The sequence below is a fragment of the Candoia aspera genome, chromosome 8 (assembly GCF_035149785.1).
Source record: "Candoia aspera isolate rCanAsp1 chromosome 8, rCanAsp1.hap2, whole genome shotgun sequence".
NCBI classification, from domain to species: Eukaryota; Metazoa; Chordata; class Lepidosauria; order Squamata; family Boidae; genus Candoia; species Candoia aspera.
This window is the reverse complement of record NC_086160.1, coordinates 23,042,637-23,186,815: the sequence shown is the minus strand read 5'-3', so window position 1 is coordinate 23,186,815 and position 144,179 is coordinate 23,042,637. Positions and strand designations below refer to the sequence as shown.

The 144,179-nt window shown below is 39.0% G+C and overlaps 4 protein-coding genes and 2 long non-coding RNA genes across 10 annotated transcripts in view; 3 read left to right on the top strand and 3 right to left on the bottom strand.

Moving 5' to 3' along the window:
- Nucleotides 1-36,814, bottom strand: part of ENPP6 (ectonucleotide pyrophosphatase/phosphodiesterase 6) — a 38,376-nt gene extending 1,562 nt beyond the window's left edge. The window contains exons 1-7 of the mRNA XM_063309782.1: nucleotides 36,459-36,814; nucleotides 27,942-28,121; nucleotides 15,432-15,543; nucleotides 11,367-11,508; nucleotides 9,489-9,668; nucleotides 7,806-7,943; nucleotides 1,278-1,401 (exon numbers count right to left, since the gene is read on the bottom strand). Of these exons, the coding sequence (XP_063165852.1) occupies nucleotides 1,278-1,401; nucleotides 7,806-7,943; nucleotides 9,489-9,668; nucleotides 11,367-11,508; nucleotides 15,432-15,543; nucleotides 27,942-28,121; nucleotides 36,459-36,693 (1,111 nt within the window). The 5' untranslated portion in view covers nucleotides 36,694-36,814. The remainder of the gene's footprint in view (nucleotides 1-1,277; nucleotides 1,402-7,805; nucleotides 7,944-9,488; nucleotides 9,669-11,366; nucleotides 11,509-15,431; nucleotides 15,544-27,941; nucleotides 28,122-36,458) is intronic.
- Nucleotides 34,761-36,463, top strand: LOC134501815 (uncharacterized). The gene is made up of 3 exons (XR_010068390.1): nucleotides 34,761-34,809; nucleotides 34,972-35,063; nucleotides 36,400-36,463. It is a non-coding gene; the product is annotated as an uncharacterized LOC134501815 (long non-coding RNA).
- A 6,005-nt stretch (nucleotides 36,815-42,819) lies between the features above and the next one.
- Nucleotides 42,820-47,771, top strand: LOC134502144 (uncharacterized). Its single transcript, XR_010068417.1, has 2 exons — nucleotides 42,820-43,192; nucleotides 47,468-47,771. It is a non-coding gene; the product is annotated as an uncharacterized LOC134502144 (long non-coding RNA).
- A 12,648-nt stretch (nucleotides 47,772-60,419) lies between these two features.
- On the bottom strand, nucleotides 60,420-100,209 carry IRF2 (interferon regulatory factor 2). 5 transcript variants are annotated; one of them, XM_063310629.1, is made up of 10 exons: nucleotides 100,012-100,209; nucleotides 99,442-99,797; nucleotides 74,645-74,739; nucleotides 73,057-73,156; nucleotides 71,772-71,948; nucleotides 70,680-70,726; nucleotides 68,450-68,564; nucleotides 66,904-67,068; nucleotides 65,803-65,849; nucleotides 60,420-61,302 (listed from the first exon to the last, which is right to left on the bottom strand). In XM_063310629.1, the coding sequence occupies exons 3-10, from the start codon at nucleotides 74,729-74,731 to the stop codon at nucleotides 60,988-60,990; spliced, it is 1,053 nt and encodes a 350-aa protein (XP_063166699.1). In that variant the 5' UTR covers nucleotides 74,732-74,739; nucleotides 99,442-99,797; nucleotides 100,012-100,209; the 3' UTR covers nucleotides 60,420-60,987. The 5 variants fall into 5 exon arrangements, with proteins under 5 accessions (XP_063166699.1, XP_063166700.1, XP_063166702.1 ...); XM_063310630.1 differs by lacking the exon at nucleotides 99,442-99,797 and adding an exon at nucleotides 75,836-75,896; XM_063310632.1 differs by lacking the exon at nucleotides 99,442-99,797 and having other exon boundaries at nucleotides 100,007-100,209.
- Nucleotides 100,210-110,798: 10,589 nt separating this feature from the next.
- Nucleotides 110,799-127,310, bottom strand: CASP3 (caspase 3). Its single transcript, XM_063310141.1, has 7 exons — nucleotides 127,260-127,310; nucleotides 119,820-119,901; nucleotides 118,527-118,651; nucleotides 116,851-116,979; nucleotides 115,727-115,902; nucleotides 114,204-114,321; nucleotides 110,799-111,928 (listed from the first exon to the last, which is right to left on the bottom strand). The coding sequence occupies exons 2-7, from the start codon at nucleotides 119,891-119,893 to the stop codon at nucleotides 111,702-111,704; spliced, it is 849 nt and encodes a 282-aa protein (XP_063166211.1). The 5' UTR covers nucleotides 119,894-119,901; nucleotides 127,260-127,310; the 3' UTR covers nucleotides 110,799-111,701.
- A 5,450-nt stretch (nucleotides 127,311-132,760) lies between these two features.
- PRIMPOL (primase and DNA directed polymerase) lies at nucleotides 132,761-143,910 on the top strand. The gene is made up of 11 exons (XM_063309682.1): nucleotides 132,761-133,514; nucleotides 134,744-134,882; nucleotides 136,459-136,606; nucleotides 137,052-137,336; nucleotides 138,817-138,979; nucleotides 139,484-139,581; nucleotides 140,279-140,365; nucleotides 140,450-140,558; nucleotides 141,264-141,346; nucleotides 141,458-141,504; nucleotides 143,215-143,910. The coding sequence occupies exons 1-11, from the start codon at nucleotides 133,408-133,410 to the stop codon at nucleotides 143,482-143,484; spliced, it is 1,536 nt and encodes a 511-aa protein (XP_063165752.1). The 5' UTR covers nucleotides 132,761-133,407; the 3' UTR covers nucleotides 143,485-143,910.
- Nucleotides 143,911-144,179: the final 269 nt, after the last annotated feature.

The following is a 144,179-nucleotide window of genomic DNA, read 5'->3' as shown; positions in this document are numbered from 1 at the left end:
ATTCTTTCTCTACCAGGTAATCCCAGACAAAAGCAAATGAATATAAATTGGAATTGTGCAGTAGCACAATTTTAGATGTTTCTTGGGGAACGAGAATAGCCGAAGGATAGCACAAGAGTAAGGAATGTTATCTGTAGCGTCGTTCCATGTAAACGAGATGGAATTCCCAGCCCTGATTATTGGATCTTGCTAACGTTGAGCAGATGGGTGAATGTCCAGAATTAATTGTTTAAACAACAACCTATTATTGGATTATGGTCTTGTGTTCTATTATTGTTGTTATCTGCAATCCCCATTCTTGTTTCTTTCAGTAACATCTCTGGCTCTTAGTGTTGGCCTTTCAAAGCTGTTTTTCCTTTTCTCACCAGCATCCTAATCTCATTGGAAGATTCCATGTGAAAACTTGGCTTCCTCCCAGCTATTTTTTGCTCCTTGCTGTGCTGGATCATCCTTGGATAAAATCCAGCTAAGACTTATTTCTATTACTTAACCTGGCTACATGTCTCATATCTCCTTATACGGCAGCATCTGAAATATGACTCACTTTATAGACTTGGTAATAGTAACAACAGATACTCAAGTCAATCAATATTTTGTAAACTTGGTTGTAAATGAAAAGCCACCACAATTGTTCAAGTTATGACAGAATGTCTTTCTCCAGACTTGGTTAAGTTAAAGACAATTGTGCTAATGGATTATGGTGAAAATGGATTTAGGTAGATGGTCAGCCTTGAACACTTTTGTATAACTCTGATTCTAGAAATCAATCTTGTCTGGATTGATGGTAGGGTTAAATAATTTAAAAAGTCAAATTTTGAAAGATACACTTCCCTGTTCTGCCATCTCTAGCAAGTATTACCTGCATTAAAAAAAGACACTTTTTAACAAGAAATTTTAACAAGATGGCTGGCCATCATGCTGGCAAGCAAGGAGAATGTTACTTGGCCAAGCACTTTGAAATGAGACATGGAAGCTGAAAGTGGATCAGTTCTGAAATGACATTCTTTACCTTCCTGGGAAATCTGAATCTGTCGATCAGCTTTTTTTTTTTTTAATCCATTCAATCGAGTCCAATTCTTGGAGACTGCCTGGACAAATCCCTGCAGTTTTCTTGGCAAGGTTTTTTCAGAAGTGGTTTTTTTCAGAAGTGGTGTAGTGGTTTAACCACTACACCAGACTGGCTCTCCATCAGCTATAAAAACCCATATTTGATAGAGATATGGAAGAAAGGAAGGGAGGAAAAGCTTTATGGTCATCATCTTCTTCAGTTGTCCTACCTGGTCCATATGCAAGGAAGATCCCTCTCATATCCATGAGTTCATTATCATAGCCATGCCATCCGTTCTGCCAAGCTTCTCTTTTTCCAGTGCCATTATCCCAAAACGGAAGTGATTCTCTGCTCTTTAGAGTGAGAAAAACAGTTTAATATATATTGTAGGTATAAGATGATGAAATCATTGCAGTACAACCCTCTGTTAACGCAGCAGAAGATCCTCCAGAGCTTATGATACAATCTTGATGTAATAGGAAGGCTTAGTTCATTCAGAATCGTTAGTGCCTCAAAGATGGAAGGTTCTACAAATTCCCTCAGTGGATGACTAGTTGATTAAGTTAATGGAACTGGAACAAATGGCTAAACTGACAGCATTGATAAGAGAAAATACCATAACTAGATTTGTTTCTAATTGGAAGCTGCTTTTGGATTATTTGCTTGTAACTGAAAAAAATGAAGTTTTGATTCTGGGTTTTGATGATTAAATGGTTTGATTTTAGAGAAATAATGTTATTAAATGTTTAATCAATAGTAAGAGATTAACTTTTTATAACATGCTTTTATATCTGTAGTGAAGAAGGTCGGAAGTCATCTATGCTTTATGTCTTCTATCTATTCTTGCTCTGTTTTAGTTCTTCTTTTCTCTTTTTAGTTTTGTATTCTATCTGTTCTGTATTCTGTATTTTGTATTTTAATTATACTCTGCAAAAATTAATAAAGTTTAATGATGATGATGATGATGATGATAATAATAAAGAATCCTTGGTGCCAAATTCTACACTGCTTGAAACCTGGAGATGATTGAAACTTCATAGGCAATTTGATATACCAAACGTTATGATAATCCAGCCTACAATATGGATCATTGCAGACAGCTAACCTGATCAGGAAAGACACAGATGGGAAAAAATATTACTTAATGGTTCTTATTCTGGGTAATGGATTGTAGCCTTAGTTTTAGCTGTACCCAGTGATTTATGTTAACACATTGAGGCAGTAACAAATAAACCACATTATGGCTTAGCACAGTGTATGAATGTGGCTATGTTGATGAGATCTAGCTTAGACAGTTTTAAAAGGAAAATGCATATTCATCATCAAACCTTTATTATAGCCATGAGGCAGCAGTCAGATAAGAAAAAAACAGGTAGAAATGAGAATATATAAGGCAAAATAGAGAAGAAATTAAAAGAATACATATTTATGGATTATACAATGCCCCAAGCCATATTACGGTTTCTCTGGTTTTTGTCTAACCCAGCCAATTCCTATTGATGGAATTAAACACCAAACAAAAGAGAAGTACATTCTGCACAAAAAAAGCAGAATATAATTGCGAAGTAGAGTTTTTAGAATATCTGGTCCAGCTGGTCATTTATAAAGATCATGCTATATAGATTATTTAATAGCAATCTTAAAAATGTCTATCATTTAAAAGAGCAGTGAAAAAAACTATACTCTGGGACAATTAGAGAACAGAGGCTTGGTGGGCAGAGGAGCTCAGATAAATTCTCCAGTGTACAGTTGGCTTAACTTACGAATATTCATATTATGTCCCATCCTTCATTTCTATGTGTGCTTTACTCTATTTTCACATTGCCTATGCTTATTTTTTTTTACTGTGTTTAGGAAATTAGAATGGCCCAAGCTTCTTTGGATTTATATGTCATCAGTAATTTTTTAAGAGATTACAGCATCTCTTTTAGGTGCCTTTGGATTCCATAAGTTAGGTATCCACTCTATTTGGTGGTTCAAGGCTTCAACTTCCCATTTTCTCACACTCTATGAACTGCACCAGGGCCCTTGCTTCACCAACTGTTTCTAAGGTGGTGGTTGTCAGGCAAGTACAACTTTTTCTAGCACAATCAGACCAACCCCACCTAGAAATGGGTCCTATTGAGCCATCCCCCATGATCCAAACATAGAAAGGAGGCCCCTCTGCACTCAACCACCTCAGCTGAATAGCTGAATGCCTCTGGTAACACATCACGGGATCACTATTTATTTATACTTTCCCAAAACATATAGTTTATTCGAACTGCAGCTCCGACAAGGAAAGCCACTGTGCTCTGGGGCGGCATTCTCATTATATACTGACAGATTCAGGCTGAACAGAGAACATTTCATTTCTTGGCTTTGACATACTGTACAACTAACTGAACCAACAGCAGTATCTATTGTTGAAAGGTTTAACTTGAATTATGGCATGCTGGCTCCAGAGAGTTTGCAAATTAGGTAAACCTTGGCAGGCCATAAGATAATGCTAGCAAGGATGACAGACACTGTCTCATCATGTACAAAGCACTGGTGGTTAGCTTCCTGGAACTGAATTCAGCAAAGCAGCCTTGTGAAGAGGGGGCCCTGCACTCAGATGAGGCAGTCCATTCTCTACTTATTCAAAGGACTGCCATGGTTAACAGAGAAAAGGAAACATTTTATTTATCAGCTAGAATTGTTCAGTTATATGATACATATGATGACTATTACTTACAAGGCAATGTCTGGATATTCAGGGGATCCTGCCTATGTTTTACAATGTTTTTGTTTTGTTTTTACTTGTGCTGCTTTTAGTGACTATTACAGTGATAATTTCTTAGTATTTATTTATTTATTTATTTACTACACTGCCCAAGTCCTGATGACACTGGGTGGTTCACAAAGTAAAACACAGAAAAAAAACAATAAAATGATATAACAATATACTGTAACAACAAAGAAACAAACAAACAGAAAATGACAGAACCAGGCAACAATGAAAAACATACACACCCTACTCAGAAGAGGCTTCAACCACCCTCACCAAAAGCCTGGGTGAAGAGCCAGGACTTCAAGGCCTTCTGAAATGCCACTAGGGTGAAAGTCACCCGGATCTCAGACAGAACCTCATTCCAAAGGGCAGGTGCTGCAACAGAGAAGTTGCTTTTCTGGGATCCTGATAGATCCCTTTAATTGAAGGAACCCTGAATCCCAAATCGGCCTGGCAGATACTATGGTCCTTCAAGTAACCAGGCCTTTTTAGGTATCTTGAATTGCACTCAGAAGCAACCTGGCAACCAGTGCAGCTCATGAAGCAGGGGTGTTACATGGGCATAGAAAGGCACACCCATCACTGCCCACACCACTGCATTCTGGACCAGTTAAAATTTCCAGGTGGTCTTCAAGGGCACCCCCTTGTGGAACACATTGCAGTAGTCAGGCTGCAAAGTGACAGGGTGTGACTGATTGTCTGAAGGGCCTCCCAATCTAGGAAAAGGCAGAACTAGTGCACCAGATGAAGCTGTGCAAAGACCTTCCAGCCCACAGCAGCCACCTGCTCATTGAGCAGGAGCTGTAAATTCAGGAAGTCCACCAGACTGCCTCCAACATTTCTGTGTGTCATTGACTTGTGCCTTCCCAATGCCAACTGTATGGAAAAATGCCCACCACCTCGACCTATCTCCAAAAACAATCTGCCAGCTATAAGCCGGTTCCTGAATATGGATTGAATCTCTAGAAAATTGAGTTTTATTCCTGAGTCTGAAGTGAAGCCTGAAGATCACGTGTCCAAAGCATGTATATTTACACTTGTGGATGATCACTTCAAAGAAACAGACAGCCTTTCTTTGTTGATCCAAAAACGATTAATTAATTCTTCCTGCAGTTCATGATATTCTTAGAAACTTAGAAACTGTTTCCAAACCCTTAATTCAAAGTCTTTCTCTTATTTTTTCTCAGTGTCCAGCATTCACAAGCACACATTCCCACTGAAAAAAAACATTGAGGTTTCTGCCCCTACGTAGGGTGGCTTCCCTCGTGCTTGGAGGGCTTTCTTCGCTTCCCCCCCCCTTGTGGATTACCTTTAATTTCAATCTTAGAGAGTGACCCTTCCAGGACCCCTTCTCCCATTGCTTTCAAGGTCATGGAAGCTATCAAGTCCTCCCATTATTTTAAGATTGTAGCACAAAAAGAAGCTGGGAAAAATAAGAAAGATCATCCAAGATCAATTTATTACATTATTAGCTCAAGTTCACCAATACTATAAATTGGACGTCATCATTGACAAGTTGAGCTATTTGTCAGTCACATATCTGTTGGCATCATTCATGGAATTTTCAGCATTGCTCAAAAAGTGAAGGGAATTTCTGCTGTCAGTCAAGGCGGTGTTTGTATGAACTTGGCTGTAGCTGAAATTATGTGAAATTATGGCAGTTACATTCCCCAGAAGAGAGAATTGTGATAGGAAGTAACACTGAAATGATGCACATTATCATTAGCACAACCAAGACAAATGATCCCTTCACTGAGCACTTTTTGGAAACAAGAGACAAATTCACCTCTGACCCTCATACACCCATTTGTCTGAGAATGATCAGAACACTCTGACCAACAAATTCCAGAACATGTTAACACTCTTTACTAAGAACTATTCTATTTCTTTTGTCTCTGTAATAGCTATCCTTTTCCATGGAACAGCCAACTTTGAATGGGACATGTGCCACTAAGAGGGTGGGGAAAACTGCTAAACCAGCCCAGTCAACTGACCCAGAGGGGTCCTAAGAAACTTAACAGTGACTTGTATTTGTGGGGTAGTAACAGCAGTGATCGATCTGGAACTTGAACTTTGTATGTTCAGGATGACATCTAGGCTTGTTTGTTCTCCAGGTGTTTCTTAGCCTCTAATGAATGTTGGCTTTTGACTGTTTTTAGCCATTTTTAGCCATTGGTAATTGAAGAAAAAGAGGCAATGATAGATGGTATATTAAAAAAAATAAAGCAAAAATTTTAGCTCAGATGCTGTGTCTATGCTCAGCTTCTGATTCTAATTTAGAGAGTTCCTCTGGGTCCTACTGCTATCTGAGAATATTTTATTTATAGAACAACCTGAACATATAGAAATTAAATATCTAAGGTTAGAGAACTGGTGAAGGAAATAATACCTTGTTTCATCTGACATCTGTGATTTTATTTGCTTTCTGCTCTGGCATCATTTTGGCCTCAGAACAAACATTTTATAAAAGATTTGCCCAGGTTTTTTTTTAATGTCTGATAAACAGTTTGATGATTCAGCCTGCCTTTAGTAATTTCAGTTATTCTTCTCTTTTTCTACATAGCTATTGATAGTTTTCATGGTATAGTTTTTTATTTGGATGTTGTATGGTGACCTGGAGCAAACATTGAAGACAGCAATTTATAACTTTCCTAAGTAAATATTCCTAAGTAAATAGAAGCGGTGGCGCTGCGGGTTAAACCGCTGAGCTGCTGAGCTTGCCGAATGGAAGGTCAGCGGTTCGAATCCGCGTGACGGGATGAGTTCCTGTTGCTAGTTCCAGCTCCTGCCAACCTAGCAGTTCGAAAACATGCAAATGTGAGTAGGTTAATAGATACCGCTTCAGCGGGCAGGTAATGGCGTTCCATTCAGTCATGCTGGCCACATGACCACGGAAGTGTCTTCAGACAACGCTGGCTCTTCAGCTTTGAAATGGAGGTGAGCACCGCCCCCTAGAGTCGGACACGACTGGACTTAATGTCAAGGGAAACCTTTACCTTTACTAAGTAAATATTCTCTTTCCAACAGTTTCACAATAATGTTATTTCTACTGAGCAATATGCCTAGTAAAAGAGTGGTTTATCATTTGTTAGAATAAATCACTTCTATTTATATTTCATGTAAAGAAACAAAAGAGGATAGAATATACCATTTCTTGGGATGTAAACATCAGGATGAGCAACCATGAGACAAAGAAGCTTCCTAGTTCTTTGCTACTGCCAACTTGGGGTCTTCTGAATGTTTTGCAGCCCAGGTATGGTGTGCCTGAAAGAGACTTTCAGGCAATGGAGTGGAGGGTCTTCTGAAGGAAGGGAGTGTGAGGGGGCCGCCACCAGGGGAATTGGCAGTTGATTACTCCAACAATTGGGAGACCCCATCCAAAATTTGCCTGGGTGCCTAGGGAGCTCAACCTACTCTCCAGACTATGTGGCAGCCATTTTATAAGAGTGCCAATCACCTGCTCTCAGAAGCCCAAATGTGTCCACGGGGGACCTCTACTGTACAGGAACAAATCACCTAGATCCTGTGGTGCAGTTCTAGAAACAATTAAATAGAAAAATAGATGCAATGTGAAAGTTGGTTCACGACTGGTGTCAGTGTGTATTGACATTTCATATTTCAAATAAACAGTTACATAGACAAACAATATTTTATTGATAATAGACACAGGTTCACTATATGATAGGATAGGTCCATCAGTATCTGTGGGGTGTATGTGTATCAGACTGACAAAAGCATTTTTATGTGTGCATTGTGACACTGGATGCACATATGAAAAGGGCAGAACTTATTATGCTTCATAGGCCTGCACACCTTATACCCTCCCCAGTAAAACACAGCCTATCAGTCATGATTGGTGACATTCCAGCTTTTCAGTAAACTTCCCAGATTTAGTAGTAACTTAGTAGTCCAAAACAAATTAGTTTCTGCAGCAGCAGGCAGGTCTGCTAAACTGTTCATGGAGAATCACAGCTTGTAAAGATCAGGTTGTAAGAAGGGACTTACCTCTACAATGAACCATCCTTCCTCAGCTACCAATGTCAAAGGAGAGACAAATTTTCCTTTTTTATAATAAAATCTAGCAGGGATATCCTCTTTCATGTAGACTTTCATATATGGCACCTTTTTCAATTTATTATATATCTGCAAAGGATAAAACAGTGAAATGTCGGTGTACAGAATTATTCCAAGCCAAAGGAGATGATCATACTGAATATCAAACTACTTGTGAAGCATATTTCCCTTTAAACGTTCCTACTTTGGCTTCTTGCCTTCTATTAGGAAAAATTCCTAATTTTTCCTAATAGGAGGCAAGATAGTAAAGAGATTAAATAAGTCAAAAAATCAGAGCGCAGGGAATTTGTCTTTCTTCTGCTCTTCCTTTTGTGGTTTTATACCATCTGAGAACAAAGCCTTCAGTAAGAGTCTGATTTCTCGATGTATTGACACACATTAAAAACAATGACAGATGTTTCAAGTTTGAAATGGATTGTTTAACTTCACTGGAAGTGTTCTGATGCTATTTTGACCCTCCTGGAAATAGTTCAATATCAAAGCTGCCTTGGTTGTATTGAGCTGGGGAACATCTAAAATGGTCCAAACAGCCATTTTAAACTCAGATCAGGATGTCCTAAACTACAAACAAGGGGTCTGCATTGAGCATGTTTTGCATACCACTAGCATTGAGTAAGACTGAGTTATTTTTTATATAGTCAGAACAAAGGTAATTCTTGTTTAACAGAAACCTTGCCTTTTGAAAATTACTGGCCATACTGAGAAGCCTTGAAAGATGGAACCCTTGGTGCCATCTTAGATGTTTGGCAGTCCCAGGAAACTTAGATGAGTTCTTGGAAATTGTTACATTTCCACAAGCTCTTTATATAAGGATGAAGGGAAAAGGGAGATGGGTATACTTTTGTGGCTGACACTTTAGCTTCAAAGCAAGTTAAGGAAGATTTTCTTCTTTTCTTCCAGCCACAGGGTTTTGGAAGAGGGGAGTAGAGTTTCAATAGGAAAGAAAATGAACAGCCTCACTATTTTTCAAGTTTCATAACATACATAGCCATCCTTTGAATTTTTGCAAGAAACCTAGCTTGGAGTAACTTTACAGTCTTTGCTACTTTCATATGACAAACAAACCACAGAACAGTAAACCAATCAGTTAAAAATATACAGCATGTAAAGTGTATTTACCTCTACTCTATGCAACAGTAAACCAATGTAAACCTATAGTAAACATGCCTTCATAATAATTCCAATAGGTTGATGGAAATTCCAAATTCCAGGGGAAATCCATGGAAATGTGTAGTTCTTTGTTTATGCAAGATGATGATATATGCCTTCTTACACTTGCTGAAAAGAACAGAAGACAAGCAAATGGCTGCAGACATCACTGCTGAAAAGCATGGATGTCTTTGAAGATTAGCTAGTCCCAGGGAGATGTGCATGAATCATGTCTTCCTGTGTCTGGCTGTAGTTTGTATACGTGAAACAGAAAAGTTGGAAAATGCAGTGATGAATCTTTCTTTTAAATAAAGGGGGTATTTTTTATTACAGGCAATTTTAATTAGTCATTACTCAATTAATATAGTTTTTGTTTGTTTGGCCCTGCCTTTTTCTGGAGTGTATTAAGCACAACAACCAATAGCCTAAACTGCATTAAGAAAAAGAAAAGGTGGCTGTTCTTGCCTCACTCTTCTTGCCTTTCTCTGGCCACAGGCTTACAACTGGCCCTCGGTCCTTTACTTTTATAACATCACTCATGTTGATGCAGTTTTTCAGTTCAATCAGTTTTTCCATCCAGTAAATATCAGTCATCCCATGATCAGAAAAGAAAATGACATTCAAATCATTCTGCAAATCCTTGTCCTGTCAAGAGAGTTAAGACAATAATTATAGCATGAAAAGGACACCATTTGCTTTCTCTTTTTCAGCTAACAATTTCACTAATAGCTGCACTGCTGCTGTTAGGCGAAAATGCATAGAAGGCCAGCTACATTGACAGCATTCAAAGAGATGATTTCAAAAGCCTGAACAGACTTGACTTGATCTGAAGATTTAAGCTGAAATCAGAGGGATGCCTTGGAAGCACAAGTTATGCTTCCAAAACATGAAGCAAAGTTTTTTCCCAGCCCTACTCAGTTGTCAAAATGCAAAGAGGCAAAGAGAAACTGCCATTTTGTTTGGCAGCTCCTTAAAGTTGTTAGAAGAATTAGTAGAGGACTATGTTTGGATGAAACGGTATTATTTCCTCCAATTAAGCGTTCCCAGGTAACTAGAGATATCGGGCATTAAACTTGTGATTCTGGAAATTGGGGATCTTCATGCAGGGTTTTTTAACATGAAAGAAGTAGCACATGTAAGCAGATAACCTTCAGTCTACTACTTAATTTTGGGGATGTTCCATGTTCCCCTTTTCCAACTTCGTTATTTGGGGTATGGACCCGGTGTACACCTTAAATTTCTAACAAAACATGGATCTCACCACCCTCTGACATCAAGCCTGCCTTTGCATGCACATCACTGAGTTGTATACGTAGTTTGTGGTACTGAAGGAGTATATACACTTTGTGATATCATAATCACTTCACATACGTGAAGGCCCTTCCCAGAGCCAGAATCTCGTGCTTCAATGAAGGAGTGCAACAACCTCATGTGAAGGATCACTCACAAAATTTCAGCAAAAATATTCTGAGAGTGGAATCTAATGGAGATTCACTGGCTTGGGAAACATCCCCAGTCCGGGTATGGCAACCTGGGATGTGCATGTTCATTACCATTCAGAACAGGAGCGTTATCATGGGGGCTTGGATTCAGAGTCCGAAGATGAAGAAGAGCAGCCAGCTCCTGAAGTGGCCTTGGAGGACAAGCAGTCAGCTCTGGGGGCACCAGACGAACAGCCGCCTGAGCAGATGGAGGAGGCGGGGCCGGCCAGCGATCATCAGGGACAGCTGCCACTGCTCAGGGAAGATGAGGGCTCGGAATTGCCCCCCCTCCCAATGGGAGAGCATGGGGAACAGAACAGAGAGCAGAACAGAGGAAGTCAGCGAGGTTCCTCGCAAGGAAGCAGCCTCGCCTCCTAAATGAGCCACACAGGGGCTGCTTCTGCTGAAGGAGAGCTACGAGCCCAAGACGGCTGTTGGAAATGACTGTTCGTTAATTCCAACTTTCTGCACCTTGCCTCGGACTCTGAGCCCGGACCGGCTGACAGCCTCCCCAACGCCTTGGACTCTGGGACTGCCTGAGCGTTCTTGCGCCTGCCCCCTGGACTTTGAACTCTTTCCGTAGGCAAGTTGCTGGCCTTGCGAGAACTTGGTTGCCTTTACATGCATGTGTTTGCACACTGCTTTTGTTGCTGCTTGTTATAAGTAAAAGTTTGCAGCTGCCTCTTGTGTATTTGCGTGTGCCTGGCCAGAGACAGGACACGAATCGATACATACATACATGTATAGTTGAGTAACCTATGAAGCAATCTTTACTGAATAGTTGCAAATATGTAACAAAAATATGGAACAGAGTAAAATAAACATCTTTAAAAGGATATAGTAGCTTCCAAGTGACAGGAACCTTGATAAGCTTAGACATCCTGAGCAATACATTATCCACTGCTTTTACAGCATTCTTCCTCTGACGAGATGAAGGGCCGAAATGATGACCTTCTACATCAATGCGTTCATAGTAAATGGCTGCCATATCTGCTGCACCGTTGCTGTAATAGGAACATCACCACCAAAGCATTAAGTGTAACATAAACTTACTTCTAGAGGGCCTTTCCAATCTGATGCGCAGACAGATTTTTTCCTGCTACCTTGGCCATGTTTTCTAACAGACCTCTTGTTCTGTTAATTCTTCTTATTTTATTTGCTGTCTAAAATAAGCCTAGATGGACGACCCAGCCCTAATCACACCGCTCCTTCCCCACTTCCTCATTGGTTAATTGGCATTGTTATTTCTGTGTGTCATTCTTTTAAATCAGGTGTGAGGAATCTGTTGTCCTACAGAAGTGATTGAACTGCCAGCATTCCTCTCTTTGGGCCTGCTGGAGGAGGTGGCCAAGAGGTATAATTTAAGCATTTTTGGAAGGTCAGAGTTTTCTCACCACTACTCTAACCTTCTTATAGATTTTTCAAAGAAACTTGATAGTGTAGGTACATTTACGTGAGGCCTTGCTTAGACTCTTTTCTGATGTTCAGATAAATCTAGCTCTGGGGAAGGAAGACCCTGCTTCATGAGGCTACCCCCACTCCCCATCTTGCAGACCTAAACACACTGTTGTGGCATTTCTTGAATATTTAAAATAAGTTCTTGTCAAGCCAGATATGGAAAGTTACAGGATATTCATGATTGGGTCTCTAATCATGGATATCATTTACTTTATAAAAGTAGTCCAGGGAATGGAGAAGGTGACCCATATGACTGAAACTTTTTCCTTTGCATCAATTTCTTCATCTGTATTTCTTCACCATTCCTCCTTTCCTATTTGGTTCATGGACGAAAGCATGCAAGACAAATATACATATGCAAACTTCAGAAAATGGTACAGGGCAGATTTTGTTTTAACTTCAGTGTATTGCCTCGGTACATGATATAAAAGGTTAAAAGGACACCTGGAAATGGAGGATGGTTTCTCCATGTCTCCTCCAATCAACCCTTTCTTTCAAGTAACTGTATGAAGATAAGTCCTGTCTGATTATGTCTCTAACTAAACTCCAAAAATAAAACAATAGTACCAGAAAATGCTATTATTCTATAGAAGTGTTTCTCAACCTCAGTCCATGTGTGGACTTCAATTCCCAGCATGGTGGCTAGGGAATTCTGGGAATTGAAGTCCACATGTCTTAAAGTGGCTGAGGTTGAGAAACACTATTCTATGGGTACCAAAGTTATATATAAGGAAGTGTTTCAAGAAATAAATGTTAACAGTACAGTACTGTGCTTACAGAAAACATAACTATTGCAGACTGAGCTGCCTTTTCTTAAAAGTACTAAATAAAGCAACATAGGTTAATTGTCCTTTGGCACTTTTTACAATGGCATTGAGGAACATTTCTCTGCAAGTACAAGGCAACAAGTTAGCAATATTGTGCAGCATTTGTGATTCATAATCTGACTCTTGAAGTAACGTCTTCTGAGGTCAAATGCTAGGCGAAAAAATAAATATTTTGACCAAAAGTTTTGAGTTCACACAAAAGCTTGAACAAATCTTGCATGCAGAGCAGGCCCTAGCATGTCCTCATTTAGCCAATCCATAGCACAACGCAGCCGCCATGATTTTCCTCTATTGGAGCCAAACTCCATATAACTGCAGCTGCTTTATTTTCAAGTCACTGTTCAGATATCAAGAACTGAGGCTCTCTATCCTCTGTCAGTTTTTGAGTGAAAGTTATCCCCCTCTCTGGATGCTATTCATTTCAAAAGTGCAGCTTGCAACTGGAAATAGCATGTTTCAAAGCAAATCCTGCAGGAGAGATTTTCAGCATGGTGTCCTAATCCAGACCAGAAGCATGTTTTCAATTAAAGTCCCACTACTGTTATTTCTCCAAAATAAAACCAGCCAGTTTCAACATGAGTTATTTGATGTCTAATTTGGTCTGACAGTGATGCTGTTATCCAATTTTCAATCCCCTAGTAGTCCTTCATAATTGTTCATATGCACCTCATGCTGGATCGACTTACATCTCTGTTTCCCAATGTCCATATGTTGGCTGGGTATATTAGCATACTAAATACATCTTGCAGAGCTTCACAAGAACAGTGACTTTGTCATGTGAACATTGCAGGAAAAGTTGACGTTGTGAACAGGTTGTATTTCTGGGAGCTTGAGATAATTATTAGGTAAAGGTAAAGGTTTCCCTTGACATTAAGTCCAGTCATGTCCGACTCTAGGGGGCGGTGCTCATCTCCGTTTCAAAGCCAAAGAGCCAGCGTTTGTCCGTAGACACTTCTGTGGTCATGTGGCCAGCATGACTAAACGGAACGCCGTTACCTGACCGCCGAAGCGGTACCTATTAATCTACTCACATTTGCATGTTTTCGAACTGCTAGGTTGGCAGGAGCTGGGACTAGCAACGGGAGCTCACCCCGTCATGCAGATTTGAACCGCCAACCTTCTGATCGGCAAGCTCAGCAGCTCAGCGGTTTAACCCGCAGCGCCACCGCGTCCCTGAGGTAATTATTAGTAGATACTAAATCATATAACCTTGCTGAGAGATAAGTACAGGCTAAAAGCAGGAATTTCTTAACCTACATTGTGAATTAGAGTAGTCTGACAACAAGGTAAGAACTTTATAGCTCTACGTTAGAAATATCTGTCATCCATCTCCATCCATCCATCCATCCATCCATCTATATCTACCTATCTATCATCTACCTACCTACCTACCTACCTACCTACCTATCACCTATCTATCTCTATCTCTCCACCCATCCACCCACCCATCCACCTATCCACTCATCCATCTCCTTCCACCTGTTCTGACTAAGAACCTTCTCATATGCTAACATGCAGATTGATCCTTATTAAGTTGCCTGTTCATGTCTGTTCATGCAGTAGTGGTGAAATTAAGGCCTGAAAGTGCTACTTTCAGTAGCATGTGCAATGCATGTGTGTGTCAAAATTGGCAAGAAGGTAGAAACAGCATCACTGTTCAAGTCCACCCCTTTTGAAGGTGCGAGATATGTTCAACAGAGAGGGGGCTTGCATTGCAACCCTCTGTCTACTGTTTTGCCAGTTTTGACACATACCCCTACAAATCCTACTGACTACTATATTCATACAAAAGCTTCCAAAACATGTAGCTATGTGACAGATACTCATTCTAGCATATGTCCCCACATTTGCTCTTATTTGTCTTCTGCCTCCATTTTCTTCTCCATTGTATCATCTGTTTTATCATGTGCCCTTATTTTAAACTGTGCCTTGTCTTGAATATTTCAGCACAAAAGCAATATATAAATGCAGTGATTAAATAAGACTCCCCATGTGGAGCTCTTGATAAACACCTAATGAAATGAACTCTACTGACCGTTTCAATGACTTTTTTGTATACTAAACTAGCTTTTAGAATATTAATACTGGAAAGGCTATGGTTTAAATATCAATTGGATTTCCCTAAAAGCAAGAATTCAATCCCTCCTTAGCTGTAACAGTTAAAATACACCGTGCAGTCCTTTGGATACCTCGTAAAAATTGGAATAAAACAGAGTGATGCACAATTAATATCTTGTCCAAATGCATTCCTAATTGTTCTATCTAGTAGTAAAATTTCTAAATGAATAAAAACCTATTTGGGGTATATTTTGAAATCAGATACATAGCTGTCATAGATAGGGTGAAGTTCAGTTACGTTATTCCAGGCTATTGTGGCCTTCACTGTTTTCCAGAATGGTAAATCCTTGTTATGTTTTGTTCTTCCCGTGTGGGCAAGGAACTGAAATTGGTTTATTCAATGTTATAACATTTTCCCTATTCCCCCTTTTTACCTTTTTTGCACTATTTAATTTTTTCTTCTACCCCCAAACAGTACTATATGGAAAACTGAGATGATTTTGTGTTACTATCAATTGGTGCAACGATAAAAGCTTTTAATTTTTTTTGTTAAGGAAGTAATTAAAATGGTTTGGTGACTTTACCTTAAAGACTCAATGGCATTATTTACAGCATTGGAGAAATTGGCATCTGTTGGAACATTTTCATATGGTATACAATAGTTAGGTTTGACTCCAAGGATTTCAACTTCACAGCCTAAGAAGAAACATTTCATTAGTGAAACCTTGCTTAAATTTTGAATCCAGATCTAAACGTATCATACAAATTCAAGGTGCTTTTCGGAGGGATTCTGGCTCTCAGACTGAAAGTTTGTATGTTGGGTTTCTTTTTTTAAAGGATAGAAATTAATCAGAATACAAGAATTTCATATGAAAATCATGAGTGCAAATATTCACACTGAAAGCTAGCAATTGACAATAAATTGACAATAAAATCCATGTATCTGCCTGTGCACATATGTGCGTGTATGTCTGTAAATAAAAAATCTATAATGAAACTCAATTTTTCATGAGTTGGTCCTTATTTTGTTTGAATTATTATCACTGCAGTAAATAAAAGCTTAGATTAATGAATTAATTAATTATTTGCAGGTATCTCAAACTTCCAAGAAGAAAATACTAATTTCAGTATTCTCATTCAAAGATGGCAGCATCTACAGGGGGTCCCTACAGCCCAAGGCAACAGAAGTAATGTTGGGCGGCCAGCTCCACCCCTCTGAGACATGTATGGAACATCACAAGGCATGTAGAAAACAGGCAGCACTTGCCCTGCAGCACTGCTTTTGTCAGTCTGACCCCTCCACCCCTTTGCCCCACATTGGACCCTGCTGGATGAGTAGCTGAACCTGAGCATCTGGCCAGGGAGAAACAGACCTCCAGCTGTCACCTGCTTGTGGTGGCAGGAATCAAATGAACTGCTGTAGGGTCCCTGGAAAGAAAGAGAAGCTCACCGCTTTCTCCTTTCTAGGATCTCCCTCATCAGGATGTCTGCCTTCCTCCTGCTCTCTTGAACAGGTTTGCTGCAAAGTAAATATACGTGTAACACACACACACCATTTTTGTCCTTAACTGAGTTCTACATGATCTCTAACGTTTTCTGCTTTCCTTTAGAAGTAAACTTTATGAGAGCCAGTTTGGTGTAGTGGTTAAAGCATCGGGCTAGAAACCAGGAGACTGTGAGTTCTAGTCCCACCTTAGGCACGAAGCTGGCTGGGTGACCTTGGACCAGTCACTCTCTCTCTCAGCCCTAGGAAGGAGGCAATGACAAACACTTCTGAAAAACCTTGCCAAGAAAACTGCAGAGACTTGACCAGGCAGTTTTCAAGAATCGGACATGGTTGAATGGATTAAAAAAAAGTTACTTAGCAAAATTGGTTGGAATTCAAAAATTAACTGTAAGTTAAAGAATGGCTTTACCCAGTTCTCTACTTTTTTATAAAACTAATATATTAAACTGTTACCTCTATTTCCCTACACAGTCTTCTTAAAGCTGTTTGAACCAATCTGCTTTCTGACACCACAATTCTTTTTCAACTAATATGTTATACTGAGACTTAGAAACTAGCAGCAACAATTTTCAAAGTGAAACATCAACTATGGATAAGGACAACCACACATATTAATATTTATTTTATGCTCTGCTCAGCATAAAAAAAAATTGGTTTTTAATAATTCAGAGCTTCTGAAATCATAGCGTTGTGATAATTACTTCCATGGTACACATACGGGTTAGATAGAATGAGGGGAAATACAGAAAGTTTTGTAAACTGGATGGATTTCATAAATTGGGGCAATTTGTTTCCTCCTTTGAGGGTAGCAAATATCCTTCAATCAAAGGTTGGAGAGATGGTGGTTATTTATTTATTTTTATCTATTTATTAAATTTCTCTGCTGCCCATTTTGTGTACAACAACTCTGGACAGCTTAGAAATAATAAAAATGGCAAATCACTAAATCAATTCAATATAAACACATAAAAATACAAATACAAGATATAAAATATAAAATATAAAAAAATATAAAATATAAAATATAAAAAATATAAAAATATATAACATATAAAATATAAAATATAAAATATAAAATTCAAGATGGGAAGCTCTTCACCTTGGCGCCCTCATGGGGCCAACCACACCCATGGATAGCTGTCCCCTTCCCATTCCAGGCCAGGTGGCATAACAAGTTTTTTCTCCCTTCTGAAAGGCTGGGAGAATGGGGGCCTGTCTTACCCCCAGGGGTAGCTTGTTCCAAAGGGTGGGTGCTACAGCAGAGAAGGCCCTCTTCCTGGACCCTGCCAATCAGCAATCCCTCATGGACATGGTCCCTAACATGCCCTCTCTGCCTGACCGGGTGGGACAGGTCGATGTAATGGGGGTGAGGCTGTCCCGCAGGAAACCTGGCCCCATGCCATGTAGGGCTTTAAAGGTGATAACCAACACCTTGAATTGGACCTGGAAACAAACTGGCACTCAATGTAGCTTGCGCAGGAAAGGTGTTACATGTGCCCTTCTGGGGGTCCTAAAACTGCTCACACAGCTGCATTTTGCACCAGCTGTAGCTTCCGGATACTCTTCAAGGGGAGCATTGCAGTAGTCTATATGGGAGATGACCAGGGCATGAGTGACTGTTCGGAGGGACTCCCGATCCAGGAAAGGGCATAATTGGTGCACAACACGGAGTTATGCAAAGGTTCCCTTGGCCACGACTGCCACCTGCTCTTTGAGCAGAAGTTGTGAGTCCAGGAGAACCCCCAGGTTCCACACCAGGTCTGTCTGGGGCAGTGCAACCCCATCCAGAACCAAAGATGGTAAGTTCCCAGATACCTGGGAGCCCCCAACCTGCAGCCTGTAATGGTTGCCTATTCTAAAACACCATCAGACTCATAAGTAGGAATGCAAAGATATCTGATTTATTAAAGAACAGCATGCAGGACCACAAAGAAAGCTGAGAATGATGGTAAAGGTAAAGGTTTCCCTTGACGTAAAGTCCAGTCGAATCCGACTCTAGGGGGCGGTGCTCATCTCCGTTTCTAAGCCTTGGAGCCGGCGTTGTCATAGACACTTCCGGGTCATGTGGCCGGCATGACTCACGGAACGCCGTTACCTTCCCGCCGAAGCGGTACCAATTAATCTACTCACATTTGCATGTTTTCGAACTGCTTGGTGTGCAGGAGCTGGGACGAGCAACGGGAGCTCACCCCGCCGCGCGGTTTCGAACCGCCGACCTTCCGATCGACAGCTCAGCGGTTTAACCCGCAGCGCCAAATTCAAACTAAAAACCCTCGGTGCAAATGAAATCCCTCCCCCCATAGAATCTTCTCAAGTCCACAATCCCAGGTGCTCCTAACGGTTTCTGATGGTCTGCGGGAAAAGTCCTTGAGCAGATAAAATAACCCAAACATATTCCATTGTACTGATTTCACATACAGAGCTTGGTACAAGGTTTCACAGCAGCTCCCTCTCAAACAGAAACGCGCATCAGCGCCATGGCATGTGAAACATTATGATGTATAAACTACATTGAAACAGTGAACATGACACTGCGACTTGCCCACTCCGTCTTGCCAGGGTTCAGCTGAAGCCTGTTGTTCCCCATCCAAACCCTTACAGCCTCCAGGCACCGCGTAAGGGTGGCAACAGCATCACTTATCACCTGGGATGGAGATGTATAGTTGAGTATCATCAGGATATTGATGATACCTCACCCCATGGCGACAGATGATCTCACCCAGCAGTTTCACGTAGATGTTAAAAAGGAGCAGAGAGAGCACCAAACCCTGCAGCACCCCACAAAGGAGGGGCTGCGGGCTGGATCTCTCACTCCCTATCAACACTGATTGGGACCGGCCCTGGAGGAAGGAGGTGAACAGTGCAACGCTATGCCACCCTCCCCCAACTCCTCGAGCTGACCCAAAAGGATACCATGGTCAGTGGTATCAAAAGCCATTGAGAGGTCAAGAAGAGCCAGGATGGATGCACTGCCCCCATCCCGCTCCCACCAGAGATCATCCATAAGCGCGGCCAAAGCTGTTTCCATCCCATATCCGGGCCTGAAACCTGACTGAAAAGAGTCCAGATAATCCATTTCATCCAGGATCCTCTGGAGCTGCAACTCCACCACTTTCTCAACCACCTTCCCTAAAAAGGGGAGTGGGAGACTGGATAAAAATTGTCCAGAATAGTGGGGTCCAGTGATGGTTTCTTGAGAAGGGAGTGTACCAGCGCCTCTTTAAAGGCTGCTGGAAATACCCCCTCTCCTAAAGATGAATTCACCATTGCCTGGACCCACCCACACGTTACCACCCAATCTGCCTTCACCAGCCAGGAGGGACAGGGATCTAGTTGGCAAGTGGTGGCGTTTATAGACCCAAGAACCCTGTCCACTTTCTCGGGCCCAACAGGATCAAACTGTTCCCAGATAACCGGGCAAGTACGCTCCCCGGGCATCTCCTCAGGCCCTGCCCCATGCCTGGCATCCAGATAAAGAAACACCCAGAGTCCCTCTTTTGGGGGAGATGGACGGTAGCAAAATTTGAATAATAAATAAACAAACAAACAAATGACGGGTGCTGGAAATCTCATGCCAAATAATAATGTAGATGTTCTCTCTATAAGTAAGGATCTGGCAAACATTTTGTAAACATTTTTGTTCTAGTGGTTGAAGGCTGCAGGGGATGTAGTGAATTCGGAACATGTTATGAAAAGTATGGGCTAAGGCCATACTTCTCAACTTTGGCAAGTTTAAGATATGTGGACTTCAACTTCCAGAATTCCCCAACTAACACTGGGCTAAGGTAATGTTTTCATTTTAACAACAGCAGCTCTTGACAGATTTTCATCGACAAATCACATACACCACAGCTTTCTTACTTAGTGAATTGATTTAACTTAAATTCATCAGTATAAATCAATAAAGTCTAAATTATGTAAGGTGCTACTTTGCAGGGAATCTTAATAAACAAACTCTAGTATACAAAGTTCATGGCAAATATTTAAGGCATGTAGGACAAAGGCAGTACAAACCAAATGGTACCATGTGGGTAAATCTGACAGAGTTTTAAGGTGCTAGATTAGATGGAAGAATAAATAACTATCCAGAAAGGAATAGGGCTTTTTTCCTACCTGATGAAAAAGTAGAGAGCCAGAAGCTACTCCTTATACCAATTTAGAACTGCCACCATTTTCCAGGCTGATTATTTTCCATTTTACCGACTTCATCTCTACCAACTACAATTGATGAGCTCAATTTTGTTGTTTATTCGTTTAGTTGCTTCCGACTCTTCGTGACTTCATGGACCAGCCCACGCCAGAGCTTCCTGTCGGTCGTCAACACCCCCAGCTCCCCCAGGACAGGTCCGTCACCTCTAGAATATCATCCATCTACCTTGTCCTTGGTCGGCCCCTCTTCCTTTTGCCTTCCACTCTCCCTAGCATCAGCATCTTCTCCAGGGTGTCCTGTCTTCTCATTATGTGGCCAAAGTATTTCAGTTTTGCCTTTAATATCATTCCCTCAAGTGAGCAGTCTGGCTTTATTTCCTGGAGGATGGACTGGTTTGATCTTCTGGCAGTCCAAGGCACTCTCAGAATTTTCCTCCAACACCACAGTTCAAAAGCATCGATCTTCCTTCTCTCAGCCTTCCTTATGGTCCAGCTCTCACAGCCATATGTTACTACAGGGAACACCATTGCTTTAACTATGCGGGCCTTTGTTGTCAGTGTGATGTCTCTGCTCTTAACTATTTTATCGAGATTTGTCATTGCTCTTCTCCCAAGGATTAAGCGTCTTCTGATTTCCTGACTGCAGTCAGCATCTGCAGTAATCTTTGCACCTAGGAATACAAAGTCTTTCACTGCTTCTACATTTTCTCCCTCTATTTGCCAGTTATCAATCAAGCTGGTTGCCATAATCTTGGTTTTTTTGAGGTTTAGCTGCAAGCCAGCTTTTGCACTTTCTTCTTTCACCCTCATCATAAGGCTCCTCAGTTCCTCTTTGCTTTCAGCCATCAAAGTGGTATCATCTGCATATCTGAGATTGTTAATGTTTCTTCCAGCGATTTTCACCCCAGCCTTGGATTCCTCAAGCCCAGCTTGTCGCATGATGTGTTCTGCATACAAGCTGAATAGGTAGGGTGAGAGTAGACAGCCCTGCCGTACTCCTTTCCCAATCTTAAACCAGTCCGTTGTTCTGTGGTCTGTTCTTACCGTTGCTACTTGGTCATTATACAGATTCTTCAGGAGGCAGACAAGATGACTTGGTATCCCCATACCGCTAAGAACTTGCCACAATTTGTTATGGTCCACACAGTCAAAGGCTTTAGAATAGTCAATAAAACAGAAATAGATGTTTTTCTGAAACTCCCTGGCTTTTTCCATTATCCAGCGGATATTGGCAATTTGGTCTCTAGTTCCTCTGCCTTTTCTAAACCCAGCTTGTACATCTGGCAATTCTCGCTCCATGAACTGCTGAAGTCTACCTTGCAGGATCTTGAGCATTACCTTACTGGCATGTGAAATGAGTGCCACTGTTCGATAGTTTGAACATCCTTTAGTGTTTCCCTTTTTTGGTGCGGGGATATAAGTTGATTTTTTCCAGTCTGATGGACATTCTTGTGTTTTCCAAATTTGCTGGCATATAGCATGCGTTACGTTGACAGCATCATCTTGCAAGATTTTGAACAGTTCAGCTGGGATGCCGTCGTCTCCTGCTGCCTTGTTATTAGCAATGCTTCTTAAGGCCCACTCAACCTCACTCTTCAGGGTGTCTGGCTCTAGCTCACTGACCACACCGTCAAAGCTATCCCCGATATTGTTATCCTTCCTATACAGGTCTTCTGTATATTCTTGCCACCTTTTCTTGATCTCTTCTTCTTCTGTTAGGTCCTTGCCATCTTTGTTTTTGATCATACCCATTTTTGCCTGGAATTTACCTCCAATGTTTCTAATTTTCTGGAAGAGGTCTCTTGTCCTTCCTATTCTATTGTCTTCTTCCACTTCCGCGCATTGCTTGTTTAAAAATAATTCCTTATGTCTTCTGGCTAACCTCTGGAATTTTGCATTTAATTGGGCATATCTCCCCCTATCACTGTTGCCTTTTGCTTTCCTTCTTTCTTGGGCTACTTCTAGTGTCTCAGCAGACAGCCATTTTGCCTTCTTGGTTTTCTCTTTCTTTCGGATGTATTTTGTTGCCGCCTCCTGAACAATGTTCCCACCTCTGTCCAGAGTTCTTCCGGGACCCTATCTACTAAGTCCAGTCCCTTAAATCGATTCTTCACCTCCACTGCATATTCCTTAGGAATATTAGTGAGCTCATATCTAGCTGATCTGTGGGTCTTCCCTAATCTCTTTAGTCTGATCCTAAATTGTGCAAGAAGAAGTTCGTGATCTGAACTACAGTCAGCTCCAGGCCTTGTTTTTACCGACTGTACAGATGTCCGCCACCTTTGGCTGCAAAGGATGTAATCAATCTGATTTCGGTGTTGTCCATCTGGTGAAGTCCATGTATAAAGCCATCTCTTGTTGGAAGAGAGTGTTTGTTATGCAGAGTGAATTGTCTTGGCAAAATTCTATCAGCCTATGTCCTGCTTCGTTTTGTTCTCCCATGCCATACTTACCTGTAATTCCAGGTGTCATTTGACTGCCCACCTTAGCATTCCAGTCTCCCGTGATGAAAATAACATCTCTTTTAGGCATGTTGTCCAGTAGGTGCTGCAGATCCTCATAGAACTGCTCTACTTCAGCTTCTTCAGCATTTGTTGTTGGGGCGTATATTTGGATCACTGTGATGTTAGATGGCTTGCCCTGCATTCGAATTGAGATCATTCTGTCGTTTTTTGGGTTGTATCCAAGCACTGCTTTAGCCACTTTACTATTAATGATGAAGGCTACTCCATTTCTTCTGTGGTCCTCTTGTCCACAGTAGTAGATCTGGTGGTCATTTGATGTGAAGTGGCCCATTCCAGTCCATTTCAGTTCACTGATGCCCAGAATGTCTATCTTTAATCTTGACATCTCACCAATAACCACATCCAATTTGCCCTGGCTCATAGATCTTACATTCCAGGTTCCAATGGTGTGTTGATCCTTAGAACATCGGATTCGCCGTTCACCACCAGCACCGTCGGCCACTAGCCGTCCTTTCAGCTTTGAGCTAGCTGCGTCATCACGTCTGGGGCTAGTTGAGCTCATCCTCTGTTCATCCCCAGTAGCATTTTGACCATCTTCCGACCTGGGGGTCTCATCTTCCGATGGTATACCGACATATCTCTGGTTGTACTGATCCATTTAGTTTTCACGGCAAGAATACTGGGGTGGGTTGCCATTACCTTCCCCAGGGATTGCATTTAGTCTCACCTCTCTGTCATGACCTTCCCGTCTTGGGTGGCCCTTCACGGTTTAGCTCATGGCATCATTGAGGTGCTCAAGCTCCAGCACCACAACAAGGTAACGATCCTTTGCTGAAGATGAGCTCAATACAGAGCCCAAAAGGGCTCTGATTCATCCTGGATTCGGCTATGCAGCACAATGTGGCCAATTGGTGGGGAAAAGAATGCCAGCTTAGTTGATTTGAGGTCTAGTTGAGCAAGCTGACCGAAGAAGGGTTGAGGGATAAAAGAATTCTTTCTTTGCTAAATCAGCAAAGAAGCTGTTTCTAAAAAATGAAGTCATCTTTATCTCACAATATTGGGCCTGCCAGTCTATTTTCCATGAAAAAAACGTGTTGAAAGGTGATAATCATGTAACAGAGCTGATTTGATCATTACATTTATACTCAGATTTCAGCTGCAGCATCAAAACAATAGGCTTTAGATATTCATACTGACTCTTGTGTCACTTTTTCAAAGCCAAGGCCTAACCCAGCAATGAAAAAAACAGTTATTTCAAATGCAGATCTTGAAGTGCATTTTGCAGGACAGCTTCTCAGACACCACGCCCAACCCACAATTTGAAAAAGCTCTCATCTACATCCAGATCATCAGCTGTTCAAAATACTTCAAGACCAAAGCTGCATTATCTTGAATTGTACTATATAATTTCATCTGAATAATCTGACCTAAAAAAAATAGCTCTTCCATTTCTTTCTAAAGGTGCAGGAAAGCGTGCATTTCTTCTTAAAATGAAATACACACTTTCCTGCACTTTTATAGATTTGACATTGAGACCTGAATGGACATCTCATCGTTTTCAAATTATATGTATAAACAATAGTTTAATATCTGGGTGCTGAATGATGTAACTGAAACCTTTTAAAGCTTCCCAAACCTGTACAGAAAGTCTGCGGAACTTTTTTTTGTGTAGAGAGAAGGAATGAAATAGTAAGTGGTACTTCATTTCTTTCTTTCTTTTAATTCATGGACATCCACACTGAAGGGGGGATTAAAAAAGTCAATATGGAGGCTGCACCATGTGATCAAAGCTCCACCCCTGTTTTACATACATCATGTCACATGTAGGACACACAGAACTTCCATCAGGTGGGTATGGCCACCATCTGAACCTTTTTTGATGCTATCTGCACATGCCACTGGTTTAGCTTTAACTGAACTAAGTACATCCATACTTTTAAAAACCTAAGTGACTGCATAGTCATTTGTATATTTTAGATTAAATAATCAACCCTAGGAGAAAAAACATATATTTTAATCCCATTTTAATAACGACAGTATTTGCACTGTTCCAAATAGGGGTCCATATGGCAAATGCTGGATTTGTCATATGACTTGAAGTCCCATATATTTTTAAGCCAAGATGTAGCAAATTCTCTAGATCGCAAGTAGGGGACATTTATGAATCATTTCATTTGTAAATACCCCCTACTTGCAATTTGGAGAACTTTGCATGTCTTGCTAATATGACCTTCTTTACTCCGCCTGAACACACCTCTTGTGTTCAGCCACAGTCCTGTCCTTAGCTAAGTGTGAGCATTGTGCTATTTATACATTGTTGTAGCTGCTCCACAAAAGTGTAAATTTAAGTTAAAAGTTAAGGTATGTTCTCTTGCGAACCCACATAGCCTGCACAGTAAAATATAAAAATGTTGTACATCTATGGACTTCTGTTCTCAGAGATTCAGTAGGTTTTGAGCCTCAAGAATGTGCTAGATGGACATTGTTTTAGATACTGCTGTGAAATACTTTAATTAAACTTGGTACAAATTATTTCAAAAGGTAATAATAATTATTTTTTATCACTATTACATACATAGAGCTGTTGGACACAATGGTTTAAGTACAATATTTAGAAGAAAACTATTTCAAAAAAGGAATAATTTATTAAACTAGTACATGTTAAACTTTACTTATTTAAAATTATCCATTTTTTAATATTACCCTCATTTAAATGCAAAGAACTTTTTCTTCATTATTGTATGCTAGTTTTAATAAAGATAATATAAGCCAGTGTTTCTCAACCTCAGCAACTTTGCGATGTGTAGACTCCAACTCCCAGAATTCCCCAACCAGCATGGCTGGCTGGGGAATACTGGGAGTTGACATCCACATACCTTAAAGTTGCTGAGGTTGAGAAACACTGATATAACCTAATAATCAAACTGTCATTTAAGAATTATCATCAAAAGAGACTATAATTGCATGGAGCTGAGGATCATGGGGGAGCAAGAGCTAATGGAATACAAGCCTGTCCTATTTAAGAAAGGAAGACTAAGTTGACTTGTTTCTCTGCTTGTCAAAACTGAGCAAATGTCAACTTGTCTGGTCTTTTTATTTTGGCCTATTTCCTGCTGAGTCACTATCCTTTGCATTGACAATCTTTATATAATATTGTATAAATGGAGACATGACTGAGCACGTACACAGGAGATGACCTGAACTATTGTAGAACCTGAATGAGTCAACAACTATCTTATTGATTCACTCTACTGTATCTGGATATGCCAGCACAGAGTTTGGCACTTATATCAAATTACATACATAGGTACAATGCAATCATTGACTAAGACAACAAAAAAAGCAAAATTTTCATCCAAGGGGAAAGGAAAGAAGAGTGTGTTTGAATTTGCCATCCCCTATAACTTCCTGCAGCCTTCTCCTCAAACTGCTGTAGAAGGTCCCCAAAATGTTCAAGTGGAATTGAAAGCGGTGTGTGTGTGTGGGGGGGATCTTTTAGGTTGCAGGAAGTGAAGGAACAGCAGCAAATCTCCTTTCTTCCCTCTGATGAAAGGTTTCTGCTGGCACAGGAAATCTAGTTGGATTCCACTCAAAGCCTATAATCTGACACATACATTAGAGTTTTGCTGACAGTTTCATATGTGGTGTTCCCCTATAGAAACCACCATTGAAACACAAAGTAATTCAGAAAGGTTTTCAGTCAGCTGGGAAGAACTCTAAAATGCCTCTAGGCTATAGGGAACACAAAGAATTCATTCAGAAAATGAGCCACTTACCTTCCCTCCCCCACCTTTTTTTTGCCTAGTGCTTACTGTCACGCATAACAGTCATAATATAATGCCAGCACAATGCTGCTCCACCTATTTCTCTTATTGGAAATCATACTGCAAAATGCCTATTGAAATCAGTATGTTTTTAACACGGTAAGTACAGTTAACCCTGAACATAGTCATGGAAGGATGGTTATACCACGCCATGCATCTACAACCTGCCACCAGGACCCAGAAGGACAGAACAGTTATTCCTGTCCTTGAACCAGTCCTCAGAATAACATGATGAAGCATAAATTGTCGAGAAAAATTCTTATGCTTGGATAGCTCAGAATTTGTAAAGTAGACCTTCTTCCTTTATATTAAACTTCAAGCAATCTGATCTACATTTAAACATGTTTATTAATCATTTTAAACAATGTACTTTACAAATACAACAAACAAAGAGACAGAATAGCAACAGAAGAAGTACTGTATACGTAATGAACAAAATGTATTTGGTTTGTAAATACATCTGTAGGATTAGCCTCCATGTTTGAGGGCTAAAGGATCAAAACAACTTTCCCCAACCTGTTATCCTCCAGAATAGTTGGAAGACAATTCCCTAAGTTCTGTAATTCTCCATTGGCAAAGCCATGCTGACCAGGGAATTATGAGAGTTGAAGTCCAAAATTCTGTAGGCCATTAAGAAATGAATTGCTAGATTGAAGTAAAACACTTCACAGCAAAATATGGATTTTCTGCATATGAATGACTGAATAATAACTTTCTGTATACCTTAAATGCAAATATTTAAGGAAAAGAGAATATTGAGAAAAGAGAAACATGCATGCAAAAGCTTTCTTATGCCCACTAAGCAGATGCTGGGACCTTGTGCACAAAAGACGTTGTACTTCTGGTTTCCCTCCTGAGTACACCTTCTGTTCTGTCAACTGACTTTTTTCTTTTGAAACAAAAGGCAGTATTTTCACTCATGATTCTGGAACGAGGCTGGGCTGAATTTTGTTCCCGTGACCTTCCTCCCTTTTCTTGCAAGCAGCTGGAGAGAGGCCTCAGCTATAACCTTATATTATAGAGAACATGCAACTTTGTTTTATTGTAAGCCGCCCAGAGTCCCCCCTGTAGGGGGGATATGGGCGGTGAATAAATTTATAAAATAAATAAATATTAGTCAGCAGCTAAAGAAAATTTGGCAGTACTAACCAGGCCAATAGTACATAGAGACTCTCTTCTTGGCTTTTGTCATTGTGACCCACAAGGGCTCTGATCCATTCCACCAAAGAGGCAGGAGGCTCTCTTGGTTCATGCCAATGTCAAAAGATGCATTTGTCACTGGGTCCCACATGTAGTTTCCAGTCATTTGATGGACCTCACAGTGACGACCTGGAAGAGAAAAGAGTTGCTTTACACTAGTCCCTTACTGTTTGGCATGCCATAAAGAAACACATAATGTACAAAGAGAAATTACAGTAGGGTTTTCATTTGCAGTGCAAGCCCAGCTTATCATTTATTCATTATCAGCTACGTGGAATTCCAGTGAGGTCAATCAGGTAACAACCTTGCCTTTCTCTTAATTATAAATTATTTGCCTTAAAAAAAAAACTGTTATGCCATGTCATCTGTATGCTTATATTTTATTCCCATTTTTCAAACCACAAACATAAAATCTTTTTTTCCAGAATTGCTCAGGAAATTTGTACCATGTAGATTTTTTTTTTTTAAGGGTTACATCCTGGCATCTTTGGAGCTGTTTGTTCTGAACTTAAAATGCAATACCTGTTCTTGTTTATAACTGGTAGTAGCAGACTAGAGTAGCACTTGGATTAAGTGGTGGTGATGGAATAGGGTCCTCCACAGAACCTAAAGGCAGAAGATTATTGAAACAGAACAGCCTGTATGGTGAGGAAAGAGTCCTCAGGAAGATGCTACTACTGTTGCTCAATAAATGACTCCAGATCTTTATTTATATATTTATGAGATTTAAACCCTCCCCACAGGAAATCAAGGTAGATAGCATTTTCTCTTTCCATTTTTCTCCATAGTCCAAACCGTGTAGGAGGTAGGTTACATTGGGAGAGAATCACTGGCCTGGTTGCCCAACAAACTTGTCCACCTGGGAGAAGACTTGAAATTGCTCTTAGCTGCCCAGAGTCACCATGGTGAGATGGGTGCCATATCAACTGAATAAATAAATAAGTAAATCAACCCTGATCCCCTCAAGTCTAACGCTGTTACTACTATACCATGCTAGCTACATCTTTAGCTGCTACTGTTTCGCTAGGTGAATCGGTTCTTCTTAACTGAATGACCACACAGGTTTTACTACACTTAAATCATTTGTAAAATAGAGAACAGAGATCAGTTAGGGATATTCAGGCGGCTATGAGTTTTCTCTTGCAAATTCAACAAAGCAGGAAATTACCCATCTTGGGGCTATTTTCCTTTTATCCTCAGTAATTTAAAATATGATTAATAGTGCTATTTGTTCTGCAGTATATTTTTACTACTCTTATTGAACTGAATTAATCTACTACCCAGTTAGTTTCTCCATGCAGAACATTTTTTATACTGTATGTATCATGGGCAGAACCAGTTTGGTGTAACGGTTAAAGGTATCAGGCTGGAAACTGGGTAACTGTGAGTTCTAGTCCTGCCTTAGGCATGAAGCCAGATGGTTGACCTTGGGCCAGTCACTCTCTCTCAGCCCTAGGAAGAAGGAGGCAAGGGCAACCACTTCCAAAATCTTGCCAAGCTTACTTCAGGGACTTGTCCAGGCAGTCAACAGTCAACACTGACTCAAAGGCACACACACACATGCTTGTGTCGTGGGACATTCAGACTCAAGGTCCTGCACTACAGAACACAACATCCCAGGAAGACAGGCATTTGTACAGAAACCAATCCCTCCCTCATTCAATTTACTGAAACATTTACAGAAAAATGTCACACAACATGGTCATCATCCCATTATTATTTCAGACTTTACATAAATATTTAGGACTGTTGCCTTAATTATTTTAAAAGAATTCCATTTAGAGACTCCCTTGCTCCCTCCTTCATGTGCTTGTCGACTCTAAAACAAGCCACGTGAGCTAATACAGGCAGCAGAGACGTTTCTCCGTTTCCCAAGAGGACAATCCTCTAGCACAGCTGCTGGATCTGAGCTGTACAAGTCTGGAGGACCACTAGCTGGCCTCAAAAGTGGCTTCTGTTTCTTCACTGCTCCTTGGATTTTTGAAGCCCTACATATTCCTAAAAAGTATCGCTAAAAAAGAACATGGCCCTTTTCCTGAATATCCTGAACATGGCCCTTTATGAAATAAAATGCTCTGAAGAAAGACATATGCCAACATGCCAAAGCAAGCCCACAACCCCAAACACAGACCAAGCACCATTTAAGAAACAGTAATTTAATATTAAAATCTTTGGCAGTAATGCTCAATTAGCTACTGTATTTGTTTTGGTTAAAAAATGATTGAAGAAACGGGGGAAATCCCTCAGAAATGCAATTTCCCATATTTTGATCTCTATTGACCGAAAAGAAAAACGTATTTCAGTAGAGATCATATTATTGAAAATAGCAGTATAATGGCTGAAAAATTGATAAAACCATAAAGAACCTGGAGGAATCCTCCAATTAAGGCAGTTTGATTCAAATAGGAACACCGTTTTTAAATATTGCATTTATACTATTTCACCATGATAATGAAGTTTTTCCTAATAAATTACTTCCATCCATGCAAACTTATGCCTGGATAGAATTTTTGAAATTTAAAATCATGAAATTTCTCCTTGATTAGTATGTATTTTGTTTTTGTTTGTGTTTGCTTTCAACTTTCCTAGTCTGTATTTTCTTCTATTTATGTTTGAGGACTTTTCAATTAAAAAAACCAATATAAAATAAAAGGAAACCTTTCCCCACCAGAGAAACAGGCTGATTTTCATAAAGAACAGCAGGAGATTTCTTCTTCACTAATAGATATTATAGAAATATTAGAGATTTTAGAGATATTAGAGAAGAATAGAGATATTCTTCTTCATTAATAATAAACTCATATCATTCAATTTGATAATGTGTTAGCAAATCTTCTTTGCCTTCATCAAGTCCTTTGCTATCACTTTTGTTCTGCAGGAATAAAATTATCTATTGGAGGAATTGGAAAGGGCTGCCCTGCAACTTGGGTATTTCTAGATAAGAACCAGCTCTTTCAGCCAAACTCAGCAGTAAACAGGGTACCTTGATAAGGAAAGATGGTCAGTTATATCTTTCTCAATCATGTGGGCAGGGGTGCAATTTCTGAACAATTTTCAAGGGCAGCACATGAAGTATACTTGTTTCCTACACCCATAATTACATATTAACAGAATTCTTTTTTAAAAAGAACAATGCAAAGATCTCAGGCAGATGCCAGGGAGTAAGAAACATTCCATCTGCTCTGAAAGCATTCTCTTTGCAACTGCAAATACCCAGATCTCAGAAACATGGCAGCTTAAATGACTTCCTGACAGGGTACCACTAAATCCATCTCCCCTCAAACTAAGTACAACTATTATGTTTTATTGTGGTTTGCTTATTTTCATGCAGCAGTCTCTTCCATGCTAGCAGGTTGTGGGGGTTTTTTGGCAAATAAAAATCTATGTGGTAGATGAACTTTAAAAACAGCACTTGGGCTTTTCTATGCAAAATAAATAATATAGCAATGATTATGGGCTTCTTCAGGGGCTTTTTTGCTGAATTAAACTGCCTCTACTTTAGCTTAGTGTTTATGGGGAAGAAAAGGTTATATGGGAATAAACCAATACAATAACAGTGCTTAATTGTTCTGCAGTTGTTATATTCATAACTTGATCACTCTTTCCTAGCGCATTGAATGGATTGCAGGTCTTCCAAAATAATTCTGCTGCAGATCATGGTTAGAGTCTGAGAGTTAGCTGTGTGTTAGGTCATTGAACTGGGGTCAGTATTTCTGCACGTTCAGATGATACTTTACCACTATGCCTGCAGCTTAAACATTTAGACCTACAGTAACCAGGATTAGCCAATCTGAGCTCCAAAAATCTGGAGGGCAGCAAAAAGATAGACTTAGCTGCATCTCTTTGGGTGCCATCAAGTAATTGTCAGGATTTTTGCAGGTCAGACCTGGTGGATCATCCTTTTGCTTTCTTTTTGGCCAGGAACGAGGCTGAAATCTTCTTGTACTGATTATGTTTTCAGGGGCAAAGATTTTGGATTTCTGATATTTAGATCTTTAACTCCCATCAGCACAAGCTAGGGTGGCCAACAGCAAAGGGCTGTGCAAAACATATGGAGGACACAATTTGTTTGTCTCTTCTATAGTATTATGCCCAGCTTCCACATGTTATACTAACTGCCCTGCTAAGTGCAGTTTTTCTCTTAAGTCTCCTAACCCAGATCTGAATCACCACTGTTTGTGTGGATGGAAAGTGTGTTCAAGTTGCGCTTCTCCCAAATCTTTCAAGCATTCACAGCTCTAGTGCAGCTTCTTGTATAAGACTTAACAGTCCTAGAGAATAGTGAACTCTTCTGTGTAAAGCAGACTACAAAGATACAATAATCAAGTTGGTACAATTTGACCATGTCTTATTACAATTCACCTAATGTATGCTTTCACAGCAGCTTTCTCTAGAATGTGTTAAAACAAAATTCACAAACATTCCAGCTAGACCTTCAAATCACCAAACAATCTTACCCAAGTTTATCAACAACAGATCTTTCATTCTCTTAGAAAAGTACTTTTGCACTTTTCCCTGCTGTTAAAACCTTCCTGATTACACTTCATTGTTTTTGACAAGCCTTAACATGCCAAAGAGTTCCTGTCTTGAAGCATCAGTCAACCTAGATGTAATGCAGGTTAGGTAAAGACCTGTTGACCCTTTATGGAAAACAGGGGGAAAATTAAATGCATTATTTCCTGTTTAATGCTTCAAGTCTCTGGATACTGCTAGTGTTACTTAAAAAAAGCTTTTTTTAAAAGGCGAATTTGCTCTTTCTTTACTTGGTATGATAATCTACTGCAGTAATGAGGAAAAATATTGCAAACTGCTGGAAACCTGTGAAATAGATGGAATGAATGAATGAATGAATGAAATACTGGAAGTTTTGATTCAGGATAATGGTACCCTATCTTGTAGTGTTTACCTTTTGGGACAGTCTTAAGCTGCAGTCACACACTGTAATTAATTGTGTTTTGTTTTAACCATTGCATGTTGAATAAACCACAATTGGCTAGGTTTGCAGTGAGCAAGGCAGCATGACGCATAAGACAGGCTGGGATTTTCATTTTTTTTTTGCCAGATTTTTTAAAATGCTTTCTAAAAGCCTAATTTAAGAATTAAACTACATTTTTTTGTTGCTTCACACCTTAACATTGCAGGAAAATGCACTTCTGATTTTCAGATCTGCAGTGAACCCTGCAGATTCTCCACTCTGACATTTCATGGTTTTCTTATCACATTGCCTGGATTCACACAACAAAATAGGACAGAACCAAACAAATGACACCACAATGTGTTAAGTCAGCATTAGATCACTATAAACCAACCTCAGCTTTCAGAACTTTTAAGAAAGAAATCTGTTGAGGATGCCTTTGTTTTCAGGATCCAATTGAGGGTTATGTTCACTGTGCTAGGATCCTGGGATCCTAGATCTAGAACAAGGGTTCTTAACTTGGTTTCAGGGGGTTTATAAACTTGAATGGGGAAAATACAATTTTATTTTTACTAACCTCTAACTGAAATTTAGCTTTTCATTCAACAATGCATATAAGCAATAAATTATGGCTTCTAGACTCCAAAAATGTTTGTAAATTTCAATAAATCTCACTATCTAAAACAGGGTGTCTTGTTATTGATCTGATGTATTAATAAAGAAGCACGTGTACTGCTAGAATACATATGTTATTTATTAAATATTTTTATAACTGTATGTGAGCAGAATTGGTTTCTTATTAATACAAACTATATTTAACTTCTGGTTTATTTATTGATACTTATTTTTTCTATTTGTCTACCGCTGAATCACAAAGATTCGTGGTGGTTTACAGCAATCCAGCAAAACCCACAGCCAGTTAAAATGCACACAGTAAATGTAATTAAAATCAAAATGGTACACAATATAAAATAATATGAAAAAAATAATTACAGTAATATAACCAAAATACTAGACAAAACTGGAATACAACAGATAAACTGAAAATTTAAAACTGCAACAATTAACTGGTCACCAAACAATGTGGAATACTTCCATCCTAAGCAGTTTCGGAAATGTGTTTTGATAATCTGAAGATATCTTTTCTATCAACTCTTTGTGAACTTGTTTTATCTTTTCTATGAAATTCCAAACTTTAGGATTTTCAGAGTAGGATCAATCTGAGGATTAACGTCATTATAATCCAGAAATACACTAAAGGGTTGTTTTTTTTTGAAAAACTCTTGACAAAATAGAAACCAGCCTTTTATTACGTAGGTTACTTCCTCACTTGGGTGCCAATAAAGCTGTTGGCAAGGCAATTGGTAATTCTGGGAGATGAAGTTCGTACACATCTGGAGAAGACAGGCAGAAGAGAATTGAAATAGGGGCTAGTTTACTTGCAATAATATTCTTCTAACAGAATATTATTTTGTCTGTAGAACTTTCACCACTGCCATTACCAGTCACTGCCATCATTATCTAGCATTCAGAAATGAACAAGCTGCTGTATGTTGGACAGTTGCGTAGAAGCAGCCCACGTTCAGGAAAAGTGGGACTAGATTCTCTTAAGTAGCCATAAACTTGGGCAGTACATGTGGTCATGTTCTGCTCAGCAACACCACAATTCACCTTGGAAGAAACCATTGTTCTTGCAAGCAAGCCAGGATCAGAAAATGGTAAGTTATGGCTTAAATATAAACCAATAAATCCTGGTTGTGACCTCTGTTGGTTTTGAGCAAAACTAGTTCTTCTCTAAGTCACATGTATTTACTAGCTTGTTCATCAACCAAATTCCATTCTCCTCCTCCTCCCTTGTCTTGAAGATAGGCTCCATTGCTGTACACAGGAAACAGCAAGAAAGTAAGTATGTTGCTGATGACTTCAGCTTTCTGCAGCTCAGCCAGCAGAAGTTGGTATTTGTCCAGCTTCGTGAGGCCAATTTTTATAGTTCCCAGTGCCGTTCTAAGATACTGACGTTGTTTAACAATACAAGGGCAGCAAGATTTTTTTTTCTCATCCCAGGAAATACAGCTACTTCTTTGGAGGGAGGTTACAATTAGATAATAACAAGTAGGCTACATTTCAGCATTCAAGATCTTTTGCATCTAAAAAAGGTATGCGTATGTGCTGCTTCTTAATTTTAGGTCCTGTGGTCTATTCCTTGGATACATTTCCTATTGCTTGTTTGACATTCCTACTGTTCAACCAGCACAAGAAGGAAAAATGAACTTTGAGAACAGGCCATAAATGCTGTTTCTGAAGGAGTCCTGTTGAAACACATAGGACTTTTCTATGGGAAGAAATACAGGCCAGCAGCCTAAGTGATAACTGCAAGTCTTGAAGCTCTCCCATCATAGGATGCAATGTATCTATTACTTCACCAGCGCAAACTCAACTAACTGTGATATTATAATGGCTTTACAAAGATTTTTATTATGCAAGTGTCACATGGGTGAGCACTGGCACACATGCTTTGTATCAGGATGTTAAAACTGTTCTAGAAAAGCAGACAAATGGCAATTTATGAAGGATGAACAAACCTTAGTTTTTTGGTAGATAAGAATGGGAATGATCATACTTGCCCACTGAAAAAACAAAGAAGTTGAAGATGCATCTCATAATGTACATTAAGTGCTCTTTAGGCTTACAGCAGATACATTATTTACTGTAAATCAAGCTTAGGGCAAACAACGAACAAAAGAAAAAGAGAAAAAAAGAAAATAACAGTAATTAGTAAACAGATTTATTACTCATTTAAAAATAGGACAACTTATTTCTTGTCCTAGCATGATTTTCCAACTTTAGTTAAAAAACATTCAGATTTTGCTTATTTTTAAAGGGTTAGTGATCTCATTAAAGTATTTTTACCATATGCTGAAACCTGAATGCTCATTTTCATCAATGAGCCAAATATGTCTCATTCACCTATTTTGAAAAGCATGGGAAGAACCATTTATACTCCTATGATAAATAGGAAAAATATCCTGCATTCTAGAACCATTTAATTACTTTGAATAATGCCAGGAATTATCTTCATGACAGGACAAGTCTAATCAGGACTTAGTAGTGCAACGGAAAGTCATCTTAACTCAAGTTTTTGATCCTTCTGAGCATCTCAGAGTCGTTGATGAATGGGCAGTCCTAGAAATTTAAATTATAAATAAATACAAATAATTAACTGGAATCAGCAGTCAACATTTATTAATAACACTCTAGTGGTATTTTTATCCTGGGGGCTTTCAAATTGAGATGATTAAGTTCTAAACAACTGATGGGATAACATTTGTGCAAAAGGTTTCTTTCTTGAGTATCCAGCAGATTTGCTTCGTACAGCTTGTTCCAGCCAAGTCTGTTAACCTTTGCTGAAGACAAATGTTCATCGGAGAGCTTGCTCTGCATTCATCCCCACAGGGAGAGTTACGGAAATTTGTGATCTAATTGGAGCTTCAGCACTTCAGGCTGGTGGCCCTTCTGAGCATGGCAGCAAGAAAGTCTAAGAAGGTACTCACCAGTCATCAGCGTGTAATAGTTTGGATAAGAAAGACTGGGAAAGTCTGGGGTTAGGTAATCCACTTTCACTCCCCTGTTGACAACTTCTCTGAAGCCAGGCAAAGACTCTAGTGCTTCTTCGGAGATATAATCATGTCGAAACCCATCAAGCAAAAACAGTAGGAGCTTTGGCCGTGCAAGGGATGAGCGTGCCAGGGTAAGGACTAGCAGGAGACACGCAACATGCTTTGCCATGTTGCTGGATGGAGCCTTGCCAGAGTCTGCTCTGTGCTCCTGGTCCTTGTGCAGTTGCTCTGAAAAAAGCACATGAAGTTTTTTTTCAAGGGCTGGACCTCACAGTTGTCTGGATTTATCCCAGAGCTTAAAGGCACAGCAGCACAAATTGAACTTGCAAGACTTTCAAGGTTACAGCCTAGTTACCAGATCATTTTGGACTGTGCTACTATGGTTGCTTGCACTCCAATAGTGAATACTAATTACAGAACAAAAGAAGCGTGAGAGACAGTGAGCCATGGGCACCAAGCTGTGTGGCTTCCGCCTCTTGCTGCTTCCCTGCCTTGCAGAGAGTTAAAACAAGCATTCATGCAGCATCTGGTTTTCCTAGATGTCAGGTTTTCAGAGCAGGGAATAAATTTGAAAATATAATCGAGGGTAAGGCTTACCCATGCAGTTAGCAAGTAAGTATAATTTTAACCTGAAGGATAATGTTTATTTTTAAAGTTTGAACGTGTTTTTTAAGATCATATATTCATAGCTTTATGAAAATATTTCTTTACTAATGGATCAATGCGTGGGAGATTTTTTTTCTCCTAGTGACTTCCTGTATTTACAAACCATTTTCTCTGTCAAGTAGCTGCTAAGTACCTGATATGCCTCTCGGGCATTTTCAATTCTTTTCCAACTGCCATTCATAAATACACCCACATTATCAGCAGCAGCAACAACTGTATGAGTTAAGAAAATTCCAAAATGTGTGGAAAAATGTAAGCCATGATCAAAGTAAACGAGGAAACACTGTGTTTTGGCAGTGTTTTAATGATCCTGCTGCTAGAATTATGTAAAGATAATATAATATTTTGTAAAATCAAAACATTTCTGAAATGCTGGTAAAATGCAATAATTTTCTCTCCAGCGGTATGGCTTTTGCTGAGAAAAAAAAGGTAATAAAATCCAAATTGTATAGTATGTCAGTAGTCAAAGCCATTGACCCCCACTTCACTAATGCTATCATAGCCCTATGCATATAAATGTTATACTGAAGGAAAGGACCATGCGGGCTTCTAGATGTTGCTGAACTGTAATTTCAGCAGCCCTAGACAGTTTGTCTGGTAATGGGGGCTTCTGGACATTGTGGTTTAGCAACATCTGGAGCAGTGTTTCTCAACCTTGGCAACTTCAAGCTGTGTGGACTTCAACTCCCAGAATTCCCTAGCCAGCCATGGGGAATTCTGGGAGTTGAAGTCCACACAGCTTGAAGTTGCCAAGGTTGAGAAACACTATCTGGAGAATCAAATATTTGCAATGTAGAGTGCTTTTAAATGCCACTGGTGTTGAGTCATATGTCTCCCTTTCCCTGAGTGGCAAGACCTCAATTCTTCTCAATTTTACTGACATATTTTAAAAGATTCTGCCAGATTGTTGTCTATTCTACCAGCTATTTTCAAAAGAACAAGAAAACGATTCCCATCAAGAAAGGAAAGTGAGCCATCCTTTGACTTTCACCATATAATTGCAGGCAGGTAATATAAGCTAAATAGTCATAATTAAGTTATAATTAAGAAAAGAAATAGCAGGCTTTTCCTCCTCCTTATTCCCCGCTCCCTTTGTTATCACTTTATTTGGTCTGTCAAATAATAGTAAAAATCCTACCTAAGTCTGTGAACTGAGTTTCTTACTTTAGTAATAGGTACTGTAGACAAAGGCACCAGGAAGAAGTCCTTCATCTTTTCACATTTGCAATATGGTCTCTCTCTTTCTCTCTCATGGGGATAAGGTAGATCTAGACCTACTTTTTGATGTCTAATTAATTAATTCATTATTAATAAAGCTATAACTTCTTTATCACCAGTTGATTCAAAATTGATCTACCAGGGATCCAGCCCAACTTGTCTGCTTTCATATTAGATTTTATTTTTTACTTCCCAATCAAGCCTACAGCCCTCATGGTCTCCCATCCAAATACTAAGAAAGACCAGCCCTCCACAGCTTTCTAAGATCAGCCCAAGTTGGCAAGTTTTCCTCACTTAACTGGGGCCATGTAAACGTGTAATGTATTAAATCTATACTCTCTGGGAATCTCACATACTGTATTTCAGTAGTAAAATCTTGTTTCCTTAGATCTTAAAAGCATAACTCATTGGGGGTAAGGAATAGACAAAACTTTATTACAAATTGTGCTATATAGATTGGTCTGATCAGTTGCACTATAAAGTAAGTTTAGTGGGAAAGAATAGATGGCCCCATCCATTCAATTAAGTTAAGGGAGAACCAGAGTGGTGTAGCAGCTAAGTGCTGCGATAGGAGTGAGTAGAGTAGGTTCTGGCTCATCCTTAGCCGCAGAAGCTCCCTGGGTGATTTTGGGCCAGTCAGACTTTCTTATCCCAACCTTCTTTGAAGGGTGGTTATTGTGGGAAAAAATACAGATCTTACAGGGCTTAGATATAAGTGCGTATCAAATGAAAATTTTTCTTCCTGTTATTAAAAGGCAGGGAGTCGTATCTATCCAAGAGCCACACTTGGTCTTTCAAAGATGCACTGAAGGTTGCACGCATGAGAATCGAAAATAAAGAAGTAGGCAGGGCTAGATCAAAACTAAATTTATTTTAATTTAATCAGTTTATTTTAATAAAATCTAGGGTGTCCACAGGATATAATCAGAGAAGTCAAGATGGTTGACCATGACAATGTGATTGAAGCTCTACATGAAAAACAGCTGGAGCTTCAATCACACCATCATTGCCGCCATCTTGAATTTTTTAACTGTCTAGAGAACAACAGAGTAACAGAATAACAGAAATTTTAAAAGTAACAATTCACTGAGGCCAATGGACACATATCTCATTCAAGTTCTTTCATTTTAGATGGGCTCATTGCCCATTCTGGCCAAATGCCCATGGGAAGAACCAGGTTTTCAGGGTCTTATGGAAAGACAGAAAAGTTATTATGGTCATATATATGAATTAATTATTTAAAAGTGACTTTATTTTGAGGAAGACCTATTCCCTAATTCTACTACACCAAAACAAGCTGCTGTAGAAGCATAGCAAGTTTGGTAGCAGATTTTCCCAGCCTCCAGGTAGGCCCTCTTACTCCTTAGCTTCTTTGGTGGCCAGAAATTGGGCTGGATGGGACCATGGGCTGGGTTCTTCCTCCCAAGTTTCTTCTCAGCCTAGCTTTCTTCTAGTCCTGGGCAAGAAGAAAAAAATAGCCTGGACAGTTTGACTTAATTCAAAAAGTAATTAGCTATATAATAGGAAATACTCATTTTCCTGTATGTTTGCAAATGTCCACAAGCATCATTGACAACCAGGGATCTTTTTATGAAACAAATGACTCGGAGAAAAACAGCATGCAAGACTTGTCCTCAACCAAACCAGCCTGTGTGTCCTAATAACAGACGGAGAGCTGAGAAATGAATAACATGACTTCTTCAAGGGCTAAGCTCTTACGGTTGTAGACAGAGTTGCTTCTTATCACAATAGGTATTAAGCATCATTAATTAGGCAATTTCCTTATTACTGAATTAACAATATGAATTAGCCAACCTATTTAATGTACAGCAAATTGTTCACTCACTAATACATGTGTTTGCTTCTCATTATTTGCTGCTCCACATTAGTTGCTTGAAGAAATAGGTGCTTAAATTGGATTAGCTCAGGCAAAAGATTTATTGGTTGGTGGTTAAATGTTTACTTCTTCCTTGCTTATGAGGGTCAAGGTACACTTTCCAGGTACTTTATGTTTCAATGAATCACTTGTTTTTCATGCTTCAAAGTCAGGTACACAGTGGATATTTCGTGGCTGGGGGCCAGATTTTTGATGCTAAGTACTCTTCTGAATGCTTATTTCTTTGCTCCTGCTGCTTTCTTATAGAAATATTAATTCCATTGGAGGGGACCGTGGACATCATCTAGAGCAGGGGTTTTCAAATTCTTCAGGCCAAAGAACTGGTTAATTAAAAAGAAATCCCTGAATCCCATTAAGAGGCAAGGCTCTAGTGACAGAAAATGGGCTACTTTTGAGATTTGAGTCAACTTTTTTGGTCCTGAGGCTGTCATAGGACACCAAGTTCTCATGAAACTCTAGAATTCTAGGGAAGAGAGTTTGAAAATCTGATTTAAGGATAGGCAAATTCCTTGTTCATATCATCATGAGATGTTTTACCAAGGGTTGTCAGACTGTGGGTCATGACCCCTTGGAAGATTGTGAGCAACTGAGGTGCTGTTGTTTTTTGTTTGTTTGTTTGAATTATTGCCTTGGGCATGGAAGCCAAGGTCATACTTTTAGTATTATTGAACTTAGGAATTAGTTTTCCACTTGCTTCCTTTTCGTAGCAAAAGAACAAGGGTTCCATGATCTGCCACCAGTACTGTTTTTAAATTATTATTCATGTTATAGAATGTCATTTTGAAATACCCTTTTTTATACTTGCATATCTATTTTACAGAATGTTGCAAGGTATGTATTACAAACTGTTCTGTCAACAATGGTGATAAATATTTGTAATTTGCTATGATTAAAGCACAATGTATTTTATGGATTTGGGGTTTTTAAAACAATTGAAATGGACAGAACTTTTAGATACTGGTGATATCACTGACAGATTCAGCTTCTCTGGAAAATATTTGTTTGTGTCTGGTATGTCTGCTAGCACGGTTCATGTATTCATAGACTTTGGAGTGTCTGTAGAAGTGTATGTGTTAATAAATTTAGTGTATTTTTATCTGTTATTTTAACAGATGCCAAATTGATACCAAGCATGCTCACCCAACAGGAACCATTCTTCTCTGACTTTAGTTTGAAAATAAAATTACCAACAATATATCTCCTTAAATTTTGGATCAGTTTGCAAAATTACTACATAAAATTAAGTGAAGAGGCTCTGAGCATATTTATTTATTAATAGTATTTTTAAACCTGTTGTATCACCAGATTCACACACATCAAGATTACAATAGCCTATTTTATTCAGTTGTTGCCATAAGGAGCAAATATTGGCAAAAAATAAACATGGAACAACCACCCAGAGTTGCTCTGTGAGTGAGATGGGCGGTGACAAAATTTGAAATACAAATAAATAAATAAATAAAAATAGAGTGGATGCATCAAAAATGAAATCCCGATATGAGGTATCATACAGAAGTAAGCAAGCTCATCTACCTCATTAAGAAGCATCATTTGAAACTCGATTGCTTTTTGGTGTATCTCAATGAAATGCTTTTATTTTATATAGTTCTTAGGTTCTATTACTGTTTTACTTAATATACAGACTAAAAATAAATTATAAAAAAGGTTAGATTAATTTTTTGCCTAAACCTAGCTCCAGTTAAATCATTAGTTTTAGTCAGGAAGAAGGGTTGCGCAAATTCATTTAACATTTTAAGGGGTCACAAAGTTTGAAAGTTTCAGGTGATCTATAGCATCCCCACAGATAGCCTGGGCTTACATTCAGTATTTCAAGCACAGTCAAGCTCATCAACTTTTCAGTTTGTTCCTCTATCAAGTAATTCTTCCCAATAGAACATTTCTCCAAATGTTTAGCTGCAACATGCTATTTTACATCCACTGGTTCTGATTCTATTCTGAAGAGAACCAACTGTGTTCCATTTTCTGCAAAGCAGCCTTGCTGGCACCTATAACCATTCCTGACTGGGCTTCTTTTCCATCCTGGTCACTTTTATCAAGAAACAATCCAGTTGTATAATTTTGATCATAAGAACTAGCAACATTATGAGTGCCCTACTTCCAAACAAAAAATTAGTCTTCCTCTCCTTTTTACCCAAATTATGGTGTTTTGTTCTTGTAACTCACTAGCTAAACCAGGACTGGACACTAGTTTGAAGAAATCTGTTATTGGCTAGCTTTTGTCAAAGGCCAGAATGTCTGAGCAGTGTGCAGCCACTAGGTGTCAGCATTGTTTAAACATACTTTCGGGTTTCTCTCAAAGCATACTCAGATGTGTGTGTAGCTTAAGGCTACTAGACCTGGACTGCAAAGATCCAAATGGCTACTAGCTTCAGAAAAGAGATACAGAAAAATTTATTTGCCACCACCTACTGATTATTCAGATATAGTAGCTCTAGTTCAAATCCTCTCACAAAGGATACAGCTTTTTCTCCCCAAAGGATTTTGCCATCTTGATTCTAAAAAGGGAATTAAGTTTCTGTGCAAATCTCTAAGGCTAAGAAACTAAGCCACAAGACTTTTGCCTCTCCTTTTTACCCTAATGCTACACAGGAATTGTAGTTACATAAACCTAACACCAGCCTACAAGGTTATTCCAATACAGGTAGTCCTTACTTAGCTACTGCCTCATTTAGTGACCATTCAAAGATATGATGGTGCTAAAAAACTTAGCAACCAGTCGTCACATTTATGACCTTTGCAGTGTGTTTCTGCTTTTATTTTCACTTGCTTATTTACCCCATACCAATATGTCCTCAACAAGAAAGAGAAAGAATCCCAGCTCAGCTGAAGGAAGTAGCAAGAAGCAAAGGAAAACTGAAGTAAAATTGTAAGTACAGTCATGATCACATGATTTTCACTTAGCGACCGCTTCTCTTAACAACTGAGTTGTTGGCCTCAATTGCAATTGCTAAACAAGGACTACCTGTAAGGAACATGATCCATTCTAGCTTGTCCTACAAATATAATTTTGCTTTGGGAATGTGGCTCTTCAGTGTGATTAGGACACCTTGGAGCATGTCCTCCCTTGAACTGGTACTGGTATTGGCATCCAACTACATTACCTAGTTTACAGCTTTCCCAAAGAGGAAGTCCATAAGCCCGGCAAAGGGTGAGAAAGCAGCTGCTTGAGAGTCCTCCCATCAAACAGCAACTCCAAGAGCCATCATTCAAATGAATTCCATCAAGGAGACCTTTGGAATCAGGGAGAATGCCCTCTACTTTCTCCAAAGGGGAAAGATGCAGGTCAGACAATGTACCCAAAGCCAGTACTTGAAAGCCCTTGCAGTTTGATATTCCAGTTCATTGGGAAAAAAAGGATAAGGGAGGAGAAAGTCTAGAAGGGCACTATCTCAAGGTGTTGCCAGGATCTTCAGCAATGGCTGTTCAGTGAGAGGAAGAAGGACGGGCCTTACTTCAGGATTGTAGGCCAGATGAAGCTACAGGCCAGAAGTGTTCCTTCCCTGCTTTAAGAATTACAGACTCTTTGAATTGCCTTTCTAAGTTGGTTGAATTGGTGTTTGCCTTGGAAATAAAAAAGTACTATTCTCAGAGTATATTAACTAGATCCTAGGCACAGCCGCGGTGGCGCTGCGGGTTAAACCGCTGAGCTGTCGATTGGAAGGTCGGCGGTTCGAAACCGCGCGGCGGGGTGAGCTCCCGTTGTTAATCCCAGCTCCTGCTCACCTAGCAGTTCGAAAACATGCAAATGTGAGTAGATCAATAGGTACCGCTTCGGCGGGAAGGTAACGGCGTTCCGAGTCGTCATGCTGGCCACATGACCCGGAAGTGTCTATGACAACGCCGGCTCTAAGGCTTAGAAACGGAGATGAGCACCGCCCCCTAGAGTCGGATTCGACTGGACTTTACGTCAAGGGAAACCTTTACCTTTACTTAGGCACAGCCGGATAGTTATGTTAAAGTGCTACCAGTCCTACCAGAGCTGACAGAAAAGGATGCTTCATAAATTTGCTGTCCTGACAAGCTAAACCCTATTTTGCTTCAATAATGAGGCTGGTGAATGGTGCAGATGAAGGCAGTGGAAGCCAAGTGTCTGTTCTCTCTCCTGCGGCCCAAGCCAAAATGGACACAGAGGGTAATGCCCAGCAATGATGCTCCATCAGTGCCCAGCAACCATGCTTCAGCAAGGAGGGAACCTGCCTGCAGCAGCTTAGAGTGGGCAGTAGGATCCCCATCACTGTATCATGAAATCAATCATATCTATGTTAAACCAATCATATTCATCATCATATCCAGGGCAAAACTGTCTTAGCAGAAAAGGGAGAACATCCATTTAAAACCGGAATAGCTAAATATGACTTTAATCTGCTCAGGTGAGACAAAAGGAGCATCATGGGAATGTACTGGTTACTATTCTGTGGTTAGGGGGACCTGAGGATGATTGCTTAGAAAAAATTATTTTCCTCAGTTCTCCTTTTCCGTAGATATATTTATACAGTCTTCCTCTAAAGAGCTTGGCTGGCAATCCTAGTTCTTGCTTCCTCTTTCTCCCTTTATCATCCTGACAACCCTGAGGATACAGTTTGCTCAGGTAGCGGTGATCAAGTTCACGCCATGAGTCTCATGTTGACTTCTTTTCAGGAAATATAAATGAAAGCAAGGTTGCCTTTTAGGGTATGCTCAAGAACTTACACGCCATTTTAAATATGAGTCTTCCTTGGATTTTTAAAAAAATGCCAGCATCGTTGCTGCTTCCTCTCCTCTAGCTGGATGCTTGGCTGACATCCCAGCAACTGTTTAATAAATGAATAACTGTTGTCATGGCTGCTGTGGCAAAGCAAGAAACAACCCTCAGATTGAATAAGCATGATTCATTCTTAAGTATTTTCCGTCAATGGCTTTTCTGTACTCAGGGACAAAATGGCATGCAGCCAGATTTTCCAAGGTCCTCAATGATATGGAGAACCATAATAGATGATGAAGGCCAGTGAAGGAGGCAAAGAAAGCTAGCGGCCTTTTCCTGGGTGTGCACAGAGTATTTCTACTTTACTAATACTAGAAAAGGGCTAGTATGTTCATGTGACACAGTCACAGTTACTAATGAGAGATATCTACCTAGGCACACATAGGAATATGTGAAGTAATCGAAGGTAAGAATAATTCAACTCTGATTTCTAGGCTCTGCTAATACTGACACTGACTTTTTAAATTGTCTGTCCATTCTGATTAAATACAAATATTTATTAAAAATAGAGAAGGAAAAGTTTGTTTTAAACAAGCCAGAAGTGACTGTGAATTCCACAGATAATTTGTAGGGACACTTTCAATGTCTTGGACTGGTTCCCAGACTCATCTTTCTATTTTTGGCTCTGTTTGGTTCCAGCTGTGTAAGTGAAAGTGAGAATAACATTGTATTTCTAGATGTAACTGTAATGATTCTTGGAAGATATACCTGGAAATGTCTCTGTATTGTGATTTGGTGCCAAGAGATTAGATTAGGTGAAGTGAGAAGAGTCTTCTGTTTTGTATTCCGCCCTGCAGGCATCTGTGCTCTTCCTCCAAACTTCTTTTGGATAGATGGGGGGCTTCCTGAATAATATGGGGTGGGTTGTGGAGGCTGCTCATGAGGAAGAAATTACACTGAATTGGTCAAAACTCAATGGGGTATAATTGAATAAGCGAGGCAGGTAGAACAAACTTATTCTTGGCATGGAGGAGACTAATTCAGTGAAGAGAAAGTACCAACTGCATCAATAGCCCTCAAAGATCTATTTGTACCTTGATAAATTCCTGGAATGCACCATCTTTCAACAGCACACCTCCACATTGTCAGAAATTTTACTGGTGTATGAGGGACTACCCTGTTCCTGAGTGACAGGAATCTAATCAAAAGAAAAACACAACAAATCTATACTTGCCACCTTTTATCAGCAGGTTTTATGAATTCTTAAAGCCTTGCTGTGTGCAATAAAGTCACAGGAGCCTGTTGCTCTGCACAAAGATGCATTGAGTGACAAGGAATTCTCCAGCTATTTCAACTAAGGATGAAGAGATATGCCCTTTTATCATTTAAGGTTGTTTTATTATTAAACTTCTACCTTGCCTCTCATTTTATATAAACATGCAAACCACCAGGAAGACCAGACCAAGAAATCAGCTCCACAGGATTGCTAAAAGTACTTTTATTGAGATTGGCTTTAATAACAGAATCTTTCAAGTCTGATTGTGATATACCTCCTTCTCATTCTTCTGTGAATTAGGGAGGTGTCTTTCTGAGCCACTCGCATACATTGTCTCTTTGTGGACTTAAAGTATTTTTCACCCTTCATTGCCCTAGTAATGGATCTTGCATCTCTCCATCAAGATCATCTTCCTTACTCTCTACATCAGCTTACAATAACTGTATTTCAGTGTTCCTCAAGTTCTCTCCATTCCTTCAACTTATTGAGGATTCAGAATGCTAGCTGGAAGCCACAGACTTCCAACCATTTCATGCCAGGTCTGATACTGGTGTTCCTGTGGACGTATGCAGTCAGGGGCATCTGCAAAGGGGGAGAGTGACAGCATGCATACCATGATGTCATTGCACAAATTAGGTAAGTGTTATAATGGGCATCATTTGCGTCATGACATCATGACACAACTGAGGCAAATTACGTCATTTCCCAAATGACATCTTGACACATGTGATGCCATCATGTTTTCTGATGGATGCTTGTGATACAACACAAACTTCTGATGTTACAAGATTTTGGATTGCCTGAAGACCTTTGTATAGCTGCAACATGTGAAGGCCTCTTCCCTGCTGAAGGAAGTCTATACCTGGCCTGAGAACGGCATAGCTCCAACCTGACAGTCCACATCTGGTGTAAGTGTTCCTGCAACCATTTGGACTGTCAGGTTGGAGCTATGCAGCTCCAAGGTCAGGTACAGACTTCCTGTTCAGGTTACACTTCTGAAGTGAACTTCAGTTTTTCATTTTTCCAATAGGTAACTCAATTTGTCCCTTTTCATTCCAATCTAAGTGAAAAATTGTAGTGATTTTAATATTTGTATTCATGAACTGTATATCTTTATTGAATTTTCATTGTTTTTTGACCAATCCTAATGCTGTGATTTTCATGAGCTTTTCTTTCTGATAAAGATGTAGGATTTGAAATAAAGAAACCCAGCCAGGAAAAAAAAGTACAACATGAAAGCATATTGACATCCTTTGTAGAATATCTGATAAGTTGCATTTCACTGCTGCTATCTTCAGAGACCTTTTGATGTTTCGGGATCTTCAAAAATATATTATCTGTTCAACCCTCTTCCAAAGGGCTTATCTCTAATAGACTTCTGCAGGAGGGTGAAAATGTTTCGATTGTAAAGATCTGTTTTACTGAACAGATTTAAGCTTTTTAATCATTTTGATTGATCCTATAGTGTTAATTCCTGCACTTCTTGGGGGGGGAAAAGGTCAGTGCTAGATACAAAATGAAGTTTTAAAGTGTTACATTATAGTTTATTCTATTAGTTGCCTGAGGAAAAACGGGAATGAATAGAGATGCTTTAAATAAGTGACTTGTTTAAAATAATACATCTGTATTAGTAAATACTTTAATTGGTTTGGCAATTGATCACTCCAAGTTTTTCTAAGTCGCTAAGCTCTTTAATTATAGCTGGGAGTGTTTCAAGCTCTCTGTTGTAACCTTTGAACTGATTTAGTGCAAGTGGCTTACTTTTAAATAGGATTATTTCCATCATGCAATATTTGTTGAGGTTGCATCATAGGTGCTCTTTGTTTTCACAGAGAGCCAGAGTTATAGGAGAAGAGGAAGGCAAATACTGAAAGCCTTACTCTGTTTCTTCATTTGCCTTGATACAGAAAGCTGCAATCTGTCTACCATAGCTATATCTTTTCTAGTATTCCTGAGCCCTAAAGTACTTGCAGATTGGCAGAATTAGGCTGGCTGGATAATTGATTACTCTTAATAACACATTGTCATGGGTTCTCCCTAAATTATCAGGCAACTTATCCATATCTATAAAGATACTTAATGTAGTAGAAACAATGAGCTGCTGGTGGAACCAAGATTCTACAGGGCCTTAGCTTGCAGAAGGGTGCTTTAAATCTTGCTCAATTGCAGGAAAGGGTGCATTTCTGCCTGTGTGTTTATCTATAGGTATTGAATTTCCTTGTGAGCTTCCAAAAATGCTGGATTGAACAAAGGGAGTGTATCTTTACCCCACCTATCTTATTTCTTCAAGAATTTATCTATTGCACAAAGGTCATTCAAGTACTAAGAAATCATATGCCATTGTTACCATGGTAAGGCAGTGAACTGTTACTATGGCAACATGGAATGGCTGAGCAGATTGTTGTGTAAACTGAAACTGCAAACATATATCGTCAAAATCCTTGGAAGTATTAGTGATTCCATTCTCTTGAAAAACATTAATGCTTCAAGGAGTTTTGCCATTTTATTTTTGGGGCTATTTAATTAGACGTATGAGCTGCTGATTTGAACAGCTAAGTATTCTATTTTTAAAAAATAAAGCTGTAAAAATTCAGCTACCGTCCATCTGTCCTGTCAAAAACAACACATAACATGGGGCACTTTAAACCCTAACAAATGTATTGTAGCCTCATCTTCTGTGGATGACATTCAACTTATCATACACATAAAATAATATTCTGTTGAGCCACAAGTACAAACACACAGCCAGGATAGGGAGTGCAGCCCCAGGAACATCAGTGTGCCTACAGACGCTTCCAGTTCCTGACTTACTGGACTTTAATTGTAAAGATCTAATTAAAAATAGTTAAAAGGGAATCTGACATGCTGCAAATGGTGTCATCTTTATTTATATCATACGGGCAATGGTCCCCACACCAACTCCACATCCATTCTTAGAAAATAAAATGGTAAGTGGGGGGATCAAAAAGGGTCAAAGAGGAAGGGGAAAGAATAAGATGTTAGTTAAGAAAAATTCTCTCTCTCTCTCTCTCTCTCTCACACACACACACACTCACACACACTGACACAGATGGAGATAGAGGTATAGAGATAAAATGGTCAGTGGATGTAGCCTAATGCTTTCTTTGAGGTGTTCTCATCTGCACAGAAAAAGATAAAGAGGAGACAGGAGAATACAGCAATGCAAACGTAGCCAATGATAGCCATTTTGTGTCTGGATATACCTTGGGAGCCATTTTCAAGGGCATCCATAACATGCTGTCAATATTCAAAATGGCCCAGTTGGTGCCACATATACTGTAGTCACCTGACTTGCAGGGGAAGCTGTAAACAATTAAGTGGCCTGTGCTATGCATTAGATTTATATCTGACTTTACTGTTTGCCATCAGCTTCCCCACAAATCATGTGAAGATTTATTTCTAGCTTAATAATATACTTCACACATCTCCTGAAGCAGAATTGATTACAATAACTCATGCCATAATTACCAGTGCTTAAAGTTATTATAGAAAATGCTATTGTTTTGTTTCAGCCTCTTTGTATATTTTCAGAGATGCCACATTCATCCTTGAAATACACCAAATAGGCGCAATGGCTACCATCATATGTTTTTTCCTCTTTCATTTCTTTTAAAAGAAAACCATTCAATCTGCTCCTGAAGCCTGTTATGCAGATAGTTAGCAGATGTCCATCACTTCTCTCCATGCCAAGAAAAGTTCCTTCCAATTTATTTCGTTCTGTCAGGCTGCAACAAGAGAAGGACCAATATATGAGAAACCTGCTTTGCAAGCCAAACTATTCGAACTTCTAAGAAAATATTTAAGTTTAAATTAATGTAACATCTGAATGACAATAATTCTGAATATTGCATGCACACACAGAATATTCAAAGGACTAAAAAAATGAGTATTTAAAAATTGGGTTGGCACCTGACTTGCTGCAGGAATTATTAAAACGAAGATTTTATCGTGCCATTGCTCTGCCTTAGTCATGGAATGATATGGGGATTCAGAAGTCATTTAAGTCTTCTACTACTTAATCTTTTTTTCTTCAAATTACCTTGAGAAAGACAGAAAAGATGTCCAAAGTTTTTGGATTGTTAATGCCAGGAGGGAAGTGACTCCTAGATTAAAAAAAAAAAAAATCAGCATGACTGCTTAAGAACATTATTGTAAGTTGGTAACGTTTTGTATTGACATAGTCCTTTTTGCATAATACCATGAAAAGAAAGAGAGAGCAAGGGAAGGTATGTATATGTGCACAGGTGGGTGACAGCATGTGTTCAAAGAAGCATTTCCTGGTTTAACGTTCATAATCTCTATTAAAACAATTTCTGGAGAAAGGAAAAACTCTCTTTTTTGCATGCTCTCATATAGTTCTATAGTTTGCATGTAGAAGTCAGAGGTTTAGTGTAGAAATGGGAAATTTTCTGTCTGTTCTGGCTCTATATACGGCAACTTCACATGGTCTTACTACTTAGCACTGATCTAGACACTGATCTGTGTCAAGACAACTGATTTTTATCTATGTGCCTTGGTCTTCTACAAAACCAAAATCTATATTTTCCAAAACAAATCCTAAAGGATCTGAATGGTTTAAATTGACCTTCTGAATTGTTTCTGTGTGTTTTTTTGAAATAGGCTTTTATTGTTTTCTATTTTTTTATTATTACAATGTTCCAAGAAAAGAGGAAAAGAATAATGCTGATACAAATGCACATTTAAAAGTATGTAGAACATTTAGTGAGGGTGAAAAAAACCAACATAAGCAATAAAATATGAGCGGATAACCAGCAAATCTCAAATAACCAGCAGATTTAAAACAGCATATGGCTAATATATTGTAATACACATTTATTTATTTATTCATTCATTCATTCATTCATTCATTCATTCATTCCTTTATTGCGATTGATATGGCTGTTCATCTCATCAATGCAACTTTGGGCAGCTAACAAGAATTGAAATAAAATATAATATATATTTTTTAAAAACACCTTATACTACTATAAGACATTTCATACTCCACTTATAGGCAAAAGATCTATCTAATGAACTGTAAAAATATTTGGTTAACACAAGTGAAATCAATAAAAGGAAAAAGAAAAGCTATAAATAGTAAACAATATGTTGAAAAAATATTGTAAGTAACATATAGACATTATGTCAAATTAAAATATAATCTCTAGAACCCAAAATTATGATGTGGCACTAAACTGATCTTTTGGATATTTGGTTACTTCAGTCAAAGAGCTCTAGAGTTCAAAAGAAATTACAGTTAGCCGCTTTTGTAATCAAATACTTTATGTGAGTTTTCATGGATGATGAATATTGTTATTTGAAGTCTACAGACTGTTGGTACACTTTAGCAGTTACCACCCTTTTTTCTGCTTGCTAGCCCAAAACAAGGGCAGATTAATACAGACAGGAAAAATGACTTTCTTTTGATGCTTACATTATGTGATTATATAGGTATCTTTGATGTGACTTAAGCCCTTTCATTTTTAAAAAAGAATGTTACTATTTTGTTGTTGTTGTTTATTGGTTCAGTCGCTTCCGACTCTTCGTGACTTCATGGGCCAGCCCACGTCAGAGCTTCCTGTTGATCGTCACCACCCACAGCTCCCCCAGGGATGAGTCCATCACCTCTAGAATATCATCCATCCACCTTGCCCTTGGTCGGCCCCTCTTCCTTTTGCCCTCCACTCTCCCTAGCATCAGCATCTTCTCCAGGGTGTCCTGTCTTCTCATGATGTGGCCAAAGTATTTCAGTTTTGCCATTAATATCATTCCCTCAAGTGAGCAGTCTGGCTTTATTTCCTGGAGGATGGACTGGTTTGATCTTCTTGCAGTCCAAGGCACTCTCAGAATTTTCCTCCAACACCACAGTTCAAAAGCATCAATCTTCCTTCTCTCAGCCTTCCTTATGGTCCAGCTCTCACAGCCATATGTTACTACTGGGAATACCATTGCTTTAACTATGCGGGCCTTTGTTGTCAGTGTGATGTCTCTGCTCTTAACTATTTTATCGAGATTTGTCATTGCTTTTCTTCCAAGGATTAAGCGTCTTCTGATTTCCTGACTGCAGTCAGCATCTGCAGTTATCTTCGCACCTAGAAATACAAAGTCTTTCACTGCTTCTACATTTTCTCCCTCTATTTGCCAGTTATCAATCAAGCTGGTTGCCATAAACTTGGGGTTTTTTTTTGAGGTTTATCTGCAAGCCAGCTTTTGCACTTTCTTCTTTCACCTTGATCATAAGGCTCCTCAGTTCCTCTTCGCTTTCAGCCATCAAAGTGGTATCATCTGCATATCTGAGATTGTTAATGTTCCTTCCAGCGATTTTCACCACAGCCTTGGATTCCTCAAGCCCAGCTTGTCGCATGATGTGTTCTGCATACAAGCTGAATAGGTAGGGTGAGAGTATACAGCCCTGCCGTACTCCTTTCCCAATCTTAAACCAGTCTGTTGTTCCGTGGTCTGTTCTTACTGTTGCTACTTGGTCGTTATACAGATTCTTCAGGAGGCATACAAGATGACTTCGTATCCCATACCACTAAGAACTTGCCACAATTTGTTATGGTCCACACAGTCAAAGGCTTTAGAATAGTCAATAAAACAGAAATAGATGTTTTTCTGAAACTCCCTGGCTTTTTCCATTATCCAGCGGATATTGGCAATTTGGTCCCTAGTTCCTCTGCCTTTTCTAAACCCAGCTTGTACATCTGGCAATTCTCGCTCCATGAATTGCAGAAGTCTACCTTGCAGGATCTTGAGCATTACCTTGCTGGCATGTGAAATGAGTGCCACTGTTCGATAGTTTGAACATTCTTTAGTGTTTCCCTTTTTTGGTGCGGGGATATAAGTTGATTTTTTCCAATCTGATGGCCATTCCTGTGTTTTCCAAATTTGCTGGCATATAGCATGCATTACCTTGACAGCATCATCCTGCAAGATTTTGAACAGTTCAACTGGGATGCCGTCGTCTCCTGCTGCCTTGTTATTAGCAATGCTTCTTAAGGCCCACTCAACCTCACTCTTCAGGATGTCTGGCTCTAGCTCACTGACCACACCGTCAAAGCTATCCCCGATATTGTTATCCTTCTTATACAGGTCTTCCGTATATTCTTGCCACCTTTTCTTGATCTCTTCTTCTTCTGTTAGGTCCTTGCCATCTTTGTTTTTGATCATACCCATTTTTGCCTGGAATTTACCTCCAGTGTTTCTAATTTTCTGGAAGAGGTCTCTTGTCCTTCCTATTCTATTGTCTTCTTCCACTTCCGCGCATTGCTTGTTTAAAAATAATTCCTTATCTCTTCTGGCTAACCTCTGGAATTTTGCATTTAATTGGGCATATCTCCCCCTATCACTGTTGCCTTTTGCTTTCCTTCTTTCTTGGGCTACTTCTAGTGTCTCAGCAGACAGCCATTTTGCCTTCTTGGTTTTCTCTTTCTTTGGGATGTATTTTGTTGCCAACTCCTGAACAATGTTGGGAACTTCTGTCCATAGTTCTTCTGGGACCCTGTTTACTAAGTCCAGTCCTTTAAATCTATTCTTCACCTCCACTGCATATTCCTTAGGAATATTAGTGAGCTCATATCTAGCTGATCTGTGGGTCTTCCCTAATCTCTTTAGTCTGATCCTAAATTGTGCAAGAAGAGGTTCGTGATCTGAACTACAGTCAGCTCGAGGTCTTGTTTTTACCGACTGTATAGATGTCCGCCACCTTTGGCTGCAAAGGATGTAGTCAATCTGATTTCGGTGTTGTCCATCTGGTGAAGTCTATGTATAAAGCCATCTCTTAGGTTGCTGGAAGAGAGTGTTCGTTATGCAGAGTGAGTTGTCTTGGAAGAATTCTATCAGCTTATGTCCTGCTTCGTTTTGTTCTCCCAGGCCATGCTTACCTGTAATTCCAGGTGTCATTTGACTGCCCACCTTAGCATTCCAGTCTCCCGTGATGAAAATAACATCTCTTTTAGGCGTGTTGTCCAGTAGGTGCTGCAGATCCTCATAGAACTGCTCTACCTCAGCTTCTTAAGCATCTGTGGTTGGGGTGTATATTTGGATCACTGTGATGTTAGATGGCTTGCCCTGAATTCGAATTGAGATCATTCTGTTGTTTTTTGGGTTGTATCCAAGTACTGCTTTAGCCACTTTACTATTAATGATGAAGGCTACTCCATTTCTTCTGTGGTCCTCTTGTCCACAGTAGTAGATCTGGTGGTCATTTGATGTGAAGTGGCCCATTCCAGTCCATTTCAGTTCACTGATGCCCAGAATGTCTATCTTTAACCTTGACATCTCACCAATAACCACATCCAATTTGCCCTGGCTCATAGATCTGACGTTCCAGGTTCCAATGGCGTGTTGATCCTTAGAACATCAGATTGACCGTTCACCACCAGCACCGTTGGCCGCTAGCCATCCTTTCGGCTTTGAGCTAGCTGCGTCATCACGTCTGGGGCTAGTTGAGCTCATCCTCTGTTCCTCCCCAGTAGCATTTTGACCATCTTCCGACCTGGGGGTCTCATCTTCCGATGGTATATTGACATATCTCTGGTTGTACTGATCCATTTAGTTTTCACGGCAAGAATACTGGGGTGGGTTGCCATTACCTTCCCCAGGGATCGCATTTAGTCTGACCTCTCTGTCATGACCTTCCCAACTTGGGTGGCCCTTCACGGTTTAGCTCATGGCATCATTGAGGTGCTCAAGCTCCACACCACGACAAGGTAACGATCCTTTGCTGAAGTTACTATCTTATGAAATAGCATATTTCTAAATTGCATTTTCTTTTACTATAATTGTTTCAAATCTTGCTGTATATGAGTAAAAAGACACTGCAGCTGCCAATGAATTCATTAGTCCTTTCTTGCATAATGTAAATGACAGTTAAACAGAAAAGGTTAGATCCTGGCAAAGGCATTCACAACTGTGCTCAGGCTAGCAACGTTGCCTCCCATTGCCAGTTATCTCAAGTTTCCAGGAATACTTCTGCCCTTTTCAAAATGAACCTGGCACTCTATAGAGGAAAACAGTTAACACAAATATTTTATTAAAATAAGACAAGCTGATTCTGAGGAGAAAAATAATCAATGTGTGGAGAAGGCTAAACATATCTTCATCCTTTTCTGTAACTGTCCCATGTAGTATTGTAGCCAATTGCAAAAATTTGCTGTCTTTCAAAATTTCAGCTATATTAACATTGAAATGAACCCATACCATGACTTAATTCATCATCTTCTTGCTGCCATATAAACTGGAGCTGTTATGAATGAGGAAGTTCTGAGATGCATCCTGAAAAAAGTTTCCTAATGCCTGAATAATGAGGAAAGGAAGTTCATCTGAAAATACAGGACTGTTTAGAGGTTTCATGTTTAAATAAATAAGGTGACATACAAAACCTTGGGGCCCTCCTTTCACAGTTCTGAATGATTTAGTTACCATTTTCTGTTCTAATGTTGTTTCCTAGTCACCATGCAAATTCTTCAATAGGCAGATGATACAGTTCAGTGCATTCCAGTTTTTAAAATCTATCTACAATTTGTTATGTGGTCTATACATCAAAAGCCATAGCATAATTAATGAAACAAAAATAAATGCAGTTGTTGAATTTCCCTTTTCCATTTCCACCAGATGTTTGCAATGTGATTCTGAGTGCTCCTGCTTCTTCTGAATCCAGCTTGTATATCTGGCAGTTCTTGTTCCAAATAACATTGAAGTCCAGATTACAAAATCTTGAACAATATCTTACTAGCACGTTAAGAAAAATGAGTGAATGCTTGGATTAACATGCCAAAAATCATGGTTTTGGTTTTTGTTTGTCTTGGGTGTGTTATTTCTGCCAAATGCAAAGATAAATATGTCTGACAGCAATTCTGGTAACTCAAGGATATTATGTTACACAAAGGTTTAATAAAGGTATTGTATAGTTTTATCCAATCTTCTGTACTTTGGACTAGCAAGATGAAAGAATAGATTCATCATTAAGAAAGGATATTAGACAAATTAATGGAGGATAAGGATATCAATGTTGCTAGCCATAATAGTTATTTATTATCTTGCAAAGTCAAGTATGTCTCTTAATAGTGGTTGCCACAGAACATGAACAGCATGTATGTCTTTCTTGTGTAGATGGGGAAAGAATAACTGGATTTAGTGTGATCCAATGTAGTTTTGTGTGAATGTGAGTTCTTTCTTATGATTGCAAATAAACTTTTGTGGTAAGAGTAAAGTCAGTGTCAAACTCTCTTCATCTTCCAGCAAAAAAGAGTAAGTACGGATTTTATTCAATAACTGCTGTAGCTGGTTGCTTTAGTCTGGAAAGTTGTGGAGCCACTATACTACAACATCATAAATTAATGCTGGGTTCACAGATTTACTCTAAGCCACAGTTTCTCAACCAGGGTTCCAGGAAGCCCTAGGGTTCTGCAAGAAGTCAGTAGGGGTTCCCTGGGAGATCATGATTTATTTAAAAAAATATTTCAAATTCATTCCCTATCCCAGCCCCATATACAAGTATATTTTAGTTATTCCTGAAAGTTATTTGTTTCATTTCTGATGAGTTACTTTTGGATCAGCAAGGGAGGAACTGACATTTTGTCCATCTAATTGCAGATGTACAGTGGCAGTGAGAGCAAAAGATATTCAGAAAGTCAGGACTATAACAATGCATGTCAAAAGAGCAGGTCAGTGCTGGCCTTCTCTGAACCATTGAATGTTGTTATCAAGATAATAATTTATTTTGAGAGCCAGCATGGTGTAGTGGTGAAGGTGCTGGACTAGGTGGGGAGACCCTGGTTGTAGTCCTCCATAGGCATAGGAGCCAACTGGGTGCCTTGAGTTTGGACTAGTCATTCACTAGCAGACTTAATCAGCATCAGGCTCTGTGACAAGCTGTCTGAAAAATAAAAATTCTCATTACATCATGTGTTGATAGCAGGAACAAGGAAACCCTGCAACCAAGCAGGACAAATGAGAAGGGGAGGAGGAGGATTTCCCTTCAAAATATTAACTGCTAGACTCCTTCTCTTCCCATTCCTCAAACATAGGACAAGAACCTTATGAGAAAATTCCTTGAAGAAAGATAGCTGAAAATCAGTGGAGACCATCCATAAAGCTTGGATCAGCTGGACTTTCCAATACTAACTGTTCTGAGGAATGAATCTTAATTTTCTGTGGAAAACAATTATTTTAATTTAAAAAATACATCGTGATTTTTAATTTATAATTGCTTATGTAATTATTTTGCTAGACCCTGCATCCTAAGAGGTGGAATATAAGTAATTCTGAAGATTGAAGGTCATTATGTTTATTTTGAAGAAAAGCAATGGATAAGGATATGTTTCTTTAAAAGAATTTGCCGATCATTGGCTGAATAAATGAGTTTCCAGCACCATACTGTCCTGTGGCAGAGTCACATACTTTATCTCAGCAGTGTCTCATGCATACTGCTAAACTGATAGACAAGCTTTTTGCAAGGAGTTTTATCACTTCCTGGCGCTGGACATTTATAGCCCTGATCAGCACAGAGATAGCAGCAGTCTGGCTGAATCTAACTTTTCTGTTTTTAGTCTCTGAACATTTGGTTGGCATTATAGCTGCTTATCTTACCTGGCTATCATAAGTGTTGCTGACCATCGTGGGTAAAAACACATTAATTTCTAGAGGATTCCCTGTTGGCGAATCAAGTCATGTAACTTTTGAAGACACTGAGTACGGAGTAGCCTACAGCTCTATAGATGTAAAACAAACAAATGAGTAAAAATCCAATGTATTTTCCTGAAGCAACAAGAACACTCAAAACTATCTGAGGGAAGTCTTTTTTGTATTCTTAGAATGCGTATCATTTCCAAACATGCACTTTGTCTTTGAGCCCTGAGATAAGCTGATTATTCTGGTTAAAATAAATAGAAAATAATAGAGAAGCATTTAAAATATAAATAAGCATCGTTGATGCTTATTGTTGATATTTTACATTTAAATTAAAAATTGGTTTCTTTAAAAAAAAATCTTCAAATAGCAATTCTTAGCCTTTGCCTTTATGTGGATTGCTAAATCATTATCAGGTTTTGAGGATCACATAAGCCAGTGAAGACAAGTGTGATGGCTATGGACACCACAGCAAATGTGATACCCCTAAATTAAATTAAATTAAATTCCAGAAAACTATAGCTGCTGATTTCATGAGCACTTTTGGTACTCCCAGTAGAAATATTGCAAAGTTTGGGGCAAGTATGTATAAATCACATGAGATTTCAAGCAAGGATGCAATCTTATGAGATTTTTGATACCCAGGCTAAGAACAATCCTTATAGACCACCAGAAATTCCCAGGCCACCATTTGGGAACCATTTCATGTAAAAAATCTTTCTGTGCATAGTCAAAGGCTAATGTAGACTTCAAGTAACTATTTGAGAGGATTTTCATATATTACTTCTGTAATGATTATGACTATAACCCAGGTATAAGCAAAAGGTAGATCTGTCACTAGATCTCTTGATGATGTGCACAAAGCAAAGGAAGGGAGATTTTCAAAAGTACAGTTCTTGAATGGGAGGTACCCAGCACTGTGTGAGTCGGCTTCTGGTCCTTCAACAAAAGCCCTCTCTCTTCCTACCTTTCAACGTGCAACTGTGTTTTTTCCAACTCTGCTGTAAAAATTGTCCTGGGAGTAACATCTATTCCACCCGATGGCCATTCCACTAACCAGGCAAGACCCCTTGTGTGTCTGCTTTCAATATTTCTAGGCTAACAATCCTTTCCTCAAGTGCTTTTTAAAAATATTTGTCTCAAGTTTCGACTGGTTTTAAAAAATAAACTAAGTAGAATCTGCTAGTTTGAAGATCTTTTATGTCTGGTCTAAGTTGTTTCTGTCCTTATCTTTTTAAACATTTTCCACTGTTTAGAGCAAGGCAACTGTTTTATTATGTGTGAGAACTGCAGCCATGTTGAACTTTTCAAATTTTACATTGATTTTATTGTAATGAATGATTGCAAAAACCAGTTTGAAAATTATCAGAATTAAAACTACAAAGTTAACCATAAGTTTATATTAAAATTGCCCTAACACTGTATTTCAGCAAAGGTTTTTGCACTGAACTTCCAAAGCTGATATAAAGATGTTCTGAGGTACAAGATGGATATACACTAGAGCTATGCATGCTTTGAAAATGATTTGGAAGAAGTCCTTCAGGATATGAGGGGGGGGGGAGCAGAGGGACAGCACAACACTTCTTTAAAGTAGTAAGATCTATTTGTGGTGAGGAAATCTGGAGGGGAAAAATCGAGATGGCTGCTGTGTCTTTTGATTTTCCAAATCAATTGCAAAGCATTCCCAATCTACAGTACATGCATTTGAGATTCTGGAATAAAATGACACATTGTGTACTTTTAGCAATGAATAAATTAAATATGAAGTATTTTATTTGAAACTAGGCTCATGAGGCCATTATGTTTAAACACTAGGAAATGCCATTCATTTATTTCAGGGCCTGTTGAATATAATTCTCTGATGTGTTCCATGGGGTTTTGTTAAATGAACATGTTTTTGAGTACAATTTTTTAGACTGGACTTTCACCATTCTCTCCTCCTCACTCAAGCTGGTCGTTCATCACAATATTTCTCAACTCACTCCTCATATCATTTCTGATAATTTCATAAACATAGACAAAGTATTTATTTAAAAACTTAACTATATATAATATTTATTATCAATCCACAGGATACTTTGATTGCTACATAAAACTCATTAAAAGCTATTTCACCTTTACAAATTGTAAAAAAGAAAGGAAGAGAGATAGGAAGAGCAAGAGAAAGGGAAAAAGAAAAAAGAAAAAAATGTGCGACAAAGATGTGATAGTTGTTGACAACCAAATAATTGTAAAATTATAAATTTGCTGTAGAAAAGATAAAAAACTGGAAACAATTATATTCACTTTACTTTGAATAAAATATTCCACTGTATAAAAAAATAAAAAAGCTTACTCTGGTTAGAATTAGGGTACTTTTTTTTTTCTTTAAAACCTAGGAATTTGCATAATATATCTGTAATAGATTTTCTTCTATTGTACCACACAGATTTCAAGCATAGCAGATTAGACACAAAGAAGACAAGCACTCTTCAAAACAATCTGTGAAATGTACACAGGAAGTTTCACCTTCCCTTTTAATTTGTATTTCCAGATTCCAAGGCTACATATGTCAGAGAAGCTCTCACAGAGACCAGACCTGGAGCTTTAAATGTGCCATTAATTAAAAGGCCTTTTTTGCAAGTGCTATTTTTTTTAATAAGGTGCGAAAGCAGACTGCAATATTGCTAGTGCTGCACTATGTACATATTCACAATAGATTCTGCAGAAAAAAAAATCCAGCGAGTTCACATTTTTTCTTTCATTCCAAAAGTTTGGAGTTCCACTATGGTGACTACAAGAAGTGAGGTGCCTCTATTTGGGAGGGACTATTGGTCCTCTTGATGGAGCTTGACCACATACTGCTAATGTGAACCTCCATTCCCTGGGCTGTAATCTTGGAACTCTGACATTCTCATGAATGGAGTCCTGAGTTTAAGATGCGCCAATGCTGGAGTTGAACAGTCATATCCTGCACTCTCCAGGCTTGTTTCCTTAAATTTGTAAAATGTCCATTAGATATGCTCCTCAAAGCCACAAGATAACATCTACTGGGAACATATCAGCGAATGGTTTAGCTGCTCTTGACTCTTGACTGAGTGATATCTGAGGTTTTCTTGATGACGCTTGCCCGGTTCTCATGATCGGGAGGCCGGCTGCTGTAGCTGGTAGAAGCTGAGCACACTATTTGTTGGAGAGGAAGATCTGGGAAAGAAGGCCATGAGCTGCTGTAAGGGCAGCTTTCTTCTTTGATGGTCACCTGGAGGTCAGGTTGGTTAGAAGTCACAAAGGTGGCCATACCAGGAAGTGGGTAAGGTGGATTCCTTGTCCCCAAATTGCTATAGTATTGTTTCCCACCGATGTTTTTCTTTTGCCACTGAAGTTGACTCTGCGGAGAAGAAATGATCAGTTTATCTACTTTGTTAACTCCAATAGAGTGTTTTTATTTAGTTATGGTATTTATATCCTGTTTTTCTTCTGGAAGCTCACATGCATACGTGGAGGGCTCCCCTCAATTTAACCACAGAACAATAATCCCATGAGAGAGTTACTCTAGTCCAAAGTCATCCAGCAAGCTCTGTGATAACTGGGACTTGAACTTTGGTCCCAGGCCCTAGCCCAAAATCCAGCACCTGAGACAGCATACAGGTAGTCCTTGCTTACCAACCATTTGTTCAGCAACCATTCAAAGTTACAACAGCGCTGAAAAAGGGTATTTACAACTGGTCCTCAAAGTTGTGGATGTCACAACATCCCTGTGGTCATGTGATTGTGATTCAGGCACTTGGCAACCGGCACTCATCTACAACAGTTGAAGCGTCCCACGGTCACATGATCACTATTTGCGACCTTCACAGCCAGCTTCCGACAAGCAAAGTCAATGGGGAAGCCGGCAGGAAGTCTCAAGTTGCGGTTGCGTGACATTGTGCTTAACAACCACAACTGGAACTGCTGTTGTAAGTCAGTATGGTCACATGATATTTTGCTTTACAACTGTGTCATTTAGCAATGGAGTTGCTGGTCCCAACTGCAGTCAGTGAGTGAGGACTACCTGTATTACACTGTTACTTGTTAGAAAAATGTCTAATATTGCTCATGTTACCTGTTACACAGAAGACACAATCAGCAAACATGCTGACAAGGAGAGAATTCTTGCAGTGGTGTGTGAAACACAAGGTAGAGTTTTCATCCCTCAATTGTGCATCTTGTTGCAACCAGTTCATTTTGTGCCATACAGTTTTTATTGCTTGGCACATTGCTTGTGTGCAAGAAAAGGGCTGTACAGACATTTTTCCTAGATGCATAAACTAGAGGAAGGACCAGCTGGACTATATCTACTGACCCTACTCCCAACACTGACATCTGATCTCCATGCCTTTAGGGAAAGCTCTGTATGTGTGTGCATGGGCACTCCATGCACTCAAGAGTTCCAAGTACCCAGTTCCAAGTGCTCAAGGTGTCCAGTTAAGTAGGTACCCTGTCCAGACTTTCTACCAAACACTGTCACATGGGATAAAACGTCTATACATATCAGTATCAGAGCTGATTAATGAAGAAGTATATAGCTAATTTAAGTGGTGGTGGGAGGTTGCTGTTCAATCGTGTCCAATTTTTGGTGACCGCCTGGACTAGTCCCTGTAGTTTTCTTGGCAAGGTTTTTCAGAAATAGTTTGCTGTTGCCTCCTTCCTAGGGCTGAGAGAGAGTGACTGGCCCAAGGTCACCCAGCTGGCTTCATGCTCAAGGCAGGACTAGAACTCACAGTCTCCCAGTTTCTAGTCTGATGCCTTAACCACTACACCAAACTGACTGTAAGCATTAGGTCTCTTCAAATTCAGATCTGTTCCAATCTTTTATCAAACACGGCAAAAAGTGGATGGACCAGCTGGACTATATCTACTCATTCTAAAGGTGAATGTTACCAGAGAGAGAAGACAGACAGCAAGGGCAAAGTGAGGCTTCCCCCTTTTGTAGCTGAAATTATTTCTCCCCTAATCCTAGGAGTAGTTGCAGGTTTAAACACACACAACTGGCTCCATCGCACACCTCGGGGTTTACCCTTTTCTCATTGAGTTCAACAGAAAGCGAGAATGCTCAGCTTTAGCCCAATTTTGTAGAAAAGAGAAGTAATTCCAAAAGCAGAGATATAAAAACTAAAAAAAAAAATAGGAAAAACTACAATGAAAAAAGCAGTGAATAAGACTGGACAGAAATGCTATTCATCTTGTGGGTACAATGTGTAAGAAGCTTTCCAGCATGGTTAGGAGAACTTCCTGCCATTGTGTTCAACCACATGTGAACTCAGGAAATCCAAAAGGCGCAGCTTCTGACTAAGATACAACAAAAAAGTTTATACTAATGTACCTTCCTACTGTAGCTTTGGATATACAAAAAATATTAGGCACAGCAACTTATAAAGTCCAAACCGTATGTTTAGCTTTTCCATTAAGATTTTGTTGCTCAGTGAGTGGGAGTGCTAAAACTTTATCCTAGGGGTTGCTTTCAATTGCAATAATATCATGGCTGCAAAGAGTAAGAAGAAGCAAGCTGAAGTGGAAAATATATATTTCACCAAAATAGCTCACTCAAACCATTAATTATTAGGGTTGTCTACAGCATTTAACGATGTGCTTTGCAAAGCATGCTTAGGTTGAGCAAAGGATGTCTCCTCAAAGTGTGAAAACAGCGGGATCCTTTGGAAAGCTCACAGGTTGCTTCCAAGACTATTTCTGGTGGTCTAGGCATGTGCGTGCATGCACAGACAATGCTTCCACTGGGATCACCAGTGAAACACAGCAGCTCCATGTATGCATACCTCCATGTATCATCACTCCTTGAAGTGTCAAAATAGCTGCATCATCTGGAGGGCTTATATTTTTACATTTCAATGAGAGATGGTTTATTTGCCCCTGTGTGCTTTGCGAAGCATTGCTAGCCCATATAGATATTATCCCTTATATAGAGATTCACAAGGTTCAATGCCTGTTTGGGGCTAAAACTGCACTATAAATGAAGATGCAAAGATGGAAAAGGGATTGATCTAGCTTTCTTTTGTGGTACAAGAAATCCTGTAAGGGACAAGCAAGTTATGCAGCAGCCGGACAGGAGTCTCCTGCCCACTAATGCTGAAGTTAGTTACCAGCCGCAGGTCTGCCCATTAGGTCTGGAAAATGTTCTCCTGGCTCTGACACTGGATTCTTTCAGCATCTTCTTAAACACAACCCAATCTACAAACTGGGCAACTAAGTATTCAGATGGATAATTCAATGTAACTGGCATTGTACTGAACGTTACCAAACCAGGTGTTGTACTGCTCCTAGAAGTTGTAGTAACTACTAGATCTCACATCAGTTACAGAAAAGTCACTGCTGCCAAAGCTACAGTGAAGTTTTCTATGGAGTTCTCTTTGGGTTCGCACACTGTGCTAAGCCATAGTTTGCTTAGATATGATTTGGTGAACCAACCAAAATTGCTTGACCTTACAACATACAAGGCCGAAACAAAGCATATCATATTATGTTTTAGCATGATGTGTGAACCCGGTCTTTGCCTGCTGATCTGGAAATTAAACTTAACTATGGATAGTTAAGGTTGTTGGTTTTTTTAAGTTCAGCAGCAGAGGCTGATAAAAATACTGTAAGCACTGAAATTAGTTAATTTTTTAAAAAATGTATCAATTGGCATCTGGTCAGACTTGGCCATCTTCCTGGCTACGGTAAAGCAATCTACATGATGTTGACATTGACAGAATCTTGTACAACAGAAACTGTTGCTCTCAATTTGATCAGAGCAAAAGGACTGTCTGTTATTTAACATACTTGCTGCATTACTCTTGGACATGCCATGATCCTTCTGTGGCCATAGACTTTAGAGGCTATGATAGCCTTCCCAACCTGGTCCTTCCAGATCCCTTGAAATATAAGCTGGCTGTAATGATGAAAAGTTGCCTTTGATACATCTAAAGAGCCATGGACTGAAAAGGTCAGACTCCTTTTTGCTTCTGTTCCCTTGGCTGTTGCTTAATATAACAAATATTTGATTAGATTTTAATTTTTTCCTTTTTAAAGTATGTTTTAATGCCTGTTTATATTTTTTGTATTTTGCAAGCTGCTTTGAACTGCTCATGTTTTGTGGACAGGAAAACCTGAGTACAAAATTCTTAAACTGTCATACTTTATATATGGGTCAATAGGAAGATGGGGGAAATTATTTTGCCAATGCCTTGGCTGAATAGGGACCATGTCAGCTGGGTGGTCATAAGGAAAGCCACATGTAGCAGCAGAGGAAAGGGAAAATCCTGCCCATTTTATCAGTTGCAGAATTTCAAATGGCTGTTAGAATGCTTAAACCTTTTCCTTTCATTTTTTACTGAATGACCTCATCTGAAACAAGGATGTCTGTGAAGTTGTCATGGTTTCTGGACTGATTTCAGCTGATCGGAGGATCTCGTTTTCTTCATGATGTGTTGGCCATTACACTCTCTAGCTGCACTTTAACTGGGCCAAGGTGTTTGAAGGGCCATTCCCCCCTCAAGGAAGCTTAGGTAGCTCCCTATTTTTCATCCTTCTGGCAAATGGGAAAATGTTTTCTTCATCAAGAGTTTTGATTATTTTACTATTTGGAATTTTTTAATGGTACAATCATTTTAATGCTCAAGCATTAAATTTAAAGCTGCTTCCTCCCTCATCTCTGTTACTATCATTGTATTGGTCTTATCTTAATGTTATTATACACTGTTTCCATTTGTCATTAGCCATCTTGCAAACCTTTGTAAAGAACAGCAAGGATATTGATTTCTAAACCATCAAAGAATCAAACAAAACTCCTAAAAGCAATGAACAAAAGCCTATTTGTAATAGTAAAAAGAAAACCTGGAAATGTTTTACTTACTTGTGCATTTTCTTCATCACTTGGGATGCTATCTGTTGTTTCACTCTCTGTTGGGACACAGTAGGGATAAAAATATGAGTTCTGCAGATTTATGAATAGCCAGTATGAACAGAAATTCACTATATAGTTATTTTGTTTTAACCATTGTCAGCTGTATCATCTCATATCCAGAAATGATTCTAAATCAGTTTAGTGAGACTTATGTAAAACTAGTTTGATCATATTAAAACCACCAAAACACACCCCAAAGGGCAAGAGCAATCTAAAATGAGTAGTCATTTTTTTTAAAAAAAAAAGATGTAGAATTGTTTGTATCTGAGGGGCCGACGGAGAAAATTACTACTATTTGTAAGGTTGCTTCAGGATCAACAGGTTGTTCTCAGCTATCCCTGTAGCCGCAGCCATGATTGTATGCAGAAACTGTGTACATTCCTTTGGCTTACCTCCAAGTAATGTTATCAGTACCTTGGCCAAGAAACAATAACACTTATTTTACTCAATAATGTTTATTAGACTTCTAGACTTAAGGCCTTCTTTTTCAACTGAAGGTACATTGATCTCCTGATAAACTGTGTTCTCCCAGAACATTATTGTTCTTTGGCTGTACTATGGTATAACTAACATATAACAGGGTTTTACGCAGAATAGCAAACAGGGGCTAAATCACTGGTAAAGCAGCTGCATTACATACAGTAGGTCCCAGATTCAATCTCAGATTTCACATAGGGAAATGTGAAAAAGACCCTGATCTGAATCCCTGTAGTCCATATAAACAACACTGACTGCCATTTTTTAAGACAGATCAAAAAAATAAAAAATAAAATAAAATGAAGATTAAGTTCTTTTCAAATCAGCTATTGTCTTATTAAGGAACTAATAATTTTACTTACTGAGCTTTACTAAACTTAATTTTAAGGTACTTAAAAGCACTTTTAAGGAGCATTCAGTTTTAGTTCCTGTATTTGATTTCAGTACAGCTTTCTTTCTTAGAAGAAAATGACTTAGGTTGATTAAAATGGTTTCCCCAAAGCGCCAATAAAATCTCTTCCAAGCAGAAAAGGAAACATCTGTTAAAAATTCTAGTATTACAAAGCTACTGACCTGCATAGGAGGAGACAGGGGAGATTTGTAGTGGATATAGTTGACTCATACAGCTGGGCTGGTCATCACATTCTGTTGTCACCTCTACTACTTGGCAAACATCTGGAGGATTGGGAACTATCATATGATCCTCAGAACCAACTTCAAAGTGTGATTCGCCTACAACTGGATATGACAGCAAGTTATAACAATGATGATTACATGCAGTCATATGAACTAAGAGCATATTCTTCAGTGAAACTGAATGTACAAAGATGTACCATATTTTCATACCATAAAATGGGCAAAGTTCAGAGAACCTAGTTTACAGAATCTCATGATGCAAAGGCATGTTGTGGGCAAAGGCATATGGCCAGTGAATACAAACAATTTGGTTTACTGGGCCACAGGTTCCTGACTGACTCTTCCCCCTGTCACCACTCAGGGACAATTCAGCTTGCTGTGAATATTTTACTACAAAGGCACCTTAACCAGTTCACGTGTATGGGAAGGTATCTCATAGGTTTGGTAGTGAATGCAGCTCTTATGTGCATGGAGGGGTACCCTTTTACCACCACAGGCAACACAGTACAAAAGACAAGGAGGGAGGGAAGGAGGAAGGGTGACCATTGGCAAAACCATGGTTTTCAGAGGCCAGCATGACATCCACCCTGAACTACTCAAAAAATCTAATCTGATAAATTAATCACTTAGTGTATTAAAATTGTGTTTTGCAAATGAGTACAAGTATTATTTTTCCTTCAAGTTAAAGATGGATGGATGGAGGGATGGAGAGATGGATGAGGGTATCTATTCTAGCTAAGGAATAACCCCATTCTGAAGCACCCCAACACTGACATCTCCAACTTACCTAAAGACTTGTTATGCTCATTCCAACAGAATGAAGTAAGAGAGAACAGGATTTGTATCCTTCCCTGACCACCCACAGCCCATTTTCTCTATGCCAGCTCCAAGGCAGATGTATGTGTCAATGTTGGGGGAATGTTGGATTTTATGGATCCACAGCCATATTTACAGTACTTCCTGGCCCATTCTTCTAATGCCTCATTTAGGAATTCTCAGATTAGAAAAGATGGGTTTTGGAAGCTCCAGGAGAGGGAAGGAGAATTTCCAGAATGAGAATTCTCCCACTCAGGTCAGAGTTCTCCCTTCAGCCTTGGTGAGAAAATTCTGAAAATCCTATGTTCTGGGTTGCCCGTCCAGAGCCTGTTGATCTGCAGCCTTCTTCATGCTCAGAATAGATACAGTGGGACTTAGGGGCAGTCATGACTAACTAGCTCTGATTTTAATGGGCCTGCTCTAAGCATGACTAAATCTGGGGGCAACCAACTGCTATATAAACAGTTAAATTTCTTCTTTCACTTCTATCATTTCCCAGGAGTTTTCTTCAAGATTCCTAACTAAACCAGGACCTAATTATCCTGTTGCTATGATACATCTGATATATTACTGTTCAGTATGAAACTGAACTTTAAAAGCCCAAATTCTTGCTCTAGAAGTTTGCCACCCAAGGAAAAGAATGTACCGGTCTACTGGAGCTGCTTACCTACAATGTTTATTGTACTGTCGACTTCAGTTTTTATTGTGGAAGATAAGCAGTAATTAGAAAATTCTGGACTTGTTCCATTACTCAGTTGATAAGAGCACTCCTCTGGTTCTTGCTAGAAAGAAAGCAATGGAAGGATGATATGCTGGTAGGCAATCAGAAATAATTTCGCCTCCTGACTAATCCTCAGCTAAACGTATCCCCCACCACTCCTTCAGCATTCTGCAGGACAGCCTGGCCAAGTTGAAGCAGATTAGTGTCTCACACTCTCCAGTCTCACAACTGAAACACCAGCCTTGCCCATCCTCATTAATAAAAATGATCTGCATTCAGAAAAGCAATGTGCAGAGTTGATTTAGAGGCCTTCTAAGAAATATGCTTGGCACTGAGAAATTAACCTAGGTGTCACAGCCTCTGACAATTCTTATTAAATATTTATCACAGCCTTCCAAATACACTCAAGTGGTACCAACTAAGAGTGGATGATCCTAGCAAATTTCTACTTCCTGCAAAATCAAACCTGTCAAGCTTATTTAAGCTTTCTCGGGCATCAACCTCAGTGTAAAAACACCTGCGTCTTGCACCCACAAAATATGATTTGATAGTAATACATGTACTTTGCTCACAAAACTCCCACCAATCCCAGGGAGTAAGAAATGCAACATGGACAAGGAAATCCCTTTTTGTAATCCATTTCTGCTTGTATATTTGGCAGTCCAGGTCAAGCAAAAATTCTTGTGTGTGGTTTCATGGCTTTGGTTTAGTTCTTCTGTTCCATATTCAGAAGATGAAGGAAAGGAATGGAACTAAATCCTTTCTTCATTTGTGATCCTCATCCAGAAGTTCCTCTAATTTCTAGTTGGTGGTACAGAAGACTGTGCAGATAAGCTATGACTCCATGAGAGTGCAGAAAAGTGCAAAAGTGCCCTGGTCCCCAAGTTAGACTTCCTAATATTTTCAGAAATAATTATTAACGAAAAGTATAATTTTTAATAACAGAAACAAACACTCTATTGCGTAACTTGTCCTTCTGGTACTTATGCCCCAGTCAGAGTACCTAACTACTCAACCACAATGAAAGTCCACCCAGCAACAAAAGTGCAATATAATAAAAACAGAGATAAATGCAGCAGGAAAACAGAAGCTGTGATTAATTTGGGTCTTTCCCATAAAACAAATGTCTGCTGCCTGAAGAGGAAGCTCCTTGCCTCCTCATATGGCAAAATTCTGTATGAGAGTTTCTGTTCCTGCAACTGTGTAGGTAATGCCCATCGACATTTGAACGCACAGTCAGTAACTGCATAGGCTACTACTGGGGGTATATGTGCTGACAAGAGGAAGGAAAAGGTCTGTGCCCTGTGTAATTCCTTGGGCAGAACACATGATGAGAATTAACCTTTCAAAGATAAAGCCAATTATGTAACCTATGAGAAATTACTGGTAACAAGCAGCTGGCAATTACCACTTAGTGACCTCCTAGAGGGATTTCAGTACTACACGTACTTTCCTTCATGCCATAAAATTTCCTGGGACAGCAGAACAGATGGACAGGTAAATGCAAGACTGCCACCTATCACAGAGCTATTTGCCATGAGTTCAGTGACTAGAAAACTGGGTAACCAAGAAAAATGCCAAAATCTTCCATGAGCCAGCAGAATGCTACCAATCTTATCCAACTGTTAGAAGCATATTTTGATAGGGTGCAACTTCATGAATAGCTATTTGCTCTTGCCTACATATATTACTAGCACCATGAAATCGATCCCCGAACATTACAGCCTTACAGTCAAAAAATGCAATCAGAATCAAACTATGCCTAATGATGCTACACTTTGGTTTTCATTTCAATAATCATGGATGAGAGAAAGGGAGAACCCTTATTGGAAATGCAGTATTGGAAGAAAGGGATTATATTTGTTCCAGTCACATGGGGGAGGGAAGATGTGAGCCTCCTCTCCCATAGACCATGCTCCTGAAGAGCATCAATCCTCACTTCTAATTACTTAAAATAAAAACCCTTAACTTTAAGCATATTCTGCAAACTGAGCCATGTATTATATCTGAAGGATGTTTGTTGAAGAAAACTGCTGTTATAACAGCTTTACATCCTTCTGTTAAAAAGTGTTAATCAACTGAAATAATCTCTCAGAATGTTTTCGAAGTTTCTGTATCATTAATCCAGAAATGACATTTTCTTTAGCTATGAAATGATAACAACAACAACAAATACCTTAATTTGTTTCATTTTATCGTCCTTGTCAGACTTGGGTTTCTTTCCTGTAGAAATATAAGAAAAGGTGTTTACAGTCATCTCCTGATAAAATCAGGTCAGTAGTACCTGAGAATCCTGTTTAAATCATACTGAAAATAAGGGAAGATACACAAACAGAACTGGTAAATGCCTTTTTCTCCAAGATCCCCCATAAAGAATGAGATTGTTCTCTGAATTAGGAATGCAATCAGTCCTATTATTCTTTTTCTTCTCAGTTTCTGTCTTCCAAAATACTAAGATACTATACTTTTCTAACCTCCAGGTGCCAAAACAAGAAAAAAACGTAAGTTAAATATTTCTGCAAGATCTTGTGAGTCTTTGGCATCCTCATATAAAATGTCCATTTTTAATTATTCACGTCAGGGAGGTGAACAGAGTAGCTTTGGGGGTATTATGGTTCTGATCCTTCTGCTTTTCGCAGACACTAAGTCATACCACTGACACACCGGAAGTGGATGAATGCCAGACTCCTTATCATCGCTGTACAATATTTTCTATTCTGACTAGCAATCAAAGACTTTTCCCCATTTCCTGAAAAAGGATAATTTTTTCAACTGGTGGTGCCAGGAACTAACCCAGGACCACCATATGCTGGGCTGTGAACAACTCTCCTTTTCTTCTTTGGTTACTGGTTGTAAGAACAGGAAAGAAATGGAATTTGATGATGTCACATGGAGTGCTGGATAGAAACAATGATGGAGCAAGGACCATTTGTACTCATCTGTACAGCTGCAGGGAAGGGCTTCCTGTTTCAGCATGGAAATGAGGATCTTAAACAATTATTTTTATTTTTCTTCTTCTCAGGTGATTGCACCTAGTAGATGTGCCTGTGTCAAAAGAAAGAGTGCCCACCCGTTTATCCACATGCACTTACTCTGTCTTTTCCCAGCCTTCATCATCCTGGTTTCCCAAATGTGTTGTATGTTTTATTTGTTCTGATCAAGTGGAATACTGTGAACTGAAGTCTCAATATATCAGGAAGGCTGCTTAAAAAGCTGCTAGGCCTCTGATGTCCACCAAGTCACTAACCATCACAATCCTTTCATTTACCTTTCTTAGAAGGCCTCTCAGATAATGGCAGCATCCGATACACCCTGAAAGCATTGTTCCCTTTCTTGATGCTTTTGTCTTTAACTTCTTCTATGTCTGGCAAGGAGTTCATCGCACATCGAAAATTGGCCTTCCATGTCTTTGGATCTGCTTTATCGACTCCTGGCTGGTACTTTCCTAAGCAAAAAGGGAAGAAAAAGTTCTTGGTAACTGGACTTTATCTTGAAGTGAAGGAGACTGTTGTTGCAATGCCAGTTTAATATCAATGATTAATTTGACAGGGAGGAAGGAAATGCAGTGCAAACAAAGGCCACAGAAAGACAGGAACTGCGAAGAAGTGATACAGGGTTTGTCTTTGTTACTTTTATTTTAATTTAAAATACTTGTGTAGTGCCTCCCATTAAAAAGTCTCAAAGCAGTTTACAATAAAATGTAGAGACACATTTTCTGATATAAGTCCATAACACTACTGGCTTAATTCTACCCAAACTATTCCTACAGAAATCCAACTGAACAAAAACTTTGAAGAAATGTAAGGGTTGAGTGGGCTGTACACTGCCAAGAAGGGCTCATCATTGGCTGAAGATGTCCTGAGTCAAGCCTAAGTTGTTCCATCTCCTATGTGGATGTGGTATCCCCAACTGAAAATCAGTCCCAAGGCAGACTCGCCGGAGCCCACTGAACCAGCTCCACCTCTTTACAGATGTGCCCTTGAGTTCAACGTCTGGAGAGTTTGAGTGTCTTCTGTACCTGCTTAAAGGCCAAAGATAGCAAAATGCTTTTTGTAGGTCACAAGTGTATCCCTATATTCTTCATACAAGTGGGGTAGCGCTTAAGAAGTGGGGCCAGAGGACCAAATCACCTCCAGCATATGAGGAGGGAGGATTTGTTTTCATTTGGTTTTCACAGCTCAAGTATTTGCTACAGAACAATCAGAACAGAGAAAAACAGAAATAATTCTCAGGCAAATGCTTTTTAAAGACCTTACAGCTACACAGAGTTCTAGATAATCAACCCAGTAAGGTGCTCAGTGAGAGTCCACATGTGACCCCAGAAATAAATCTTCAGCAGCAAAGCACACGGATGCATCTGATATCTACTTGACTCTGCCATACCTACAGGACTGCCTATCCGTTTGAAACAGAGAAGGCAGTTTAGCTTACTTTATCACATATAGGGCCCTAAGGAGGTGGATCCCATGGAAAAGCAAAACAGAAAGTAGTATCATTGAGAGTATAGAGAAATTCCACGAGAAACCTCCCCAGTAAAAATAAGTTTCCTGTACCAGTGTGAATGGCCCAATTCCGAAATAAAGGAGCATCTTTCTCAACATCCCACCCATGACGTGCAGCATGCATCCAAGGAATCTGAAAAATCTTCTTTTCCTGGGGGGGAAAAAAACAAACAAGTAGGACCCACCAACAAAAATTAGCCCACAAAGTTAAACCTTAGATCCTTATAGCAAAGCTAGGCCACCAGGCACCCAGGAGCACCAAAATGTTTGAGGACACATCTCTGGATGCTTCCAGGTTCCTTTAAATTTCTGAATACAGTGAGATAGGTGTCGTATAGATTAATTAAAGAAATAAAGAAATAAAATACTTTTAAAAGATTCTTTTACTTTTTTTTAAATGGGAATCTGTCAGTCTACCTGTAGCATTTTCTCTATTTATAATATTGCTTCTTCGGTCCACATACCACAATCAGCATTCTTAGAAAATAAACACAGTGATGGCTGCATTCCACTTTTTTTAACTGGGTTTAGAAAAAGGAAGACATAGAGAAGCGGAGATGATAAGGATATTCTAGGAGGGCCAGCAAGAGAAGATGATAGACAGAACCTTTAAATCAGTGTGGACTTCAATGCCTAGAGTTCAATGCCATGAGTTCAATGCCATGCTGGCTGGGGGATGCTGGGAGTTGAAGTCCACACATCCTAAAGTTGCCAAGTTTGAGAAACATTAATTGAAATGCTTAAAAATGATGATGCTGATAAGACATCCCTTTATAGTTTGAAATTGTGGTACTCTCCCAAAACAATACACAATTAGCATATGCTGCAGCATGAATTGGTGAGTATTAAGACTGAGGTGCTTTGCATTATTATACTTCGAAACACTTTTAGATTTCATTGGTTTCTGATTTGTTAAGCTTTTTAAATACTGCTTTGAATGTACCTAGGAGAAAAGAAATGTACAGGTCTTAGTAACTGGGAACTCTACATCTACTTGAGGGAGGAGATTAACAAATCCCACTGGTCAATTTAATCTATCCCAGAATTTATACATATGCACATAAACACTACGGGAAGTGTCACACAGAAAGCCAAATTAAAATCCCTCCTCCTTTTTACAGAGGTCACATAATTGGATAATTCCTTGTCTGTAAAAAAAAAAGCCAAAGTTTCTAGTTACATCTGAATCAGGTAGCTGGCTTATCTCTGCTGTATGAATCAGAATTATAAACAATGGTTTGACCAAGGTGAGCATAGTGTTTGTTATTAAGGCTAAGCAAAGCATTTGAAAGGAGTGCTTTGCAGTGTGTTAGCGTGAGCAAAGCCTCCTTCCTTGAAGACTTAAAGCAGCCACATCTTTTTGAAGACTCGGGTCTGAGTGGGTCTGTGCTCCGTCCCAGCAGAAATCCTATCTGTGCATGGACGCACACACACACACACACACACACACACAGGTAACCTTCTAGGCAGCAAACAGCAAAAAAAGCCTTCCAAAGGATGTGGCTATTTTAACCCTTAGAGGAGGGCTGTCCTGCTTGTACTAACACACTATGCAAACCACTTCTTCTGAATGCTCTGCAGCCCTCCTTTAGAAAAAAGGGATTATTTCTCACTGCTTAAAAATACAGGGTCACCTTACCTCATTTAGCCATTTCAGCCCTGGGATTTTATTCGAATTTATTTGTTCCTCTAGCCATGGCCGCATTCGCATTCTTTCCACAGGCATTGTTTCCTCTGCAAGAATAGGAAGTACTGATTATTTTGAAAGCCATATATATATATATATATATATTTCCTTTTTACTATATACTCAAGCCAATGAACACTGAATGTTTTAAAAAAGGTATGTAGAATTGTTACAGCGATATTTAAGTTTTGACACATTTGGTAGCAAAAATCCTGCTAGAAGCCCATCACGGGTGTTAACTATGCAAGTTTTCAGTTTGGGTTGATTTTTGATCTACAGTAAAACAATTCATAAAAGCAGTTTTAATTTTGGTTTATCTTTTCTGATTGGCTTGTCAGCCCTTATGAACATTTACTTTATACTCAATCAATGAAAAGTCTACAGCTCTTAACAATTTTCAACACACCTTCAGTTTAAGAATATCCCCATAAATTAAGCTCCCTTTGAATCTTGCTGATCTCAAGGAAACAGCTAAGTGTGTCCTCAAGGTTTTTTTCATAAGACCTCAGTGAGATTTTTGGCTTTGAAGTTTATGCACACTTAATTGGGCAAATATGTTAAAGCTAAGACTGGTAAGGTTTCTAAGAAGGTATATAATGTAAGCTTATGTGCTGGTAACTGGGAGTTATCCAAGGAACTCAGTGGGAGTACTCACTGGTGAATTAACATGGAATGGATCAGATTGTTGGGTACTTTATACTTTGGTTAGAATACACCAATCAATTTTTATTTACTTTATTGAGATTAGAATCATATATCAGGTACCATAAACCATAAGTGTCCAAAGAGCAAACAGTATCATACATTATGAACCTGCAACATAATACATCAGTAAAATGATGCCACAGTAACTTTAGACAGCCTATATTACACGTTTATATGAATCCGGAATGTCATAACCTCTAAATGGATGTGGTCATGCTTCAGGAAAATAAACTGATATGCTGGGCTGGGCTGAATATAGAACTGACTTCATACCAGATCAACAAATACAGTTAAAATGTAGGTAGGTAGGATTTCAAGAATTAGAGCACAACCTCCAGTGTGTTTTCCTTCTTTGGTCGAAAAGACACCAAAAACAAACTAATTAGTAGAGCACTGTTCTAAAACAAAAAACAAGAACCGTGTTCTCTGCTGGCTTACCATTCTATACCTTATTTCCACCAAGTCAAATAGCTGAAGGGCTTCAAAGCAGCTACTGTTCCTAGATGGCTCACATAAGAATGTTTAAGGCAGGGGTTAGAAAACTGCAACTCTCCAGAGGCCGTCACATTACACTTCCTATCAGCCTCACCCAGCATACTCAATGCCTGGGATAATGGAGGATGTAGCTTAACAACTTCTGGAGTACCACATGCCTGCTACTCACATTTTATGGGACCTGATTTTCAAGAAGAAGTAACAGACTTCTGCAGCGTTAAACTAAAGTATTGATTTCCCTTCCTTTAGAGTGGCCCAAAGGAATCAATCAGAAGTTACTTCTGCTTGTAAACTAGCTGATACTTCCATACGGAAACTATGTGTAATTTAAACTATGATTGCTACAAGGAGATTAGGATCTAGCTGTGGTTGATGAGTTGGCTTACTAGTAAGCTGCAGTTTGAACTAATTGGAATGGTCACTTTGGAGGAAGCCTAGCTGAGTTAAAATACTCTGAAAGCTAAGGCTGCTAACCCTTCTGCCACGATATCTGGGAAATGCGGGTGTGCAAGGCCAAAGCTTCCTGCTGTCTGGGCTCTAACTTAATTTAGCACAGCACACTTTGCAGCTTTGTCAGACATCCCTTGTAAGGCCCAGTGGGGCAGGACCACACGAAAAGGTTCAAATGACTCCGGGTATTCAGAGGTATCACAGAAGTTGACACTTGTTTTGAGCGCTGCCCATGGTTGTTGTTACAATAAGGGTGGTTACAGAAGTCTTTTAAAACAAACAAACAAATATATACATATCTAAAATTTCATCAGACCAATGGAGCAAGCTGCACAATGCAAGCTCTGCCCCTTTTGCATCAAAGGGGTGGAGCATGTTGAGACTTCTCACAGTATTTAATGCCAATTGTTTTCTAATTCTCTCATAGGCAATTCCACTTCGTAATATCCCACTTTCCTGGCCCAAGCATGCAAACATCCGAGTGACAAGAAAAGTACCTGCCACATCCCAGTTGATTATTAAATATAGTGCAACATTAGAGATGGTTCGTGCCCCATTCTCCAGAGCTGCTAAGACTAAAGCAAAGCAAGGGCATATGTGAGTGTGGTAGGATCACTCTAGCTGGACAAGTAGATCTTGAAGGTTCCCAAAGGCAATGGCTTGATGCACGTGCCTCACTTGCCTCCAGAGATGCAGACGGATAAAAAAATGTATCATGGCAGAACAATATGTATTCCCCACCTTGTCCAGAGTGGTTCTCTCCTCCCTTTCCATATCCTGGAAGTGAGTAAGGATTGTGGATGCATACTGCATTAAATGTAGCTACATGGGTTGTATAGAGCATTTCGATATCTTTTCTTCAGGTCAGGAAAATTACTTGGGACAATCCCACAAGGAAACTTGTCACATGTGGGAGAAACCCTGCTTATGTCCTTGGACTCTCATACTACCACCACCAGCCATCTGGCAGTGCTGTACCAGAAGACAGAAAGCGTCTTGTTGATCAGCAAGTTCTGACAATGAGGGTTTTAAGCTTTGGGTGAAAAGCAAAGGAGAAGTTAACTCCTTGCCACCCAGGCCATGGATTGTGAATTGCAGCAATGTGGAAGACCAGCTGGCTGGGTTTAGAGATCAGCAAACTCAATGAGCTGAGATGAAGTATGGCTTAAGGATAGAAGAACAAGAGTCAGCAGAAGCATGAAGAGGAAGGGAGGCAGCATCAGCCAAGTTAGCAGTGTCTGATGTTCTCTGTGACTTCCATGCCAAGGCAAAAGTAGAAAGATCCACCACATGCTTTACTGTACATGAAATAAGTGATCTACTCTGTGGTAAAAACAAGGTTGTCCCTTTGGACTGGCACCAGGAAGAATAGCTGCCACCCCTGCTTCTTTGAGAGGTTTGCTCAACACTAAGAACTTTCCCTTGGCAAGATGTTGAATCTGTACTGCACCAGAGGGCAGCGTGTCATAGTTCAGAACAGTCCTTTCTTACCAAGCTTTCCATGACTTGTTCAAGCATTTACAAAGTGGAACATAATTCAGAACAGTGCACCTGTAACATGAGAAGTGGGCCTCAACAAGTACATATACTAACAAGAGTATTAAGGCAGCTGTGTCAAGAAAGACCCAAAGCTTTTATAATCTTTATGAAGCAACAGCCCTGGAATTTCTTCTTTCTGTACATAAAAAGCTTGTTGCATAAGCTGTTTCCCCACAAAGGCCTGGCTCTTGTGTTAGGATTCTTTTTACCAAACAAACAAAATGCTGTCATACACAAACCCTAGCAATGAATTATTTGCACACTGATTAAAGAAGTTACAGCCATGCGGTGCTCCCTTACTACTTCCCAAAGCAACAAGGAATCCTGCTTTGCAATAGCCTAGAATTTGCTAGTATAACAGAATTGGATAATTTTGTCTCAATCTTGGTTAGCGGTGGCGCTGCGGGTTAAACCGCTGAGCTGTCGATCGGAAGGTCGGCGGTTCGAAACCGCGCGGCGGAGTGAGCTCCCGTTGCTCGTCCCAGCTCCTGCACACCAAGCAGTTCGAAAACATGCAAATGTGAGTAGATTAATTGGTACCGCTTCGGCGGGAAGGTAACGGCGTTCCGTGAGTCATGCTGGCCACATGACCCGGAAGTGTCCTATGGACAACGCCGGCTCCAAGGCTTTGAAACGGAGATGAGCACCGCCCCCTAGAGTCGGACACGACTGGACTTTACGTCAAGGGAAACCTTTACCTTTACCTTTACTGGTTAACAAAACAAATTCATAAGGCAGGATTCTGATTTATGAACCAACATCTAGCCTTGGTATTTGATGTAAATGTGATGAAGAATTACAACTTAACGTAAGTCAGAGTCGCTGCAGCAACACTGGAGCACAGCTGGGACATAGAAATTCAAGGAACAGGACCTCCAGGGGGTTTATGAGGACTTTATAAACTATGAATACATATTCAACTACACCCTAAAAGTTTTTTAAAAGGGCAATGATTCATCAATTTCCAGAAGAAAAGTTTGACTTTTCTGTGTTCATACACATCCTGCCATGGCTACTTGTCTCCACACCCTCATATTTGTCATTAAACAATGACAAATGTTTAATTCCCACCATGGGCATATTATATATTAAATGATCCTTCCACAGCATGGAAGTAATGTGAAACCTTTGTCTTCAGCTGTAATACCTAGAAGGAGAACTCTATGTCAACAGAATGGGAGGCATCAGATTCTTTTCTGTACAGGAGAGGGGCAAAATTTATGCCTTCTTCCCAAACTTTGCAAAATTCCTGATATTACAATTGTTAATATGAAAAGAGGAACTTTTTAAATATGTGGGGAACAACCACATAAATAGTATTTAATTAACTTGATTTAATTTTAATTTAATTTTAAATTAAATCAATGCTAGTTTCTGTCCTGACTTTAACTGGCATTTGCAATGTAGCCTCCAAGATCCTAGGTTAAAGCCAAGGCAGCCCTCAGGGCAAAGAACCAGGGTCATCCTTGCTTGATCAGTTAAACAGAGTGGAATGACCACTTTGCTCCCAAAGGGCAGCCAATTGGCACCAAACAGCTGGTGAGCTTTGTGCCACCTCAGCAGTGGCCTTGGGCATTGGGTGCTTAAATAGCAGCCTAGGTGGACAGATGCACATGGCATATAGGCTGCTACCTATTCCCATATCTCGCAATAGTGGAACAGAAACTTGGTGGGATCTGCTGAACTACCATTGTAGCCATCACATTTTCTGTGGCTTATAGGCTTAGTATTCTTCCCCACAACATAAATGAGAATATCTTTTACATGCACCTAAAGGTTTCTAGGGATTTCAGCACATCCACCTGCCAAATGGATGCTGTGACACGGGCAGAATATAGAGTACATTCAAAAGTAGGGAGAGGTTGAACTGAAGAAGTCTAAGCTACCTTCTCAAGCCACAGCTGCACAAAGCACAAAAGCAAAGGTGAGAACCTGTGGACTGCTATAGCTACTGACTCTTATTAAGCCTCCTTGCCACCATCTGCAGTCAGGGGTGTGAGGCATTAGCATAAATGCAAACTAGGCAAGGATTCAGCTCAGTCCCATAAGTTGTCAACTTTCAGTCTCCCCAGCCCAAGAAGTCTCCCCTGACTCAACAAATAGACTATAAGGCAAGGTGGTTGCTTCACGTTGGTCTCTTCATCTGGAACCAGATCTGAGGACAGCCATTACAGTCCACTCTTCACGGTGGCTCTTGGTCTGAAGGAAATCAGGAGTGGAGGCTACGGAATGCAGACTTCAGCAATTCTGGCCCAGTCTTTTCAATTACAAGGAGACATTTACCCACCTGAATCAAAAGAACCCACAGCAGAGAGGAGACTACAACTTCAAATATGCTTTCCTGAATGGTAATTTCATTTTCTCCTTGTCAACAGGACAGAAGAGTTTAAAGAGCAATCAGTTATATTCCCCTTTGGACGAGGGGAAGTCTTTCTGTGTTTCTGTTTCAATATTCATTTTACAGAAGTTGAACTGATGAGACTTACGGTGAGTAACTTTGGCCAAGAAACTCTGCAAGTTAGAGATGAAGCCTGAGACCCGAATCTGACAAAGCGCACAAATCCCCACAAAGCACAATCAAATATCAATTTCAGGAAGCTGATAATGGTCAGAGAAAAAATAATTCAATAACCTCCTCAAGGAAATGTAACTTTCTTCAAAAGCTAACACAGCCACCTACTAAAGAGACATCTCTCAGACTTTGCTTGCACACCACACCAAACCATAATGTAGTTTATTTGCCCCCAGTGTAATCTATGTGATATGAAGTTAGCTATTATGATTGATAAGCTATGGTATATTGCTTAGCATATGTAAACCCTAGCAATCGTGTTTTATCCAACAGCCTGTGGTTAACAAAATAATGGCTCAGTGCAATGTATAAACCAGCCGCAACACAGAGAACATAGGAAATGCATACTCTACCCCAGTGTTTCTCAACCTCAGCAACTTTAAGGTGGTAGACCTCAACTCCCAGAATTCCCCAGCCAGCATGGCTAGCTGGGGAATTCTGGGAGTCAAAGTCCACACATCTTAAAGTTCATAAGGTTGAGAAACACTGCTCTATCCCCTCAGAGGCATTGTAGGAGCCATGATAACAGCATATGTATCACAATGTAACTGATACAAATCACATAGCAAATTACATTTGTTTGATGTTGTAATGCATGTGACATCACTTGTCCCCTGTTGCTGGCACCCATGTGTCCTCTTTCATGCTGTCCAGCTTTCCCTGAGATTTTCCCCACCACCCCTTGACTCCTTTTAGCCAGGAGCAAGGGTACAGTACGGTAGCTGCTTTCCCTTAATCATCTCTACACCTACAATTCAGAACAGAAGGTGGTACAGAGAGATCTCTCTAGAGACTTCCCTATCTCTCCTAAACAGCTGCATGTTAAAGCCTGTTCTCCAATGACTCAGCTGTGCACAAACAACCGCCTCTCACCAACAGTCCTATGTAGTGTAAACCTAGCCATAATGTATGCGAGAAGGTAGTAATGGATATCTACACATAGACCCCAAAGGACAAAGAAATGATTGTATAGTATCAAATAGCACCACTGCCCAATTTTGTTCATAAGCAAAACTGTAGCATGAGGGCAGTAGCTACTTGCCACAAAGAAATAATTGTGCCACAGAGCATGCAGCAGGCTTATGATCAGGTCTATCAGATCCATGATGTCTCCTCTTTGGTATGGGAAGATCAAAACAGTGGATGCCCCTAAGTGTCAGATCCATGGCAGTTCGAAGCAGACCACGTTCATATATAATAAAGATTGAGATCTATTCTGAAATCTCTTTACTAGTGATACTTGCCAGCTGGGCTAATTTAACACCTCCAGTAGAAACAAACCTAACTTTTGGTTAAAATAAAATTGGCCAATAAATTTTACACTGTAAATTATCACCCCAGGGTTTTTCTTTGATGCAGACTGAATTTATGATCAGTTGAAATGTTCTTCCACTAGTTTCTAAAGATACTGCTATTTTTATATCATACTTCTATTTATTCTCTTGTGGGCAGGCTGAACCACGTTCTAGTTACTAAAAAGGTATTATTGATGGGTGATGACATATATCACCCCAAAAGGAAGAGCAGATGGTACAGCCCTAACATGAAGTCAGATGCCACTGGGTTCTATAACAGTATTGGTTAAGTGGATGTGGGTGCACAGGGAGAATCTGGTCTTACTTCAAGAGGCTAACTGTGCTTCTGTATATAACCTGGTATGATTAGATTATCTGCATTCTTCATAACATTAAAAGGGCAGGGGGAATTTGAGGGAGAGTTGCAATTAATAAAGCAACTGCTCATATCCACCCTGAGATGTTACAGTTCCCATTGGGCTGTAATGTTTCTTCTGAAAAGTTCTGGTCTTTCTGTTCCTTTTGGGAAGAGTTCTTCTAGGACAGGTACCCACCCCAAGACATCAGGTTTACCTCCTGTGCCCTCCAAAGCTTCTGATATAGCTTGCAAAGTTCCCTCAATATTTAGCATCAAATTTTAATTTCTAATGTGACAAAAGGAGACAATCATTTAATACATAAAGTATATTGTATCAACAGTAGCATTTAACCAAATTATCTCAACGTTCAATTTTGTTCTGTCCCTACCTACCCTCTCACACGCAGCCCCTGCACCTCACTCATGGCTCTGTCTAAAATAGAGTGTGTACTCCCGCTTTAGGTGACTACTTTTTCACACACCTTCAACACAATGCTGGGTTAATCATCAAAAGCTCTCACAGTAGATTGCGTGAAATGACTCAAAAGTAAACTACTCATGAAATCAGTGGGAATTTTTATTTGAGTCAGACCAGACTGGGAAGTCTGTTGCTGTAAGAATCTTAAGAAGTCTGAAACAAAAGCAAGAGGTTTACACAACTTAAATAAAGATCAAGCATCTTGTCAAAATCAGAAACACAAACTGAAACCAGTAAACAGAAGAAACAAGAAATGAAACTGGGCTGGGTATTATACTTAGATTGGTTTCAATTCTAGTCAGCAGCTGGAAAAATAAGTTAAACCAAACCATAGCAGTTAACTGTTTGACACCTTTGACTGCTGTCAGCTCACTGTTAGTTTTCCACTGTTTCATTTTTATTTCGGATTAGTTAACCTCCAGGTGTTTTTAAGATTAAAAGAAGGATAACAAGGCTGAAAGTAAAGTAACTGCTGCTTTCAGGTCAGGGGAGAAACTGTAAAACTCTTCAGGAGGTGTTCGGAAGAAAGGTTTTGGAAGGGTCATAAGAGGTAAACTATCTCCTTGTTAAGGCACAGGCTTAAAAGCATGAGCACCACTATCATAAACTGTGCAGATGATGGTTCTTTCTTTTAAGATAAATTGGATTAGGACCATCTAAAAATCACATATACATTTCTTCCTCCTCTGCCCCACATTTAGGGACAGATACTTTACAAAGACAGTTTAGAGCTTTTGTTCCTTTTGTTGCTGTAAACCCTTTCCATAAAAAGCAGTTAGAGCCCTGTATGGAAGACAGTCATAGTTTCCTGATAAGAACTGAAATGGAAGCAAGGGCATAATTTTTCATCTGCTGCATACACATGGGAATAATTGGCACAGTGAAAACAGAGATTAGGATTTTCGACGATAGCAGGGTTGTGTCCACCATCTTGACTTTTTTGACCACACCCAGTGGACATCCCTGACAAGGAACTTACTTATAATAACAAACTAACCCACTCCCAAGAAGCAAAAAGTTCACACGTACTAGACAGATATGCAATGGACACCTCTTTGTTCCTCATTCCCAAGTAGGTAATATTTTACCACTCTGAACAGCAGTAATTTTGTCCTTGGCAAACGCTTTGACTTAAACTAAAACTAGCATGCTACAAGCCATAGTGTTAGATCCACCATAATCTTTATTTAAAAAGCATGCTCTCAAACTCCCAAGTATGCCCATCAGACCCCAACTTTCCTACCCCTGCTTAGTATGCGCCAAGATCCCACCCACCAACTTGTTCCTCTTCAGCTGTACTGGATCCCATCCAATAATGGTCTGGACCAGTGTTTCTCAGCTTTAGCAACTTTCGGATGTGTGGACTTCAACCCCCAGAATTCCCCAGCCAGCATGGCTGACTGGGGAATTCTGGGAGTTGAAGTCCACACATCCGAAAGTTGTCAAGGTTGAGAAACACTGGTCTGGATGATGTCCCATGGACAGCGACAACAGTTGCAATGGCCATTGTAAAATGGGCAGCTCTTGGGCCTGAAGGAAGGCTCCCAAGTACTGCAGAAAGGAAGGTCTGCAAAACCCAGGTGCCTGTCTGCTTCCACCTGTCATAAAACCTCCTTTTAATAGTGGAAAAACAGCAACAAACCCCTTTTATACTTTCACAGAATCTGCATAACAGGCACGCATGTACCAAATTTAATGCCAGGATTTATTGAGTTTCCTACCAAGAGGCTCAGCCTTCTCCATTTGCATTCATTCATTTCATAAATCCAGGGATGATGCTCTGCAACCTGACATACCTAATATTAGAAATCATATTCGGATCACAGGAGTCAGAGAACTTGGGTCTGTTCAAGAGCTGGAGTATTTCCAGGATGTAAAGAGGCACCAGCCATATTTTAAGAAACACGAAAAACAAGAAAACTCTGGTCCTCCAGGGTGCAATAGTTGCACAAGGCGTTCCCAAAGTAGAGGAGGTACTTCTTTTTAGTAGCAATGCTGAACACAGCAAGGATGATAAAGCTGATAGAACTTAATTAAACAGGGCTAAGTGATCAACCCATTTTGCCACACAAAGCTCATTAACACAAATGTTTTATATATTTCTTTGGAGACTACATTTAACACATATGCTTTCTTCTTCAGTAATTACGTGGCCCTTAGGTACATATACTACATATTTTAAAGTTCTTTAAGGATCCGATACTGGACATTCATACACATCATTTCTCCATATTATAGACACTGATTCTTGCAAATGTAACACAACATTTTATTGCAAATGCTAGGGTCATGGTAAAATTGCCTCCTCTGCATTTTAAAGGAAATACCTTTTGGAAGGTTTTATACCCAACCTTGGGATCTCTCCCTTGTAATTGTACTTTGTGTGTACTGGTCACTGACCCAAACAAAATGATTTGATACGATTAGCTTGAATCCTTTATTGTTTTGTGCATGTTCAATACTTGCAAATATGTTCCATTCATTAATGTATAATTTTAAAATTAAAGTCACCATGGAGCTTCCTCATTGATTTCTAATGAACTGAAAAAAAAAAACTCACTAGTAATGATGATTCTATCCACATGGTAACAGACATTGCTTAACAACCTCATTTTTAAATGGGTGTTGGGATTGATGTACAAGTATTTGTGGCCAAAACTGCAGATATTGATTATGGAAACAGGAATTCTTCAGAACATCTGTACAGTACTTTTCTCCACTTATCCCACACCCACCTCCACCGATCATGTCTTGCAAACTCTACCATAAAGTTTCAAAGTTACTGGCTTTTATTTTCTGTTGACTAATGGAGATCAGAGAACTCTTTTTGAAAACTTTGTTTGTATGTTGTACATAAGTTCTTTTGCTTGTGCTGTTATTTCTGGAGATGAGATCTGGCCTCTCTGCAAAACTAACATTTAATAGTGTATTTTGAGGTCTTTCTCAATAGCACCAAACAACTCTCCCCCTTTACAGACATTCCAATTTATCCAGACATTTCAGATCTTTGGAAGGGGAGGCAATATTTGAGTTCATTGGTCTTTCATGCTGATTTTCAGATTTTTAATTATTTCCTAATTAGGGCTATCTTGTTAAAATTGCAAGGAAAACATAGCTGTATAACAAGGTAGCCATATAAGAAATAAATCCTCCAGGTTAGCTGCTCTCTGCTACTGCACCAATCTTCTAGTCTGCCATATTTATGAGCTACCTTTTGCTGAGGCCAGGAGAAAGACATACTGTGACAGTAAATAAACAGTGCTTTATGGCCCAGTCCAGTCTACTAACATGGAAACACCTGGTTGTGAAAGAAATAGAATGGTGGGCCTGAATGCTTATTTGGAGAGCTAGTTTGTCTTCATTTTAAACTTTGTTCAGTACTTAAATACACTGATATACAAACATTTCCAACCTTAACTGTTTCTTTAAAAAGAACAACCTGTCTTTAAAATCTTGTTATAAGCGTCCTGAATTGATTTAAGTCTTCCTGGACTATATCCAAGCCCACTTTTTCCATACATAGAAAGTGTACCAGTCTGCTTTCTGATGTACATTTTGAAATTGTCTAGAGGTAGCCTTCATTTAAATTAATGCAGCTGGTGAAGATATGGGAGAAAAGATTATACTCCACAATGAGACCGGCGTGCACAAATACATACTGTTTGTATGTTATTTTAAAAATTTAGAGATTTTTCAGAAATTTGGTTCCGTTAACATAAATATATTTTTATGTTCTATACCCCACACTACTACAGAAATGGTAGAGAATTTCCTCTAGCACATGAAAATAACTGGTAAGTCAGAATTTATGAACAGTTGTTAAGGACAGAGAACTACAGACTCCTTAAAACCCATCTCTAATGCTTCCTTCTTCGCTGAACAAAGAAAAAAACAGCATGTTAACATAACATTAAATTTGTATTCCAGCTCAAATTTAAAAGATAACGCAAATAATTTTGTGAACTTAAAGAGATTTCACAACTCATTTTCAATAAGTATCTCTTAAGTACTATAGTTCGTGAAGCCTGAACTAAATGATATGTAGTCATCCCAGCTGACAAGAATCTACTTAAGCTTAAAAGTGACCAGATCTAGTTGACAGCTGAAATTACAAGAACCCATCAACTCTGAACAAGCAGTGACAAGAGATATAAATCCCTACACTTATGTTTTTAAATAATGATCCTTATAATTTAATCAGTCCTCAAATTTATAACATGAACTATATCAAAATAATAATGTGTGTGCGCATATGCGTGTAAACTATTTTGATATTGTACATGTAATTGGGTGTTTTGAAACCCTTCAACTGTCAGCCCCAGAGCCAAATAGCACAAGAATACAGATTTGCCCATTTCCAGATCATCTGTGCCTAGACAGATGAGCAGAAATCAATATCAAATTTCTTTACAACTGGAGTTCTCCCTTCCCTCAAGGACCTCTAATTTTTCCAAGTACAGAAGTCCTACTGTTTAAAATTTCCAAGGTTCTATATTTGTATTTTGCAATATTGAGATTCATAATAGTAAAATACAAATATCTTTTTCAACTGCAAAAAATAGCATAGCTGTAAAGAGTGGCAGCATCCACAGCAAACCACAATGACACAAAAATGCCAACCTGCAGGAAGTGTGAACGCTGCCCTTCCATACTTGTGTCCTGATGTCTAATTTAAGTACGTAAATGGTGGCATTTGTTTAATGTTGTTACCCACAAGTTGTTAATTGTCCAGGGATGCCCAAGAACTGCAAGGACCGTGCTTGTTACCAAAATAATGTAAATTTTAGTTTACTACATATGAGCAGTTTGTTTTCTATTTGTGGGCATTTTTGTCATTGATGGAAAATGACTGATCAGTTTACATAATATTTAAGGGAAAGTACTTTTTTCTTGATTGTTTTATGCAAACCTCAAATTAGAGTAAAACTAAGTACTGGTTAATTAATAGGTGCTACAATGCTAGTGGTAATGCTTGATGTAGTTCCTTCTGCAGAATGGAGAAATTAACTTAATGTTAAGATGCCAAGAAATACACATGACAATTCACTAACCAATAAACAGGGAATTACTACAAATATCATCACATTTGCCCATTGTTCAAGCAGTCACTAATTAAGAAATCTGACTTAGTTTATTTATTTGGAATGACAGATAAATACAATTGTATCAGTTTCTATATACATAACAACAGAGTAATATCCCAGCAATATTTTTAATAAAATCATGGTCATATAGTAAAGGGAAAGACTACCCTGCCTTATCGCCCCAGATTGATACCCAATAAATGGTCAGTCATATTGAAGCAATAGACACGAAAATAAGAATAGACCCCTAATGCAAGAATTACTTATTTTTGTCTTGATATGCCTTTTGATTCTGGAGCCAGCACTAAGCTATAACATAGTTTGTTTTAGGGTTAGCAATTATGGCTTCAACAAGCCATCGTTTTAGAAAATCCTGGTTTTAGTGCAAGCTGGGTGACCTTGGGCCAGTCACTCTCACTGAGCCCTAGGAAGAAGGCAATGGCAAACCACTTCCAAAATCTTGCCAAGAAAACTGCAGGGTATAGTCCAGGCAGTCACCAGAAGTCAAGACTGACTTGAAGGCACCAAAAACAAAACAAAACAAAACCACCACAAAACATCATTGATCACAGCTTTATAAGCGACTGAATGAACCTTTAAATGGATTAGTCTTGCACATTTTTTTCTAATTTACAGAAATTATCTTCTCCCTTTCCTACTCTGGCATGAACTATCATTTGCATCAGCACATGAACTGAAGGATTATGGCTAGGGGTTGAGCTACAAAGTAGGACTCCAAACTGAGATTTAGCTATGTCTGTAGAGCCAAACCAAATGAAATGGCTAGCAATGCTTATTGCATCTGAATCAAGCTACTGCCTCAATTCAGCAGCTCAAATGATTAGGACACAAATATTTAGGGCTGGGTTAAGGACTGCCAATGATTTTAGGCCCCACACCCTAAAGTCAGCAAAGGATCGTTACCTTGTCGTGGTGTTGGAGCTTGAGCACCTCAATGATGCCATGAGCTAAACCGTGAAGGGCCACCCAAGACAGGAAGGTCATGACACAGAGGTCAGACTAAATGCGATCCCTGGGGAAGGTAATGGCAACCCACCCCGGTATTCTTGCCGTGAAAACTAAATGGATCAGTACAACCAGAGATATGTCGGTATACCATCGGAAGATGAGAGCCCCAGGTCGGAAGATGGTCAAAATGCTACTGGGGAGGAACAGAGGATGAGTTCAACTAGTCCCAGACGTGATGACGCAGCTAGCTCAAAGCCGAAAGGACGGCTAGCGGCTGACGGTGCTGGTGGTGAACGGCCAATCCGATGTTCTAAGGATCAACACACCATTAGAACCTGGAATGTAAGATCTATGAGCCAGGGCAAATTGGATGTGGTTATTGGTGAGATGTCAAGGTTAAAGATAGACATTTTGGGCATCAGTGAACTGAAATGGACTGGAATGGGCCACTTCACATCAAATGACCACCAGATCTACTACTGTGGACAAGAGGACCACAGAAGAAATGGAGTAGCCTTCATCATTAATAGTAAAGTGGCTAAAGCAGCGCTTGGATACAACCCAAAAAACGACACAATGATCTCAATTCGAATGCAGGGCAAGCCATCTAACATCACAGTGATCCAAATATACGCCCCAACCACAAATGCTTAAGAAGCTGAGGTAGAGCAGTTCTATGAGGATCTGCAGCACCTACTGGACAACACGCCTAAAAGAGATGTTATTTTCATCACGGGAGACTGGAATGCTAAGGTGGGCAGTCAAATGACACCTGGAATTACAGGTAAGCATGGCCTGGGTGAACAAAACAAAGCAGGACATAGGCTGATAGAATTTTGTCAAGACAACTCACTCTGCATAACAAACACTCTCTTCCAGAAACCTAAGAGACAGCTTTATACATGGACTTCCCCAGATGGACAACACCGAAACCAGATTGACTACATCCTTTGCAGCCAAAGGTGGCGGACATCTATACAGTCGGTAAAAACAAGACCGGAGCTGACTGTAGTTTAGATCACAAACTTCTTCTTGCACAATTTAGGATCAGACTAAAGAGATTAGGGAAGACCCACAGATCAGCTAGATATGAGCTCACTAATATCCCTAAGGAATATGCAGTGGAGGTGAAGAATAGATTTAAGGGACTGGACTTAGTAGATAGGGTCCCAGAAGAACTACGGACAGAAGTCCGCAACATTGTTCAAGAGGCGGCAACAAAATACATCCCAAAGAAAGAGAAAACCAAGAAGGCAAAATGGCTGTCTGCTGAGACACTAGAAGTAGCCCAAGAAAGAAGGAAAGCAAAAGGCAACAGTGATAGGGGGAGATATGCCCAATTAAATGCAAAATTCCAGAGGTTAGCCAGAAGAGATAAGGAATTATTTTTAAACAAGCAATGCGCGGAAGTGGAAGAAGACAATACAATAGGAGGGACAAGAGACCTCTTCCAGAAAATTAGAAACATCGGAGGTAAATTCCAGGCAAAAATGGGTATGATCAAAAACAAAGATGGCAAGGACCTAACAGAAGAAGAAGAGATCAAGAAAAGGTGGCAAGAATATACGGAAGACCTGTATAGGAAGGATAACAATATCGGGGATAGCTTTGACAGTGTGGTCAGGGAGCTAGAGCCAGACATCCTGAAGAGTGAGGTTGAGTGGGCCTTAAGAAGCATTGCTAATAACAAGGCAGTAGGAGACGACAGCATCCCAGCTGAACTGTTCAAAATCTTGCAAGATGATGTTGTCAAGGTAATGCATGCTATATGCCAGCAAATTTGGAAAACACAAGAATGGCCATCAGATTGGAAAAATCAACTTATATCCCCATACCAAAAAAGGGAAACACTAAAGAATGTTCAAACTATCAAACAGTGGCAGTCATTTCACATGCCAGTAAGGTAATGCTCAAGATCCTGCAAGGTAGACTTCAGCAATTCATGGAACGAGAATTGCCAGATGTACAAGCTGGGTTTAGAAAAGGCAGAGGAACTAGGGACCAAATTGCCAATATCCGCTGGATAATGGAAAAAGCCAGGGAGTTTCAGAAAAACATCTATTTCTGTTTTATTGACTATTCTAAAGCCTTTGACTGTGTGGACCATAACAAATTGTGGCAAGTTGTTAGTGGTATGGGGATACCAAGTCATCTTGTCTGCCTCCTGAAGAATCTGTATAACGACCAAGTAGCAACAGTAAGAACAGACCACGGAACAACAGACTGGTTTAAGATTGGGAAAGGAGTACGGCAGGGCTGTATACTCTTACCCTACCTATTCAGCTTGTATGCAGAACACATCATGCGACATGCTGGGCTTGAGGAATCCAAGGCTGGGGTTAAAATCGCTGGAAGAAACATTAACAATCTCAGATATGCAGATGATACCACTTTGATGGCTGAAAGCGAAAAGGAATTGAGGAGCCTTATGATGAAGGTGAAAGAAGAAAGTGCAAAAGCTGGCTTGCAGATAAACCTCAAAAAAAAAACCCAAGATTATGGCAACCAGCTTGATTGATAACTGGCAAATAGAGGGAGAAAATGTAGAAGCAGTGAAAATTTTGTATTTCTAGGTGCGAAGATTACTGCAGATGCTGACTGCAGTCAGGAAATCAGAAGACTCTTTATCCTTGGGAGAAAAGCAATGACAAATCTCGATAAAATAGTTAAGAGCAGAGACATCACACTGACAACAAAGGCCCGCATAGTTAAAGCAATGGTGTTCCCCATAGTAACATATGGCTGCGAGAGCTGGACCATAAGGAAGGCTGAGAGAAGGAAGATCGATGCTTTGGAACTGTGGTGTTGGAGGAATATTCTGAGAGTGCCTTGGACTGCAAGAAGATCAAACCAGTCCATCCTCCAGGAAATCAAGCCAGACTGCTCACTTGAGGGAATGATATTAAAGGCAAAACTGAAATACTTTGGCCACATCATGAGAAGACAGGACACCCTGGAGAAGATGCTGATGCTAGGGAGAGTGGAGGGCAAAAGAGGGGCCGACCAAGGGCAAGGTGGATGGATGATATTCTAGAGGTGACGGACTCGTCCCTGGGGGAGCTGGGGGTGTTGACGACCGACAGGAAGCTCTGGCGTGGGCTGGTCCATGAAGTCACGAAGAGTCGGAAGCGACTAAACGAATAAACAACAAAAACACCCTAAACTCTGAATCTGTTCCATTGTACTAAGTGAAGCTCTACCCAACCAGAGAGGCTGCAGACAAGCGCTTTTCAAAAATAAACCATTAGAGTGGGAACAAAATTACTCAATGCCACCATGAAGCAGAGAAAGGGCAAAAGTCCATTAGTATTCATTACACAATCATGCTCAGAGCTTAATCTCACCATCTATAAACAAACATACAGAGCTGCCAAGGGGAATTTTACCTGACAAGGTGCACTGTACTTCCTCCTGATTAAGCAGCTGCTCTCCCACTCCTATGTGCAGTTGTTTGCTTTAGCTGCTTCTCTTTTGCAGCTGAATAGGGAATTTCTAATGTGCCTAATGTCTTACATTCCTAAAAATTATCTGTTGTTCAGACAACTAAGTTACACTATCACTTGGTAAGATTTGGAAGCAGTGTTCTCAAGCTCCTTCATGTAGCTGTACTGCCCTTTTGTGAGAGGGCAATCATCAATCCCCTTTGTAATATTTATTTATAAGATATATACCATTTTATGCATATAGACCAGTGTTTCTCAAACTTGGCACCTTTAGGATGCGTGGACTTCAACTCTCATGGCTGGCTGGGGAATTCTGGATGCTGAAGTCCACACATCTTAAAGGTGCCAAGTTTGAGAAACACTGATATAGACTGACATATTACACCAAATGCCAATACTCTCACTAGTAGAGTGACAATGGACATTTAAGAAAAATTATATTTATTTATACTCTGTACCTAACCCTATGCATGGCTTCAGTTCCACAGAATGCGCAACCCATTTGCTGAAGTAGATTTGGGTTTAATCAGGGCCTGGAGGGAAAACCCAAATATATCATCTTGACATTTTTCTACATCCTGGGCAACAAGAAAGGAGGATGGGAAGGTTTGGGACCACAATTGTTAGACCAGTAGATTAGATTTTCCAAATTGCTCAAGCTTAAGGACTTAGAGACAATCTTATGCATGCAAATTCTACTATGTTCAAATAAAACCAGTAGACTTTGGCAATCATGTTTCTACAAACTCTGTGCATTCACTGTTTATACTATTCTATTTTTTTTTCATATCCTTCAACTTTCACAAACAAGTGCCAACTGTTATTTTTAAACACCAGCTAGAAAATATATTATTTTAACTTCACAATATAATTTTTTTTGGCACAGAATTGGACAAGGATTTAACTACAAATAAAATCTTGCACAAATATCATTGCTTTATTTACAATCAAAGGCAGCCAAAAAGTGGAAGTAAAATACAGTAACTTGGAATAAAAAATAACAATTAAAGGAGATTCATAGAATGATCAGAAGGCCAGGTTCCAACTCAACATGTCATGATGGCAATCTCAACTGAACAGAATTTAGCTAGTCTCATGGAGGTACCGGTGCACCAATATGCTAATATTCTAAAACAGAGTCCCTCTTTTGGGGGAAATGGGCAGTAATTAAATTTGAATAATAAAAATAAAATAATACAAAATGCACAAGCTTTTCTACAGGCCAGTACAAGCCCTTAGTAAGGAAGGGATTAGTAGCTTTAAGCACCAGATGTCACAAAATGAGCAGTGTATCAACACATGAGCAACTGTTTTTGCAGCTTTATCCAAGGATGGACACTCACACTCTGAAAAAAGGAATACAGACCTTGCCCTCAACACCTCAGAGCAGGGTTTCTCAACCAGGGTTCTGTGGCACCCTAGGGTTCCGCGAGAGGTCACTAGGGGTTCCCTGGGAGATCATGATTTATTTAAAAACTTATTTCAAATTTGGGCAACTTCATATTGAAGAGGTAAGTTTCATTTTTTATTTTTAGTTTAAGAACACTGTTAATGCATATATACAGGCCTATACATGAAACAAATATAATAATTTTGTAACTGTTGGCCTCTATTTGAACCTCAATGTACAGGGGTTCCCCAAGGCCTGAAAAATATTTCAAGGGTTCCTCCAGGGTCAAAAGGTTGAGAAAGGCAGCCCCAGAAGATAAGACATTAAACCTTGCTAAGATAAAAGCTCTCCTATGAGGAACAGAAAGGAAGTATTTAGGCATAGAGAAGGGCCTCCCTTGGAATGGTTCAAGGCCCTAAATCTGCTCTCTGCTTGTTCCAATCAGAGTTTTTGTCTGATCTCCATATAGGTAGTCCTCGTTTAGTGACCACAATTGGGACCCACAACTTGTTAAGTGAAGCAGTCGCTAAGTGAAACTGTGACTGTGCTTATAATCTTACTTCAGGTTTCCTTCGCTTTACCGACCCGCGAAGGTCGTAAATGTGAGGATTGGTCGCAAAGTTACTTTTTCACCACCATTGTAACTGCAAACAGTTGCTAAATGAGGCAGTCACTAAATGACAACTACCCGTAAAGGCTTTTTCATGGACAAGCATCACAGAGGATTGGATTGAGAGAACCCAGTAAGTTTCATCACTGGCTACTCTTTTTTATGGGGCAGGGAGCAATCTATCAACAAAGATGGGCTGAACCATAGACCCATCCCATATGATTAGTTTCAAATGGCAAATTCTCATACAGGCTTCCAGAGACAAAGACAAACCCAAGCAACAAACTGTTGGCAGAGTGTTAGAAAGCATTTGGCCCAGGAGAGATCAGAAAAGTCACACACCAGGCATTTCTATAAAAATAATTTTACTTACAGAAAGCAAACATATTTAAAGGCCTTTTGCTGAGAGGAGAGATTTCTCTCAGCTGCATATTCCCTGCAAGCCTGCACAGAAGGGAAACTAAAACTAAAACAAGTCCAGGCAAGTTCTTCCCTTAGGCAATGCAACCATTAACCGTGAAAAGGGGACAATTAAATTCGACCTCTTCACCCAGCCAAAATGATTAGTTGCCATAGTAACCTTAATCTGTAGTAGAAAACATATTAACACGAACCACCTCCCTGAATGAACTGCATTCTTAGTGTCAAGGAGATCTGAACTCCCTGGCACGCGTCTCTTGAATAAGGCTGTGGCGCTTTTCATGACAAGGGTCCATACAATCCTCAATGCTCATTCTGCAATCTAGCAATACACTACCTAAATCTGGCAGCAAAATGACCTATTTTCTACCATGCAATTAGGGGTGGGTGTTTCCAAACAATGGAAATAGCAGCGGAAGGCTGTCCCTCATCAATGCTCACTTGCAATATGACTTCAAGGTCTGCTATTCAAGCCAGAGTCAGTAAAACATGCATAATTCAACTTTTAAACATGCTTTTTTTCTAGGGATCCTAGCCTATCCATTTCCCTTTTGTACAGAACTCGCACCTCCAAAAGGGATGAGGCAGCCCTGTAGCTTATCCCATTCATGTTAAAAATATTCTTAAACAGAAAACGTAGCCCCCTGCAAAGGATCTTTTAAAAATACATTCAGTACTAGAGGAGAAGGCACTGCTTAGAAAGTTGTTGATGCTGAGAATACCTCACTATAAAGAATATTAACAATATGTTGAGAGCATGGTTTGTTTTTACTTTAATGGGAGAAAAACGACTCATTCATTCATGGCGGTGGCTGTCCCAGTCCTGTTCTTAAAGCACTTGCACCCATACGCAGATGCAACAACAGTTTTGAAACCACATTCTTTTTCTAAAATTGTAGGAGCCAAGATATTGTGTCATTAATAAAAATCATTCCAAATGGAATGAGGGTTGTGCAGGTGATTATACTTCATGTATCACTGTCATTGGAAGTTCTGTGAATACAATTTTATGCTTCTATATTTATGAACAATTTCCACTGTTTGGCACCTGATGTTCCATACACAGGATCAAGTTGCCTAAATCTCTTCAAATGTCCAACGAACAGTGAATATGCTCTTATTCTACTCCATTTCCTTCTTTAGTTCAAAAGATTCACTTACACACCCACACATAGAAGCACAGTGTTTGTTTTCTTTGTTTAAACAATAGCCATTGTTTTCAATGTACACCAAACTTTATATAACCTCACAGTTCCCAGCTTTCCAAAACAAGGGCACCTTTAATGACTGCATCTATCAGAAGAATGTTTAATAGGTATGAGGTTTTCACTCCAGCCGCTGCAAAGACTTCAAGACCCAACTCCAGAAAGAACGTTCATTTTATACAGATGGACAAAGAGATGTCATATTAAAATAAAAATGGTAAAGCCTTATTCATTTGTCAATTGCTAGACCATGCAAGGATTCCCACACACTTTAGCTGGTTTTGACAGTCAACACAAAGTTTGTGGATGGCAGGGTCTTGCTCCCCGCCCTCCCGAGGCATGGAATCTTGTCACTGTTTCCATGCTTGATCTTCAAAGCACAACAAAAACTCAATATAGCTTTTTCCACTCCTAATGCAGTATAAAGACTGCTGCTGCTGCTGCAAGTCACTCAGGAGTTAGAGAAGAAGCAAGAGATTGTCCATCCATTTGAGCTAGGTTTCTGAAGGTCTCTACTTACCTCGGAAGAAAAACAGAACTGCTAGAATTTATTCTGACTCCTGACAAGCTTCTGTTTCCAAGGCACTGAGCATTACATTTTGTCCTCTCCAAAGCCTGACATAGTATGGGATGTCTACAACACTGAACAGGGCAAGTAGAACTGTGGAATCCTGAACTTCATGTCCCAAAATGTCCCTTCATCGATGGGAAAGTAAGCATGACCCAAAATAAACTAGTAACATCCTTAAAGTGGGGGAGGTGCTAGACAGACAGACAGACAGAACGAACATGGACCAAAAACCACACCTTTACCATTACTGCTTTGCCTTCTATTTATAATCCTCAACAGACATCAAATGCAAGAGAATTACTTCCCCCAGTGAGCAGCAATACACAACAGGTTGGAATTAGGGCAGACCTGGATTTACTAAACCAGGCATTGGCATTCATTCTTTGGCACCCATCAGTTTGAAACCTAATCACCCACTAAAAAAGAAAAGTAGAAGGTGCTGCATTTCACATTTCCCCCCCCCCCCCTATTTTGTAAGAGTTACAGAAGAGTTATAATCTCTGCCGATTATTTGTGCTTCTACAGGGTATAAGATGAATCATTTAGTTTAGAAACGAAAATCATTTTTGACATAGAACATTCTCTAAACAAAAGTCTTATATTAAGGAATTAGATGGTATTTTGCTTCATCATGGCATTACTGTAGACATCTGTCATGTGATACTATTGTTTGCTATATATTTTCCTAAGAGTATTCCAATATCTATTCACTCTGCATATATTTAACATATCCGGGCCTGTATATGCAAGGTCATAGCTTAGTACTGTTTAAAAAAAATATAACAACTTCTATTTCATTTTGTACAAATGAAAAATATAACATGTTTCATTTTGTACATACATGTATAGCACATATCTTACTTGCATGGCAAAGGAGATAACTTACAAATGTTTAATGAAATCTAAGAAGCACAGAAGGTTCTGCTTGTCTTGCCATAAGCAGAGGTAACATGTCTTCTTCCCAGTGCCAGACAGAAGCAGAGTGAACCTGTCTTTTCAGTTTTCAGATATGCCCACTTCGTTGTACAGCTGCTTCACAAGTTGTCTTACTGACATCAATGAAACACCAGCATGACTTTTTCTAGACTGAAGCCATAAATGTTCCTGATATTCCAACAGCCTAATCTTCCTACTTAATAACCTTTCCTACACAAAGTAGGCAATGGTACTCACTGCAAGATACAATTTGGAAACAGCAAAACATATTCTAAATTACTTGGCTTCATTCTTATGCACATCTATTCAGAATAAAATCTTACTGTATTTAAAAAAATATTACAGAACATTAACTTTAATGTTCCTTGCAGTTTAATCATGAAGTTTGTTTTATGTATAATATAGCTAGGAAACAAATTAATACTAGATTCTAATAGCTGCTTGCAATGCTAGCTGCAACTTGGAGGCAATCATGTGAAAATCAAAATGCACAAAACTCAGTGTGTCCTATCTTTATACTCAGTACAGTCAGTGCTCAAAAATATCTGTTCCAAGTACGGTACTGCAAACAGTATTTGCATGGATTGCGTGTACTACTGGCATCCCCAAGGCTGCTTCCATTCATATCGCTAACAGCTAAAGCACATCAAAAGGCCAAGTTGTGATTTACTTTATTTTTTAATTTTATTTATTTTATATCCCTTTATCATTTTTATAAACAAGTCAAGGCGGGGAACACACCAAATACTCCTCCCTCCTCTTTTCCCCACAGCAACAACCCTGTGAGGTGGGTTGGGCTGAGAGAGAAGGACTGGCCCAAGGTCACCCAGCTGGCTCATGCCTAAGGCAGGACTAGAACTCACAGACTCCTGGTTTCTAGCCTATTGCCTTAACCACTAGACCAAACTGTAACACTATTTGTGTTTCTGGGGATATAGAAAGCTTCCATCTGGGCAACAATAGGATTTGCCATTTCCTTCTTCTGGCGACTTTTTCAAATTCTCAATCTAGCCTGCCTCCCTGGGATTTCCTAGTGGTCTTCCATCCATGTACAAACCAGGTCCAATTCTACTTTGCTTTCTGAGTCAGCAAACATTAGGCACTTAGCCCTTCAAATGTGCAATACCTAAAGCATGGTGAAGGATACTCCACATCAATTCAATCAGCATAAAAAGATCTGATCTAGTACTGTACAGGCATCATCACATTGCTTCAGAGCCATGATTTCTACTCTTAAAGCACCTCTATTCTGAAAGAGCTGAAACACAGTAACAAAGCCTTCCGCGAACCTCGTGCAGCTGATCTAATTGTGTCTACTGCGAGATGTGCCGAGCTTTAATCTCAGCCTCCCTGGATGTGCTGGACTTCAGCACCCATCATTCCCAGCCATATCCCTCCCAAGTGTAAGGAACTGGAAATTCAACACACTTGGAGGGCACCAGGCTGGGGAAGGCTGTTCTGCACTTCCGACTCGAAAAGCATCAAATCAGCGCCTGGGGGGGCGTTGGGCTACCCTTGCACGCTTTTACTAGGCCAGGCGCAGGCGACCCTTTTCCCATCCCAGCTTCCTGGAACCCAACGTAGCTTGCGAGTGGTAAAAGTATCCAGCTGGGCGTTCTATCGCCGAGGATCCGTTCCCCGATTGGCCAGACGGAAATCTACGTCATGACTTGACCCGGCCGCTGAGAAAAGGAAGTGACCCAGCTGGCTTGTGTAACAGCCGCCTTCGCGGGATACGGGGGGGGGGGGGTTGTTATGCTGACACAGCGGCCCCTCCTGGTTCTCCCAGAGCACCAATGGCTTGCTAAGAGAAAATGACCGTCTCCCCCGCTCCCTCTCGCCAGGGCTGCCCCGATCGGAGTTGTTGCCCACTTCCTCTCGGCTGCCTGCAGAGAAGGCAGGCGCGGAGCCCCGGCGGCGGCAAAATACACGCTTCCCTGCGAAGCCCACCGATTATTTATGGCCCCCACCCCTTCCGCGCCCTCCTCTCGCTCGATCCTCTTTCCTGCACAAATGCCAAGGAAAATCATGCAGAAACCCTCCCCGCCCGGAGCAACAGCCTGGGCACTCTCGGCAGCGCCTCCCAACCGGGCCTTATCCCGCCACCAGCCGGTCCAAAGTCCTAGAAGGGTGGGGACCGAGAAGGCCAACGTCTCCCCCGACCTGGTCCGCGTTTCCCTCGCACGACAGCGGATAGCAAAGGCGAGGGCTCTTGGCCCGCGGGCTCACCTCGGTTCCCCCACCAGGAGAGCGCCTATCCGCCTGGCCCGCGGATCCCGGGATCGCCAAGCAGCGCCCGCTCCGCAACTCCATGAGCTCGTCTCCGCTGGGGTTGAAGGAAAGTTGCTTTGGGGATCCCCCGCCCGGCGAGACCCGCCTCGGCTGTGACATTCCGCGAGTTTTTGCGCACTCCGAAAGCCCGTTTCTCCGCGCCCCGACGACGCTAAAAGGGGAGGCAGAGCGGCTCTCGGCTTTTGTTTCTGCCGCTGACATGTTTCGCCGCCGCGCCTGCCGCCCCCACCCAAAGTCCGTCCTCGGGCTGCGGTGCCTGAAAGAGAACCACGTCCTTCCCGTCGATCTCTTCCCTGCAAATCCAAAAGTGAAATTAAAAGCCCTGCTTTCTCTTGCCAGTAGCTGCCTAAAATCATATGACCCGCCACGGCCCCGGCCTTTGAATTTGGGTTAAAACGTGTCCAGCATATGCGGAAATGCAAAATAAGATGAAAGAAACGTGTACGGTTATTGGATCTTGGGGTTTGGTTTTTTAAAAAAATAAGGATCGCTTTTGTTTTACCTTACCAATAATGTGTTTCGCGGTATTTATGTAATTCCTCAAGGTTGTCACGGTTGCCAAGAGACGCAAAATGGAAAGGAAAACCGGCGGCGGAATAAATCGCGGGAGCAAAACTAAAAGTTATTCCTCCTCTGTATTGGCGGGGATTAGTCCTGACGCCAGATCGAAAGCAAAACAAGGCGAGAAGAAGCGAGCAGTCCAATCTTGGAAATTCCTCCTCCCTTCCCTTCCCTTCCTCCCTTCTCTCTCCTCCACCTCTCCGAGGCCTGTTTGTGCAGCAGGGAGGTGGGGGCAGGAATGAAAGAGGTGCGGAAGTTGGGCGCAGCTGCTCATTGGCGGGCTCCGCCGCTTTCATCATTTCTCAGAAAAGCCGATTTCATTTTCACTTCCCTCCAGCAACAGCGACACCAGCACCGGGGAGGGGGCGGAAGGAGGTGGACGAGGAAGAAGACCAAGAGGAGTTTCAGTTCCTTAGCCAGGAAAGGCAGGGAGATGGAAAGGAGAACTCGTTCCCTCCGCCCCATTTTTAAAAAATCGGGTAGCTCTCCTCCAGCCGCGAGGGCGTCCGTCTCTGAAGCCGGGAATGACCTCGGAGCATCTTGCAGGTTTTCTGCACGGAGGAGGGACGCCGCGGGAGAAGCCCGCAGCTTTGGCTTCTACGGCTGCACGTCTCGGCGTTTGGCTGGAGAAAAACGATCTCGTGCTGCTTTGCTCTGGAAAGAGCCAGAAAATCATCCCGGAGCCTTCCTGTGCCAGAACCATGTGATTGGGCTGTGGGTATTTGAGTAAAGACCCACAGCCCAATCACATGATTCTGGCCCAGAAGACTATTTCCGAGACCCGTGGCTTCCTCACCTAGTGCCGGGGGAGGAAATTGTCCTGCATTTTTTTTCCTAACAGATAAATGTTCGTGGGTGAACGTGGTGTTCCTGTTATTCAGAAGGCTTCATGAAGGATTTGCATGAAGATCCTGGTTTTTAATTGCAAAATTATCCCTCCAGAGGTCTGCAACCTCTCTGGCTTTACTTAAATCCTGAAGAAAGTCATCAGTAAGGAATTTCTCCTGTGGAGTCTTTCAGTCTCAGTTCTACCATCAACACTAAAAGTGTAACATTCTCCTACAATTTCCTGCAAATTGTTGGAGAATTTGGAGAATTTTTCTCTTCCCTTGATCAATTTGAAGAAACTCTTCACTCAGTTTTGGTACACACCAAAGGCCATTTCTGTCCACCTCTGTGGACACTCAGGCTTGAAATGTGTGATGTCATCAATGAGAATTTGCAAGTGCCACGGTGTGTGGAAAAATAAACCCCGAATGGGTGAGACCAATATTTGCATCTTCAGTGTGTCATCATATGCAGTAATAGCCTCCAGAAATCTGGTCTTCCAGACGTTGCTGTGCTCCAATCTTCACAAGGCGGATATTGGTCTGGCCAATATTCCTCAATAACAACCTGATAGCCCCTTCTGGAGAGGTGAATAATCAAACACTTGAGGATATGCTATTCAGTAACACTACATCCACTTTTCCTTTAAAAAAAAAAAAAAGAATAGTTTCAATGTTTCAGCAGGATTATGCATTTATTTAATTGCCTTAGTATAGAAAAAAGGAGAAAAAGGAAAAAAACATAATAAAAGAAATAATATCACACGCACATTGTCCTATGTATAAGCAATCAATCAAATCTTTAAACACATCATTAGACCTTGACGCGTAGAACAATACTGATTAGTCTTTCCATGCAGCTATAGCCAATCAGTTAATAAGCAGGAAGGGAACCCATGTCAGTAATCCAAGAGTTTAAAACTGGGAATACACTTTCCAACATTAAAGAACAGTCTTTTTTGCCATCCCCTCTCCAATCCTATCCCCACTCATAATTCTTCACATAGGAATAAAAGTTTTTGGTGTACAAGTGAAAAATACATTCACATCTTTAACCCTTACTGATCCTGTAAACCATATTAACAAACAGGTGTTAAATCGAAATAGGGCAATAGAAGGACAAGCCTATATCCTTTGAGTAAGTGTTCTCTCTCCCGTTTTACACTTGCAACATAATGAGTTTAACAGCATACCATTTGTAAATTCCTTTGAGGGGTCCAGTAAAGGTGACAAATAATGCTTGGTAGATTTAGTCTCATTTTAAGATTATAAGGAATGTGTTCAATATACCTAGATGACTAGCCACTGATTTATTAATATCCAACTCTTTAGTTTAGAGGTCTGCCAAATAACTAATATCTACCACACCAATACATTTTACTTGTTTATAGAAAATACAGTAGGCTAAGAATCATCCAAAACATGTTCCAATATTGATGATAATTTGGAAGATTTAGACACCGCTAATGCATCCAGACTGAATTGTGAATTCAGGAGATTTTTAAAAATGGAATATATTTCTGCTTTGCAGTTTTAGGCAATCCAAATACATTTTTAAAACATTTAAAAATTGGCAATAAGCTGATATAATGTATAAATAATTTTAAAAACTTATTGGAAACTTTCAAACTGAGTTTATGTCAGCATGTAAATTTATCACGTGAATATCACCTTGACATTATATTTCCAATCAAACATCTTCCAAATATGCCTTGCAGTTTTTAATGCAGGCCTATAATAGAATTATGGCTAAAAATGGAGCCAAGACACTTCAGGATGCTTAAGGGGTGATGTAACATTCTAATTGTGCCCATAGGAGTTTCTTGATCATACTGAAGTCAAAATATGTGCCCCATGATAAAGCTGAAAGTTAGCCCTGCCCCCATCATTATATTATAACCTTAATTTAGGTAAAGAAAATTTAGGAAGTGTCCTTCTCATAAAACAATTCTTAGTATCAGTATGCTTAAAATGCTTAGCACTTTACAATTCCTTACTGAATTGGGGGTGGAGGGAAGGGGCAACGTAATTAAAATGCCTTTCTGCCTTTCCATTAGCCCGATGAAAGAGCAGATCTAAGATTTATCAAGGAAATCAGATCTGTTAGCCATGTGTTAAATATGTGTCTGAGGAAGTCAAGGATAGATTTGTCAATGTTTAAGGTGACCCAAGACTGTTTCTTGGTTTTGCTGCTGAGCTCTGAATATTATTATTGTTGAAGACTTAGTCATACATCTTTGGAACTTGGGCTTTCTTCTGTGTATCATTTATTTATTATTTATTAGTTAAATTTATATTACTGCCCATCTCCCCCAATGGGGGACTCTGGGCGGTTTACAATAAAAAAATCATGTTATCCTGTTTATTTTGCTTATTTTTTATAATAGTTAATTGAAAAAAGGAAAAGATTCTCACACCTGAGATTACGTTGAAACCAATGAAGTATTCCCCACCCCAGCTTATTAGCATTTATTACGTTCTTAATGCTGCATTTTTGTCTATTATTCTATTTACATTTCATTCTCAACTATTCCAGAAATTATTTACATTTTTTTGCATTTAGAAATGAGGTATCTAGCTAAATATAAAGTCTTGAGTTGCCAAAAATATTTTATGAAGTCAGTACTAAGCTATATATGATTTCTCCTTTTAAAGAATACTTAATCAGAGGAATCTAAAAACATTAGTTCTCCAAAGTATATTGAGAACTCTCTCAAGCAATCAGCCTTACCACAGGTACAGTAAATGTGAAGTTTGCTATTTCAGAGAAGTAATCTTTTCCCCCATTGTACTTGTGTTTTTACTTCTCCTCCTCCATAGTATAAATAATTATGGGCATTGTTTGGAAACATCTGGGTAGCTGACAGTGGTCTCTAACCAGACTACACCAGCCAGTAAGATGCTATAACTGCAGATGCTGAGTCTAGAAATTAATCTGTTTGATAATTTATCAAAGACCCTAATCTGACCATGACATTTATGAGTAGTTACTAGAAATGAAGCCTCTGCTGGATATTTATAAACTCACCACAGAAAATGTTCTTTTCACAGGGCAAATGTTTCTGATGTTCCTTTCATCTCTTTAAAACCTTAACATTTATTTGGAAAGACAGTGTGTGCAGTGGTTAAAGCATTGGACTTAGAGACTGGCTCCGTATAAGAGCAGGAAACCCCAGATTCTAGTCCACCGTCCACCACAGAAGTGCATTAGGTCACTTTGGGCCAGTTACTTTCTTTCAGCTTAACTTGCCTCACAGGATTGTTGTTGTGGGGAAACTAGGATGAGCAAGTACTATATGCTGCCTTGAGCACCTCAGTGGAAGGCAGGTTATAAATATTAGAAATAAACTATTGTTAAAAATACACTGCTTTGTTTGATTAATTAAAGCAGATTTTAAGGCTCTCTCGGAAAAGCCTGCGGGGAAAAAAAAGACATAGCTGCTTTAATAAACCATAGAGAATAGTTGTGTTTACCCAAAGTCTGAAGCAATTCTTCCAAATAATTTTCAAAACACATTCAGTTAAAGTTTATAACATTAGTTTATGAACTTCAACTCAACTATATATATGTTTATTTTAAAGAGATTTCCACTATGTTCAGCAGGGTTGACTTCAATTGCAAAATTATAGATTACTTTAGATGATCTTAGTAAATGTGTTGCTATTTGCAAAATATAATTTTAGGACAAAGATCTATTTGTTAACTTGTTTCTTGCGGTATATTGCAACCAGCAAAGCATAACAAGTCACAATGTATCTCATTTCATTTTTTCTGATGCCTTAAAGCTGGTACATTCTAGAGACTTGATGGGCTTATTTTATGCCATAGAAAGCAGCTGCGGTTTCATAAATATGGTTGCATTCCAAATATATGATGGCAAGCATAATCAGCTATTCTGTCTTTGTATGCAAGTTTCTTCACGGTCGTATTCTTCTCTGTATATTAGTTTCATTATTTCATGCTGGCTGGGGAATTCTGGGAGTTGAAGTCCACACATCTTAAAGTTGCCAAGGTTGAGAAACCCTGCCCTAGATACTCATGTAACCAGCTCAGTCCTCCCATCTATGTGGAACTGAAGTGTAATACCGTAGTAAAGATACAACATACTACTGTAAATTTCAAAATTTGATATATGCAGCTGATGTTTTCCTACCTCTGACTACTGCATCTTTCTATTTATTAGATCTGAAAAAAAAAAGTTTTGCTGGCTTTAATCATCAGTTTTCTTTCCTTCTTTTTGCTTTCTTTATGGCTAGATGGAAATAGTTTGCTATTTTAAAAAAATGAAAACAAACCAATAAAGCAGCAGTTAAAGCTTCCCTGCTAGAATGGAAACTGCATAGCAATTTTTATGTGTCCTCCTCCTCTGTCATGTATCCAAGGGGCAAATTGATGTGATATTTAAAAATGCATGTATGCTTTGTATATATTTCCACATTTGGAAAAAAAAAAATTGTAGCATCAGTGGTTCCTAGAAGAGACCATTGTGCATCTCAGTGTACAATAGCTGTTCCAAGTTAATTTCAGGCATTCCACAGAAGGAAAGTGCCAGTTCAAAAACAGCTTGTGGCATCTATGATCTCATGATATTGGCTAAACCCAGTATCTTGATTAATTTATGGCTCAACTGCATGTAACTGACATTTCTTTTTTTCTATTTGCAAAGCATTGCTTTGCAGAGCTTGTAGTCAACCCATTTTCCCACTGAAGGGAAAATTTTCCACTGAAGGGAATTCACCTCCTCCAAGCTCTTAAGCTTCTACCACCCTTTACAGGCCCTTTAAGTGAATGGTGGCTTAATTTAGTGGGGGTGAAAATGACATGATTTGTTTCCTCCTTCTCTTCTGAAAGTGATGAACAGGCACTTGAAGTGGGATTTCCCCCCCCCCCCTCTTTTGTGTAGGATGGTGTGAGAAGGGTTTTGGTTATTCTACTGGAATGGAAACAACATATGAGCCATTATAATAAATGGTAGTTCCCACAGTGTAAAATATAATTTGTTTTGTTTAGAATATATCCACTCCCTTCCCTATTTCAGCCTACAAATGTGGTAAGAGGTACTGGGAAAAGTATTTTGTTGATGATACTGTATTGCTCCACCTTTTTATCTCTTGATAGGTTTTTAAATATGGGAATAACAGGTTGTATGAAGTCTTTGGTTATATCTTTTGATAGATTGATAGGATTTAAGTCTATATGTACATGTTAATTGAGTACCAACTAGCAGTGAAAAGACACAATACTACATCACTAAGCTCTCTCTACACAGAAACCCTAGCATACAATTTTGTTTGGGAAATAGCAAGCCATATTGAAAATGCAAGTTCTTAGAAGCATGACAGTCCAGACAAGCTTTGATCAACAGACATGTAGGCTTAACGCTATCAATAGACCTATCAAAAGATATAACCAAAGTCTTCATTCACATGTAAATTAACTGCCACCTATAGAACTGCCCAACCCAGGGTACATAACCAACATGATAAACTGATAGACAGCCTTTGCCAGCCAAAGAACCTTACTTCTTTGTTAATTGAGACTTGTTTAAAGGCCCAAATTTCTTATAAGAAGGATAACTAAAGATCTATCTCCTTTTATATCACTGTCAAGTGTTGATGGAGGAGCTCTTACTGATGATCCATCTGAGAAAATACAATGAGCTATAGCAAGAATGGGGGCTTTCCTTATGCTGATAGTCTTTCAGTTTACTAAAGCATATTTGCTGCCATTCTATTTTATTTGATGATTTTAATCGTTGTAAGCATTCTTAGGTGATTATATGTATTTGAAGAGTAGGATCAAAACCATAGAAATATTGTGGGTAATTAAGGCAACATAACCCTATAATTCAGTAACTTTGGAGACTGAAGATGGATTGATTGATTTAGGAATTCTGGACTACAGTGAGCTATGTTAATAATGACTGTATTGAAGTTTGGCATCAATGAAGTGATTGAGGAGCTAACAAGTTGCCTAAGAGGTGAATTAGTTCAGATCAGAAATGGAGCAGGTAAAACTCTACAAATAGTAGTTTGAGATGCAGTATGCTTGGTGGTAACTGAAACTATATTAAGTGGTTTTTGTTAACACAGATCCCTGCAGTGTTAGGACTTCTTTAGTTAGGTACTAGCAAAATGTTTGGATTTCAGTTCTCATCAAAGCCAGTCACAAGGAACTATGGCATTTGCAGTCAGAAATATTTGTAGGACATCTATAGTAGGACTATTAAGAGTTTATCTTTTTTCCTCCAAGAAAGGTGACATTTCATGCATTCTTTGAAGAAAAAGCCTGTACCACAATAAATACTAAAGGATTCTGCAATCAACTCAGGAAGGTATACAAAACCATGGGTTCTAGCTATGGTAGAGAAATTAGGATTTGAAACCTTCTAACAGTTTGCGCATATTTTCTGTAGTATTTAACATATAACATAGGCATAGGCAGACCACTTATTGCGAACTTTGTGTAATAGGAATGCAGCTGACACATGGGATTACTTTGAACAGGATTCCCTCCCCCCACATCATTATCTCTAGTGACACCCTGTGGTTACAGAGGACACTCCAGTTATGTAAATGAGATTAAAATGTGATCCTTTATACTGGTTATGTTGGCAGAAGAATATCAATATATAAGGAGCTCTAATTTACTTTGTAAAGCAAAAAGGGGACAACCCCCCCACCACATCCCATGTAATTTATTGTACCAGCAAATGTATTTTTTAGAATACAAAATCAGGCGTTGGGGCCAGGAGGGCTGTGAGATAAATTTGGGTTCCTGATTCCTATTAATTTCTGTTGTTTATAACCCTACTCATTTGTTGTTTCTTTACTTTGTTGCTTGCTTATTGTACGCAGCCCAGAGTCAAAGCTGTTCAAGGTGGGAGGCCATATACATTTATCAATCAGTCAATCATGCACACCAAGCTTTGTATCACTGTTTGCAAATAAATAAATAACTCCCCATGGCAAGTATGCACAAATGTCATTAGGGTGTGTGTTTGTATCAGCTTGCAACAACTGGTTTAATATCAATTTACGGTTATTAATAAGTCATATGGCACCAAACAGTAAAATACTGCTATATGAAGAATGATTAAAAATAAAAATATTCACTATATGTTGGTATTATCAGTTTTAGTAAGTAACTCATGCTTTTTGCATTATATGTACACATACATCCACAGTACACTGTATGGTACTCTATCCTGTACCATAATAAATTATAGGTAGTTGTTATTTAAAAAGGCATAATTGTATGTTAAGACCCTTCTACTGCCTGAAATGCATACTGGTGGATATCTGCAATGTCCTAAGCTTCTCCTGTTAAAAAAAGAGACAGTCACTCAGTTGATTAAAATGATGTATATGATTTATTAGATTCTCATATGAAAATTCAAATAGCCACAAATGCGTTTAATAAATCAAACATTCCTTGAAATGGTAGTCAGGTTTCTGATATCACTTTTGTGTAAGATTAACAATTCTTTTAAAAAGATTAATGTCTGCAAGTTTACTCTACAACTAATTTATTTAGCAAGCCATAAACCAAGAAATATATAACTTATCAAGCAATTCCTCTGTGTGCTTACTGCTGAAGTAATGTTCAGCAAGCACTATAAGGATGGATACCTAGATTGAGTCTAGGAATCTCTGTTGCTTAAGACCCTTCTGCCAAGCACACAGCAGCTACTACAGTACTCTTGATCTCTTACCTCTCCCACCCACTTGTATTTTTTGCAGCTGTTTGGATAAGAATCTATTTCTGCATACTACTATGGTATGGGTGACCACAACAAAGACTAGCACAGAGTAAATCTGTGTCAACTCAATTGTCCTGGAAAAAATGTGCATCCTTTTCTTTCAACACATTACCAGGAGAGGTAAAAGCTTGTTTTACACATACTTATAAGTAAGTCTGTTTTTAAAACTAGAATCCCCAATAAATTTCTCATACACTTTTTTGGCAGTGACATTGGAAAAGGAACAAATTGGCTATTCTGAAGCAGTACTTAATTGTTAGGGAAGAGTTAATAACTGAAATTTGCTGAAATTTTTGATCTGAATCTCAAAATATGTCAAGCTATATTATGTTTTATATGTTATATTTTAGCCATTTTTATGTCAAACAAATGAGAAATGAACCACGTAACCTCTTATGATTGGTTAGAAGGCTTGTGCAAGACACATGAGAATCCAAGAATAAGCAGGAAATCACAAAGAAATCAGTCTCCCTGTCTGCAGATCACACAGAGCCACAGTTGCAATCAATAAGCCAAGAACCATGGTTTCAAAGTAAGGATTGCCCTAAAATAAGCCATGGTTTATTCAATGGTCCAGTTCCTCTCACAAGCTAAAAACAAAACCCATTTTGTCTTAGCAAGATCTGTGAAACCAGCAACACTGTCTAGAAAATTAAAACTCAAAACAAGTTGAGGCCAGCAGAGATTGCCAAGAGTCATCCAAAAGTCTTTACAGATACTTTGATTAATAAAACTGGTGTAATGTTAACAAGTAACAAAGTATGTCTGCTGTGCTCCTATGGTTGACTCTGCCAAAAGACTAACATCCTAAAACAATGTGAATGTTGAGGAAACAATATTGTAGTTGAGGACAGGTAACTGTAAATGAGTTAGTGCCTTCAGGAGTCGATTGTGTCCTAGGTATTCTTTAATACCTGATATTTTTCTGAGTTCCCTGATGTGCTCTCAGAATTTTGGCCTATCACTCTGAAAAATCCTAGTGAATATATGAGGGCCACAGGAATGGAGGCAACAGAAGTTCTGATCCTTAAAAAGGGAAAAGTGGAAGATCTAAAAAACTACAAATCTAACTTTGATACTGAGGAACAGCAATTAGTCAGCCTGAAGGATCTCAGTAATGCCCAATTAGTACAGATCAGCATAGAATTTGCATAAATAAATCCCGCCAGATTAATATCTCTTTTTTTAAGAAAAGTGCTGTGAATGTAAACAATGTAAATTATTTACATTTTAGTAAAGTCCATTTTGGTTGTGAAATTGGTTAAATGAAGACTGGATGTTAATCTATGTAAAGATAATAATCAAAATATTCTCAAATTATAACTCACTGAACTAGATTTTTATGCTAGTGAAATGCTGCAAGATTCTAGTTCCAGTACTATTCAGTAATTGTTATCAATGGGTTAGATGACAGCATGGATGGCATCTTTATCAGTTTTGTAGAAGATCTAAAAACTAGAAGGCATAGCCAGGTCACTTCGATACAGTGCTAAACCAGATTAAATCAAAACGAAATCCAACAGTTTTGCATTTAAGCAATACAAAATGTCAAATACACAGGACAGATTTGTAAAGGAACTTAGGCAATAGTTGATCAGAAACTGAGTATACAACAGTAGCAGCTGCAAAAGGTTCCACCTCATGCCTCATCTAGAATACTGTATCCAGTTTTAGGAGATGTACTTTAAGAAAGACATAGATTGAAATGGGTCAACAGAGAGCAACAAAGTTACCAAGAGTTTGGAAAATAAGTTCTACAAGAGAAGGCTGAGGACACTGAATACATTTACTGTCCAGGTAACTATACTTGAGCTTAGCCAAAAAGCTGAGAAGGGTTTAGTGTCGACAGAACTGATGATGGCATGGTAGCATTTTCCAAACACCTGAACATTCTCAAACAGGAAAGAGCACATACAGTATTTAACCAAGAGAAAGTTAAGTTGCAGGAAGATAGATGGCTGTTAAGCAGTATGAGAAATTTAACAGCAAGAATTGTTAAACAGTGAGCTAGCTTTGCCTTTCTTCCTGGGGTTTGTGAGAAGACATGTATTGCAGATGCTCAAAGTCTGAATTTCACAGGAAAATTCAGTTTAAGTGTTAGATGTTTTACAAGACTCTCTCTAAATCCAAGATCCCAAAGGCTCCCCCCAATATACGAAGTTTAAAACTCTTAATCCAAGTTGTAGGTAAACTAATTTTACATGGCTTCTTTTATTCTATTTTTAAACATGATTCATATTTCTAAAAGCTACACATTCAACACTAGAAATTAGGACTTACACTTCTGCATGCGTTTTAGAATATACAAAGAAATGTACTATATGCTACAAGTTAAAAACCACACACTACTACAAACTGAGATCCAGGATCCAATTCTGAATCAAGTTCTAAGCACCATTAGTCATCCTTTAAATTTAAGCCCATTCAGGGTATTGCTGGTATTCTAAAGGAGCCAAAATGCTCTGAGTAAAGGTTGGAAGTCTTATCAAAAATGAGCATTTTGTATTCAGTAGCAAACAGGCAGAGTGATAACCACCAGGAAATTGATTCTAATATCACTAGATTAGTCCTACTGATAGTTTAGTTTTCACACCATTTTGAAAAGCTACTCTTGTGTAATGATATTACAATCCAGTCTTAAATACACTGATTTGGAAGAAGTTCCAACTGATACTGATATACAGGAAATTATTAGTTATGTATGTTTATTTACAAATAGGCTATAACATTGTTACCGAAATTAACTATTTGTTTTGAAAATGGTACATTTTATTACTTGTTACCTGCAAATTATTTTGGCAGTCGTAAGTTACTGAATCTTTCATATTTCTTATTCAAAATTATTCCACATCTATACATTTTTCCATTTTTTAAATCAGAATTTCTGTATTAGTAACTCTATACAGTTCTGTACTATTGTTCTATCAACTGAAATACTTACCTTTATAAATTTTAATGCAATCAGGACAACATTAGTTCAGAATCAAACAAAGCATCAGTGCCACCTCCCTTCTTTTAGCTTCTGTATCAGAAGACAAAGAACTCTTTAGAGTGGAAAATACAAATCTTTTGTTAGCATAGACACAATACACGGGATCTGCTTCTTTCCATGGAAGTCAGCTCTGTTTGAGTAAGAACTGAATTCTGCAACTTTGCGATTTACGCGTGTTAGGATCTGCATAAGTTCAAGTTTCTTAGCATATTGTTTCAACATCACACACAATGACTGTATAAACCAGGAACCCTCTGAGGAATTCCTCCATGAGTAGTAGCCTAAGAGAAAGTAAAATGTATCAAATATTATGTTGTTCAATCAGCAATTATAAAAGCCAGCCACAGAATTTGCTCTCCACAATATTAAGTAATTATCAAGCTAACAGAATAGAATTTAACGAAAGTGTCTAAAACAGTATTCTAGTGTTTAATGCATTTGGTCACATTCTACCCAAAATTATTTATTTGACATACTTCATTCCCCCCTCCCCAATTCTTCTAAGTATATTTACTCAGGGGAAATGGAAGAGTGAAAGAAATAACCCCCCTTTATTTCCTCAAAGAATTCAGTAATAGACTAATCATTCTATTAAATCAGAAAAGTCAGTGATCATGAAATCTTTCATAGTGTGATGCCTTCCCCTGTTGTATCTTGGCATGAAGCTTAAAAGAGAAATTGATCTGGGGAACCTTCCAAACAAATCTGGAAAGACAAAAGAGTGGACAGAATGAGGAAAAGTCCTCTCCAACAGAATACGGCTAAACACTAAAATGCTGTATCATGATTCAAATGTATTGTGTCCTTTAACTCATCTAACAGACATGATACAGTGTTGGTTCTACCAACCAGAATAACGTAAGGCAATAAAGTTAGTCTTGTTGGAGAGAATTCTCTTTATGTATTGATCAGAGGTTGACATACACTTTGTCCACATCAACAATGCTAACTAATTTCTCCTTACAGAGGAAGAAAAATCTGTTCCCTTCTTGTGGATGGAGATGAAGTTTGATAAAGGCAACATCTATCCTGAGTAGATTGTGAGGATTATGGATCAGCAGAGAAAATCAATGGAGGAAGCGTCAGAATAGAAGGCCGTATCATATTATATAATTTAGTTCTGGCAATGTGTCTAACAGCTGGAGAATCTTGCATTCATGACAATGAGAAAACACTTTAATAATACAAGTTGGGTTATTGCAGAGGATTGTGCAGAAATTGCTGAACATTTCCTACTACAAGAATGAGTGCTTACTACTTATTTACCATTGGGCCTACTTGTAATGTCAGATGACACTGGTGAATCCATGGTGGATCTTCTTAAGCACATTAGGTCATAATACTTTAAATGCAGTCTAGCCTGGACTTGACATAATATTTATTTAAACCTCTCCAGTAGAGGGTAATCTGCCACTGTCTGAATTGTTACTTGTTCACAATTACACTCTTGATGAAGAAGGTATGACTTTTTAGGAAACTAAGGTCCTCCAGGCGATTTAAGTTTGTGATGATGACCTTCCCTGCTAACAGTGGATTAATGAGCAGTTCGTCCAAATCTGAACACAGAGGAGCACTCTGAAACTGAAGGACTGTCCACTGAAGAGCATCAGAGCAGGCCTGATAATAACAAAACTTCAGGTAACGTTTTAGAAGTGGATGGAAGTATGGCAGATGAGGTCACATTTCTCAGCTGAGTTCCAGGAAGCATTTGCTAAAAGCATTACTTGTTCCTTGTATAACCTAGAGGTGTATAATTACTATACTGCTTTGTTTTGCATACTTTTTAAAAAGTTTCCAGAGATTTGGGGAGAGCGGTATTAATGGCTAGTAATATGAAGTGAAAAAGCACAAAGCCTGAGAAAGGAAATGATGAGGGAGAATTGTGTCCTGAATGAAAAGCAAAAATACATATGAAGATGAGTCAGAGATCACCAGATATCACTGAAATTTAACACATTTCAGAGCATGATCTTGCCTTTCCTAGTGACCGAGGAAATTAATCTAGTGATGGATACTTTCTGACACCCAATGGAAAGACTAAATTCTGAAGCATCCTCTAAAGGAAAGGTTGAGAATTGTATTAAAAATAAAAAAGTTGTTTACATGTGTCCATCTGGAAAAATCAGAAATAAGAGTTTTTGCAAGTCGTTTACTTCTTAAAATGAAGTTCATGGATGGCTGAGAATCAGTAGAGTTTTTCTTCTTGTACTGAAGTAGTACTGGAAGAAAAGACCTAAACAACTCAGATTCTGGCACAAATCTTGCACTGTATTGGAAGAAAAAAATCTAGGTTCGTGTTACTTTTGCTTAGTACATTACACACTTCTGGAAGAAAATATTCAATTTTTTGATATCCCAAAGAGGGCTTATGAAACTGCTTATAGGTTGAATCCAGACCTAGCCATATATAGAAAAATCCTACTGAAACCAGTATGAACAAGTTAGTCAAAATGAATCTAAGTCCCACTAATTTCAATAGATTTATTCAAAACAAGGTTATGAATTTAAATCTAGGTATTTTACACAAAAGTTGCGTTTTCCATTAATTCATCTTACCAGGAGCAGTAGAATAAGCATATAGGAAGTCTGCCTCTACTGGTATTTTCTGACACACTCTTTCCTCTGAGCTGCTGTCTGTTTCAATTCCAGAATCAAAGTCTGTTCCTCTACAAGCCTACCAAATGCAAAACAGGAAAATGCCATAAATACTACCAAAATTCTTTATTAACACTGATGGGATATAAATGAGCACACACAGAGTAGAGGTGTGCAGTACATTATTCTGACCCCAAGCAGAAAAAGTGCGTTGGATCCAGCATGGATGTGTTTGCTGTACCCGTCAGCAGGATCTTAAGAAGCCATGCTTCTTGGTCTCACAAGGTAGCTTCCTGGGCCCACACAGTTACTATGCAAGACCACGAAAAGACACGGCTTAAGATGCCACTGAAAAATACAGTGAACATGTCCACATCATCTATGAACACTGGAGTATCCTTAAAACAGAGAGAATAAGAGCACTTTCATATGCAAGGTGCACCCAACAAACTGTAACATGCAATGCTTAAGTTCCATATTAAATTTGGAAGTTTTATCATTACCAAAGGCTTTCTGACTCATATTAAAATTTCATATCACATTTAGAGTACAGGTAGTCCTCACTTAACGACCATTTAACAACAACCCAAAGTTATGACAGCCTCAGAAAAAGTATTTTATGACCTGTACTCACACTTACGACTGTTGCATAATCTTGCACCACTCCTGTAGTCATATGATCACAATTCAGGCACTTGGCAGCCAGCTCACATTTACAAGCAGTTGCAGCATCCTGTGGTTACATGATCACGATTTGTGACCTTTTTGTCCAGTTGCTGGCAAAAAAACATTCATTGGGGAAGCTGGATTCACTTAACCACGGGGTTCACTTAACAATCTGTGATTCACTTAACAACTGTTGTGAAAATGGTCGTAAAATCGGGTCTGGTCATGTGGTGATTCACTTAATGACTGCAGTGCTTAACAACCAGTTTTCCAGTCCCTATTGTGGTTGTTAAGTGAGGACCATCTGTACTCTGCTGCAATGGAGGTCATAGATGAAATCATGCTCAGGAAATAGTTTTGTAAACTCTGCATGACTTAGACTTGGGTCAAATGATGTTTGATCATTTGAATTTCTAGAGGAGAATGTTTCTGGTGTGAAAACGTCTATTTATTTTATGGATTATGAATTAGATTGCTTTATTTTGAAAATAAGCAATCAAAATAAATAAGCAATTATTTCAAAATATTCTCTGACTTTCTTAAAGAAAGGACATAAGTCTTTTGGGAAGGGACTGCTAGATCTATCAGTTCTTGGTGTAAACGAACAAGAATAATTTGTATTACTATACAAGAACAATTATGGTAGGAATATCAGAAGATATTCAGGGTTCAGGTGCTTCCCTGCAGATGCCAGAAGGATTCCACTTCATTACTATTCCCAATTCAATGTGTATGTTGGGATGGGCAAAATCTGGTCCTTTGAAGAAGTATTTTTTTATTGGAAGATTTCCATCTCTCTACTTTGTGTTATTTCTTACCTGAATAAAAAAGAGCTTTGGCTTCCCTCGCAAGGTCTTACACCTGTCTCCTCTGAAGAGGCTGGTTAACATTTTCAGCTCTAGAGGGCCATCTGTGCCATAAATCAGTCCATCCTCCCCATGGCTTAGCAAAACACAAGCAAAACTATTTCTCTTTTTATGATCATCCTTGGCAACTTAAAGAGAAGATAAACAATAATGTTCATGTTGTGATCAGAAATTACTGAGGTCGGACTTCTCAGATAAACTTAATAACACTTTTCTTCAAATTAACCAAGACAATTATATTTGCTCTAAAATAAGACTTTTGAATGTTAAGATCTCATTGCTCTGTAGAAGCAGAGAAATGCTTTTTAGTAGTTTTGCTTTTTGCTTTTCCAGAAATGAACTATAATTTTGCTATCTTCATCAGGATAATCATGTTGGCAGAGTGCTAGAAAGCATTTGGCCCAGGAGAGATCAAAAAAGTCACACACCAGGCATTTCTATAAAAATAATTTTATTTACAGAAAACAAACATATTTAAAGGCTGTTTGCTGAGAGGGGAGATTTCTCTCAGCTGCATATTATCTGCAAGCCTACACAGAAGGGAAACTGAAACTAAAACAAGTTCAGGCAAGTTCCTCCCTTAGGCAATGCAACCATTAACACGTGAAAAGGGGACAATTAAATTCAACCTCTTCACCAGGCCAAAATGATTAGTTACCATAGTAACCTTAATCTGTAGTAGAAAACAATATATTAACAAGTCGCAGTCAAGTACTTTTCTGTTTTAAGTATCCAAATAACTTTCAGGATGCACAACAAAATTTGACTCTAATCTATAGCACTGAAATGTTCAACATTATTTTATTAAAATCAGAAACTAACAAAAATGGTGGGAATGCAGTGAAACAAAATACAAAAAATTTTACTCTGAAATCTAGCTTTGATTTGGATTTAGTAATACTAAGACTCTTCAAAAGCCTACACTTTCCTACTGAGATGCCACACAATTCTTTTAATTGTAGGCATAAACTTTTATATTTCATTAAGAAGAACAGAAAGCTCCAAACTTAGAACTTTAGCTCACTCCGTATTATACTTCAGTACAACTGATGAGGCATCATAAAATGACTACTCACTGTTTTGCAATACATCAATAATTTGTTTACATGAAAGATCATTATAAGGTTTCACATTATATCCCAATGTTCTGAAAGTGTCCAAAACGAGTGCTGCGTCTGCATCTGTACCAGATCGAAGTGTCATTCCTTCATGTTAAAAAACAAAAGGAGGGGGAAAAAAGTCGTAAGACAGGTTGCATTTTCAAACACTGTAGTGTAGCAAGCCTATGTATATCACAGGCAGCATCTGTCCAGCTAGGGAATACAAAGTGTGAAATAACAGCTATACTGGGACTTGTTCTCAGACAGATCTCTCATCATACAAGGCTATGCAAGCATTCACAGTTGAGTATCCTGGCAAGGCAGGATTTCCAATTACATTTGCTCATTAAGCCACCCAGAGTTGTGGATTTCAGATGGGTGGCCAAACAAACAAACAAATAAATCTCTTTGGAAGAGCCTTTCATGCTGAATATACAATGATCCAGCAGGAAGCTGAGTGCTCTGGAACCCTGGAAAGAGAGGAGGGCTTACTTAACATGCCCTTATTACCACAATTTTGGAATGCTGTATCTGTGTGCAATGCCCTTCCATAGCCTTAGCTATACAAAGGTATAGTAGTATTGAACACACAGCCAGAATGGAAAGGGCAGAGCCATCTTTCAGAGATAGCTGCAGTGTCTGAAATTGTGGAAATGGGGCAGATGTGCCTAAGGGACATTGGGTGTAGCTGTGACACCTTACAGACTTTGAATCTTCATGCATTCTGAAGAATGGCTGCAGAGAATAGGTTGTGAGAAATGTTATTTAAATGCCAAGCAAGTTGTCAAGGGAATGAGATTTCACCTTACATCAAGTGATGTAATTTTTTCCACAATGTTAGTTCTGTCCCTTTGTACTCAGGGAATTTTTCTGTTTTAAAAGGCAACAAGAGGACCATAAGTACTGGCAAGTTCTTCCTTATGATGTACATTGTCCTAACAGTCAGAAATCACGCTGAGACGAGGAGTAGGTCTCTAGTGTTATTTACTGCTACATAAAACAGAATCCTAACAAACTGAAGAAGCATGGGAAAAACCCAGACAGATAAACCCCAAAAGTTAAGGTGGGTCTGATCTGTGTCTCTTTGAATGGCTGCTTAATTCCTCAGTACTACACATTCGTTTTCCCCCCTGGATAGAGGCCCCTTGCAGCTCGCCATTAGTACTCATGACATACATGAAAGAATAGCTATCTGGCTGTCCATGACTGCTAGAGCCTAATCTGAACTTACTGACTCTAAACCACCAACCCTTGTTACTAGGAGAAATGTAGCTGGCTTGACCTTCTTTTCTGCTTCCCCATATATGTTGCCCTTTTGCCTCTTCTTTACCATTTAATGTTTCTGTAGCTATAACTTAAATGTTCCCTAGAGTTGAACTGGGATATTGGAAATATGGCCCAAGATGTCCCACTGGCTGTGAATACTCAGTTTTTGGACCGTTGGGAGGCGATATTGAGTGTTTTTAAGCTGTGATCAGAAGTGCATGCTTAACCATACAGTATAGGTTTGATGGGGAAATACAACTCCAAAGGATAACACTGTGGAGAGAATGCAAATTCTAGGAAATATATTCAAAAGGAATGCATTTGACTGTTCAAAGTAAATTACCCTTTTATCTTTTAATTTAAAAAAATAAAAATATGATCTTTACCAGTAGCTGGATGGAAATGTTTATTGTTGACCAGAATACATATACCCATTTCTGGATAATCCATTCTATAACTTTCATCTGTTAGTATCACAGAATCAACAGATTTGCTAAAAGGAATGCTTTTCCTATGAAGAAATAAAATAACATGAGGCTAACGTTAAGCTATTCAAGTAATAAAGCAAAGACCAAGATCTTTAATATTATGGGGTTTCTGTAAATTCAGGTATTTGTCAACATTAATCTCAGATGAAGGGTTGCTAGCAAAAAAAAAACAAACTAGTTACACAAACTACAAGGAATCAGATCATGAAGAATGAGTAAAGTAACTACATATCTCAAGGCTGTTTAATGCAAGAAGATTAAATTAGTCTAAGATTATTTCTGATACCATACGAATCAGCATAATGTACAACAGGGAAATGGTATCACTGAAAATAAGTGAGATAAAGGAGTTGAGATATAGGGATTGTGGTAATATACACAATAGGGCTGTGCACATCCCAGAGAAGATTTAGAAGATGTGCTTTGGACCCAGTGCAAACACCTCTCTGCTGTTCATTAAAGCAGCCTTTTTCTAGCTTCTATGAATGCCGAAAAAAAAAGTTGTTTGCTGACTTGTTAAAGCAGCAGATTCTTTTTTCATGCTCATGCAAAAACCTGAACAAAAGACAGTCTGCTTTAATAAACAGCATTAAACAGAGAAGTGTTGCATTTATGGAAGATCCCAAAAACTTCTTGTGATGAGTATGTACCCTAAGCGCAAGGATATACAACAAAAACATATTCTATCTTTGTTCTGTTTTGGATACAAAATTATTACACACTTTTATAAAAAGAGCTATTTCGTGAACTTTTAGTTATAAAGCCGTAAGATACTGAACTAAGGTAGGAATTATTTGTAATTATCTGGGGGCTGATTGTTGAATACATTTCTCTTATTTATTGAGATTCACATTTACAAACTGGCACTTCCCATAGTACCCCCATTTTCACACAGAATATAAAGTAAGGGTGCTGCTACAATCCTCTTAAGTTTACTTCTCTTTGCTTTTGCTACAGAATAGTACTGAGCTGAAAGAAGTGGCAAATGAAACGTCCACTATAGGCTGACACACTCTAAGTTGATGCCAGTCTCATTGTAGGAACTGGGTGCACTGCGGGTAACTATTCCATTTGGTTTAAATAGGTCAGTGAGAAGACCCATAAACCAATTCCTGTTTTAACTAGAAAAATAACTGTTAAAAAAAAAAAGACACGCCCTTCCACTCCCTCCCCCCAAAAACCCCTGCTTACCCTTCAGAACTAGAGAAAGTCTTTGCGTCTGTTACAGTTATTGGTGATTTCAGGACATGGTTTTCATCTGCCATAGTTATTTCTGTTTGTAAATAAAAGAAAAAGTTATATAATTTTAATTGTATAATTAAATAGTGAGCACCTTTCGCTTCATTACACCTTAAAATGTAATATAGATTCCCAACCCTGTTTGCCTTTTATAAGGCACTGAAGACCTGGCTATTCCTCCAGGCATTTGGGGCAGAGTGCTACTCTGGCAGTTAATAGTTTCTCCTTGGGCACCGGGTGGGGGGGTGGGGGGGTTATGCTGGGGGGGGGGATTTTTTGTTTGTAATATTGTAAACCACCCAGAGTCACTTGTGTGAGAAGTGCCAAATGAAAAATCCACTACTGGCTGATACACTCTTAGTTGATGGCTATATAAATGAATGAAATAAATAATGTTCTAACAAGCCATTGCAAACAGTGTGTGACTTTGCAAAGCATGACTTTGTATTGTAAATTCTTGCACATATGAACTTAGAATTACTTAGAAAGCTTTGCGGATTGCATCCTTGCGTTGTAAATCCCTTTTGAGAAATGAAGTTAATAGTTACTGCATCTATGGAACCAATGGACATATGATGTGTTTTCCATGAAATATGGAACTATTTCAATTAGGCAATTTGTCTACTAATGTATGATAGATCAATACTTCAAGGGGTCTCAGGATGCTAATTTCCCTCTCTTCAATTGGATTGCCCTAGCCATATGTGCTAGATACCCTACAGCAGGGATCTATGTGAACACTTTCTGAGGTCCTGATGCTGGACTCCTGACAGCAGGTATAAGGGTGTGACTCCCCTTTACCTGTGTTCTGCTCAAGGCAGAACAGTGGCAAATGTTGCCACCTTATGGGGCAGATGGATGCTGTCTAGGATGGTATGGAATATGGTCATAAGCCCAAAGCCAATACCTAGGAAGATAGTAAGTAGACCACTACCAAGGGCAGATAATAAAGCAAAATCTGAGAGTACACCCAAAGCAGTGACAAGCCAGGGGTGGGATGGGGAATTCAAGAAATGTCAGGACCTGGATACCCTACCATCTGAGGTGAAAAAGGCTTAGGATCTACAGACACCCAATTAATAACAGGACAAAAGGTATGGGTGCATTACTGAAACCAAGCAGACCAAACTGGGGAAATTCTTAGCAAAATACCTGATGTTACTTATTGGGTTCTCCTTGCTGATACTACAGCCCCTCTATGTTTTGATGCTGCTAAACTCACCCAGCTGGAATGATAAATTTTCTGTGTTCACGTAAGTTGCTTAAAAATGGCAGATAAATATCCCTGTTGAGTACATTTGGTGGTGAAAAGGTGAAAGGTCCCCTGTGCAAGCACCAAGTCATGTCTGACCCTATGGGGGGAATGCCGCTTTTGTGACGTTTCCTTGGCAGACTATAGCGGGGTGGTTTGCCATTGCCTTCCCCAGTCGTCACTTCCCCAGCAAGCTGGGAACTCATTTTACCGACCTCGGAAGGATGGAAGGCTGAGTCGACCTGAGCCGGCTACCGGAGAATCCAGCTTCCGCTTAGATCGAACTCGGGTCTTGGGAGAGTTTCAGTTGCAATATTGCCGCCTACAGCTCTGTGCCACACAAGGCTGCACATTTGGTGATACCAAGTTCCAGTGTGCTTCAACATTGACGATCTAGACTACAGGATGGACTCAAGGCAGGGTTTTCCCATAATTATCCACTAATTAGCTGACAGAATTGTCAACATGAATGATTGTTTTGTTTAAGCATTTTGTAATGTTTGTACTTTTGTTTAAGCATTAGGATGCCTTGGTTATGTTCCTGCTTCACCTTCTATGCTGGCCACATCTTGTCAGCTCTTCAAGATAGAACAGATTAAGAAACCAAAGTCATTGGTTGGAGTCTTTTATTTATTTCAGTTTGTATATTGTACTTTTGAATTAAGCATGATACGCTAAACTTTTACTTCATATTAGATAAATGCATGAGAAAAAACTGGGGTGGAGCACAGTAGTGATGCAGAAGACTATGAGTTCTTGTTTTGTTTCAGAAGTGCAGGAAATAGAAAGGGGGAAAGTATTAATTAAAATTTAAAAAGTTAAAAACGTTTAATAAAAATGAGCTAATGGTGTGGTTCACTTTTTCCTTCTGCATATATACTGTAAGATAGATACTCTATCAAGCTGTTCGTCAGGCTCTGCCTGCTACTCAGTAAAACAGAGATGCTAGTGTAGGCTTTAGTGTCATGTTCACCATTTCAATGTTCTGTTAACATCGTAACGTTTCACATGTCAAACCTTTAATCCGTGTATTACATGCTTGAACGTTTCCTGGTATTTTCCATTATTGCTGTGTCCTTTATTTTGCTACTTTGGAATGTATGTTTGGGTTTGCAACTCTGTTCAAGGTTACTTTCTCAGGCAGATGTAACGGTTGCTGGCACCTGGGAGGGGGTGGTTGCTGACGGGTGCTTGGGGCAGGACTGGATTGAAGGCAAGGCTTTTAAGTTTGTATTTGGCGCGCTTTTGCTCATTCTCAGCTTTCTCTGTATTTGCATACTATTCCTTTAATAAATCAGTTATCTTTAAGCCCTGGCTTGTGAGACTGAGTATTTGGGATTAGGCAACCATTACATTTAGGTTCTGGTTTTATTAGAGTATAGAATGCATGCCCTAGGAAAAGCTGAGAGTGAGTGGGACGCGCCGGAACGGGATTTAAATAGCCCGCGCCGGTCAGCGCTCCACCCCTCCTTCTCCGAGTGTCCCCGAGCCCCGTTGCCGGTAGGTGAGGGGTCGAGCAGCCCCTCCTGTGCCTCGGGTGTCTCCTTAATTGGTTTTCTCCGGCCGGTGATGGGCCATTGCCGGGCGATCCGGTTCGTAAGCTTTCTGACAGCTTGGGCGTGCCTCATGGTCAGGTGTGGTCAATTACTTCTCTTGCAACATTGTATCTCTTCCTTCCCTGCCTCAGGCTAGGATCGATACTTTGTTGCCAGCACCTGTTGCTTGCTTTTGTTAGTTGGTTGCCTTATCCCTTAATCTGCCCGGTGCTCATTTCTTTGTATTGTTATGTGAGCCGTTGTGATGTTACAAGCATCGCAATGGTGATCATGACACTGTTGCAATTTATATATAATTTAGTAAGCTTTGAATTGTAAATTCCTCCACATGCATTTAGAGTTACTTAGCAAGCTTTGCAGATTGCATCATTGTATTGTAAACTGCTCTTGCCTTTGAACCTTTTATCCATAGTTCTCCATGCAACATTTTAGATAAAGAGGATAACCTGACATATATGGAAGGGAGGGAAAGTAGTGCTGTGCTAGAAATAATGTGTTAAGTACAAATCTCTTTGGTCAATTATCTGGGTTCCCAAGTTATTGATAGCCTATGTCATCATCACATTTACTACGGATTCTTACTTGCTTAAAAATATCCCCAGCAGTAGGTCAACTGAACAAGGCCAGAGTCACTGATAAGATGTGCCACCAAGCAATCGCTGTGATTGTTTATACTCCCCTTTAGAAAAAGCGGATGTGGACTGGTATATCTTTTTGTCTGTAACTCTCTTAATAGAGGTAGTCCTCAACTTACGACCATTCAAAGTTACGACGGTACTGAAAAAAGTGACAACCAATCCTTGCAGTTATGACTGTCTCAGCGTCCCTGTGTTCACATGATCAAAATTCAGGTGCTTGGCAACCGGTATGTATTTATGATCCCAGGGTCACGTGATCACCATTTGCAACCTTCCCAGCTGGCTTCTGACAAGCAAAGTCAGTGGGGGAAGCTGGATTCACTTAATGATAATGTGAGTCACTTAATGACCGTGGTGATTCGCTTAATAGTGATGGCAAAAAAAGGTCATAAAATCGGGCGTGACTCACTTAACAACTGCCTTGCTTAGCAACAGAAGTTCCGGTCCCAATTGTGGTTGTAAGTGGTCTGTATTTACTCAATATTTTTTTTTTTTGCATTTCATCCTGGTTTGAACCTATTGTCTCTGAATCCTAAAAAAAACCCATTGGCTACTGGCTAGTCACATATGCAAATGATAACATGAATGGCTTCCTTCAAAATTCTCAAAGGAAATACAGCTCTAGTTACCAGTAAGGCTTAACTGATTATTCTGAAGGAATGTTTGTCTAGCTAAAGGATTGAGGGTTCAATCTTTGTAAAGCCCAGAACACACAGAAAGCTTGTACATATAATTAGGGGAAATTCTACCATTTCAGTCCAGTACATAGAATCCAAGAGACTTACAAGCAAACAAACTCCATGAATACAAAGAACACTAGTTGTATGAGTTAAATGAAAATGTCATTGCTTTAAAAATAATTGCATTTCACTTGAAAAGACAGCCGTTTCTAAAATAAAGCAAATTGGCCACACACTTTCCTAGAAAAAAGGGCCAAAAAGACCTACCAATAAGCAGGCATCTGTTCTGATTTTGTAGCGCCTGACACATGCTCTGTCAGCAAGTATTTATTTCTGTTCCACCACAGTGATAACAACATACAGAGGCATCAAACCTCTTGAGAGGACAATGCTGTTACCAGCTAACTTCACTCCTGTATTAAAGCATTACCTCATCTAGGTTAGCTAATGTACTGATGTCATCTTTTGTCAAGCAGACTATATGTTCCTCTGGGGAAGATGATCTCATTCCAGGGGGAAAAAAATATATCTAGGAACACTTACATTAATTCTTGCCTGCTTTTTGGTACTACTACTTGCTCCCCTATGTTTCTTTGACAGAAACACAGTTAAGAAAGTTAAAGCTTAGATGCTTTAAATATGTCAGCTGACATATCTGATAATCTAGGTCAATACAGTAATTTTTTAATGCAATTTAATTTTAAAGATAGCATTTTTTATACAGTGGCAGGTGGTATTGGCTACCTGAGAAAGACACTGAACAAAAAGCAAAACACAACTACTAGATAATATTTGAAACGGTAATTTTTCAATATTCTTCCTCAGATATACTATTCAGTAACTATAAAGGATCCAGGGAAGTATCCAGGACAGGACAGCTTCCAGCTGTGGTCTGTATCAGACTCAGAGGCACTACTGGAAATATACATTATACCTGAGTCATGTATACTTGCTTTGCAGGATGCTAGCTTCCCTTTCATTAAATTGAAAGATTCTAGAAAGCAAAATAAAGATAGGGCAGGAACTCCAAAGAATGCAATCACAGAACCTTCTCAACTTGGTGCAACAAGTTGGGAAACCAGAAATTATTTTTCTTTTGAATTATAAAATTCTTATAGAAAGCACAGCTGAAATTAATAACTTTTCTCTAGCAGGCATGGGCTGGGTGTGGTGCCTTTTCTATCTATTTATGGTTTGAGACTATAATTACTGACAGAGGTTGAATGCAGCCTTGATTAATCTGCCTACTCTATTAGGTGACTGTTACATTTCAGAAAACACAAATGTGTTCCAGATATATTTCCAGTGTGGTGTAGTGGTTAAAGCACTGACTGGAACAGGGGAGGCACAGCTTCAAGCCTTGGAAATTCACCAGATGACAACAGACAATTACTTTATATCAATTCTACCTACTGCCCAGGGTTACTATTGTGGGGAAGAAAATGAAGGGAGATCACCATGCAACGTGGCTTGAGTTTTAGAAAGAAAGGCAGGATATAAATCAAATAAGCAAATAAATGGTTTGTGGTGAACTTACAAAAATCAGCTATGAAAAATATTTTCCAGACAATTCACAATTAGCTTCAGAACACGAGTAAGTAAAATAATGAACAAAACTAGCTAACCTTATACAGGTAGTCCTTGTTTACCAACTGCCATTTGCTGTTGGTGATGAAAAAGTAATGTTACAACCAATTATTGCATTTACAACCTTCACAGATCTGTAAAGCAAAGGAAAGCTGAAGTAAGATGATAAGCAGTTGCAATTTCATTTAGCAACTGTTTCACTTAATGACTGAGTTTCCAGTCCAGTCGTTGTCTTGCTAAACGAGGACTACCTATACTCTGGTTTCTCTTCAGATAGCATAAATCTCTACTGACTACCCGTATTTGTGTGTACTAAATCACTTTAACTTTTTCTATATAAAAGCAAACTGTGTAACTTTCATTTTCTTTTACAAAATGAAGCAAGTAAAGCTATAGGTGCCCAGTGGCTACTGACATATAAAAGGCACACCTGGTAAACTGTTCTTAAGACTGTTGCAGAGGTCAGAAAATAAGATCCTCTGTTTGTATTAAGAGTTTCAAACATATTTGCATCCATGATTTTATCCCCATGTGTTCTCCTTTTACCTCTCTTTGGACCAGTTGTGTAGAGGCCTGTATGAAATTTTATCTTGGATAGTTATCATCATCAAAGACTTTAGTTTCTGGTAAAGAACTCTGAAAAATTAGAGAAGACAATACTACCCATGCCTTAACTCCTGAGGGAGAAGCAGGCTATAAATCTAACAGATAAATTAATTTCATGCTTTCCTCAGTTGAAAACTTTGAAGACTTTTGAGGGAAACCAAATATTTAGAGACCAGCATTCTCAAGGAGGCTTGTCATGTAGATTCTGCACATTATCGATGCAGTATCAACATTTTCTTGGTAGCAAGTGCCCCTGAACTCAATGTGGTGTATTTCTAAATAAACTACCCTAAGATTGTGCTGTAATTTATCAGACTTCACTCCTAATGCACTTGTTTTGAATATCTGACAATTCTTCCTCCAGGAAAAACTTCACAACTATTTCTAGAACAATGAAAAATATTTGGTACAACTAACATTTCTCAGGAAGCACTTTAGTGTTTTTTCTTCACACCACAGGATGGTAGTTTTGCTATTAAGCCAGGCAGTTTCAATGAGCCCTTGAATTGAAGACCGTTCATGCACTCTCATGGAGGTTGCCATAAATGTATTGTAATCTGGGTCTCTATACAAGGCTTCTCAAGCCCAAACTCAGGATCCAAAACTAACAGCAGTGAACACAAAATAATTAGGTTTGGCTTTGCAGGCACTGTTTCTTGGGGTGCCAAAATACAGGTGGAAAATCAGTGTCAAACGTTTTAATTAGTTTAGGGTAACCAATCTACCCCCTTGCCTTAATACTTACGAAGATCACACTCCCTCTCTTTTAAGAATACAGTACTGAATATTATGAGGCTCCCTTTTCTTCATTCACTTAGGTAACAGTCATTTGGTGTTTATTTTTTAATACTCATTTCTATTATCATTGAAATGTCGTGAACGTTAAGTTTAGCAAAGGACAAAGAGGGAAAGGAAAGACCACAGCAGTTCCATTCCACCACCAGTTCAGTTTTTTTTAAAACGCGACGTCTACACTGCTGCCCAAGCAGGTTGATAACAGAGCGAGCCACTCCTGCAGCCGAGCGGGTGGGTTGCCTTTGTTTCTAGGCCAGACCCACTACATACTGCGCTACCTGCAACCCGCTGCCCGGCCACGTCTTAGTTTCTGAGGATTGTGTAGGTGAGCACGCGTGTCGGGGCAGACGTAATCAAGAGCAATTAACCGCGATGGCGCCTCTTAGCAGTTTTGGCTGTTTAACCCAGCGTTTTTTAACCCCAGCCACTTTAAGTTGTGTGGACTTCAACTCCCAGAATTCCCCAGCAAGCATAGACCTGAAGTCCACACAGCTTAAAGTGGCTGAGGCTAAGAAACGCTGGATTAGGCTGTTTAAACTGCAGAGAAAGGAGAAACGAAGAGGAAACACACGAGCAGCTACACGTCTCGCCTCTCTTCGAGGGTTAGCCCGCCTGGAAGCAACTTTTCCGGCTGGAAAAACGCTCTATTTCTAACCAAGACGCAAGGACCACCGCACCGGACGAAGAAAGACCTGCTCGAGGGATTCTCCGCACGCCCGGTCGGCGCAACACCCAGGCGCCACCCCGGGAGTGAACAATGACTTAGGCGGGAAACCACCCATCACCCGGGCAGGGTCACTGACCTCTGGTGACTCCGCTCTTACGCCTTTACTCTCTTCCCGACCGCTTCCAGGGCTCCCTACACCCGCTTTCTTCTGCGCTTGGTTTCCCAGCAAAGCCTCGTTCTTAGCACCGCCCTGGAGGGAGGAAGGAAGGAGGGAGGGATTGCCGCTGCCTAGCATTGACGACGACCACAGCAACGAGAACATTTGTCCAATGGCAAGCGCGGGCGCGCTCTGCTTCCTGCCATCTTTCGACGGTTGGTTGGCAACCGCGGTCCTCCCTCGTAAAGGGGCTGCAAGAAGCAGCCCCCTCTCCGCCGAGGTAGGTGGGCTGAGCGTCCTCCGTTTCATCACAGTTGTTAGGACGAGTTTAAAACGATGCCGCGCGATCGTGCAGCTTCCGATTCTTTCGTTTTGACGCTGCGTGTTGCTTCCAAGTTGCGTTGGCCTTTGAGGTTTTCTGTGGAGCTGGCAAGGGAGATGCTCTTTGAAGCGAATGCTGAGAACGTATGCTGCATTGCAGATCCCACCCTTCTGTCTATCCGTGTGAATCGATAGATACACAGAAAGACATGGAAGGGTCCAATTCAGAAAGCTTGTTGGAGACGCGCATCCAATTTGGTGTGCACATCCAAATCAAACTGCCAAGTCTGAATTGACAAGAAATTGGGAACTGTGGGCTCATTTGCACAACTAAGATGCCCAGCATGAGTATGGCACACTAATAGTTTGCAGTAGGCAGGAATGCGGTTTCTATTCACCCTCAGCCTACTGGCAGGCAGCCTCTACTTAACTTTTCCTGCCATGTGTCAAAACTGTTTTCCAACTTGTGTAGACAGGAGTGTTGTTGTTTGGATCATCTGCTACACTTCGTTTCATTTTAGGCAAATGCCCTCACTCCACTTGGCTACTATGCAGTGACCCCTCCCTTCCACTCACTGGTTGCTGTTTTCTGTGGTTATTTCTCTTGGTTCCCTAACCCTTTCTGAAGACCCTACACATGATGAACTTGTGGACCAGAGAAACACTGGGCTCTCTTCACACACAAATATAAAAACATAACAGAGTGAGTGGATAGATACGTACACTGTAGTTGTGAAAATAAACTTTTCTGTGCTATCATTTTAGTAATCATAAAATGTCAAGAACCACACTTACTTTAAATTTCCTGTAATCTGTGTTACCAACATGCAGGCACAGTCCTAAAGTAGCAGTTATAGCCTATGTATCTTTACTTACATTTATTCCTTCACAGGTATTTTTTATATTTTCTACTTTTTATTACTACAATATAAAAAAGAAAAATACTAAAAAAATGGGAAAAAAGCAGAAAACAACAAAAAACATATTACATATATTTAAAATCCAAGTTATAAGTGCATCATTCAATCTTCACCTCAGGAAATAATATTGACAAGAGGCATTTAAATTGCATTGTTAAAGAGCCAGTTCTTAATGCAAAGTGAAGACATATTGACAATCCAAGATTCTAAATCTGGAATCACACCCTCTTTCCAAGATTGAAGTACATATATGATTCCAAATGAATTATAGCCAATTGTTCCTTGTGACTTTCAAACAAAGAAAAAATTAGCTACAGAGTATGAGAACTGATCTAACTAATTTGGAAGACTTGTTACAACAATACTGTTGGTAGTATAAGAGCTTTTAAAGTGTTGTAGAATGTTTGATTGATTAAATGAGCTTTTTACTAAGCCTCAATAATACTGACATTTTGAGAAATGTAAAGTTAACTTTAGTAAGCAAAAGCTAGCAAAAAGGACATAGGTAGTATTTTTCTTTCTCTATTAGAGTAATAAACTATAATAATAAATAATCTACATGTGTCCATTTCTGTTTTTAATCTAATCTAATCTCACTTCATCATTAACTTGAAAAAATGCATTAAGGATAAGAAATTTCTATGGGTAAACATTCCATAACAGGCTGTTTGTAATAATAGCGTGTTAATCTAATATTTTATCTATTTTCATGCAGATATTTTTCTTTACTGTTGAAAAGTAAAAAGATTGAATGCTACTGATTACTGCGCAAGGAAACTGTCATGCATACCGGTAAGTTCATTGTTTGAAAGCCTGATAATGTTTTCATAAATAAGTTTGCTCACAGTAAATATTTTCTAAATAGTAAAAAGTCTTGCAATTAAGTTCTGATTTCTGTAATGTGTTTTGCTCTCCTGTCTCATATTCCATGAAAATCTGCTTGAAAGAGTGGAAAGTTAACTGGAAAGTTTTTTAAAACTCTCTCCACCTCCCCCCACTCCAATTTCATCTGCACATTTTTCTGCTGCATCCTAATCCCATTAGTGAAATAGCATTTTTGAACCCACCATGGGTGTATTTTCACATATACATTAAGAATGTACTTTGTGAACCTAGATGCTAAGCTAATGGAATGATAATATACACCAGCATAGGCAGGTTTTTTTTTTTCCAGTTGGAGGCTATTAGCTTTTTCTTATTTGTAATCAGATTTCAATACTTGGGTACAAAATTATTGTAAAAAGTAGCCAAAAGTATGTGCTATTAGTTAAATATGGTGGCTGCTAGACCATCTATTTATTTATTGGATTTGTACCTGCCACTATCAAAAGACTACACTTCACAGTTTAGTCATGGGAATGATACAGTAAAACATACATACTGTAGTACAAAATTAAAAATAATGGCAACAAAGTCCCATTCATAACATGTCAATAGTAGTATCTCAACCTTCAAAGGCTCTCAAAATAATTTAGCTTTTAATAGCTTACATGGAGGCCAATGAAATCTCCATGGGGAAACTATTCCATAACGCAGGTGTACCTACTGAATAATAGTGCCTGCATGCCTCAGCCTCCTTACTGCAACAGTTAAGAACCAGTACATTTCTTCACAGATGCAACAGGTCAGATTATGCTTGGCCCTGTTAACTTAGTATCGAGCTATATAGCACTTTCTATAAATGCACCAAGAAGTCAACAGAAAGCCATTGCAGGTCAAAAGCATAATGCTATTGCCAACATATGCTAGCCAGCATCTGGACCACTGCATTCTGGAATAGTAGCTTCTAAGTGGTCTTCAAAGACAGCTACTTGTTGAACACATTGTAGTGACCCATATGAATCACCATTTCATGGTCCTCCCACTCCAGGTAGGCCTGCAACTGGCATGACAATCAGAACCGCTGCTACTGCCTCCACCTATCTTGCAATAGCTCTGACTCCAGGACTCTTGCCACCTCACTGAGAGACCACATTGGGGCTGACAGAACTCCTTGATGTATGAACAGTAACTCTGTCCTGAATAGGGTTAGGGTGGTTTTGCCCTTCTGGTCCCTAATACCCCCAGATGCCAGGAGAAGCCATTGACATTATCTCCTGCATGGCCCAGGGTTGCAATGTATAGTTGCTGATAATACCATACCTGGTACAGATAAATGATCTATCAGCTTCATGTAAATGTTGAAAACCATGTGAAAGAAGACCAAACCCTGAGGAATTCCATACTGGAGCAACCACCAGGCCTATCTCTCCTCCCACTGCCCAACTGGAATCACACACTAAAAAAAGAGCAGAACCACTATAAAATAGTGCCTTCAATCCCCAACCCTTTCATATGGTACAGAAAGATACCACACTAAATGTTATAGAAGGCCACCAAAAGATTAAAAAACCCAGGAGGAACACACTACCCTCATCCAGCTTCCAAAAAAGGTCATCCATTAGAGCGACCAATGTTGTCTCATTCCATGTCCAGGCCTAAATCCTGACTGAAAAGGGTCCTAATAATCTGATTCCTCTAGTATGTTCTTTAGATGTGCTATAATCATAGCCTTAGTAACTTTCTCAAATAGGGAAGTTAGAGACACAAGGCTAGTTTCCAGGCACAGAAGGCTTTCAGCATCACCCTCTCCTGAAGCCAGGTATTGAGAATTTCCTAGATCCAGATCATTACACACCTCTCCTTCTCAAACAGCCAAGAGGGGATCCAGCCTATGAGTGACCAGAAACAGGCAAGAGAGCACCCTAGCAGAACACTTTAACAGAGAGAGGGGCTGCTTGGGAGCAATCGCTGTTTATTTCAATGGCTAATCACTCAACAGAACTCTGCAAGATCAGTGGGAAACTAGCCACTGGAATCCATTTTGATCCATAAGGTGCCTGGGGCAGACATCTTTATTGGCTCACTCATCCCACAGAGGGTAATTAACCTTTTTTGGCCCAGGAGACCTGGCAAAAGGTTGGTAGAAATGATCTCTATATCCAGATTACTAAATATCTACTCCAAGTCAAAAGCAAGTCCAATGTGTGGCTTCCTAAATCTGGAAGAGCGGATCTCAACCTAAAGATGTTTGGCCCATGGTTACCATGGAGGCCATGAGCTCTACCTGACCCAGCCTCTCACCCATAAAGGTTGACGTCACCCAACACCAACATAAGAGAGGATTCCAAATTCAGCCTAAGAATCAGGTCAAATAACTTGGATCTTTATCTTACGTAGGGATCCTGCCGGATTGCAGGAGGACCAGTGCAGCAGGAGGGTCCCTAACTTGCCCTTACAGCTCAACTTAAATACAGGCATTTGGGAAAATAAACATCCAACTTTCTTCCAACTCTTGGACTACATTGTGTAATATCTGTTGGTAAATTATCATGAAACTTCCTCACAATTTATACATTCATGTTTTGATAAATATAATTTTGTTATTGGATTGAATTGAGAATTTTTCTGGAAAGGTCTAAGTGTTTATTGTTAATTGCTTCAGGATCAACCAAGAGAAAGTGGGAAGAAAAACTGAAGAACATAGAAGAACTAGCATCTTGCTATAAACAGAGGCCTCTCTGCTTGTGTTACAAGCCAAAACTATCCAATCCATTGCAACCATCTTCAGTTTGGAAGTTATTCTATCGGCAAACTCATGCATTTAACTTTGCCAAGACTTGTAAAGAGGTACAGTAGTAATGAATAGGGCAGTGTCTTTGACAATAGGGTATCTTGTTAAGTTTAACAACTCTTATAGCATTTTGATAATTTAGAAATTAATTTCTTATTACTGAATTTTATTTATGAAATGCTTCGTATTCAAAATGCACAAAAACATAGATTTAGTCTGATTTTACTATACAAATCCCTGGATATTAAAAATATGAACTAGCTAATAAGCTTAGGAAACAGCTACATTTTAATTACATAATGAAAAAATTATAAAAATTAAAATCCACAAATCCAAGTTGCAACTGTTTCTTTTGAAAAAAGCCAGAAATTGTCAATAACAATTCGATAAATACCTCCTCTGATAGAAACAGGTGAATGCTGCTGACAGAATTGTGGTCAAATCAGCATCACTAAAAAATAAAGGAGGTATAATTATGCTTGCAGAAATTCTAAAATTACTACGATTATCTGGAAGAAGCATGGATATCTGTAATAAGCAGAAACATACTATACTGGAACATTTAGATACAACAATACACAGTAAATAATAAAAATTAAAAAATATATTTAATGAAAGGTTGGTTACACCTGACTTTCCTGTACTGTCAAACATAGCATGTTATAAGCCAAATATGACAGCAGAATTAGATTAAAAACTAGCTTTTGATATTATGACTTTGAGAAAAGTGTATATATGTATATAATTAATGTTATTTCAAAAGGATGTTCACGTATTTGCTTTGGAAAAGTGTGATGGAAATAATCAACGGCTGTATCTTGTGACAACTTATACAGAGTTTTGGTTTTACTACAGGTATGTACCTGAACATCGAGAATCGAATTCCTTATGTAGCCTATATTGATGCACATTCTGTTTAGCAAAGTTGATTCCAAAATAAATTTTTGTAGAATTGTAGCCCTTAGGATTTATGTGTTCATGTATTTTTCTTATTAATATGAGACATAATAATGATTTTTATCAGACTTTAAAAAAAATAAAACTTAAATTCAGACTAGCTATCTTTTTGTTGTGATGCTGATCACATCTATTTATTAAACTTCTTGCATTAAATCTCTAAACAGCTTCTTGAAGGATTTAAAGAGCACTGGGGAGATTCTTTTGCAAGGACAGTAGAAAATATGGACCTCTTTTAAATCTTCACTCCCAAGCACTTTGGCTTATGTAGTACTTTGCATTTGTGACACCTGTGGTTTTATGTTATGGTGGTCCTTTCAGAATGAGAAATGCATGTAATACACACTAAGGAGTCAACAAAGCCAGGATAAAACCAAATTTGATGTGATACACTAAATTAAAATTAAATTAATATAGTTAATGTGATTTCTTCCCATGCATTTAAAGATTTTCCCTTTCAGTCTCATCTGACAGTTTTTGAAGGGCCTCTGGAGAATATGTCTAAGGCTTAATTTGAATGGCTAGAGATCATGTGCTCTTGCTATAGTGACCCATGAATATATGCAGCTTACATTTGGCAGTTTCCTACCTGAAATGTGGTTTTCCACAGCTGTCAGATAGGAAACAAAAACAAATATGGTAGACTTAAAATATTGTATAAAATATCTTGTGTAATATTTCTGCAACATTAGTACAATTCTACATGCATGCACTGATTAGTAATCTTGTGATGGCCCTATATGTAGATCATAGAGTTCTACTATGTTTTAGTCAAAGCTGGCTGAGGAACTTCTAGATGCTATTGAATAGTGACTCTCACATCCTTCACCATTGTCTATATTACTTATTTTATTTTATTTATTTACGATCCTGCCTTTATTACTTTTATAAATAACTCAAGGCAGCCAACATACCTTTCTTCCTCCCATTTTCTCCACAACAGCAACCCTGTGAGGTGGTTGGGCTGAGAGAGAGTGACTGGTCCAAGGTCACCCAGCCAGCTTTCATGCCTAAGGCAACTGCTGGTAGTTGGGGGTATCATTAGTCACCAGTATTATACAGGTGACAAGTTGGAATAGTTGAGCTAATTAAAATGGCAGTAATATAATTTCTGGTGTTTAATGTAGCAAACATGAAACAAAACTGAAGCATTGCTATGAAGTCATCCCAGAAACAGCTGTTTGCAAACTTTACTTTGACTTGGAATTCTACAAACCAACAAATCAAGGAGCCAATGCAAAGCAGATGGTAGCAGATTTAATTAAGGTATTTTTTTTTTTAAAAAAGGAAAATTGTAATTAAAGATACTGTATAACAACAGATTACAATTGTAATGAGAGATTAATGACAGAATTACTAGCCAAGAGAGGCTGAAAAATTTCCTATAGTTCCCACAGGCAACTATTAGGTTTAAATCTGAAAACAAGTTTCAGTATGGCTTTAGAAAGCAATATTATTTATTTGGATAGAGGTGGTAAATGATATGAAGAATTAATTTAACTTATGACTAGGATATCTTCAATTTTCACATATGAAAATATTATAAATGTACCTGGGGAAGGGCATAGAATAAATTCAGAAGGAGGAATGAAAGTTAAAGTTCAGTAGTAAAACTGCATCAGTTTATGCACCTGAAACACACTACAAGTCTGCCTGAAGGTATGTTGTGTACACTGATGACATCCGAAAAGCACCTGACCAACTTTTTCTGGGGTCAGAAGCTAAGCAGGCTCAGGCAAGAATAATACATGGAAATACTAGAGTGGAAAGTTGAAAAAGCATTTTGGAAGGAAACAATGGTGAATAATTTCTATAATGTGCATGGGCCTGTCTATGAAGTCACCAGGAATTAAGCTTGATTTTAAGGAGACTTTACTCTTTATGATAATGTCAGAAATGGAACTTAAATATATGTTTTAATCTAAATCTAAGTGGAGACTGTGTACTGGGAGAAGAGATTACATGCTTTAACTTACCACATGCTGTGTGAAAAGTGAGACAGTAGGAATGATAACTGAAGTATTCTAATTGTAACTTGAGAAAACAGTTCAAAAGCATCTGGATTATGTAATAATTTTTTTTTTGTCAGTTAAAAGACAATCATCCTATTTTAAACTGCTAAAATCCAAAGGGCAGTGTATATGCATCCCATTCCCATGCCCTATTGTGTCTGTAGCGCATCTGCTTGTATAGTCAAAGTGAACTGCTGTGCAGGAAGCCCTATAGGTTGCTGTTCGAAGGGAAACAAATGGCAAATGCCTCCCCATAGATAGGTATGTATCAGGGACTTGAGTGGGTCTTCTCTAAATGTAATCTCTAGGCTACATGCATACCCCAGGACCATTTTATGGCCACCAGACCACATGTTCCCAGAAGACAGCCAAACTTTTCAGATTGTTTTTTCCAGTCTGCAGAGGAACTTTAAGAGGCAAAATGGATGCCTTAAGCCTTGTAGAAGCTTAAGGCAGCCATTACACTCTTAAAAATGCCTGAAACTCTAAAGCGTGGGACAATTTTTCCTATTTGGCATAGAATGGTAAAGGGGCAAAATGAGTACTTTAAGTCTCTTCAAGGATTAAATACCTATTTCACTCTTTAAATTCTCTTCCCAGTTTCAAAACTTGTTGTCCCACCTGTTCCTAGTAGATAGTGAAGCCACCAGCTACATTCTCAATGGTCCTCAGAGACCAATATTTTTTTAAAAAAATATGATCCTCAGTCATAAGGAAGTTGTGGATTGCTGCTGGTAGATAGAATTATTTGTTTTGCTCTTCTGCCTTTATATATGAAAATATATGTGTTCTCCTGAATGAAAAAATCATTGTGATTGTTTTTTTTTTAGTTTATATGTAGAAAACTAGATGAATACTATGCAATAAAATGTTCAGTTGAGAATATTTTGAAATTGGATTCCAGCACTGAAGAAAAATATAGCTGCCATTTAATATTTCTACTTGAAAATGCTGCATTTAAGAATAATATTCACATAGGTAAATATTCCTTATTTCAAATGCATGGAAAACTCTGATTTGCAAACATTTTAAAACAGTGGTCAGTTATATTTATTTATAGTTACTTCATGTTTTGTTGTTATTTTGTCTGTAACAGTTTTTGAGAGAGTGTTTAGTCATTAGTCATTGAGAAATAACAGAGAAAGAAATACGGACAGAGGATGAAAGGATTGAACCCTAGTATTTAATACCTAAATAAATAAACCTCACTGACAGATATCTTTGTCACATCAGACTGGAAGGTTTCAGACTATTGTCCAATGTTCCAATCCAATGCTTTCATAAACTTTATACTGTTCAGTTTTTATAATTACACGAACAATTATTCTTTGATTTTAAACATTTGCAACAGAAAATTACAGGTTTTTGTGGTGATTTTCCAAATGTCAATATACTGTTTTTCTCTATTCTGATTATTCTAAAGGTAACTTTTTAAGAACAATTTTGCAACCTGCTGTTCTTTTAACTAAGAATGAAAATACAATGGGTCCAGAAAAAATCAACTCTGTTTGTCAGTGTTACAAAGCTACCACTGATTTGCCTACATGTCTTGAAAACCATGGTTTAGCCAAGGATGCATCTCAGAACTGGAAGCTGAACCCTCAAAAAATATCAGAAAAAGGGACATCACAATGGAAAGAAAATCCAGATCTTCCTTTTGTAATAGTGAATGGTAAACAAGGAGAAAAGCAACTGTTTGTGGATCTTGGTAAATATAAAGCCAAATATTGTACTGATTGTCTAGGCCTTACGTGACATGCCAGAATTGTTTAACATTGGCAAATGTTTCTTTCCTCGAGACATGCAGCTTTGAAAACAGCAATCTGTGGCTTGTTTAGGGTTTACTATATAATACAAAATTAGCATGTTGGGGACAAATGAAAGAGCATCTTCCTGGTGCAGGGTTATTGATGGAGATGTTCTTAGCTATGAGGCTCCAACGTGCCTGATGACATTTTAAGACCTAAACAAGCCATGGAATAAACAAGGCATTCCAAAATCATATGAGTTGAAGAGCGATCAGGCATTCACCAGCTAGGAACATGCTTGGCTTGTGTTGTATGAATAGCTCCACTATTTTCAAATGTGACATTCACAGGAAAACAGCTGGCAGGTACATCTGGAAGTTTGAATCTAATATTTGGTTTCCTTTTTTCTCTTAGTCTGTGTAGAATAGGTTATGCACTCCAGGGAGTTTTTATATAGTTCTTAACTCAATCTTTTCAAAATGTTTTAAATACTTCTGTTTCAGAATCCCAGCACAAGTCTGAGTGTTACATAACATCTACACTGTAGGCTGATTCAATTCTTTCCAATGTATGATACTGAATCTTGTAAGGGTGCAATAGGAAGAATACCCATAGAGCTTCTGTCCTAAGGAGTATTTGGTATGTTCGCCTTGAGTTATTTATAAAAACAATAAAGGCGGGATATAAAATAAATAAATAAAATGTGCACCTACAAATACAGAAAAATTATAGATATTAAATATTTGATTTTCTGAAAAATTAATTTTTGTGCATATGTGAAATAAAATCAGATAATAGAGCAGAAATTAATTTTGGAATAATTATACAATGTTCACCATATTGTGCTTGCAGACATCCTTAAATTTGTATTTTGCTGCTATAACAACCTTGCATTTCCATTTAGGAATACTTATTAGAGATTTCAGAAAAAAGTAATGTCAATGTTTACTTAAGTGTTGCTTAAAATATGTTTTCCCCAAGTATTCCTAAAGAACACATGTCAAAAATTGAGAGGTTCAAAATTCAGAGTATAAATTCTGAGTCACAATAACTTGATTTATGTTTAACTAAAAAATCATTCTTCACAGTCATACTTCTTTTACATGGACTTTTTTTACAGTCTTGTACATGGAGACAAGAAAAAGGTTATCTTATAAGAAGCTATGCCACATGAATGAGAATCTTTGGATTCTGTGGTACTATGTTAAAAATAAAGACAATTCTAGTTTAACATTTGAACAAACACACATGTAGAGTTTGCCTTGTTTATTTTTTCTATATTTCTGTATTTAAAGGAATGTAATGATAAATTGAGGACTACAATTCAGTAGCATTAAACATACTTACGCAGACTGAAATCCGTAGGCTTAAAAAATGCTTGTTAAATTGGTTGAATCATGGATTCAAAAAAACATAGCTCATATTTTTTTCTTTCCTTAGGAGTTTATACAAAAAATAGAAACTTCCGATTATACAGGTCATCAAAAGCAGGACACACTGTTATTTTGAATATTGCAGAAGATAACAAGTTTGTTCCCAAACCTGTAAATAATTCTTGCATAGATGAACAGTATTTTTTATCCTCCTTGATCTGCAATGTAAGGTAGTAATTATTTCAAATTATTTTCCTAATTCTTTTTAATTATTACTGAAGTCGTTACTTCCTTTGTAGCAGCAGTGGATGCATTTCCTTTGTCAGTTGTTCTGTCTTTTGGGAATACCAGAAGCAATGATATTTGAGGCAACTATGTTACACAGAATCATAGTAGAGTTTAAGCGTGCTAACAGTTACTAGTTTGAGGGGGGACTGGGTTTTCTCAAATTTGGATCCTTGAAGCTAGAAAGCTGTGTCATAAAAGGAATAAAACCTAGTCCTGCTCTGCCTCTCCTCTATTTCAAGTTTGCATCTTGAAATTTTGTTAAGTTACCTACTGTCATTTTATATGGCATTTATATTGCAGTGAAAACACTCAGAATATTTTGCAGATTGAAAATAATAATGTTTTAAAATGTGTGAGTATAGAATGGAAAGTGAATATGAATACAGAAGTATGGCAGGGAAAATTACTGTGTACTATATGCTTATAATTCTTGCTGTTTTGATCAGATTTTCAGACTGCTTAAAAATTTTGACCTGTGACAACCAAGAGGACGTAACAGAAACATCTCAATATTTAGAAGGCAAAATATCTAGGAGCTATCTTGGTATTTCCATTACATTATTGTAAATTGAAATGTTGGTTCTAGTAATAACTGTATGGCACTGATCGTCATTTTTTACATTAGTATTGGACTATAACTACGTAAATGTAAGTTTGAAATTTAATTGTGCATCAGGAGTGCACTTTCATCAAAAAATTCTGTGCTGTAAAATATCTATTGGTTTAACATTTTGTAAGGTAATTGGTGAAAGAATATTGCAGATTGGGAAATGTGTTTTGCTTCTAAGCAAGACTAATGTTTTTGCATTTGTAATACTGATAATAAAACTAATTATGAAAAGCAGCTTAGAAATGACTTGTCTAATGCAGACTTGATTAGAGAAAGATCTGTGTTCACATTTATGAAACAAGAAATAATATACCAGCTAATAGAATGAGCTCAGGGAAGCTGGAAGTGTTTTAATATTTTTAAAATGCTTTTGTACCAAAAGACAAGGCGTATTGCTCCGAAATGCTAACCCATAATATGGATCAATAGTAAATGTGCCTGCCAATGCCTCATTCATATCCAGTGCCTTCCCCTCTGAGTTTGAAAGCCAGGTCATTCCTGCTACTCATGAGAAGAACTAGCAAGCATATTTTGATGTATAGTGCAAATGTGCCCCATTGAACCCTGAGTCCTAATACGATTTTTTAAAAATTTGCTGGGTAAGAATAAGATGTAAATTTTTCTTTTACAGATCCAATAGGAGGATGCCACTGCTCACCTTACCCAGAAATTGATAATTTTGTTCGTTCTTTAATCAACAAAGATAATGTTCAAGGAGGTAAAACAAAATTGTATCCAGGAGAAAGAAGTTTTCTAAAGATACTGATATTGTTTTCAAGAAATAGACTATCTTGTTTTTCAGGGATAAGAAGATGGAATTACTTTTCACTTGAACAGCTTATTGTATATGACATTTCCAACTATCGGTGGTGCAGAAATATTGGCAGAGCTCACAAAAGTAATAATATAATGTAGGTTTAATTTTTTTGGTTACTCTTAATATGTACTTAATATTTTGGTAAACCTAAATTATAACTATAATGATTTTCATGGTATATTGACTTTTGTAATATTTAGAATTTCCAAAGAAAGAATAGAGCAAGATTTGATGTGTATTGGAATACAGAGAATAAAACAGTTTGGTAATCATTTTTAGTCAGCATCAGTATAGTGCTGGGAATATTCTAAAGCTACGCGTGCTCTCTTTGTTCGTGTATATGTCTGTGCATGTGTGTGTATAGGTGCAGCCTGAATAGTCTTAGTTAATCCCATTTAATTCAGTAGTGCTTAATCTTATATGTATGATAGTCCTATTTTTCCCTAACAGTAACAGAAAAGGAGAAAATTAATTTCCTGGAATACAGACATCAAATAATAAGAGAGCCAGTTTGGTCTAGTGGTTAAGGTGCTGGGCTAGAACCCAGGAGGCTGTGAGTTCTAGTCCTGCCTTAGGCATGAAAGCTGTCTGGGTGACCTTGGGCCAGTCCCTCTCTCTCAGCCCAATCCACCTCACAGGGTTGCTGTTGTGGGGAAAATAGGAGGAGGAGGGAGTATTAGGTATGTTTGCTGCCTTGAGTTATTTATAAAAATAATAAAGGGATAAAAATAAAATAAATAACATTCTTATTTACTATTTAATATACTTTGTAACTATAAAATCATATCTATATTTTAAGGATTATAATAGATTTGAAAAATGAAAATTGGTATCAGAAATGTCATGACCCTGTTTGCAGAGCTGAAAACTTCAAGTCAGAATGTAAGTCTTTTATGTAATCTATCCCATTACCTATTTTAGGTAATTAATTATTACCTAAATTATTAATAATACATTATCACTAATATAAATTCACTTGTATACATTACATAGGTTTTCCATTACCAGCTGAAGTATGCTTGCCATTCCTTTTCAAAGAGGTATGTTTTTCTTTTTTAATACTAAAATTCTATAGTTGCAGCATAAAATAAGATACATGCTGAACCAAGAAGATAACTTTGAAGTAAGAACCGATATACGTAATACATTAGCAGAATGATGTTTCCTGGAATGCTGATATAGGCTGGGTTCACACACTAAACCATAACGTCATTTGGTTTCGGATTAGTGCAATGTATGAACCCCATCACTGCAGTTTGTAAGCCATGTTTATGGTCTAATACAATGTGTAAACCCAGACAGGGTATGCTTGGGAGGAAAAGGGAACTTTGTCTAAGCGAAGCATTCCTCCTTGAAGCATTAAAGCAGCCTTTTGAAGGCTTTCATGGCTGCTTTGAAGTCTGTTCTAGCCTATCAGCCTGCAAACGTGCACATACTGTACAGCTGCCTCCCTGGCAACTAACACACTGCACAAAGTCTCCTAATGCTTAGGCGGCTCCTAGTCCATAGTGAGTCAATGCAGAAACTTGTGATGAAATCCTGCAAAATAATTTGAGTAATGTTGGATGTTTCTGACCTTCTTTCTCACCAGTACTGTTTAATAGCTTTACTGTTTAATTGCTGACAAAGAAGGTACATCATTGTATCCATAAATCTCCCAGCAAATAAATATGTGGCTTCTGGTATTTTTGTTTATTCATTCAGAATAATTTAATTATAACAACCATAAAGCTTTACTAAATGTATTTTGTAATTATAAAGCAATATTTGGAAACCTTCCTATAGAAATATGTGCTACATCAGCTGAAACTTGTTGGGATTTGATTTCTAGTAATAGGCTGTCCAGAACTGTAAACGGGTGGGGTTCCAGCATGATTCTTCATAATTTGTTCAGTGTGCAGTTAAAAATGGATTTGTGCAAGGTTACCTCCATTAGAGCAGGGCAAAGTAAATAATATCAGTAACCTGGAATGGGAATGGTTGAGTAGAATATGGCTGTCTGATTTAAGAGATGTGGAAGACTGCATTTAACTCTTAAGCTGGAATTGTCCCTCTATATTCTGCTACTTTTGAGCAGCTTGCATACAGTTCTACTGAATCTGAAAAAATGCGCAGCAATTCTATGCGGAACAATATTCTAATGGAATCCACTTATCTCTAACAGTAACTGCATAATTATAGACAAAACCATAAACATAACCGGTTTGTTTCCTAGCACAAAATGTTGGTACTTACAGTACTTTGAGTTTCTGTTCTACAATGGATGGAGGTTATCCTATTATCAGATTTTGGTCCTCCCACTTGCTCTGATAGGGATATAATTCCTTTTTCAACATATCCCTGTGGGAACATATTAAGTAATACAAGCCAAAAAAAGGGTAACTGGGCACTCCAACCAAGAAAAAATTATAATAGTAAAATACACAGTGGCTACGAGCCAAATTCTACCTCTCTCAGTTCATCCAGCATCACGGTCCATCCTCTATAGCAATGTTTCTCAACCTTGGCAGCTTTAAGATGTGTGGACTTCACCTCCCAGAATTCCCCAGCCAGCATGCTTCCTTCCCATATTCCCCACCCCACCCCAAAAAATAGTAGATAAGCTGCCAGCTGTGTTCTGTTGATCAGAGCTAGATAGGACTGGAACTTTGGGGGACAGGTTCGGTAAATATGTAATTGGTATGCTAAGAAACAACCTCACCAGAAAAGTATAATCTAAAATAGTAAATTTTGATGTTTGCTCTTTAAAGGATGAAGATTATGTATATATCATCGATGAAAATAAGAACACTGAAGAAATAGCAAATACACTTGATGTTATAGGCTTATTGGATAGAAATCCTTTTACTTCATTGCAAGAAAATAGCAAGCTAAACAAGAAAACTTCAAATGTTGAATGGGATGATGAGCTTGACACCTGCCTTTTGGAAGCTTCTGAAGATGTAGAACTAGTTGAAGCTACTGATATTTTTCATACTTGGAGGAACTGCACAGTGGATGAAATACCTGATGAGCTCTGAGCAGGTGCTTTAAGTAACTATGAAAAGATGTAAAGGAATGTTAGAAAAATCTCGTGGATGACTTAAATATATCATTAGCCAGATACATTTGGCAGTACTGAAAACCTAGTCAAAAAAAGTAACTTGATATTTTCCTGAAACCACTCTGGTATTATCTATAAAATAAATTTTGAATGTTTACTATGGTTGATGAAGAATAAAGACAACTAGAGTTTAGAAGCACCTGGGTGTTAGAAAAGTGAATTCTAGGGTTTCAGAAATAAGGATTTTATTGAATTGCCAGAAGCCAGTTATAAAAATAGGATCCTTTTTAATTCTAAAAAAGGTTTAGCACAATAAAATACTCAAATTTTCATCACTTTAAACAAGGTTTCTCTAACCAGAACTAAAGTAGAATGTACTAGTTTGATATAACATATTATTCACACAATTTTAAAGAAGTGGTAAGATAAAATTGACAAAGTCCTATGTCCTATAATTTTTGCTTCACCTTTCTTCATTACATGAAGAGCTTCTATAAGTGTTTAATTAAAGTATACATTATTACTTGTTTTATTTTTCTAATTGTAATAAAATATTTTTTTCAGAAAGTGTAATGTGATTGGTAAATGGTAATGCAACTATGTAAACAGTAATGTGATATATTTAGAACAAGCAACTATTAGCCTGTTCTCTAAGTTTTTATTTCTTTGCAA

Bases quoted from the DNA above. Each gene is read 5' to 3' on its own strand.
- PRIMPOL (XM_063309682.1), top strand. From the start codon at position 133,408: ATGTTATTTCAAAAGGATGTTCACGTATTTGCTTTGGAAAAGTGTGAT. The intron at 133,515-134,743 runs GTATGTACCTGA...TGTTTAATGTAG, and splicing joins GAGTTTTGGTTTTACTACAG to CAAACATGAAACAAAACTGA. The intron at 140,366-140,449 runs GTAAAACAAAAT...CTTGTTTTTCAG, and splicing joins CAAAGATAATGTTCAAGGAG to GGATAAGAAGATGGAATTAC.
- CASP3 (XM_063310141.1), bottom strand. From the start codon at position 119,893: ATGGCAGATGAAAACCATGTCCTGAAATCACCAATAACTGTAACAGAC. The intron at 115,903-116,850 runs GTGAGTAGTCAT...CTTCTCTTTAAG, and splicing joins TATTGATGTATTGCAAAACA to TTGCCAAGGATGATCATAAA. The intron at 111,929-114,203 runs GTAAGATGAATT...ACTTTCTCTTAG, and splicing joins TGCTTATTCTACTGCTCCTG to GCTACTACTCATGGAGGAAT.
- IRF2 (XM_063310632.1), bottom strand. From the start codon at position 74,731: ATGCCTGTGGAAAGAATGCGAATGCGGCCATGGCTAGAGGAACAAATA. The intron at 71,949-73,056 runs GTACAGGAAACT...CTTTTTGCTTAG, and splicing joins GAATTGGGCCATTCACACTG to GAAAGTACCAGCCAGGAGTC. The intron at 65,850-66,903 runs GTCAGTAGCTTT...GTGTCCCAACAG, and splicing joins CCCTGTCTCCTCCTATGCAG to AGAGTGAAACAACAGATAGC.